Source organism: Dasypus novemcinctus, chromosome 2 (genome assembly GCF_030445035.2).
Source record: "Dasypus novemcinctus isolate mDasNov1 chromosome 2, mDasNov1.1.hap2, whole genome shotgun sequence".
NCBI classification, from domain to species: Eukaryota; Metazoa; Chordata; class Mammalia; order Cingulata; family Dasypodidae; genus Dasypus; species Dasypus novemcinctus.
The window spans coordinates 99,050,580-99,194,758 of NC_080674.1; the positions used below are offsets into that span (position 1 = coordinate 99,050,580).

At 38.6% G+C, this 144,179-nt stretch overlaps 2 non-coding genes and 1 pseudogene across 2 annotated transcripts; 1 reads left to right on the plus strand and 2 right to left on the minus strand.

Annotated features, from left to right (window-relative positions):
• Positions 1 to 13,112: 13,112 nt before the first annotated feature.
• On the minus strand, positions 13,113 to 13,275 carry LOC111767113 (U1 spliceosomal RNA). The gene has a single exon (XR_002799006.2). It is a non-coding gene; the product is annotated as a U1 spliceosomal RNA (small nuclear RNA).
• Positions 13,276 to 21,390: 8,115 nt separating this feature from the next.
• On the minus strand, positions 21,391 to 116,044 carry LOC101444211 (adipocyte plasma membrane-associated protein pseudogene; annotated as a pseudogene).
• Positions 76,029 to 76,195, plus strand: LOC111767117 (U1 spliceosomal RNA). Its single transcript, XR_002799010.2, has one exon. It is a non-coding gene; the product is annotated as a U1 spliceosomal RNA (small nuclear RNA).
• Positions 116,045 to 144,179: the final 28,135 nt, after the last annotated feature.

Sequence of the window (144,179 nt, forward strand, 5' to 3'; positions counted from 1 at the left end):
TCTATTTGAGGCCTTGCCTCCAATTCTTTGGGGTATATACCTAGAAGTGGAATTGATAGGTCATAGGCTAACTCTATGTTTACTTTTCTTTGAAAACTGCCAAGCTGTCCACAGCAACTATCCAATTTTACATCCCCACCAACAATGAAGGAGTGTTCCTATTTCTCTATATCCTCTGTAATACTTATTCTTTTTTTTTTAATAGTAGCCATTCTAGTGCATGTGAAATGGTATCTCACTGTAGTTTTGATTTGCATTTCTCTAATGGTTAATGAGTTAAGCATGTTTTCATGTGCTCCTTGGTTATTTTTATGTCTTCTTTGAAGAATGTCTATTCAACTCTTCTGCCAATTTTTAAATTGGGTTGTCTTTTTGTTTTTAAGTTGTATTTCTTTAAATATTCTGTACATTAAACCCTTATCAGATGTAGATTCCATATGTTTTCCTATTCTCTAGGTTATCTTTTTACTTTTATGATGAGGTCTTTTGATGCACCAAAGTTTTTAATTTTATTAATGTCCCATTTATTTTGTTGTTGTTGTTGCTTGTGCATTTTTAGTATAAAGTATAATATATATAAGAAACAATTACCTAACATAATCCTGAAGATGCTTCCCTGTTTTCTCATAGTTTTGAATCTGTTTTATAGTTTTGGATCTTATATTTAGGTCTCTGTTCTAGTTTGAGTTGATTTTTGTGTATGGCATAAGGTAGAGGTCTGTCTTCATTCTTTTGCTTATGGAAATCTAGTTTTCCTACCACCATTTAATGAAGACACTATTTGTTCCCAATTGAGTGGTTTTGACACCCTTATCAAAAATCAGTTAGCAGTAGATCCAAGATGGCAGAGTAGGGACTGGCAGGCTATACTCCTCCAGAAACTGAGGGAAGGTAGGCAGGCTTACTTTGCAGAAAGGAAGCTCTGGGACTACCAGGGCAATTGAGAGGTAAGCTAGAAAGGGGGGGGCCCATATCTCCAAGGAGGGAAGCCATGGGAGATATGGCAGGCAAGCCAGCACCCAGCCGGCTCAGAGGGAAAGGGAAGTGGGGGAAGTGATTTGACTGGAAGACCAGCACTCAGCTGATTCCGAGAGTGAGGAAAGCCACCAGCTACCAGAAGTGCATCCCAGTGCCCAGCAGGCTCTTGAGATTGGGGAGCTGAGGGGAATTCATGTGTAGGGACTGGCACCCAGCCAACTCAGGGGGAAAGTGTGGGGGGCAATAAGGTGCATGGATTGGATCTCAGCCATTTCCTGGGAAAAGGAGAGATGCGAGCCAGCACTGAAAGGTTCCAGGGAGACAGGATTGGGATGCTGATCAGGTGGGTTGTCATACTCACCTGCCCTGGGAGAGAGAGGAACTTAGCCAATGAAGAGGTGGGCTAACAGGTGCCCAACAGCCTGGGTGAAAGGGGAGATGTGAGAGGGAGCCTGAGTGTCATCAGACACCCAACTGGCCTGAGGGAAAGGGGAGTAGGGAAAGGCAGATGGCAAGCTGTTAGATGCCGAATTGTCCCAGAAAAGAAGGGGGTCAGGGAGCCATCCATTGGTTTGTCAGGCACCTAGCCGGCTCCCTGGGAAATGGGGAACTGTGGGACTAACAGCTTCAGGAAAGGTAACGTAAACTGAGATTGTTTTTGAGTTTTTTTTATTTTTTAAGTTTTTTCTCTTTATTCTTTATTTTTTTCACTTCAGGTAACTTACTTACAGAGGTAGGTCATGGGGTGATTGATTGATGAGCACTGGCAGACTGAGATGGGTGCTAATAGCTTGAGAAGGAGGCTTGTTTTTTTCCTTCATTTACCTTTACTTCTTTTTTCTCTTTTTCTACTTCTTTTCTTTTTTTTTTATTTTTTCCTCTTCCTTTTCTTTTATTTCACCTCTCTTGTTTGGTCCTTATTTTCTTTCTTCCTCTTCTCTTTCTGGTCTTTTATTTTTATTTTTCCTGTTTCTTTTTTTCCCATCTTTTTTATTCTTATTACCTTTCATTTGTTATGATTTTTCACTTTTTTTACTTATTTTTATCCTGAATCTTTTATGGTTAATTTCCCTTTTTTTTTTCTTCTATTCTTTTTATCTTCTTTCTTTCCTATTTTAGGGACTTAATATTTTTGGGAGTGAACATGGACAACCATAAAGATATAGAATAAGTACTACCAAGTGTCAAAGAGAACTCTTTTTTTTTATGTTGGAGTTTTTTTGTGTTTTTTGTCTTTATTTTTTTAATGTTACATTTAAAAAATATGAGGTCCCCATTTATCCCCCACCCCTCTTACCCCATTCCTCTCCCCATAACAACAACCTCCTCCATCATATGAGATATTCATTGCACTTGGTGAATACATCTCTGAGCACTGCTGCACCTCATAGTTAATGATCCACACCATAGCCCACACTTTCCCACAGTCCACCCAGTGGGCCATAGGAGGACATACAATGTCCAGTAACTATCCCCGCAGCACCACCCAGGACAATTCCAAGTCCTGAAAATGCCCCCACATCTCATCTCTTCCTCCCATTCCCTACCCCCAGGAGCCACCATGGCCACTTTCTCCACACAAATGGCACATTTTCTTTGGTTACTAATCACAATAGTTCATGAAAAAGAGGACTCTAAATATAAACAAAATGAAATAAAATCCTAGACCAAAAAGAGAAGCTAACTAACTGAATAAGCCCATCAAGGTAAACAGATGCCTAGACAGCAGCAAAAAATTACAAGCCATAGTAAGAAACAGGAAGATATGTCCCTGTCTAATGAACAAACTAAAAAGCAGGAGGAGATGCAGAACATGGAACAACTAATCAAAGATGTCCAAACAAATATCATGAGTCAGCTTAATGAAGTGAAGGAAGAGATAAAAGATATTAATAAGAAATTGTAAACACACATAAAAAGACAACAGATCTGATGGTGATGAAAGGCACAATGTAAGAAACTAAAAATACATTGGAAGCACACAGCAGTAAATTTGACATGCAGAGGAAAGGATCAGTGATGTTGAGGACAGAACATCTGAAATCACACAGATGGTAGAACAGATATGTAAAAAATATTGAAGATATTCAGCATGTACTCAGGGAATTGAATGACAACATGAAATGCACAAATATATGCATTATAGACATCACAGAGGGAGAAGAGAATGGAAAGGGGACAGAAGGAATGTTGGAGGAAAATTTCCAAAATTTCCAAAGTCTTATGAGGGACATTGATGTACATGTCCAGGAAGTGTAGGGCACCCCAAACAGTACAAATCCTAACAGGCCTACCCCAAGACATATACTTAGTAGATTGCTGAATGCTGAAGACAAAGAGAGAACTAGGAAAGCAGCAAGAGAAAAGAGATCCATTACATATAGGGGAAGCTCAATAAAATTAAATGCTGATTTCTCATCTGAAACCATGGAGGCAAGAAGATAATGGTATGATATAGTTAAAGTGCTAAAAGAAAATAACTGCAAGCCAAGAATTCTGTACCCAGTAAAGCTGGCATTCAAAGAAAAGAAAGAGTTCAAAATATTCACAGATAATCAGAAAATAAGAAAGTTTGTCAACAAGAGTCCAACCCCTCAGAATATTCTAAAATGAGTTCTTCAGGTTGAAAGGAAAAACAAGAGAGAGAGGGTTGGAGGAGAGTGTAGAAAGGAAGATTATTATTAAGAGTAATTAAAAGTGTAAAAAAAGAGAAATAAGAACAAAAGATGGCATATATAAGCCTAAAGAAAACCTGGCTAAAGTTAGTACCCCTTTTAATGCTAATGGATTAAACTCTCCAATAAAAAGACACAGATTGGCAGAATGGAAAAGGAAATCCAGCTCATCTATATGCTTTCTACAAGAAACTCACCTTAGAAGCAAAGGTGCAAGAAGGTTGTGAGTGACAAGTTGGAAAACTATTTTCCATGCAAACAATAAACAAAGAGGTGTGGGAGTACCTATATGAGTATTAGACAAAACAGACTTTAAATGCAAAACTATTATGTGACAAAAAGACACTATATATTAATAAAAGGGATAAACTATCAAGAAAAAAGGACAGTCATAAATATTTATGCACCTAATCAAGGTGCCCCAAAATACGTGAGGCAAACAATGGTAAAACTAAGGGGAGAAATAAATGATTCTAAAGTCATCGTGGGGGGCTTTAATACTCCATTATCACCATTAGGCAGAACATCTCAATGGAGAGTTAGTAAAGAAACAGACCTTGAATAATACATTAGAGGAACTAGACCTAATATATTTATACAGAATGTTACACTCAAATACAGCAGAATATGCATTCTTTTTGAGTGCACATGCTCATTCTCCAGAATAGACAACATGCTAGGTCACATAACAAGTCTCAATGAATTTAGAAAGAATGAATCTATGTGAAGTAATTTCACTGACCAAAATGAAATAAAGCTGGATTAATAAGGGGCAGAGAGCCAGAACAGGCACAGAGATATGACTGTTTAAAACACATCCTTAAACAAACAATCAGTGGATCAAGAAGGAAATTTCAAAAGAAATCAGAGGTTACCTTGCAAAAATGAAAATGAGAACACAACATATCAAAATGTATAGATGCAGCTAAAGCAGTGTTGAGAGGGATATTTATAACCATAAATGCCTATATTAAAAAAGAAGAAAGAACTAAAACCACAGACCTAATTGCACACCTGGAGGAACTAGGAAAAAAACAACAAACTAATCTCAAAGCAAAGAGAAAGGATAAAGAAAGATTAGAGCAGAACTAAATGAAATTGAAAATAAAAAAAAAAACAAAACAGAAAAAATTAACAAAACCAAAAGCTGGTTCTTTGAGAGGTTTAATAAAATTGACAAACCCTTAGAGAGACTAACAACAACAACAACAAAAAATAGAGGAGATGAAAATAAATAAAATAAAAAATGAGAGAAGTGATATCACTACTGATTCCACAGAAATAAAGGATACTTTGAAAACTTGTATGCCAAGAAGGTGGATAACTGAGATGAAATGGACAAATTTCCAGAAACACATAAACAACCTACATTGACAAAGAAGAAATAGGATACAGCATCCTTTCTTGATAAAACACTTCAAAAGATATGAATAAAAGGAAACTTCCTTAACATGATAAAGGTTATGAAAACATCATACTCAATGGTGAAATGCTAAAGGCTTTCCCTCTAAGATCCTGGAACAAGACAACGATGTCCACTGTCACTACTCTTATTTAACACTGTATTGGAAATACTTGGCCAAGCACTTAGGCAAGAAAAAGAAATAAAGGCACCCAAATTGGAAAGGAAGGAGTAAACATTTTACTATTTGCAGATGATACGATCCTATATGTAGAAAGCCCCGAAAAAATCTACAACAAAGCTTTTAGGGTTGATAAAAGAGTTCCATAAAGTGGCAGGATATAAGATCAACATGCAAAAAATCAGTAGCATTTCTGTATACTAATAATGAACAATCTGAGGAGGAAATTTTTTAAAAATCCATTTACAATAGCAACTGAAAAAATCAAATATCTAGTAATAAACATAACTAAGGATGTAAAGGACTCATACTCAGAAAACCGCATGCTGTTAAAGGAAATGAAAGACTAAATAAATGGAAGAATATTCCATGTTCATGGATTGGAAGATAAAATATCATTAAGGGATCCACCCTGCACAAATTGATTTACAGATTTAATGCAACCCCACTAAAAATTACAACAGCACTTTTTACTGAACTGGAAAAGCCAATTATGAAGTTTATTTGGAAGGGCAAGGGTTCCTGAGTAGCCAAAAACATATTGAAAATGAAAAATAACATTGGAGGAAGCATGCTACCTGACTTTAAAGCATACTACAAAGCCAAAGTGGCCAAAACTGCGTGGTATTGGCACAAGGATAGATATACTGACAAAAGAAATTGAATTGAGAGTTCTGATATAAATATACATATATATATATATGGCCAACTGATATTCGATAAGACCATCAAGCCCACTCAAATTGGGACAGAAAAGCCTCTTCAACAATTGGTGCTGGGATAACTGGATATCCATATCCAAAAGAATGAAAGAGGATCACCATCTCATGCCCTATACAACAATTAACTCAAGATGGATCAAAAGCCTAAATATAAGAGCCAAGACCATAAAGCTCCTAGAAGATAATGCAGAGTGGTATCTATGAGATCTGGTAATGGACATGGTTTTATAAACTTTATACCCAAAGTGAAAACAATGAAATAAAAAATAGATAAATGGGACTTCTTCAAAATTCAAAATAGTTTGTCAAGAAAATGAAAAGGCAGCCTCTAGAATGGGAGAAAATATGTGAGAACCACTTATTTGATAAGGGTCTAATATCTAGCATATATACAGAAATCCTACATATTAAAAAAAATACAACCTATTTAAAAGATGGCAAGAGATTTGAATAGATATTTTTCTAAAGAGAAAATACAAATAGCTAAAAAGCACATGAAAAGATGTTCAACCTCACTATCAAAATTATGAGATATCATCTTACATCTATTAGACTGGTTTCTATTTAAAAAAACAGAAAACTACAAGGGTTGGAGAGAATGTGGAGGAATGGGAACCCTCATCCACTGCTGGTGGAAATGTAGAATGGTGCAGCCATTGTGGAGGACTGTTTGGTGGTTTCAGGAAACTAACTACAGAATTGTCATATGACCAGCAATTTGACTACTAGGTATATACCCAGAAGAATTGAAAGCAGGGACACAATCATATATGCACATCAATGCTCATACAGCATTATTCACTATTGCTAAATTTGGAAGCAACCAAAGTGTACATCAACAGATGTATAAGCAAAATCTTGTATAATGGGATGTTACTTATCTATAAGAAGTAATGAAGTATTGACACATGACAACATGAATGAATTTTGAAACCCTTATGTTGAATGAAGTTAACTGATCACTAAAGGACAAATATTGCATGACCTCACTGATATGACCTAAGCATACTCAGCAGACTCACAGAAGTAGGGTCTAGAAGGTAGGTTACCAGGAAGCAGAAAGGGAGTAGAGGATGATTAGTGAATGTTCAATGGGTAGAACCTATAATAAGGCGGAAGGGATGGTTTTGGCAGTGGATGGGTGTGTCAGTGGTGCAGGGATATGAATGGGGTTGATGGTGTGAGGGTGAGCAGGGTTTGAGGGGGAAGTGGACTATCCATGAAACTGGGGGGAGCGAGGTCTGGAGGAAGGAACAGGTGAATTCTGGGGAGTTGGAGGTCTGTGGTTGAAAATACAGTTGTGGGAATATTCTTTTGGCAAATTTGGCAGGGGAGGGTGTCAGTGGTGGGGGGGTTGTGTGGAAAAGGGTGAACCTGGGACAAGCGTCTATGGAATATGAATGTGTTCATCTTGTCATAGGGTGTTTCTCAGTGGGTGGAGGCCCATACAATAAACAAGAAAATATTAAGCTCCCATCCTGGGGAGTCCTGCTGTATTCTCAAATGGAGGGGCAAGAATCTCTCAAGTACATAGGCAGTGCGTGTGTGTGTGTGTATGTGTGTCAAACCCTCAATATTAATGCATGTAACTAAGAGCTTTACTCTTGTAAAATTGAAACTTAGTGGTTTCCTTAGGTTCTGAGGGAAGGAAGAAGGAAGAAAATGTAGAACATAGGGCACTGAAATTATTCTGCATGATCTTGCAGTGATAGATACAGGCCATTATACATTTTGCCAAAGCCCATAAAAATTGTATGGTTCAAACTGTAAACCATAAAGCAAACTGTTGCCCATGGTTAGTAGCAATGCTTCAATATTTGTTCATCAATTGTAACAAATGTACCATACTCACATAAGATTTATTAATTGGGGAAAATGTGAGAGGGGTAGAGGGTGGGGTAAACAAAAATCCCTTATATTTTCAATGTAATGTTTCTATAATCTAAAACTTCTTTAAAAATGAAGTTATAAAAAGAGAAGACATGGGGGTAATATACAGAATAAATTGTAAATATACATAAAAAGATAACATCTTATGGTGATGAAAGGCACAATGTAAGAAATTATTTTTGGCTTTATTTTTTAAAGATTTATTTACTTCTTCCTCCTCCCCTCATTGTTTTGCACTTGCTCTCTGCTCTCTGTGTCTGTTCATTGTGTGCTCTCTGTGTCTGTTCATCTTCTTTTTAGGAGGTACTGGGATTTGAACCCAGGACCTCCCATGTGGGAGGAAGGCACTCAATCACTTGAGCCACCTCTGCTCCCTGCTTATTGTGTCTCTCATTGTGTCTTCTTGTTGCATTGTCTTGTTGCATCAGCTCACTGCACCAGCCCATCATGTCAGCTCACTCTATTGCTAATCTTCTTTAGGAGGCACCAGGAACCAAACCTGGGACCTCCCATGTGATAGGCAAGCACCCAACTTCTTGAGCCACATCTGCCTACCTGGCTTTGTTTCTAAGGAGACTTTAGATTACAGAAAAGTTACAACTATGGCAGGAGAGGATCACTGGTGCAGGGTGTCAGTGGTAGGAGATGTGTGGGTAAGGGTACACCTGGGCCATGTCTCCATGCAATATGAAGGTGTTCTGTGGTCACAGGGGTTTATCTCAGGGGTGGAGACCCAAACAATAACCAAAAAAATTTTAAATTCCCATGCTGGAGTCTTGCTACATTCTCTAATAAAGTGGTAAGAATTTCTAGAGGACATAGGCAGTGCCTAATAAAAGAAGATAGACTGACTTGCCAAGCCATTGATATTAATACTTGTACTTATATGAACCTTATTCTTGTAAACTTGAAACTTAGCCTAGTAATATCTGTTACCTAAGAGTTACCACCTGAAAAGCTCATTGTTACTCAAATGCAGCCTCTCTCTCTCCGCCAAACTCAGCATATAAACTCCCTACCTCCCCTCTGCCACTGCCGCCAGCATGGGACATGAATCCCAGGGATGAGCATCCCTATTAGTAAGGGATTATTACCGAGTGCCAACCAGCGATGTATCTGGAAAAAGACCTTGACCAAAAAGGGGAAATATTAAATACAAAAGAGTTTTTATGGATAAGAGACTTCAAAGTGATTCAGGAGGTCATTCCAGAGGTTATGCTTATGTACCTCTCAGGAGGATCTCACTAACTGCCACAGTAAACAAAGCCTCAAATGGGTGATCTTGAGGGCTCTAGAGACTTCCAGACACTATAGACAAGACACACAACCCCATGAAATCAGCACCCCATTGGTGAACCTTACCTTGGAATATATAATAGCCTATTTCCCCAAAGTAACACAATTAAGACTCATTTATAATTTCCCTACATGATTCTTCACCCCTTTTATTTGAATCTACAATTAGCACTATACCCATTAAATATATGTCCCAGAGATTTATCTCTTCACTCTGTTCACATGCCACTTGAGCCCTGAATCTCAGCAGACTTGTGGCCAACACCTAGTCTAGCCCTTTCCCATTTTATACAAACACAGACAGATATATGCATATACATATTTTTGCTATGTCTTTTACAAAAATTAGATAAAATGATCATTACTCTATAACTTTATTTTTTGGTCATAATAAAACCTTTTTTAGGCTAGAAGATAAAGATATACTTCACTGTTTTTGTGTGCTTCAGTTTAATCCACTGTAAAAATATTTTTAAAAATTGATTTATAGAATGCCAAGCAATTAAAAAAAAATCTGTTGAGGTATAATTCACCTACCACAAAATTCACGCTTTTAAAGTATAAGAGTCAGTGTTTCTTTTGTATACTCATGGAGTTGCACATCCATCACCACTATGTAATTTTAGAACATTTCATTACCCCCAAAGAAATCCCATACCCATTAGCAATCCTCCCCATGTCCTCCCTCCCTAGCCCCTGGTAGTAAATAAATAAATAATGACTTTCTGTTTGTAAGGATTTGCCTATCTTGGCCATTTAATATAAATGGAATAATACAATGTGTGAACTCTTGAGTCTTATGTGAACACCAGAAAATTATGTTCTTAAGTTAACCCATTCCTGTGCATAGAAGCCTACTATATATGGAGCCTTTTTGTTAGGTTCATTTAAGGGACCTTTTGATTAGATCACTTAAAAAGATTATTTTGTTTCATTTATTTCTTCCCACCTACTAGTTGTTTGTACTTGCTATCTGTTTGACTTCTGATTCTCTGAGGAGTCACTGGGAACTGAACCCAGGACCTCTGATGTGAGAGAGAGGCACCTAATTGCTTGAGTCACTTCCACTCCTTGCTTTGTTGCATCTCTCATGGTGTTTTTCTTCTTGTGCCTCTTGTTGCATCAGTTTGCCAAGCCTAGCTTTAATGTCAGCTTGCTGTCTTGCTGTTCCTCTTTAGGAGACACTGGAAACCTCTGCTCACCTCTTTGTTGTGCCTCTCATTATGTTTTCCTTCTTGTGTCTCTTGTTGCATCAGCTTGCTGTGCCTGCCCATCATGCCAGCTCACTGTCTACTTTAGGAGGCATAGGGAACTGAATCCAGACTCCAATCCTCCCATGTGGTAGGCTGGAGCTCAATTATTTGAGCCACATCTGCTTCCCTGATTAGGTCACTTTTGATTAAATCACTTCACTTAAAGGCCTTTGATTAGATTGCAAGACCCAGGGTGGGTCTTAATCCTTTCACTGGAGTCCTTTTAAATGGAGGAGACACAGAGAAAGACAGCTACCATTTTACCCTGCAGTGTGAGAGAAGATTCCAGGATTGCCTACAGCTGTGAAAAGACAGAAACGCGAGAAACTCCAAGAGGTTGAGAGAGAAGCTGAAGCCTGGAATCAGTGGAGCAACACAAAAAGAGGGAAGAGAGAGATGAACCATGTGCTTTATTGTCCACAGCTGAGCTTGGACAGAAAGTGAGCCTGGAGGGGAAGACTGGGACATTGGCAGGGATCAGTCTCCATTTTGTCTTGCCAGGTGGCAGGACTCCAGGATTGCCAACAGCTTACCTTGGTGAGACAGCGTCTTTGTTGTTGCCTTGATTTGGACATTTTCCCAGCTTTGGGACTATAAGATTTTCCCCATAATAAATTCCCATTATAGAAGCCAACCCATTTATGGTATTTTGCTTCCAGTAGCTTTAGCAAACTAAAACAATAACTTAAAATTTCCCCTGTTAACCACATTCAAAAATATATCTCAGTGCTATTAATTACATTCCCATTGCTATGATATGATACCACTATCCATTACCAAAACTTTACAATCAACTCAAATAGAAACTCTACACTTTAAGCCTTAACTCTCCATTTCCTACTTCTTCCTCAGCCCCTGGTATTCGATATTCTAGATTCTGACTTTACGAGTTTGCTCCTTGCTGTTTTAATTACAGTAGATTTTTCATACATTTTAAAATTGGGATGTGTGAATTCTCCAATGTCGTTCTTCTTTTTCAAGATGGCTTTAGCTATTTGGGGCCCCTTACCCTTCCATATAAATTGATAATTAGCTTTTCCATTTCTGCAAAGAAGTCTGTGGGCATTTTTAAAAAATTCCCCTCCACCCACCCCCCACCCCAGGCCCCAATCCTCCCCCTGCTCTCTGTGTTCATTTGCTGTGTGTTCTTCTGTGTCTGCTTGTATTCTCATTAGGCAGCTCCAGGAACCAATCCTGGGACCTTCCAGAGTGGGAGAGAAGTGATTACTCTCTTGTATCACCTCAGCTCACTGTTCTGCTACGTCTTCTTATTTTTTCTCCTCTGTGTCTCTTGTTGTGTTAACTTGCTGAGCCAGCTCTCCATGTCAGCTGGCACTCCTGCGCAGGATGGCTTTCCCACACTGGGCAGCATTCCCAGTGTGGAAGCGGGCCCTCCTGTGTGGGGCAGCATTCCAGCATGGGCCAGCTCGCTACGTGGGCCAGCTTGTCCTCATCAGGAGACCCTGGGCATTGAACCCTGGACCTCCTATATGGTAGTCAGAAGCTCAGTTGGTTGAGCCACATCTGTTACCCAAGGCTGTGGGAATTTTGACTGATATTGTCCTGAATCTATAAATCACTTTGGTAGGATTAACATCTTAATGATATTTAGCCTTCCAGTCAATGAACACAGAATGTCCTTCCATTTATGTAGGTCTTCTTTTATTTCGTTTAGCAAATAATACTTGTTTAGATTTATTCCTAGATACTTGACTCTTTTTTTAAAATATATTTTTAACTTATTTTTAGAAGATACTCAAACTACAACTTGATTCTTTTATTTGCTATTGTAAATGGAATTTTTTCTTAATTTTTCCTTCATATTGTTCATTACCACTGTATGGAAAGAATACAAATTTATGGGTGTTGATCCTGTACCCTGCCAATTTGTTGAATTTTTAAAATTATGCATTAGCTTTCGTTATGGATTTCTCAGGGTTTTCTGTACATGGATTCATGTCATCTGCATATAGGGAAAGTTTTACCTCTTTCTTTCCAATTTGATGTCTTTTATTCTTTTTCTTACCTAAATTGCACTGACTGGTACTTCCAATGCAATGTTGAATAATAGTGATAACAGCAAACACCCTTGTCTTGTTACTGACCTTAGATGTAAAGATTTCAGTCTTTCACCATTAAATAGGATGCTAGCTGAGGGTTTTTCATATATGTTCATTGCCATATTTAAAAGTTTCCTTCTATTCGTTCTTGTTTTTGTCAAGACACAGTGCTGTATTTTCTCAAATGCCTTTTCTGCCTCAATTGAGATAATCATGTGGTTTCTTTTTCTTCATTTTGTTAATGTAGTGTATTATAGTAACTGATTTTCTTATGTTGAACCACCTTTGCATATCTAGAATAAATCCTAGTTCATCATGGTGTATAATTCTTTTAGTAGGCTGTTGGATTTGGTTTATTAGTATTTTATCGAGGCCTTTGCATCTATATTCCTGAGATAATGGTCTGTACTTTTCTTGTATGTTTATCTGAGTTTGGTGTTAGGGTGTTGTTGGCATATTCCCCCCTCCTCAATTTTTTTTGAAGAGTTTGAGCAGTATTGGTATTAATTCTTCTTAGAAGGTTTGGTGAAATTCATCTGTGCAGCTATTTGGTCTTGGCCTTTCCTTTGTTGGGAGGTTTTTGAGTGCTGAGTCAATCTCTTTACTAGTTATTGATATTTTAAGATCTTTTATTTCAACTTCCTTTTTTTTTCATAGGGGAGAGTATGAATGCAGTCCCTACTACCACAAATTATGCAGTTGAGTTTCCTGCATTCGGGAAAAATCACAGGGGTCAGCACATCCGGAGTGCAATGGATAAGCCTTGCCCTGGGAAAACCACCTTTGTAATCATGGTTTCTCCCCTGTCAGCTAAGTATTTTTATTTCTTCTTGAGTCAGTGTAGTAGTTTGTGTGTTTTGGGAATTTATCCATTTCATCGAGGTTATCTAATTTGTTGGTTTAGTTGTTCATATTATCCTCATATAATCCTTTTTATTTCATTAAGGTAGGCACTAATGTCCCTCTTTCCTTACTGTGTTAGTTGTTTGAATCATCTCTCTTTTTCTTTTTCATTAGCTAAATGTTTCGTCGGTTTTATTGATCTTTCAAATAAACAAATTTTGGTTTTGTTGATTCTATTTTTTTTTTAATTCTCCATTTCATTTATCTCCATTCTAATTGTTGTTATTGCCTTCCCTCTTTTCATTTTGGATTTAGTTTGGTCTTCTTTTCTTAGATCCTACAGTTGTGATGGTAGATCTCTGATTTGAGAACTTTCTGCTTTTTAGCATAAGCACTTAGAGCAATAAATTAAATTTCCCTCTCAGCACTGCCTTTGCTGAATCTCATAAGTTTTAATATTTTCATTTCCATTTGCCTCAATATGTTTCCTAATTTCCCTTATAATTTCTTCTTTGATCCATTGGTTGCTTAATTTCCACATATCTGTGAATTTTCTATTTCTCCATCTGTTATTGATTTTTAGCTTCATTCTATTGTGGTCAGAGAAAATAAATGGTATGATTTCAATATTTTTAAAATTTATTGCAACTTGTTTTGACCTAACATATGGTCTATCCTGAAGAATGATCTATTTGCACTAGAGAAGAATGAGTATTCTGCTGCTGTTGCGTGAATTGTTCTCTATATGTCTGTTAGGTCTAGTTGGTTTAGAGTTTAATTCAATCTTCTATTTCCTTATTAATATTCTTTCTAGATATTCTATCCATTATTGAATGTGGTATATCCTAGTATTAATGTAGAACTATCTATATCTCCCTTCAAATCTGTCACCACTTCCTTTATATATTTTGGGGATTTGTCAGTTGGTACATATATATTTAAAATTATTACATCTTCTTGTTGAATGTACCCTTTAGCAATACATAGTGACATTATTTTTCCCTTGTAACAGTTTTTACTTCAAGTTTACATAAAAAATGTAAAGGATCCCTATATGCTCTACTCCCTTCCCACATTAACATCTTTCATTAGTGTGGTACACTTGTTACAATTGATGAACGCATATTGAAGCAAATTTCAATGTATTTTAAAAATTTTCCTTGACAGTTCCTCTTTGGCTCTGGATAATTTATAATGTGTTGTTTAGTTTCCAAGTATTTACAAATTTTCCTGTCTTTCTGTTACTGATTTCTAGTTTGCTTCCATTGTGGTCGTAGAACACACTCTGTATGATTTCAATTCTTTTAAATGACTTGAGGTTTGTTTTTTGCCTTGAATATGACCATCTTGGTATATATTCCCTGGATGCTTGAAAAGAATGTGAATTTTGCTGTTGTTGGGTGTAGTGTTCTTTTAAAAAGGTTAATTGATCTTGTTGAGTTTTCTATATCCTTGTTGCTTTTCTGTCTAGTTGTTCCATCAGTTTTTGGCAGAGTGGTGTTGATGTCTCCAACTGTTAATTGTAGGTTTGTCTGCTTCCCCTTTCAGTTCCACATAAAATATCATATATTTTACAGTTCCACTGTGTGGTGCATACACATCCAAGACCACCATGTCCTCCTAGTGGGTTGGCCCTTGTATCACTATGTAATATCATTCTCTGTCCCTGGTAAGTTTCTTTGCTCTGAAGTCTAATCTAGATGATATATATATATTTTTAAAGATTTATTTATTTTATTTCTCCCACCCCCCCACGCCCCAGTTGTCTGTTCTCTATGTCTCTTTGGTGCGTGTTCTTCTTTGTCCGCTTCTGTTGTTGTCAGCAGCTCAGGAATCTGTGTTTCTTTTTGTTACTTCATCTTGTTGTGTCAGCTCTCCGTGTGGGTGGCGCCATTTTGAGGTGGGCTGCACTTTCTTTCACGCTGGGCTGCTCTCCTTATGGGGTGCACTCCTTGCACGTGGGGCTCCCCTACATGGGGGACACCCCTGCGTGGCGCGGCACTCCTTGCGCACATCAGCACTGCACGTGGGCCAGCTCCACACGGGTCAAGGAGGCCCGGGGTTTGAACCGCGGACGTCCCATGTGGTAGACAGACTCCCTAACCACTGGGCCAAGTCTGCTTCCAGTCTATATGATATTAATATAACCACTCCTGCCTTCCTCTGATTAAAGATTGCATAATATATCTTTTTCTATCCTTTCACTCTGCATAATATTGTTATATTTAACTTGGATTTCTTATAGACAGCATATAATTAGCTCTTGTTTTTTAACTTATTCTGCCAATCTCTGACTTTTAATTAGTGTATGCTGATAACATTTATTTACCTAATTTACTTTCTTAAAATTAAATAATTAAGTAATACCTACACAGTGTATAAAATTTTAGGATATTGGAGGGGACTTTGCAAGTTAATCTCCTGAAATGCTTTTTCCCAGTCTTCCTGTCCCCTCCACAGAGGCAACAATGGTTTCCAGTTTTCTGTCATCTTACAGAGCTAGTCTATACACATGCAAATATTTATATGGTTATACATCTTTTTTATAAAAGAAAACAAAGTAAGAACAAAGAACAAAGTATATGCTTTTTTACCCCTAGCTTTACACATATTCAGCAGCATATCTTGGAGCTCTTTCTATGTTAGTACATACAGAGAATGCTAGCAAAATTTTAAAAATACTTTTCCAGCTTCAAAAATCTTAGAGACCCGTCTAAGTGCACTCTCTTATCCAACAGGATTAAATCTGAAATCAGTAAGAGTTGAAAACATTTAAGGAGCAAAATGGAGAATGCAACTTATAATGAAATATATAAACTGCTAAATGTATAGAGTATGAATAAGAAATAATTCAGAAGAAACATGATATAAATTTACTATTTATAAGTCATAAATTTCAAGGATGTCATGAGATTATTTAGCAACCACTGTGTATATGGCTAAAAACAATGGAATGAGAACAAGAAAAGAGAAGGCAATGTTTTAAATAAAAATGTAGCTCCTGGGAATTTTGTCAAATCCTTTATACTACTGCCTTCTGTAGTTTGTCTGAGCTGCTATGACAAACACCACACAATGGGTTGACTTTAACAAATAAGTATCTATTGTCTCATTGTTTCAGAGACTAGAAATCCAAAATCAAGACATTAGCAAGGCCCTGCTTTCTCCGTGTAGTCGGTAGCAGTTGGTGTTATCTTGATGCAATCCTTGGGTTCCTTGGCTTGCATCTCTGACTCCCATCATAGGGTGATCTCTCTCCTTGTCTCTGCTCTCCTGGTTTATGCTGACTTCTTGCTTCTACATCTTCTTTTTCTTCTGGTTTCTGGTTTTTACTGACTGACTGCATCCAAATTTTCCCTATTTATAAAGCCTTCTGGTCATATGGATTAAAACTCACTCTGATTCAATTTGGCCACACTTAAATAGGATCTTCAAAGACCCTATTATTCACAAATGAGTCCACACCTTAACTGATAATAGTGTCTTCAGAGGTCCTGGCTACAACTGTGTTCAAATCCACAGAAATGCACATTAAGATTCAAAAATATCTTTTATGGTATACCTGATAAAATCCCCAACAGCCATTATTTTATATACACACGCACACACACAAAATACACAAATGGGGTAAATCCCAATATCCCATGAAATGAAACTAAATTCTGGATCTCAGAATTTTCTTTGTCCTTTATTAGTTGCAAAATAAACATATTTCTGAGGAGGAAGCAATTTGTCTATTCAACAAATACATATTAGGTACTTAGTGTATTCCAGACACGGTCCTAGTCAGTGGGGATACAGCAATAAACAAGACAAATAATTTCTCTGAAATCTTAGCACTCACATTCTAGGGTAGAGAGTAAACAAAACAGGATTATGTGTTACAGAGACACTGACAGATTGTTTTAGATTTGATGTTAGGAGGTGATGTTAAACTAAGAAGCTCAGGGAACTATATTCTACAATCCAAGAAAAGGTCTGCTTAGTTTATTCTAGTATTCTCTGTCCTACTCTGACCTCTTTCTGACCAGATCCTTAAAGCCACAGCAAAGTCCCACATTCTTGGTAGAGCCTTCTGGAATATTCCTGCCAGGAAAAAGACAGTGCAACTGATGTAACAGCCATTGTAAGTAGTGGAGCAGAGAGTGATCTATTTGTCCTAGAGCAAAGGGACTAGAGAGGAGAATACACCACAGCAGAACAGCCAGATGAGGAACTTTAGCTAAATATACCATCTCAAGAATATCGCCAAAAGTTACAGTCAAAATTAAATCTCTGCTCATAGTGAAATATCATATAGCAAGCGTTCTCAAACGTTTTGCTCTCAAGACCATTTTATGTCCTTAAAAATTATTGAGGGCCCCAAAGAATTCTTGATTGCGTGGGTTGTAACTATAGATAATTCACTAAATATTAAGTTAAAACAGAGAAAATTTAAAAATATTTGTCTATTAATTTCCTTTAAATTACAATTCTAAACCCATTGTATGTTAACATGAATAACATATTTTCATTAAAAATTACTCTACTTTCCAAAATAAAAAAAATACAGGGAGAATAGAGGCATTATTTCACATTTCTGCAATCTCCTTAATGTCTGGCTTACAAGAAAATGTGGATTTTTCATCTATGCTTCCCCCATTTAATTTAATCTGTTGTGATATTTTATTTAAAGTATGTGAAGAAAATCCAGCCTCACACACATATTTAGTTGGAAAATGGAGAAGTATGTTCATTGTCTTTTTTTTAGATAAATATGAATATCCTTCTTTGATACTACACCAAAATTTTACAAGTAAGTTTCTTAAAGGTTAGTTATAATGTGAATTCTGAAGTCATATCAATGAACTTTTCATACTCTGCTACATTAAAATCCATTCATCTAGCTTATACTTTGAATGGATCTTTTGCCCATGATCAATTTTATAGCATTCTGCATTTGTTAATTGGAATATATTGGTTCACTAAATTATGCAGATCCTCCAAATAATTCCTTATGTAATATTTTAAAAATCACATATATTACAATCACCACTGATCTCCACAAAGAAACTAAATATTGAGAAACTGACAGGTTTATTGTATGGCAGATACAAGTTTTCCAAAATTCTAATTTTTGTTTGAAAGCCCAAGTTTTATCATTGGCATCAAATACTGCCGTTTGGTTTCCATGAAGTGCCTCACTTCATTTATCTTTGAGAAAATATTTGCCAAATTCCCAGGTCTCAGTAACTGTAGTTTTCCTGCCAGTCATTCTTTCAATAAAAATGGTGTTCTATGACAAAGGTTTAGCTCAGTTTAGCTCACAACTCATAGTTGCACAAGTGCTTTTCCTTATGATTGCTTTTTGTACATTGTCCTTTATTATGCAATAGAAGTATTTTATACATACTTTATTTCATCCCACAGGTTCTTAAAAAGGCATGTACTCAAAAGTTGAGAGTTAATAAAATCAGTATTTTTTTTACTATTGTATCAAGCACATTCTTAAGTGAAATTGGCATTTTTGTTTTGTTTTATTGACTAGTAATGTATGATATTAAACAACAAAACAATGATAACTAGTACAGTTTGGTGCCACTGACTTGATCTGTGCTAAGGCATCAGCAATTTTACTCACTATTGCTTTTGTACCATCAGTACAAATGTCAACACAGTAAAAAAGACAAAATTATGTCTTATTATATTTATGGAAGTAGTTTGCCCTCTGATGTCTCCAAAAATGTCTCCAGAACTCAATGGATCTGTGAACCACACTTTTAAACCACTGCTGCGCAGCGATGAGAGTGAATGATCTACATCTACACACAACACTATCAATAAGTGTCAGAAATGTAATGCCGAGTAAAGGAAACCAGGCCCAAAATAATATATGGATTCATATGAAAATATAAAAACTATAAAAACAGGTGCATTAGTCAGCCAAAGGAGTGCTGATGCAAAGTATCAGAAATCTGTTGGTTTTTATAAAGGGTATTATATTATTATTATTTTGGGTAAAAACTTACAGTTACAAGGCCCTAAAAAGTCCAACTCAAGGTACTTTCTCACCAAAGCCTTTTGCCACATGTTGGTGCCCATCTCTCTAAGGTTCGGCCTCCCCCATCCTCTTAAGGCTTCATGAGCCCAGCCTCTTCCAATCTCAGTTACAGGCTACAGGACTCGTTTCTTTCTTAGCCTTCTCAGCTGCTCAAGGCTCTGTTCTCTTCAGCTGCGAACTATCAGGTGAATGGCTCAGCAATCCCTAGGGCTTTAGCTCTTTAAGCCTTTTCCTTTCTGTCACATGGCAGCCCCGAAATGACCAAGTTCTTTTCTCTTCCATGTCTTCTCCTTTGTTTCTTCTGTGTGTCTTCTTGAGCGAGTGTCTATAAGCCCACGAAGTGGGCACCCTGAGTCATGCCCTATTGACATGGCCAAATCAGAGTCCTAATCTTGATTTGATCAAATAAATGTAAAACTTTTGAATTTAATACAATCAAAGGGTATCACATATCCGAGGAACAGGCCCGTTTACAAACACAATACCTTTTCTGGAATTCATAAATAATATCAAACTGCTACAATGGGTGTAACTTATCTGTGATGCTAGAAATTAGGATAGCAGTTATCATGACAGGTAGAGGTGCTGGAAGAAGGCACAAGGTCAAGTTCTGGAGTGCTGCTAATGTTCTCCTCTGGAGCTAGCTGTTGGTTTCCATGCATCTATTCAGATTGTAAAATTCATTAAGCTACATGTTTATAATATGTATACTTTTCTATATGTATATTTCAATAAAAAGCTAAAAACATAAAACAGTTTATTTTCTCATGATTTGCTTCTTACTCTAGTGAATCAAAGGTTCTGAGTGGTTGGGCATGAGTAATAAAAACCAAGAATAAGTGACTTTTTACTTTTAGTAAACACTGAAATATCAGTTCTTTAAAATACTTTCCCTGAGTTCAAATTTGAGTCTGTCATTTTTGAGATACTATGTGAGTTACGTTATTTGATAATTCATATGAACCTTTTTTTATTGCATTGCATTCTGTACTTGATCAATGAACAGTTTTAAACATTGACCATTTTCCCCTATTGAAACTTTTTTTCATCAGCAGAGACTAGGTTTAATTGACCATTATTCCATGGGTCTCCCCGACAAATTATGACCAGCATGTAGACATACTGGTCCAGTTGTCAGCAACTTCAAGCTTTTAGCGCTTGAGCCATCATGACATTAGAACACTCACTGTTCCCACCCTTAGGTCTAGAGGGAACAGAAAATGTGCACATGCAGGCTTTTTCCAACTCTGTCTCTGCAGTGCCAAGTCACTCGCTCACTCAACTACAGTGTGGCAGGTAGTTTAAAGAAAGAAATCCAGTGAGGTCTTCTAAGAGGTGCTGGAGTAAATACACTTTTCCTATGTATCATTTGGCAGGTCCTTGTCTCTAAATGGTTGACAACAACCAAGGAGTCATGAGAGCCTCTGGCATGGAGGGAGGCCAAGCCAGTGCAGGCTGGAGGTGGGGACACTGTCTCTGCCACCACCCTGATGGAAGGGTGCACCAGGGGTGAAGGGCCGTGTCCTTAATGAATATAGTTCTCAGTTCCTGGTTTGCAGAGTGTCCACTGGTGACCTCAATGCACATCTTCACTGTCCTCCTGTTACCTGTTCCGTGCTCTCCCAAAGAAAAGCTCATACTCCCACACTTTATAGTAAATACATTGAAGCTGGCAAGACAGAGCCAGAAACAAAAACAAGACCCCTGAGCAGTTCATCTATCCACCAAACCCTGAGCCCCATTAAAAATGCATGAACTGTCCCAATTCCTAAGAAACAAATGCACATAGAATGCTTTTTTAAAAAAAGAGAAAATGGCTTTGCATGGACTTATCTTCCCCAAAGCAGATATGTTACATATCCCTTTAAATACAAAGTCAGTCCCAGGTAAGGGAGGATGGACAGGTGCACATGGACAGCGTGGTGGACAACGAGGCATCCATGGCTCCCTGGGCACCTATAGCCTGGTGGTACTCCAGGAGACATGTCCTAACCCGGCAGTGGGGAGTGGCTGGGGGGAGGGCAGGGGTACTGGTTAAACTGCATCAAAGCTAAGCCTCGAGGAAGGGGGAGCAGAAGGAGCCCAGGTACAGCTGCCCATCGTGCTCGTGCACCTCACTGATGTACAGAGCCACCAGCCAGTTGGGGTCGTGCAGGCTCCAGGCCCCACTGCTGCTGAGTTCCAGCATGAGGCTGTATGGCGGCTTGAGCTTCATCACCGTGTCCTGACTGAAGAGTATAAAAATTATTCTTTTAATCCAGGGCCTCTCGGATAAGAAGTCCAACATAGAAAACCCAGGGTTGGAGCGAACCATCGACATGCTGACCGAGTAACCCCCAGAACTGCTGGGATGGGATGGATGTTGTCTGGAAATCCAGGCAGGTTCTCCACAAATATGTCTGCCCCTCCCTTCATCAGGCCGGACACGTGGAATCTCCTGATCCTGGCCATGGTTGTTTCTGCCACCAAGACAAAGTCCTCTGCAGGAGAGAGTTGGACTCCATTAGGGAACCACAGCTGGTCCAACAAAACCTTCACCTCCTTGGTCACAGTATCATACTCGAGCAGGCGGCCATCATCTGTTCCCTCCATAACCAAAAGCAGATAATCTCGTCTTTGCCATGCTGCTAGAATGTTTCCAGGGATTTACTTCAAGCAGTCCCTTGTAAGCACCAACCACAAAAAGTGTCCTGTTGGGCCCTGCCCGGATGCCCAAGGGTCTCCCACAAATAGGCTCATCATCTGGGATTTTGCATGGGCCTGTTCCAAATCAGGCTATCATCTCTACCTCACCATTTTCAAGTTTTACAACACGACCATCTGCGGTACCAGGAAAGAGCACATCCCCTATGTTGGCTATGAACTCTGATCCAATTAGTTGATTTTCAAACAGTCTTTCCGCCTGTCCCAACTTCGTATTTGGTTGCAGAACACCAAGCAAGAAAGGAGGTTCTTTGAAGCTGAAAGGCTGTGGGTCAATAGGGGAGTCCAAAAGCAGCATGGCAAAGAGCAAGGGCATGGTAAGAGAGACAGCAAGCATCAAGAAGGTCCCTCGGAAAACTCAGCCACTGAAGGAACAAAGACTATTTCAAGCAAGATAGCTGATGACATCTGCAAAGGTTCAGGCTTCCTGGGTTCCTGTGTTCCTGGGCTTGCTTTTCTCAAGGTTACTTCCTTCCTGGTTCTGGCTTCTCTTTCCTCTCGGAATTTTTTTAATGTAGTATATGTGGTTGTATGCAAGCCATTCATGGAGTTTTTGACTTTCGATGTAGTTTTATACTTTAAATGAATTATCGTGTCTGTAAAAAGATCAGAATAAAGCAGCAACCATATTTCATGCTTATGGTCTAGCAGAAGAGGCTGGCTGATGTGGAAATAATGTAATACAGCTATTTATACTATGGCATGATGAACTCTGTAACTAAAAATATTCTCTTGGAGAGGCAGAATTAGTACCAAAAAACATTTTAGGTATTTGGCCTTTGCTAAAATAATATTCACCTTTCCCACCTTCCCTACACATTAAAGTCTTCTCCCTCTTCCAAGCTTGGCTCAGACCCTGCCTCACTGTAGCAGTTTGATATGGTTATGAATTCCAAAAATAGATACTGGATTATGTTTGTAATCTGATCTGTACCTGGGAATGATTGAGTTATGATAAAAGTCATGGCAAAGAACAGAGTTGAGGGTTTCTGAAGCTGGAGTTTTGAAGTTGGAATTTGATGCTGAAGACTTCAGCTGGAGCCCCAGGAAGTCAGCACACAGAGGAAAGAGAAGCCAGCCCCAGGAAGAAAGGAACCTGGAACCCAGAGAAAAGCAAGCCCCAGGAATGTAGGAACTCAGGAAGCCTGAACCCTCACAGATATTGGCAGCCATCTTGCTCCAAATAGACCTTGGTGAGGGAAGTAACTTATGCTTTATGGCCTGGTATCTGTAAGCTCCTACCCCAAATAAATACCCTTTATAAAAACCAATCAATTTCTGGTATTTTGCATCAGCACCCCTTCGGCTGACTAATATACTCACTGAGAAGTCTTTCCTAACCTCTGGAGCCAGGGCTCACCTCTCGTCTTCTGAACTCAGCTCTCATTCCTACATTGCCTACTTTCCAGTTTATTTATTCATTCATTGATTCAATCTATATTTGTATATTGATCTAACTCCTGCATTGTGCTAGGTTTGGGATCCAAAGACAAATTGTTCAAGTCGATTGGGGAGAAAAACAGGTGTGTATAAAGGGTCTTTATCTGTGTGACTAAATAAAAGATCTTGAAGTGGAGAGATTATTCTGGATTATCTGAGTTGGCCCTAAATCTAATTTAAAAAAGCAGAAGTGCCCTTATAAGAGAGAGGCAAAGGGAGATGTGATACACACAGGAGAGGGTGATGTGAAGTTGGAGGCAGAGATAGAAGTGATGTGGTCACAGGTAAATGAACGCTAACAGCCACCAGAAGCTGGAAGAGGCAAGGAATGGATTCTCCACTGGATCCTCTAGAGAGAGCTTGCCAACACCTTGATTTCAGCCCAGTGAAACTGATGTTATATTTCTGGCCTCCAGAACTGTGGGGGAATAAATTTCTATTGTTTTAAGCTGCCAAGTTTGTGATAATTTGTTATAGCAACCACAGGAGACTACTATACCTTCTTAGGTGGCTCATGAGGGCATGACGCCTACCAGCAGTTCTCTTCCAGATTTAAGTAAATTGAAAAAGAGGCATTCCTTTCTTACACACAAGTTGCAGAACTCATTCAGAAATGGCCAACTTGGGTCACATGCCCACCCTGGAGTCAGTTGGTGTGTTTGGGGTAATGGCTGTTTTAATTGGAAAGATTGGGGTCATGTGCTCCATTATATTCAGGTGAAGCCCCACCCATCCACAGGGATGAGATTTAGCAAGGGTTAGTTTCCCAAAGGACATTTCCAACTGGTGAAGAAACAAGAATCTACCATAAAATCCTCATCAGTGTTCTTTTAAGTTGTGCGGCACCTTCTTCTCAGCCCTTGGTTCTCTGCCTTATAGATCACTCAAAATATTACACTATAGTTAATTTTATATTTATATGGTTTATCTTCCAGATTGTAAATTCCTGGAAGTTGGTGGCCATGATTTATTTTCATTTGGTGGCCAAATTGTATAATTTCTTTTTTTTTTTAATTTTTTATTTATTTTGTTTAATTAATTAATTTATTCACCCCCTTGCAGCTTACTTGCTTTCTGCTCTCTGTGTCCATTCACTGCACATTCTTCTGTGTCTGTTTGTCTCCCTTAGTTGCATCATCTTGCTGTGCCAGCTCTCTGCAGGTACAGGCCATCAGCTCTCCATGGGCTCAGGCCAGCCTGCCTTCACAAGGAGGCCCCAGGACACAAACCCAGGGCTCCCGTATGGTAGACGGGAGCCCAATCGATTAAGCCACAGCCACTTCCCTAGTAATTTCTTGTTGCTATTGAATTTAATATTATATTAATGAATAACAGTAATTTATACAATATAGTGTTATAGTGCTAAGTATCTTACTATAATAGCAAAATTAGTCAAGAATACATCTAGGATACATTCAGGTTCAAAAAGTGCAAATAACCACAGTAATATTTTGTCTATTACATATTCAACTTCACACAATACACATTTTCTTTTCTCTCTTCCTCTTCCACCCAATTACCTTCTCATTTTCTCAGCATACCCCAAGTTTTACTTGATTTCTGAGCAATAACAGCAATGCTGTCATGTATCTTCATAGTACCTACTGCTGTTTCTGACCTCTTAATATGTGTGTTAGAAGTGCCTCAGGAAACAGAACTTTCATTTACAAGATTTCTGAGGCAATTGCATCTCTGCAATCTAGCATTTAAATGTTAACAATCTGTCCTCAATGATAAAGAGAAGGATGTTAGAAATGCTTTTCTTCTCCTTAGGTATGTGAACTTATCTAAACTGTTGACTGATAAGGAATGTATTTTTATAAAGGATGCCTCAGAACAGAAAAACCATCCAACACCAGATGAATCACAAACGACTAAGAAAGAATTAAAAAATCAATACTGACCAGTGGAGAAAATGAAAAATCATGTTTCACATCTGTTTGGATTCTTTTCTCTGATCCATTGTAAAATGGAATGTAAAAGGTGAATTTTCAAGTAATCAATGTAAATAATATCACAGTTCTATTTTTTAAACAATTTTTTAAAAGAAAGTAAGAAAAGCTCACTTTTAACACAGCTGATCTTTAGTTTTTTTGCACTCTTTAATTTTAACCCAAATTTTAAAAAAAAGAAAAAAGATTTACAATTGGATGATAACTTGCTTTTCCAGAAATAATGCTTTTGGAACAGATAAAAGAAAGAAAACAAATTTCAAAATTAAGTACATATCACCATAATACTAAGGTATGATTTCAGTGTAATTTCCTGTTATCTGAGGTTATGTAATTGTTGAAATAGTTTGACAGATGTGTTTATTAGAGTGTGAAATGCCTAATACTGATTAGTAACTATGAGTGCTTTCTTTTTTCCTAGCTGAAGTAGAGTCAGAACTCCAATAAAATAACATACATAACTCTAGCAGAGGTGGTATGAAGAAAGGAAAAATGCTCCCCTTAAAAAGGGAGTGATAACTGCCTAGGAACTGCGGGAATCTTGGGAGAAAAGTGAGAAATGAAAGCAGTCACCTGCCTTACATGCTGAAGGCATAGTGGCAACTCTTCTAGCTTTGATCTTTTGTCAGACTCTTAGCTTACAATTACATCCATAAATATGAGATGATATTAAAATTATTCCACTTAGGAATATGAATGCAGAGGCAATTGTACCACCTCTGTGCCATTTACCAACAATAATTAGTCATTGACTTAGCTTCCTTCCCTCCCTCCCTTCCTTCCTTCTTTCTTCTCTCTTCCTTTGCTTGGCTAAAAAAATGTGTGGAATTCTACAGTTGTATTCCCCAGTATGTAATATGGTGAGACATAGGGAAGTAACAGTTTGAGTTATAAAGTTGTATACAGCATATCCTTTAAAACACACGAGGAACGTATTTGGTAGTAAAGGCTTAAGTGGGAAGGAAGAGTATAAGAATCGTATATGTTGCTTAAGAAGGGGCAGGGGCATTGAGTTTACTTGAATACCAGTGTAAGTGAAATTATTGATGTGCTGAAAATACACTGAAAAGTTTTTATTGATGAGTTATGGCTAACCTTAATAATGTATATACAGATGGCTATTATTCTCTCTATCTGAGGTAATTTCCTTAGGGGTCTGTTGTGATTTCTTAGTGTTTGTAGATCTAACAAAACAGTTGTTAAAAAAAAAAAAGAAACTATACTTAAATATAGGCACATAATTGATAAACATCACTGATGAGAAGTAAACTGGCTAAACCAAGAACTCCATACTTGGAGAGAGTTGTTCTATAACAAGATCCTATTCAATAAGAAAAAGTCTTCCAATTAATTTCCCCTCCCCCCTTCTTCCTCTTTGTCTTTCTTTTTTTCTGTGAATTTCTACAGCTTTCCACTTACTAAGTTTCAGTTACTAAGCCATCTTAGCATCCCTCCGAAAAAAGTCAAACTCTTAATGTGGCATTCACTGTAGTTATTTCCTGACTAGCCTTTATTCTTAGCAGTCCCCATTTTGCACTTCTCAGTAAGAGAAATAAAAAATAACATGAGGCCCCAACCTGCAGAAATTCTTATCAAAGTCCTCAACTGCGTCTTGGCTGTTGCTGCTGGGAGATAAGGGTAAGAGCCATCTCTTGGTGTCTTTTAAGTTTTTCTCTCGACCTGATATTTGATCCAAAGTCAGTAGAACAAAGAACATTATAATCTTTGTAACAGTGAATAGAGGGACTCTTCAAAACATAACCAACTTTCTGGTACTTGGCAAATGGAGGGGGAAAATCAAATTTATTCTGGATTCTAAGAATCTATTTTATTGCAGATAGTAATTGATGCTTTCACCTTTTCTAGCAGTTTGACAGCTTGTACTCTAGGTTTAACTCTTTTTTTCTTTCTTTTTTTTTTGGTTCTGCCCAATAACCATCTTTATAACTTCTCCCTTGAATCATTTCCTGGCATGACATTTTTAGAAACCAAAATAACAGCATTTACAATGTAACAGCTAAATATTCCCATAGAGTATCTTGGTAAAACAAGCATTTTTCCACGGTAATTTTTAACACACCATTGGCTATGTATTCAGACTGAACCTCTTTTGGGTGTCCACAGCCTCTGGCAAACCAATAGGCTGATTGCAGTATTGTTCATCATCACTCTATAATCACATCTGGCATACACAACTGCCTACATTCTGACCTCTGAGCTTTTCTCATGTAGTATCTTGTTTTAGTTTCAGAACACACATTTATTCAAGGGGGATACTTTTAGTATTAAGATGCAGCTGTGGGGAAGCAGACTTGGCCCAATGGTTAGGGCGTCCACCTACCACATGGGAGGCCCACGGTTCAAACCCCAGGCCTCCTTGACCCGTGTGGAGCTGGCCCATGTGCAGTGCTGATGTGTGCAAGGAGTGCCCTGCCATGCAGGGGTGTCCCCAATGGAGGGGAGCCCCACGTGCAAGGAGTGTGCCCCGTAAGGAAAGCTGCCCAGCACAAAAGAAAGTGCAGCCTGCCCAAGAATGGAGCTACACACACGGAGAGCTGACACAAGATGATGCAACAACAACAACAAAGAAACACAGATTCCCGGTGCCACTGATAAGGATAGAAGCAGTCACAGAAGAACACATAGCAAATGGACACAGAGAGCAGACACCCGGGTGGGTGGGAAGGGGAGAGAAATAAATAAAAAATAAATCTTAAAAAAAAAAGATGCAGCTGTGTAATTCTCTTTTTGAAAATGAAGCAGAAAGGGAGTGAGTGTAGCTTAGTGGTTGAGCACATGCTTGCCATGTAGGAGGTCCTGGGTTCAATACCTCCCACCCCCCAAAAAATAAAGCAGAAGTACATTGTCTTCTTACATAGGATTATGAGACATCACAAATGGAATACCAGTTGGACAAATTCCAAACATTTTGAGTTCTGATTTTTTAAAAAGAAGGTGATCACATGTGCCTTTTCTAAAAGAAGTATTTACTTAGCCTTTTACATTCTCAATTTTCCATTTTAAATTTCATGCTCCATAAACTCAAGAGAGGTGCTCGGTAATAATATCCAAAGTGTCTGTAGACAGTCAGGGTTCTTAAACCACGATTGTAAAACCCCCAAAATAGATGTAGCCCCATCAAAGTTAAATTTAATGACTCAGTGTCTGGACCACTCAAAAGCCTTTTTCCTAGTCAATAGAAGAGAGAGACTCTTCACTTTAGTACTTCAGAATCATGGATGGAAGAGGTTTGTCTTGTTATTGTTTTTAAATAGAGAGAGGAAAAAATGTCTTCTTAGGAAATTTGACGCAAAAACAGAGCATCTTAAAAATATGTAAACATAAAGTTGGCTCACTTGTTTTCCTTACTTTTTATTTTCAAAAATTACCTGTTAGCTTAGACAGGTAATACCTGAGAGGTCAGTTTTTCCAATTCCCACAGTTTACAAACAAGCCCAGGCTCCCTTTTCCTTTGTCTTCTCCTAGGGTACACACTAGATAAGCTAGGTATTTACTTTCTCTTGTAGATAGCAGTGGCCTTGTGACCAGGTTTTAGCCAGCAAGATGTAAGGGGAAAATCTGCTGGGTATCTTGAGGGAAATATTTTTTTGCTTTGCTAAAAAGATAAAGTAAATTGATAAAAATCATTTTAAGCTGCCCTGACTTAACGTTTTTGAATGGGATTGGGATGGCAAGAGTTTGGTAGCCACTTTAGGACTATGAGGTGGCAAGACTAAGGATGGAAAGCCAATAGGGAAGGAGGACGGGAAGAGCTTGGGTTATTGATAACTAGAGTGAGCACTGTGCTAAACCTGGAACATCCTATCTCCAGATTTCCTCCTGTGTGAGACAATTGGTTATCTTTTTTTCTTAAGCCACTTTTAGTTAGTTTTTCAGTTACTCATATCTCTGCACATTCCTAATTAATATACTTTGAGAAATTAAGTACTCTGTTCAAGTTCATAATCCATACTTTAGATTGGAATTTAGCCTTCTAATTTCTTGTTCAATATCTTTCCCTCACACCATTCTGCTCCTGTTCCATCACTGGATTAGTATCCCTATGAATGAATGGGTTATTGTCCTCATTAAACCTGTTTCCAAGAGTGGTGCTGTGGAAAAATGTATTTGTCCTACATATCAGTGACTTCAAAAGGAAATTTCACTAAAGGAAATTTAGTACATTTTATCATCCACCTTTGCACACGAAAGGCTTGATCAAAGTAGGTTCAGGATTATGGGACGATTCATTTCTATCTTTCAAGCTTTGATATGAGAAGAAGAGGTAATAATTGTGAGTCACATTAGTATTGAGAGAATTTACCATGTCCACAAGCTTGCAAAGTTGGTTGTATTTCTAAATCTGATTGTCATTTTAAAAAACAAGTGGATAAAATTGTATCAAAATGAAAAAAATATGAGAAAATATTAAATAAAAATTGAGGAGTAAGAATAAAACATATAGGTAACAATATCTCAAAATATATGACATAATGGACCAATATTATCTGAAAAACTTGAGCTATTTTGCTGGATCTACCAACTGTTTTTGTGTAATAAAAAACTTGATCGGTTTTCTCTATCTTTAGAACAACCATTTTATAGTACCTTAAAAGTCTAAGGATGATATTTTGTAAGTTCACAACTTCTCTAATAAAAATATATATTTAGGGAAGCGGCTGTGGCTCAATCAGTTGGGCTCCCATCTACCATATGGGAAGCCCTGGGTTTGTGTGCTGCGGCCTCCTTATGAAGGCAGGCTGGCCAACGCCCATGGAGAACTGACGACCCGCGCCTGCAGAGACCTAGTGCAGCAAGATGACGCAACAGAGGGAGACAAGCAGACACAGAAGAATGCACAGTGAATGGATACAGAGAGCAGACAGTGAGCAAGCAGCAAGGGGGGGGGAATAAATAAATAAATAAATTATATATATATATATATATATATTTTTTTTTAAGTCTAGGGATGAAAAGACTCAAAGATTCAGGTTATCCATTACCTGGCTTTAAGAGAAGATTCATCAAACCATTCCACTCAGGTAAGAATGGATTCTCTTCCACGGGGTCTAGAAAAAAAGTTGGAAATTTTTTTTTCTTTTAATTTTTAAAATTTTTATTAAAGTTAATAAATCATATAGAATGTTACATTAAAAAAAAACCATGAGGTTCCCATATAACCCTCACCCCATACCCCCACCCCCATAATTTTTGTAAATTGTATTTTTTTGAAGACACATACATCACAAAAAAAGGTTACATTATAAAAAACATAAAGTTCCTGTTTGCCCCCCATCCCCCAACCCCACTCCTCCCACACTAACAACCTCCCCCATCATTGTGGCACACTCATTGCACTTGGCGAACACATTTTGAAGCACTGCTGCCCATGTGGATTATAGTTTACACTGTAGTTCACACTCTCCCCTGGTATATTCAGTGGGTTATGGCAGCATATACAAAGTCCAGCATCTGACCTTGTAATGTCATTTAGGACAACTCCAAAATCCAAAAAATGCCCCCTCATCACATCACTTCTTCCCATTCCCTGCCCTCAATAACTACTGTAGTCACTTTCTCCCCGTCAATGATACAATTTCTTCTATTAGTAGTCACAAAACTTTTAGAGTTGAATATCAGTAAGTCCACTCTAAGCCATATTTTATTCCTCCATTCTGTGGGTCCTGGGATGGTTATGTCCACTCCACCTCTATATCGAGAGGAAGCTTAGATTCCACATGGATGGTGGATGCTATCTCCTGCTTGCTGTTATAGGCCCTCTCAGTTCCCTGGTGTAGTGATTGACCATCCTCACCTCCTTGTTAGCTTGCGACGGTTTGCTCGGTCGGTAGAGGTGGGGTCTGGCTGCGGACGAGGGGTCAGTCCAGCCTTGGACGAGGGGTCGGTCCCGCTTGGGACAAGGGGTCGGTCTCACAGGGGTTGCGCGGTTCGGCTGACGGGGTTGCCCAGCGAAGCCGGCGACGAGGGGGTCGCCCGGAGAAGCAGGCGACGAACTGGGGACAAGGGAGGCCAGGCCCTTCTCGGGGGCTCTCAGGACTGGAGGGCACACAGCAGAAGAACTACCGCGGAAACAAGGTAAACACACAAGTCCAACTTTATTGAGGGAGAGGCAACAGTTTTATAGGGGCTGGGGAAGGCTGATTGGTCGAAGCCACGCCCTGTTCTGATTGGTTGCTGGAGAAAGGTCAGTGGGAGGTACTGGATGGGGGAGGGGTGGTGATTAGGGATTGGCTGTTGCTGTTGCTGGGGGAAGTGGCAGGGTTTAGGGATTGGTGGCTGCTGTTGCTGGGGTGGAGGGCAGACTTGAGTTTCCCGCCCACACCTAGCTGGTGCTGCTGTCGGGGGGAGGGAAAAAGGGCAGACTGGAATTTTCCGCCCTGCACATGCGCAGGGAGAAAGAAGAAGGCATCGTGTGGCGCTCTCTGGGAGGAGGGGCGGCCACAGAGGCATGGCTGCCGAGAAGGGGAGACCCGAGGACACTCTGCGCCCATGCCGAGCTTCCTTCAGGGGTGGCGGTGGGCCTGACCAACCACCCTATTACAGGGGCAGCGGTTTGGAATAGGCCTACCGCAGCCGCTGCCCCCCGCCAGGTCAGCAAACCACACTTCAGCCCGAGGGGCGACCGCATTAGCTGACCTGCTTAAGTCCAATGAACCAGAGAGTAGGAGTTGCAACTCTGCTGAGGCTCAGGGAAGTTGGAAATTTTCATACAGCATGGAGAATGATCATGCATCATGAACAAAAATCAAATTACATCTTAAAAGCACTTCTAGTGTTACAAGAAGGATGCCAGATACAAAGAACACTGCACTTTTCTTCATCGGGCCTGTAGAAGACATTTTATTTTCCACTAGACTGTCAAATAATCTCTCACAATACCCTGCATTGTGTTGTAACTGGGTTTGTTTTCCTTCAATAGGCAAAGTGCCTTCAGATGCAATGCCTTACTTTAGAAAATGTCCATTGGAACGAGAGAAATGATTTCGATGGGGGTAGCAGCAACATACAGATAACGAAACATGAAGAAGCAGAAAGATTCAGGTGTTACATAATGATACTTCCCTGATATTAAGCAAAAGAGCCCAGTAATGATGGAAGTTCTGTAGAATGGTTGCTTATAGAATTAATTTTGTTAAGTTGTAGAGGATCCTAATTTATTAGATATGTAAGTCAATAGATTAAGTTGTTCACAGTGAATGTTAGGTATTATCATTCTGTATTATGTTTTGAAAAGAAGGAATGATGTTTCAACAGTATGTCCTATTTTTCACTGAAGGGGTCTATTCTGTGAATTAGAAGTTTCTACTTCACATAATGTACAAAATGTGATGGAAAATTGGATTCAAAATCCCTATGATAATAGTTAATTATTTGTAAGAAGTCATTTTGACAGGCTGTCAATAAATTCTTCTTTTATCCTTGCCTGTGTTCCTTTTGTTATAAACAATAATACCTTTCTGGTTGTTCCTCCTACATGAACATGGAGAACAGTTGATCAGAACCTTGATAATTGGCCATTAGACCTGAGAAGTAGCAATTGTGGATGGCAGGGATGGTGACAAACCAGACACTTTGTGGTGCTCACACAGCTTTCTACCAGCTGGAGAAGGACAAATCTCCTGTTGTCACAATAACAAATGAATGACCTGGCCTTGATGGAAGAACTCCTTCCAGGGCCTGGAAATGATCATTCCCTTAATTTGATGTGCTGTGTAATGAGCATCTGAGGCAGGGTTCCTGAGTTCTCTTCTGGTTGGAAACTGTCAGAGTTACCTTGTGGTGCCCCCAGATTCACCCTAACAGAGGCACAAAGTCCACCTATGCTTTCTCACCAATCTAATTTCCCTACCTACACCTTAGGTTGTGAGCCAACGCCTATATGGGCAAAATCTATGATAAGATGGAAGATTGTAGTTGTACAGTGGAAGGATATGACAGTGGTGGAATGATACTTTTAGGGTGGATGGTGCTGGTTTGTCAGGGGGGTGGGATAGGGAGTATGGGTTGCACTGTTCTTAAGTCCTTTTAAATTCACTAGGACTTGGCAGTTCTGTCTTCATTGGCAGTATATTCTCTTTATTAATTCAGTTGTAGTTACTGCTAATGCCCAGAAACCATGCTATAATCCTAATAATTACCATCAATAAAAGGAAATTATTGAAACTGTCTCCTCTTAGTGTTCTGCTTATACCATTTAAAATCTCAATTCTTATTCTCTTGCATGTATAAAATAATTATTGTAATAAAGCTCTTAGAAGAAAACACTGAAGCAAATCTTCATGATTTTGAGCTAGGCAATTATGATTTCTTAGATACAACACCAAAAGTACAAACAATAAAAGAGAAGATTGTTAACTTGGGCTTCATTAAATTGAAAACCAGTTGTGCTTCAAAGGACACCATCAAGAAGGTGAAAAGACAGTCTACAGACTGAGAGAAAATATTTGCAAATCATTTAGTTGCTAATGGACATGTATCCAGAGAATATCAAAAACACAATTCAATAATAAAAAGGCAACCCAATTTTAAAAAAGGAAAAAGGACATAAACAGGCATTTATCCAAACAAGATGTACAAATAGCCAATAAGCATATGAAAAGATGCTCAACATCAATAGCTATTAGGAAAATTTCAGATCAAAACCACTATAAAAAACCACTACACACTAACTAGAATAGCTAGAATTTTTAAAAGACAGAAAATAATAAGTACTGACAAGGAGGTAGAAAAATTGGAACATTCATACATTTCTGGAAGGAATGTAAAATTATAAAGCCACTTAGAAAATAGTTGGTAGTTCTTCAAAATGTTAACGTAGTTAACATTTTGTTATGATTTTATAATTCCACTATTAGATATATACCCAAAAGAAATGGAAACTAATACACCAATATTTATTACAGCATTAATCCTTATAGGCAAAATGTGGAAACAACCTAATGTCCATCAACTGATGAATGGCCAAGAAAATGTGGCATATCCATACAATGGTAAATTATATGGCCAAAAAAAGGAAGTACTGATACATGCTGCAACTACAACTTTGAATGAACCTCAAAAACATGCTGAGAGAAGACAATCATAAGAAACCACATACTGTATGATTCCATTTATGTGAAATATATAGAAACAGAAAGTATAATAATGGTTAACTAGAGCTTGGGGGACGTGGTAGAGTGGGTGGATGAGACGTGACTGTTAATGTGTATGTGTTTCTTTTGGGGATGATGAAAACGACTTAAAATTAGATTCTGGTGATGGATTCACACTAGAGAGAGTAAAAACTACGATGTAAACTATAATCCATGCTGTGTAGCAGTGCTCCAAAATGTATTAATCAATTGGAATGAAGGTACTGCACTAATGAAAGAAGTTGTTGATGTGGAAAAAGTGGGGAGTGGGGCACATGGGAATCCCCTATATATTTTTTAATGTAACATCTTGAGTGATCTATGTATCTTTTAAAAATAAATAAAAAATACGTTTGAAAAAATAACAACATCGAATTATATGTTTAAACAAGTGAACTTTATGGTATATAAATTATATGTCAATAAAGTTGTTAAGAATAATTATGATTAATAACATGCCAACAATGATACTGGGTAAAACTTTATAATTTATCAAGTTAGTCACATTCATTGTGGAAAAACAATGATTAGACTGTAAATAAAAAGAGAAAATTAAAAAAGCAAAAACAAAATATATTTAATTTTGGCAGTGATCCAAGTATTTAGATCTTATTCACTATGGCACTGGATGTCAGAACAGAGATTACCAAGAGGTTATGTAAAATAAGAATCTGGTACAGGGTCCCTAATCCTAGTAACCTGATGCCTGAGCTGTTTTTTTTGGTCAAGATTGGATTGGGAGAGGAAGAGGTGCCCATAGGATCACAGTGCTTTAAAGGAAATATAGTACATGTTGGTGGTAAAAGGCTTGAAAACTAGGTTTGGTATAGACCACAACCAACCTTGTGTTCACACTATATTAATCTAGAGAAGTGTGTCTCAAAGTATAATCTGATTCAAATTCCATCAGAATTTGAGGGGGATCTTATTATGAATGGAAATTTATCAATCTCACCCTAGTCAGTATCTCTGAGGGTGGGGATTGTGGAAGCCAGGAATATGCAATTTCAGCTTAATCTCATTAAGTGATTCATATGCAACTACATTTGAGAACACTGATAGAGAGTAGAAAGGCCCTGTCAACTGGACCTAAGATTTCTGGTGTACAAAGACCCTTGAATGTAACAAAGTTAATCTGAAGCATTTCTCAAGACCTTTACTGTAATTTAAAATGAACACAGTCATATATATATATATGTATATGTATATATATATACCTATATATATACATAGATATATATATGTAATCTAATTTAAGGAGTAAACGAACCATTGTAGCCCAAGATTATTTACCTTCTATTTTCAACAAATGTAAAAATCATTGCACTCATTATGAGAGCCTTAAAAATCACTTCTTGTATACTACCACTATAGAACTATGTTATATGCAATGGTTTGGTGTTGATAAAAGAGGACATTTGGTACTTTTGGTGTATTATGGATTAAGCAGTTTTTTTACAGGTTGATGGGAGAACGTAAAGATCATTTATAACAGTGTTTCCATTAGCAAAGATTTTTCATGTTCCTGATAATCTACTTAATAAAAGAACTTTAGGATTATATTCTTCGCACAAGTTGAAGGATTATTTGGAGGTGGGGTTTGGGGGGATTTGAGTCAAGAAATTGCCTCTGCCTTTAGTAAAATGGTTCCAAACAGATGAGAGAAACTAGTATTAGCAGTAAAGCAGAAAATTACCATGCACTTTGAAATTGATTTAAGTATTTACAGTTAATTTTGATTTTTTGCCTTATGAAAACAGATAACTGTATTAATAGTTGGAAGATATTCATTATTTACTGTTTGTTTTAACATATGAGATGAAGAAAGCTTTATTTAAAATTTCTCTTACTATTTGAAGTTTATTTTTGGAACTCATGATTTGTTTCTCAATGACCCCCAAATTTCTAGAAGAAATATGGGACTTGGATATCAAAATATTTGCCTGAAGGACGATAGAATTATTACTCATGTTTCTTTAGGACAGTGATTGAATATTTCAAACTTAAAGAGGTTTTTCATTATGGTCATTTGTTATATGTTCATTTAAATACCCCATGTCTGGATACTGATATTGAAACTTGGGAATCTTTAGAAAATGACTTACCAACTAAAGACAGAAACAAGACAGAGATGCCAATTTCCGTAATTTTTACATGATATGCTATGTGATACTGGATGTCTTAGCTAGCACAAGATAAGAAAAATAAATAAAAGGTACAAGGATTGAAAAGAAGTGGCATTATTCTTATCCACAAATAATATGTTTGTCTAAAAGAAAACCCAAGAGAATCAGTAGATAAAGACATTTAGAAAATCCAAGAATATTTTTAGATAAGAGAATCTTTAGAACTTATATCATTCAGCAAGATTGCTGGATACAAAATTAACAATCAAAATTCAGTGTAAAAAAGAACTCAATAGAGATTGTATATAACAGAACAGCCTTGTGAAAATGTAAACAATAAGGTACCTAGGGAAAATATCTCATACATACTTTTTGCTTCTTTATGTATAAAATTATGGAACTTTATTTAAAGACATAAAAGAGACTAAGTAATTAGAGAGATACTGTGTTCATGGTTCAAACACACCAAAAATTAAATATCCCCAAATTTAACTGGATATTCAATGCAATTCCAATAAAAATCCCTAGAGAGTTTTTTTAGATAAATGTACAAAAGTAGAAAACAGTTACATCTCAAAGTACAGTTATATATTTTAGAGAAACATTTGTATATGTGTGCATGGATATTCATTACAGCATTGCTTAGAAGAGTAAAGAAGGAAAAAATAACTCACCAGGAATGGGGTGGGTAAATTAACTGTGAGCTATTACTCTTTGAAAGTTAAAAGGAAACACCTGCATCAAGCTACATGTATCAATATAAATACATTTGAAAAACAAAACATTTAATCAAAAAACAGGTCCTTGATATTGATGATTGTATTGTATTTATGAGCCTTTTCTTGTGCAATTGAAACTTAGCCTAATATTATATGTGGCCTAAGAGTTACTTCCTGAAAGCTTCCTGGCTGCTTAAGTGTGGCCTCTCTGTAAGCCAAACTCAGCTAACTCCCTCCCTGGCCTCCCCCCAACCCCAGTGTGGGAATGACTCCCGGGGATAAGCCTCCCTGGCACCAAGGGATTATTACCAAGTGCCAACTAGCAAAACATCTTGAAAAAGACCTTGATCAAAAAGGAGAAATATTAAATACAAATGAGTTTTTATGGTTAAGAGATTTCAAAGTGAGTTGGGAGGTCATTCCAGAAATTATGCTTATGCATGTCTCATTCGGATTTCATTGAGGTACACTGTAAGCAGTGACTCAAACAGTGGATCTCCTGAGGGCTCTAGCAACATCTAGACACTATAAGCATGACAGACAAACTCAGGAATTCAGCACCCTGTCAGTGAATCTTTCTTTGGAATTTATGTTCCCCAGTGTAACAGAGTTAGATTCATTTATAGTTTCCCCACAAATGGCTCTTCTGCCCCTTTTGTTTGAACCTATAGTAAGTACTATACTTGTTGACTATATCTTCCAGAGACTTAAATCTTTGGTCCATCCATGTGCCAGTTGAACCCTGAATCTCAGCAGAGTTACAACACCTACTCTCCAGTTCACTGGACTCATCAAGGACAACTAACAAGGAGATAATAATTGACAATGCTCATTCCAAGGAACAGAGAGTGTCTGCAACTGCAAGCAAGATAGTTTCATCCATCAGTCCCATGAAATCTAATCTCCCTCTTAATTAGAAACAAAGTGGGCATCACCATCCCAAAATCCTCAAGACTGGGGAATAAACAATGGACTAAAGTAGACTTATTATTGTCATTGATACAAAGGCAGTGGCCACCAGAGGTTCTAAGGAGAGGGAGAGGGACGAATAGGTGTAACATGGAGGCATTTTTGGAAAATTGGAATTGTTCTACCTGACATTGCAATGACAGATACAAGCCATTATACATTAGTCATAGCTTAAAAAATTTTGTGGAGCTGATTGTAAACTATAATGTAAACTACAGTCCATGGTTAGTAATAATGCTTCAATATGAGGTCATCAATTGTAGCAAATGTAGCACACTAATGAAAGATGTTATTAATATGGGAAAGTGTGGGAGGGAGATGGGTTGGATCAGATGGGAATCCCCTGTATTTTTAATGTAACATCTATGTAATCTGAAGTTTCTTTAAAAATAAAAAAAAAAATTGACAACTAATATAACTTATGGATGATACTTAACAGCAATATTGTAATTTTTTTGCAGCAATGGCAAAGAAGATAATATATCAATTCCAAGGGTCAACAATAGGGAATTTAAGAAGGCTTGGAATTTTTCCTTTTGGAGTAATGAAAACATTCTTAAATTGATTGAGGTGATGACAGCACAACTCTGTGAGGAAAATAAGAGCCACTGAGTGTATATACTTTGGACTGTACAGAGCATGGGGCTGTATAACACAGGGAATCTAGTTGTGGTTAATAGGACAAATAAGAGACTGTGCTCTCATGAGCTATAACAAATGTATAATACTAATACAGGATATTGATAAGTGGGTGGACTGGGGGAAAATACACCAAATGTAAGATATTGAATATTTTGACAATGCTCTTTCATAGTTTGTAACAGATGTTTCACAACAATGGAAGGTGTTGGTGGTGGGGTGATATATGGGAGCCCTGTATGATGATATGCATGTTTGTTTTGTACGTTCACAACTTTTACAATACACTTCTTATATATGTAGTTCATGAATGAATGATATACTTCAATAAAATTTTATTAAAAAACAATAATATGTGTCGCAGCGTGGGCTTGCCTGGAGGGCCGCTGCAGGGGCGGTGTGGGCTTGGGCGGAGGGCTGCAACACACGGAGGGGCCTTCTGAGAAGGCGCTCCGGGGCCGGCAAGGTGCGGAGGACGCGCGGTAGGAAGAAGACTACCGAGGAGACCAGGATCTGTGCGCAAGACTGATTTATTCAGGAAGTACAGCGGTTAATATAGGGCGAAGATGGGGGAGGGGCAGGGGGCGTGGCCGGGGGGCGGCAGATGACTGATAGGTTCGTGCAGGGGTGCATCACTGGTTGCGGGCAGAAGACGGGGTAGCCAGGGTTCTCGGTGGCAGCGAGGCGGGGCTGTCATGGTGCGGCGGTGGCCCTCGGGGGAGAGGCGGGGTTAGGCCACCGAGGGGGAAGCGGATGCAGCTGGGCAGAGGGGTGGGCAGTACGCCTGAACCCCAAGCGGAAGGCCTTAACGCCCGTTCCCGCCACCTGGGTCCGACTCGCACCGGCGCCTGGAGACAAGCCGACCCTTGCTGTCCCCGCGCTCCCACACGGTGCCACCCTACAAATATGTGAAAACACTCAACAGTTATGAGCGACATAAATGTCAGGTATTAGTTTTGGAGATTTTTTAATATACTTTTACAGTAAACTGAATTAATCCTCATTAAAAAAACAAATTGCCAAAGGATGTGTAAATATGATATTAAATACATACATTTTTTTGAAAAAGATAATACTATATATATTAATTCATGATTATATATATAGTGAAATGATGTAGTCTCACATAGAATCAATCTCCCCAAAATTCAGGACCCTCTGGGGAAATAAAGAAGAGAAAGCATGGGGTAGGATTATGATTTTAGCTGTATCTGGAGAACTTTATTAAAAGAAAAAAGAAATATGAAGCAACAGTGGACCCATATTAGCATCTGTTAAATCTGGGTGGCAAATAATTTGTCTCTATAGAGTACTTTTTGTATGTTTGAAACATTTCAATAAACAAAATCAATAAACAAAAATTTTTATGTAGAGCAGAGATTTTAATACTGATCGACTCTTTCAAGAATTAAAGTAGAACTATTAACTGAACTAATATAAAAACCCTATATTTAGTTTAGATCCTCTCATCTAAAAATATTGATCCCCTCATCAATATTTTCCATACCTGAAAACTGAACAGATGGCAAAAATAGTGTTCTCTGTTCTGACAGAAGGAAGAACTGGAAGGTTTAATTGCTCTCTCCTAGTAACATAATAAGTAGCTCTGGAAACAAAATATTTTGGTCAGTAATTTGGGTGTTTGGCCCTTACACAGCACATCAGAACACAATGCCTATCCTTTACATATTTCTATTGTAAGACAGCACTACCTAGTCATGTATATGTTCTCTTTTACATATTAAAAACCTTTCATCTGTGTATAATCGGACACTATAGAATCAGGAGAGATACCCTTAAAATTTAGTTTTTCTTATGGCTGCTGCTGTAAATGAGTTTTTCCCTCCAGATCTATTTCCAAATATTTAGTTTATTAATCGGCAGAGAGGATGAGAATTCTGACCAAAGTCACTTACATAGGAATAGGTGGTGTCAAGATTTAGTCCCAACTCTATCTGACTTCAGGTCCCATTTTATTATCTGTGAAGATATAGTGTGGTTGTTTTTGGAGATATCTCCACTTGAAAAATGTTTATCACAGCCGTCATTGAAAACAGTTTTGTGGAAGTCCCAAACACCATAAGGGTCAGTTCTACTCCCCTTTTAGAACTCACAATCAGTGATGTGTCCAGGAAAAGTGACTGAATTTGCCAAGCTCTTGGACTCCCTGCCTCGAGCCTGGCTGTTTGTTCCCTGGCCTCCCTCTTGTGCAGCTGCGGGTTCTGAGAGCTTGCTGCAGACTGTACCTGGACTGAGGCAGGAGCAGGGGTTGCTCTCTTCCTCTCCAGGACTTCCTTCTTCTGGAACTCTTCCCTAGTCCCCGCACTGCATTAGTTATGCCTGTAATGTGCTAGGATGGGTACTTCCCGTATAACCCGCTGAATTTACAAATGGGTTGGTTGGTAAGGGAATGAGGAAAGACAAGATAAAACATTTTGTGTAGCTCCGAAACACATTAAAGGCATTCCTGCTGGACTTAGTGATCATACACGCCTTTCCCTCTGGTAGTTTCACCCAAATATTGCATGTTTCAGACATTCTAAAAATTATTTGTTGTTTATCTGAAATTCAAAGTTAACTGAGCAGCCTGTATTTTATCTGGCATCTCTTGACTTAGAAATATGTTTATTGTGATCATGACTGACTGGACCTGGGTTCTTCTTCTTTGACTATGGAGTAAAGCACTGGTGTATTCTTCTCTGTGTGCGGTGTGCTGATGCAAATCTGTCCAAATGCTGCATTTGTCTTTGAGGAACCAACTCAAATGCTGCATCTGTCCTGATCCCTCATTCTTCCAATCTGAAGTAATGTCTTCTTCCTTTCATTCTTGTAGCTAGTCTCTTGCTTGTTTTCTTGTGTTTGTATTATATTTGTGTTAGCATTTCTCAAAGAGCAGGAGCTGAGACCTAGATGCTTCCCGTGAATGAAACCAGATGATAGCCATCTTCCCTTCTAATGACTTGAATTCACTCATGGTCAACAGAAACTAAAACGACTTGAGGTTTGACAGCACTGGGGATTCATGTTTTGGCCTCATGGACCGAGTTGGCCCCAAAGAGCTTAGTTCTATAGGGAAAGTGAAGTATGGCTGAGAGAAAGGTTCTGGAATGGTGAGCTACCCCTGAACTTTAGTTTTGGGGTACCCTGTGGTTTGTGTATGCTAGAATTTTACTTATATGAATCTTTATTGAAATGTGAATTTGAACTCTTTTTGGGGTATGCAAATTCTATTTTTTTCTGATATGGAAATTAGGAATATATTTGTTTCTTAAAATGGAGTCTTGGAATTTTAAAATTCTTGCTAACCTGTGGAAGTGATTATGAATAGTTTGGATAACTTGTATATAAACCTAAAGGAGCCTGGAATCATATTCTGGAGATAATCTTTGACAAAATTTTAAATTCTTTTCATGATTATTATCTATATTTATTCAATTTTGGAAATTTGTATTTTTCTATAAGCCTCAACTTTATTGAGATTTCATAAAATTATATGTGCATATTTTTAAAAAGTGAATAGCATCTCTGTATCTGTGGGTATTTCTCCATACTCATTCCTAATGTTGCCTAAGCTTGATTTCTCCAAATGATTTAGTCTTGTATTTGCTTTAGTCTGTCATTTTTCCATTTTCTAATTCATTAAAATGTATTTGTTTACCTTTACTTCTTGCTTCACTCTCAATTCCATAACTAGAAATTTATGCTAAAGAAATAATAAGGATGCTGCATGATTATGTATGTACAATCATTTTCAATGCAATATTTTATTGCATTTTAGTATAGCAAAGACATTAACATTTAAATAGGAAATAACTTTATTTTATTTATTTATTATTTTTTTAAAAGATTTATTTATTTATTTAATTCCTCCCCCTCCCCTGGTTGTCTGTTCTTGGTGTCTATTTGCTGCGTCTTGTTTCTTTGTCCGCTTCTGTTGTCGTCAGCGGCACGGGAAGTGTGGGCGGCGCCATTCCTGGGCAGGCTGCTCTTTCTTTTCACGCTGGGCGGCTTTCCTCACAGGCGCACTCCTTGCCGGTGGGGCTCCCCCACGCAGGGGACACCCTTGCGTGGCACGGCACTCCTTGCGCGCATCAGCACTGCGCATGGCCAGCTCCACACGGGTCAAGGAGGCCCGGGGTTTGAACCGCGGGCCTCCCATGTGGTAGACGGACGCCCTAACCACTGGGCCAAAGTCCGTTTCCCAGGAAATAACTTTAATATCCATCAATGGAAGCAAAGTTAAATAAATTGTGGTTAAAGATAGAGCATGTTGGCCTCATTGTCCTTAAGACACACTCCCTTAGTTCCTCTAGCTTGATTCCCAGAGCCACCTAATTCCTCTCTTTCTCCAGACCTACATATAAAGCATTTCCTCCAGTTCTATGAAGTCTCCTGTATAGTTCCAATAAATTCATTTTTGACTCAAGTTTCTGTTACTTGATAAAGAGAAGCTTCCTTAAAGTTCTGAACGTTTGAATTTTTTCTATTGTTCTGGGAAATTATGTCAAGTAAAATGGTAGGATTATTTGAGACTGAAAAAGTTGGAACACAGAGAATGATGGAAATAAATAGATATCTTTTTAATGCCTATCTTTTTAATTCCTATTAAAAGGAACACTCATACTTACCAGCAGCATCATATATGCCAGACACTTGTGCTTGGAGATTGTCAGGCATTATTTTTAATTTTTATAGCAAGTTTGAAAATAGTATTAACCCCATTTTATAGAAGGGAAAGCTGGATTTTTAAGGCTTGTCCATTGGTAAGTGACTAATTAGAACTTCAGTCCAGTTCTGTTTTCTACAAAACTTGTCTCCCTGTGATAAAACATATTTATTCTCTTAAATTGTGAAATTCTCTTTCTAAGCTTGGGATCTTACATTAAATTTTTAAATGGTGTTCATTCATTGGATATTTATTGAGTGACTATACAGAAGATATCCATAAGAGTAAGTAAATATAACCTCAGGGGATATGTTTTCAGAAACAGGAAGGACAAAGTAGCATGCAGAAGGGAAAATTTTTGTAGATCATTTAGATTAAATCTAAAAGATGTCCAATAGTCAAAGGCAATGATAATAGCTATTCCTCATTTTAGTCCAGGTAATCCTCACAATTTATTTTGATTGACTCAAAAAACATATATTCCTTGTTTCCCCAAACCCAATCCATCCTACCCATCTAGCATATATCCATACTGTGATATGTTTAGGAACCTTTCTAACTTCCAGGGAATTTCAGTTCACTTAATTTTAGAGAATTGCTGTGCATCAAGAATATAAAGGTTGCTACTTGCTGAAAGGAGCTGGGTATTATAGAAACTAGATAGAGTCCCAAATAGACCAATACTGCTGGTCAAGTTTTAAACATGCCTGTGTGGAGTCAAGTGACTAACCATGAGCCCAGCCTCCAAGGAGCTGGAATCTAAAGATTATTCAGAACACTTTATAGCTTAATAGTCAAAACTGACATTCACTTGACCCTTTTCCTGACACTCATAATAGAGATCTTGCATGAAGGTACAGATGCAATGTAAATTTTAATCTTTTCCCTCCCTTGATCTCATACTATATACTATCCCTCTTCAGCATTAGAAGAGGTTAAACAAGTTGTCCTGTTGACAACTGAGTTTACTTAGTTTGTGCAGAAAATATTTTCTGTGGGCTCAGAGATATCAATGTTTGCTTTCTATGTAATGGAAAAAACATAGTGAATAGGCAATCCAGCTGCTGAAATACCAAAGAAACATAGCCAGGGTTTGGTTCTACCCAAGGTGGAAGGTTTTGCATATTCAAATTCATTACTAATGATTTATTATACTTTAAAGACTTGGTCTCTGTGAGATTGTATTTGAGAAACCCATGCGGTTGGGAGGACTTTAGTGTTTCTGTGGGAAATTAAGCTGATGAAAGGAATGAAGTCAGCCAGTCAGATGGCATGAACACTTAAATAAAATAGTTCTGGAGAAAACAGGGTAAGCAGTACCCAAGTGTAAGCTTTTATCATTAAGCTGAGAGGCAGGAAGTTAGAAAGTGGTTGGAGTTGGAACATTCTGATCACCAGTGTCAGTCTACTGAAGAAACTTAAGGAAAAAACCTTTTTCTCGTAACTGGTTTTGATGCAGTAAAATATCCAGTTTCCTTTTTCTTTTAAAACCTTTTTTTTTTATGGTGATGATTGGAGGTCAATTGCCTTATAGAAAAACAACTTATGGTTCATTTCACTGTTTCTCATTCTGTCTTAATCTCTTTGAACTTGTTCAGGTGCTAGCTAGGAGACTCACTGGGCTTCTAGGAGAGACTGTGTGCATGTCACCGCCAAAGTGGGGAGCCAGGCTGTTTGTGAGCACACCCCAGCAAGCAGAGCCAGCTGCCCTTCCGATTGGATGAGTAGCAGGTCATTTATCCAGCAAAGTGAAGATGACTGGACTGAAAAGTCCAGGCACTCAGGGAAGCATCTGAAATGACATCCCATATTAGTGGTTCCTAACCTGGCTGAGGTTTTAAAAATTTTAAAAACTCCAAGGTCCCAGCTAGACATTCCATATCCCAGGGTGGATCCTGGAAGTCTGCCTTCTTACCAAGTAGTTCTGATGGTCATCTAGGATTCCAAGTTACTGTTCTAAGTCCTTTTTTTTTATTTTTTAAAGATTTATTTATTTATTTATTTATTTTCCCTTTTCCCCCAACCCTGGTTGTCTATTCTCTGTGTCTATTTGCTGCGTCTTCTTTGTCCGCCTCTGTTGTCAGCAGCTCGGGAATCTGTGTTTCTTTTTGTTGCATCATCTTGTTGTGTCAGCTCTCTGTGTGTGCGGCACCATTCCTGGGCAGGCTGCACTTTCTTTCGCGCTGGGCGGCTCTTCTTATGGGGCGCACTCCTTGTGCGTGGGGCTCCTCTACGCAGGGGACACCCCTGCATGGCAGAGCACTCCTTGCATGCATCAGCACTGTGCATGGGCCAGCTCCACACGGGTCAGGGAGGCCTGGGGTTTGAACTGCGGACCTCCCATGTGGTAGACGGATGCCTAACCATTGGGCCAAGTCCACCACCACCGTTCTAAGTCCTTAATGAAGAAGGAATGTTTCCTCTTCCTCACTGCTCTGGCACCATTGCTACCTGCAGACCACATTTGTTAAGACTCCCCCTCCCCCAATTTACAGCTTCACTGACTGATAATCTGAATTTGATGAATTTCATCCACTTTTCCCCTCCATTTTCTGGCTTGGCTTTGTTCCTGGCAAATATCAGACAGCTAGAAATGTAGTCATGTACCCTAAAGATGAATATTGAAGTCTAATGATTTCAGTAGTGAATATTTCAAAAAATGGAAATTTATCTATAGAAGTGCCAAAACTTTTAAAAGCTTCTGTAAACAATGCATACTCATTACAAACATGATTTCTAAATTTATTTATTTTTAATATTATTTTTGAGGTACCAGGGCCAGGGACTGAACCCAGGACTGCATATGTGGGAAGCCAGCACTCAACCACTGAACCACATCAACTCCCCTGAGTTGATTTTTTCATTTGTTTGCTTGTTGTTTGTTGGTTTGTTTTGCTTTTAGGAGGCACCAGAGGTTGGACCCAGCACATCCCACGTGGGAAGCAGGTGCTCAACTCCTTGAGCCGCATCTGCTCCCCAACGTGATTGATTTATTTTACTGTGTAATATACTGTGTATATTAAGGAAGTTATTGGAGTATGTAGACAGTGTTTCCTGCTACTTGAATTTTTTGGTCATTGTTATTGGTTTTGCTTTGCCTGTCTTGCCATTAACGCCTTGTCATCTTTGAGGACCAGCTGGCTGTCATTGTCCTCTGTCAGTATTCCTGCCTCGGGTAGTATACTTCCCTTCATTCCTCTGCTTCTAATCTTTGTGTGCTGCAGTACCCAACAGCCAAACTGCTTGGAACTAGGTCTTACTTAGAGGAAGCTGAGTTCTGGGCGGAGGGCTGGTAATCTGTCCTGGGAGAAACTGTCCCGTGAATGTTATGACGTGTGTTCTGTCTACCAAGAAGGTTTTATTTACTTGTTTACTTTGTTTAACATGTTGGATGTGTTTCAAAGGACCCTGAGTGGTTGGAAGGGTTAGTTCTCAATAACGGAGGAGTTACTGTCTATAAGACTTGGAGTGAGCATCTGTCCACGTGTGCCAGCATATTCATGTGTAACCTGCTCAAACTGAGAGAAAGGAAGCAGTGCCCAGTTGGAATGAAGAGCAAACACAGCCAGGACATTTCTTTTCCTTTTCTTCTCCAGACATGAGCCGTGCTAGGTGGTGGAGTGCAGCAGGAAAAGGGGCTCGCCTTTTCCTCCTTCCAGTCTTCTTTCTTTTACCCCAAGAAAATTTTACTTGGCAGCTTGGTAGTTGGGAAAAATTCAACCCTTCCCGATGCACTGATAATCAGAGTAAAGAAAAGCAACTGCAGGGCTATCTCATGGGAGCAAAGGAATAATACTGAATAATCTCCAAAAAGCCTGACACCACCCTGGCTGCTCTCCTGAGCAAGGCATTTGGTGCCACAGAACAACCATGTGTAGAAACCCTGCTTGGGTGCAAGAGAAAGGAGGCTGCTGGCTGATAGGCTCATTCGACAGCAGCGGCTTGGCAGAGGAAGGCAGGGCAAGAAAGTTAAGAGGTCTGTATACCTTTGAGGTCATTGATAAGGGCTTTCTCCTGGCTTTGTGTTTTATGCCAATCAACATCATAAATCCACCTGCCAAAAATGATAGTCATCACAAAGCATTCTTGGCTTCCCCTTTAATTTTATTTATCTCTACAAATCTTACTCTTTCTCCCTCTCTCTGCCTCTCTTTCTTTCTCTGTTTCTCTCTTCTTTGCTCCTTTGTGTTATTTTCCTTATCCTCTTTGGACCCATTTTGAGAGTGTATTTCATTTAGACCATGTTGGCTGAGGGTAAAGAGAAAAAAAACAAATAGTTTTAATGACCCGTCAGGACTGCAGTCTTGTCTGCAGTCAGCATGCTTTAGGCTTAGCAAAATGGGACGGGATCCACGGTGCGGGGAGGAATGTGCCAGGCTTTTGTGCCAAAGGGAGATGAAATACCTGTCCTGTATTTGGGAATGTTTGAAAGCAGTGATTTCAAAGTTCTGATCCTGAGTTTATCATTCAATCAGCTTGCAATAAAGAATAAGAATATATCAGAACAAGTGGCAAGAATGGGATAAGGTTCCAAAAGGACTTAAAAGTAAAGCTAGATAGAATCAGGTTATAGTAAAAAGATGCTTAATAATTAAATAAATGTTTAAATTGTGTAGCTGTACTGTTGGTAACTGTTTTTTCTTCAAATAATTAAATAGTTACTTTCGCTTTTTAAGTATCAAATTTTAAGTCTTAACAAGACCGTAGACAATAATTCAAAAAGAAATAATTAAAAGGCACCAATTTTTACATATTTATATTCCTTTATTAGAAATGTTCTTAGAGAAAAAGTTTTATCCTTTTTAAGGAGGTGTTTTGTTGTTGTTATTTTTTGACTGATTTATTATGAAAGTTTTTTGCCTGGCTACATTTCTAAGATTTTCTAATCGCTGGGCATGCTTCCAACCATTTATTCGTAGGAGAAGATTAAGGCTTCTGTTTAGGACTTCTGTATCTCATAAAGGAAATTGTAGCAGTTTTGGAGAAAAAGTTAACCTCACTTAACCCCTCACCATTTTATCCAGGGACTAAATAATGACCTTTGTCCTCTCAATGTCTTATGCCATTTTATTTATTTATTTTTGTCTTTATTTTTTTTTAATGTTACATTAAAAAAACATGAAGTCCCCATACACCCCCCACCCCCTCACCTCACTCCTCCCACAACAACAACCCCCTCCATCATCATGGGACACCCATTGTACTTGGTGAATACATTTATGAGCACTGCTGCATCACATGGTCAATGGTCCACATTATAGTTTACACTCTCCCCCAGTCCACCCAATAGGCCATGGTAGGACATAGATTATCCAGCATCTGTCCCTGCAGTACCACCCAGGACAACTTCAAGTCCTGAAAATGCCCCCACATCACATCTCTTCTTTCCACTCCCTACCCTCAGCAGCAACTTGGCCACTTTAACCACATAAATGCTACATTTACTTCCATTACTAATCACAATAGTTTATGAATAGAATATCAGTAAGTCCACTTTAATCCATACTCTACTCCTCCATTCTGTGGGCCCTGGGCTGGTTATGTCCACTCCACTGCTATAGCAAGAGGGTGCTTAGATTCCACTTGGATGATGGATGCAATTCTCCTGCTTTCAGTTGTAGGTACTCTTGGCTCCTTGGTGGTGGTTGATCTTCTTCACCTCCCTGTTAGCTGGCTGGGGTAAGTCCAATAAATCAGAGGGTAGGAGTTGCAAGTCTGTTGAGGCTCAGGGCCTGGCTATCACATGGACAGTCTAGAGATTCAGGTCCCCTGAGTATATGCTAAACCCCAGTGCCAACCACAGGTCTGGTAAAAGTAACAGGAGAGGCTTGTGAACAAAGATCACATCTGAGTCCAACTCCATCACACTCAGAAACACAAACTCCAAAGTAGGGCCAACTGACATGGCACTGAACTCCATTTGCCATGACCATAGAACCTGTGGATCGCTGTAGCCCTCAGAAGAACCAATACCCGGGGTTGTATCTACTTTAGCTGTCTCTGGGACTCTGCTGAGGTGTGCATAAGGGTGACCCCTCTGATGACCTCCTTGCTCTTTTTTGGAGACTCATAGCCATATAAACTCATTTGTCCTTTCCATTTCCCCCTTTTATTCAAGGTCAAAAAGCATTTTTAACTCCTGATATTACATGTAGGCTGAGATATTCTGCTGGTCTGAGTTGACTCTTTTATTCAAAGTTGTTTTCTAGCTACATCATCAGCTGGTACTTGGTAGTAATCCCTTGGCACCAGGGAGGCTCATCCCTGGGAGTCATGTCCCACACTGCAGGGAAGGCAATGCATTTACATGCTGAGTTTGGCTTAGAGAATGGCCACATTTGAGCAACATGAAGGCTCTCAGAAGGTAATTCTTAGGCACCCTGCAGCTCTAGGCCTAGTTCTTATTTCAGGCATACAGGCTCACAAGCATAGTCATTAGTATCAAGAGCTCATTTTTGGACCATCCTTCTTTTTTGGTCTTTGCCATTGCACTTGGGGGATTGTTGCTGTTCCATTAGGGAATATGATAAAGATCCCCTGGTTAGGAACTCAGCACTACCTCAGTTGACATTTTTAACTGTAACCACTATGAAAATATTCAAACATTTTTATGTACCCCATATATATGCCCTGGAGAACTCCCTCGCAACTACACCAGTATTCCTCCCCTGCCATTGTTGAACCTCTCTGTGATCCAAAACTTCTTCAAAAATGAAGCCCAATATATTGCCAAGTTCCATTAATAGTAAAATGGAATATAGTGATGGGTTTAAAGGTTAGATATAGAATACATACTAATTTAGAAAAATTAAAGTAAATTAAATTGGGGTATCAAAACATAAAAAAATGAAAGAGTTTTGTCCTCCATCACTGCCATAAGTGTTGCCCTGTATGCAGATTGGCAGGGCAACTTCTTCCATCTCTTCCTCAGTGTCTATGTCCTTTCTTTCTTTCTTTCTTTTTTCTAATTATTAAGCTTGTCTTCACAAAAGTTTTAGATCACAGTAATTCATATATACAATATACAGTACTCCCACATATCCAACATAAGACACTTTGTCCCTTGCCCAGCAATAATCTTTTTATGTGTTCATACTATATTTACTGCAACTGATGTATAGATATTGAGGCAATAGCTTTTAAACAAGGTTACACTTGGGTTTACATTATGGTTTATATTTTAGACTATACAATTTTCTAAATTTTTAGTTATCTTATGTTTTACATTATGATTTACATTTTAGCCTATAGGGCTCTATACGTTTTTGGTGTAATATAACATGTCCTATATCCATCCTTCCATAATCTTGTGGAACACTTCCCTTGCTTCAGAGTTACACTGATTCCATCTATTCAATACTTCTTTCCCCCTCCCCTCAGGGCTCACAGTGACAATCAATCGTCATTGCTTGAAGGGCCATGTTCAGAGATACTTGCAACAATGTTGAGGGCTTGACATGCTCGACTGCCCTAATGCATTGGGAGCCACCATTTCTCTCGAGAGATACAATTCCCTCTATTTGAGAACATCAGTCCTCCCCAGGATGTGGGTATACCTTCACTCTCATTATATGGGTCTCCATCCAATGATATAACCCACTATCACAAAATGAGCACTCACACACTCCCTAAACCTGTCCTGTGTCAGATTCTTCCCTTTAACCATCTTAAACAGGTAACCTTCCTTATTATATCTTTGAAAAAATTTTCTCAACATTATACTGTCAACCACATACCTGACAATCTCCTATTTCATATGTTCCTCCACCCTGCCCCCAATTTCTTGGGCCATATTACCCATCCTCCCATCCCTAGCCCCCCTCAAGCCTGCAAAGCCCCATCCAAAGGTATCCCTATGCCCCCAATTTTATCCCTTCCCTGTTCAAATACTTATCTCCAGCTTATCATAGATTTCACCCAGGTAGGTGTCAGCTCACAACCTTCCTCTACCCCCCAAATTCCTTTAAGCCTATCATCCAGTATGTAGTTCTCTGAGGAGCTTGGTTTACTTATTTCATATCACAAAGGTCATGTAGTATTTGTCCTTCAATGTCTGGGTTGCTTCACTCAACATAAGGTTCTCAAAACTCATCCGTGTTATCACTTGTGTTTGTAGTGTATTCATTCTTAAAGCTGAGTAGTACTCCATTGTATGTATGTACCACATTTTATTTTTCCATTCATCTGTTGATGGGCATTTGGGTTGATTCCAACTTTTGGCAATAGTGAACAATGCTGCTATGAACATTGGTGTTCATATGTTGGTTTGTGTCCTTGTTTTCAGTTCTACTGGGTATATATTTAGGTATTTGATCCATCTTGAGTTGATTTTTATATAAGGTGTGAGTTGGTAATCCTCTTTCATTCTTTTACATATGGATATCCAATTTTCTAGGCACCATTTGTTGAAGAGGCCATTCTCTCCCAGTTGAGAGGGTTTGGTGGCCTTATCGAATAATATATGACTATATATATGAGGATCTATTTCAGAACTCTCAATTTGGTTCCATTGATAAGTGTGCCTATCATTGTGCCAATACCATGCTGTTTTCACTACTGTAGGTTTGTAGTATGTTTTGAAGTCAGGTAGTGTGATTCCTCCAATTTCATTTTTCTTTTTCAATGTGTCTTTGGCTATTCAGGGCCTCTTTCCTTTACAAATAAATTTCATAGCTAGTTTTTCTAGTTCATTAAAGAATGCTGTGTTGATTTTTATTGGCATTGCATTGAATGTGTAGATCAGTTTTGGTAGGATAGACATATTAATAATATTTAGTCTTCCTATCCATGAACAGGGAATATTCTTTTTTTAAAAATTTTTAAATTTTTGTCTACCATTTATTTATAGTTATTTTTCTCTTAAAATTGAATGTGCCCATAAATCAATCTATTTATCTATATTCTCTCTCTTTTTTTTAAGATTTACTTATTTATTTATTTATTTATTTATTTATTTATTTATTTATTTATTTATTTATTTATTTCTCTCCCCTTCCCCCCACCCCAGTTGTCTGTTCTCTGTGTCCATTTGCTGGGTCTTCTTTGTCTGCTTCTGTTGTTGTCAGCGGCATGGGAATCTGTGTTTTCTTTTTTGTTGCATCATCTTGCATCAGCTCTCCGTGTGTGCAGCACCATTCCTGGGCAGGCTGCACTTTCTTTCATGCTGGGTGGCTCTCCTTACCAGGTGCACTCCTTGCGAATGGGGCCCCTCTACGCGGGGGACACCCCTGCGTGGCATGGCACTCCTTGCGCGCATCAGCACTGCGCATGGGCCAGCTGCACATGGGTCAAGGAGGCTCAGGGTTTGAACCGTGGACCTCCCATGTGGTAGACGGACTCCCTAACCACTAGGCCAAGTCTACTGCCTCTATATTCTCTTTTGTTCCCCAGTTTTCCAATCCAAAATAAAACATAGCCTATGGAGAAGTATGGCTTTAATAAGAGTACATTTTTATTCTTTTACCTTCTGAAGTTAATTAAACTGAGTAATCTGAAATATTAAGTGTTCCAGGTTTGCCAAACCAGAAAAATCAAATCTTTGTATAAGCGTGTAAAGAAAAATTTAAGGTAATAATAACCATCGAACCTATGCCATTCTTTGGCTCCTGGTGCTGACATTTATTTTAGAACAATGGTGTCCTTTAGATGTAATGGAATTGGTAAAATCAGTAGATCTAGTCAGTTCTTTCCCCAATTTAGAGAGGTCCAAGTTATCTGCTGATCCAAATTAGCCAAGAAAAATCTCTGTAAGTTTTTGATAATGTACTATGATAAAACACAGATGTATTTTAATAATGACTATAAATTTAAGTATTCAACAATATACACTGATATATTCAAGATTGTTTAATTCATGGCACTTAAAGAGAATTCAAATAATTCAGATGCCTTCCCAGCAATACAATTTTGAAGCAGGCAAAAATCATGGAAATCATGTGATCTAACTCTCACTTTATAAAAATAAAGAAATAGATCTAGGAATATTATTGACTTGCGCCTGGTCAGAAAGCAGGTAAAAAACTTAAGTTCATTTGTACAAATGTTAGGTTTTTTTCTGAATCTGTTTGGGGAAACAGGGAATATTCTTCTATTTATTTAGGTCTTCTTTGATTTCCTTGGATAGTGTTGTATAGTTCTCTGTGTATAAGTTTTTTACATCTTTAGTTAAATTTATTCCTAGATATTTGATTTTTTTTTTACTAATGTAAATGGTATTTGTTTCTTGATTTCCTCCTGAGATTGCTCATTATTGGTGTACAGAAATGCTACTGATTTTTGTGCATTGAACTTATAACCTGCAACTTTACTGAACTCAGTTATGAATTCTAGAAGCTTTCTTGTAGACTTCTCAGGTTTTTCTACATATAGGGTCATGTCATCTGCAAATAATGAAATCTTGACTTCTTCCTTTCCAATTTGGACGCCTTTTATATCTGGTCCTTGCCTCAGTGCTCGAGCAAGTACTTCTCAAACAATGTTAAATAGAAGGGGTGATAGTGGGCACCCTTGTCTTGTTCCTGATCTTAGAGGGAAAGATTTTAGAATTTCACCATTGTAAATGATATTGGCTGTGGGTTTTTTATATATGCTTTTATCATGTTCAGAAAATTTCCTTATATTCCGATCTTTTGCAGTGTTTTTTTCAAGAAAGTGTGCTGTATTTTGTCAAATGCTTTATCTGCAGCTATAGATATGATCATGTGATTTTTTTCCTTCAATCTGTTTATATGGTGTATTACATTGATTGATTTTCTTATGTTGAACCATCCTTGCATACCAGGAATGAAACCCACTTGGTCATGGTGTATAATTCATTTAATGTGATTAGCAAGTATTTTGTTGAGGATTTTTGTGTCTAGGTTCATTAGAAAAATTGGTCTGTAATTCTCCTTTCTTGTGGTGTCTTTGTTTGGTTTTGGTACTAGGGTAATGCTAGCATCATAGAATGAGTTAAGCAATGTTCCTTCTGTTTTGATTTTCTGGAAGAGTTTCAGCAAGACTGGCATTAGTTCTTTCTGGAATGTTTTGTAGAATTCACCTGTGAAGCTATCTGGCCCAGGGCTCTTCTTAGTTGGGAGATGTTTAATGACTGATCCTATTTCTTTACTTGAGATTGGTTTGTTGAGATCATCAATTTCTTCTTTCATCAATAGAGGTTGTTTATGTGTTTCTAGGAATTTGTCCATTTCCTCTAAATTGTCTGTCTTGTTGGAATATAGTTTTTCAAAGTATCCTCTTATGATAGTCTTTATTTCTTGGGGTCAGTGGTGATATCCCCTTTCTCATTTCTTATTTTGTGTATTTGTATCTTCTCTCTTTTTTTCTTTGTTAGTCTAGCTAAGGGTTTGTCAATTTTATTGATCTTCTCAAAGAACCAGCTCTTGATTTTGTTTATCTTTTCAAGTGCTTTCTTATTTTCTATATCATTTAGTTCTGCTCTTATCTTTGTTCTTTCTTTCTTTCTTCTTCCTTTGGAGTTATTTTGTTGTTTTTTTTTACTAATTCCTCCAAGTGTGCAGTTAGTTCTTCAATTTTAGCTCTTTCTTCTTTTTTGATGTATGAATTTATGGCCATAAATTTCCCTCTCAATACTGCTTTTGTTATCCCATAAGTTTTGGTATGCTGCTTATCATTTTCATTAGTTTCAAGGTATTTATTGATTTCTGTTGAGATTTCCTCCTTGACCCACTGGTTTTCTAATAATGTGCTGTTTAATTTCCATATCTTGGTACAAAATCTGGGCCTCTGGCCCTTGCAGATTTCCAGCTTTACTCCACTGTGGTCAGAGAAATTATTTTGTATGATTTCGATCTTTCTGAATTCATTGAGACTTTCTTTGTGGCTTAGCATATGGTCTATCTTGGAGAATGATCCATGTGCACTTGAGAAAAATGTATAGTCTGCTGTATTTGGGTGTAATGATCTGTATATGTCTATTAGGTCCATCTCCTCTAATATACTATTCAAAGTTGTTTCTTTATTGATTTTCTTTTGAGATGTTCTGTCCAAAGTTGATAGTGGTGTATTAAAGTCCCCCACTGTAATTGTAGAGGCATCTATTCTTTCACTTAGTTTTTCCAGTGTTTGCCTCACATATTTGGAGGCACCCTTGTTAGGAGCATAAGTGTTTATGATTGTTCGTTCTTCTTGAAAGATTATCCCTTTCACTAATACGTAGTGTCCATCTTTGTCTCTCACAATTGTTTTGCATTTAAAGTCTATTTTGTCTGATATTAACATAGCTATTCCTGACCTTTTTTGGTTATTGTTTGCTTGTAAGATTGTTTTCCAGCCATTCACTTTCAACCTCCTTGAATCCCTGGGTCTAAGATGTGTTTCTTGTAGACAGCATATAGATAGGTCATATTTCCTTATCCAGTCTTCCAGTCTGAATCTTCTGACAGGTGAGTTTAATCCATTGACATTCAGTGTTATTACTTTCAAGGAATTATTTATGTTAGCCATATTTTCATTGGACTTGTGTTTGTCATATTTTGTTTGTTTTATCTTCTCTTTTTGTGTTTTTCATTGCTCTTACATTCTCCTCCAGCTCTGCCTCTCCTGTTTTTTTCTTTCTTCCTGCAGAACTCCCTTTAGTATTTCTTGTTGGCATACTCTCTTAGTTTCTGTTTATCTGTGAATATTTTGACCTCTCCATTTTTGAATGCTACCTTAGGTGGATAGAGTATTCTAGGTTGGAAATTTTTTTCTTTTAGTATCTTGACTATGTCATACAACTGTCTTCTTGCTTCCATGGTTTCAGATGAGAAATCAGCACTTAATCTTATGGAGCCTCCTTTGTATGTGATGGTTCTCTTTTCTCTTGCTGCTTTTAGAATTTTCTTTGTCTTGAGCATTGGATAATTTGACAAGTATATGTCTTGGGGTAGACCTGTTGAGATTTATGCTGTTTGGGGTGTGTTGCGCTTCCCGGACTTGTACATGCATCTCCCTCAGTAGATATGGGAAGTTTTCAGCCATTATTTCCTCCAACACCCCGTCTGCCCCCCTTCCCTTCTCTTCTCCTTCTGGGATGCCTATAATACATATGTTTGTGCATTTTGCATTGTCATTCAGGCCCCTAAGTCCCAGCTGGATTTTTTCTATCTTTGTATCAATCAGTTCTACTATCTGTTTGATTTCAGATGTACTGTCTTCCACATCACTAATTCTCTCCTTTGCCTCTTCTAATCTGCTGTTATTTGCTGACAGTGTATTTTTTTAGATTTATTTATTTATTTTTATTTATTTCTCTCCCCTTCCCTCCTCAGTTGTCTGCTCTCTGTGTCCATTCACTGCATGTTCTTCTGTGACTGCTTCTATCCTTATAGTGGCACCAGGAATCTGTTTCTTTTTGTTGCATCATCTTGTTTTGTCAGCTCCCCGTGTGTGAAGTGCTATTCTTGGGCAGGTTGCACTTTCTTTTGTGCTGGGCAGCTCTCCTTATGGGGTGCACTCATTGTGCATGGGGCTTCCCTATGTGGGAGACACCCCTGCGTGCCATGGCACTCCTTGCGTGCATCAGCACTGCACATGGTCCAGCTTCACATGGGTCAAGGAGGCCCAGAGTTTGAACCACAGATCTCCCATGTGGTAGGCGGATGCCCTATCCATTGGGTCAAGTCTGCTTCCTGAGAGAATATTTTTGATTTCTTGAAATGTGCTGTTATCACCATCATATCTGTTATCTTTTTGTGTGTGATTGCAATTTCTTCTGTATTCTCTCCAAGTGTTTTCTTCATATTCTTAATCTCTTCCTTTACTTCATTAAATTGGTCACTAATATATGTTTTGAGAGCTTTAATTACTTGTTCGATGTTCTGCTCCTCTTCCTGGTTTTTAGTTTGTTCATTGGATTGGGGCATGTTTTCCTGATTATTGGTTTGGTTTGTAGTTTTTTGTTGCTGTCTGGTCATCATTTTATCTTGACGGGTTTAAACAGTTCCTTAGCTTCTTTGTCTAGACTTGGGGTTTAATTAATTGTTTTTGTGTACATGTTATGTCTTCTCTTGTTGTTGGCTAAGTTCACTTTGAAGGAAAATATTAGGGCCAGGGAAAGCAAAACAAGTAAGAAAAGAAAATGTATAAAGCAGTATTGATAATAAATGTTAGCAATGGAACCATGTGAGATCTAGAAGAATGAATATTAGACTCACGTAAGCTGTGTAGATTTATAACAGTAAGTAGAGAACCTATAATGAGACAATCAACTGAATATGGGGAGGAATATAGTATGAATTAAAAGCCAGTGTTTTCATGAGAGAGGGAAAGAGAAAAGAAAGACAATAATATAAAGAGTGAATAAAAGACAGAAACAGAACAAAGGTATTAGAAATAAAAATCAGACAATTTGGGGGCCAAACAAATGGAGGTGGAATGTAAGAGAAGCAATAGATGATGGAAGATAGAAAGATGTAGAGGAAAGGGAATAGTGTTGGTGGCCAAAATCAATACACACAGAAAAGAGGAAATGCAGGATGAGGAAACACAGCAAATGTGAAGCACTCCCTAAAGCACCTATTATATAAAAAAATAAAATAAAATAAAGAAGAAGAGAAAGGACGAAAAAGAGAGAAAAAAGGAGGGGGGGGACAAAAGTGGGGGGGGGGGGGAGAGTAAGCAAGAAAAAGAAAAAGAGAAAAAAAAGAAAAGAAAAGAAAAAGGTCCCTGGGGGGATAAGGAGGAAGAAAAAACCAGGAGGCAATGCAGTAATAACAACAACAGCAAAAAATAAACAAACAAAAAACCGAAGTTTCAAGCTAGGAATCCTCTTTGCAGTTAAATAAAATGCTTGGGGATCTGACGTTCCCCCTTTCTCCCTTCCTCACTGCGCTCTCTCCCAGGGCAGTAGGAAAGCTGCATGAGGGGTCCAGTAGGAGATTCAAGTGGGTCCTTGGTGAACCAACTCAACACAGAAGACAATGACTTTATTTCCAGCAAGAGAGCACCTACACCTCACCAGAAACCCCAAATATGCTGTTGGAAGCTTGGAAAGCACATCCTACAGTCCCTCCCCCTTAGGTGTGCTAGGGCAGGGCTAATTGATTTTCTGACTCCACCTTCTCCCAGGCCAAGTTTCCTATCCCAGGACATTTAGGTAATTGGGCTTCCTCAGCAGATTCGCCTCTCCTTTCTTTCCAGGCTCTCCCCAAACCAGCTGGTACGCTCCTCCAAGCCCAAAGAGAGAGAGAAAAAAGCAGAGGGCTAGGGTAATCACGAACCTCAGACGGACCCTCAGGGTGCTCTGGATTCAGGAATGAGAAGTCTGGGATATTGCAGACTCAAGGTATGTGAGTCTGTGGAGCAGGGGCTACAGGGATTTAGGGGATACGGACCTGGGAACCACGCATCTGGTAAACACAGGGTTTACGAATGCCGCAGCACAACCAACAGTTTTCAGGGATCGCAGCAACCGCCAGCCCTAGGGGGAAGGGTCCTGCCCACAACTTCTGACCTCCGTGTCAGAAACCCAAAATTCTACCTCTTGCAAGAAACTCTTCTGTCACTGTCTCACCAAATTGGCAGGACTTCCTGTCCTGCAAGCCCCTGAAACAGCCCGCTCCGGCAGGACTCTGACCTTACTCAGCTGCTTCTTTGCAGGAGAGATTATGAGGTGCATCACTCAGATGCCATCTTGCCCCGCCTCCTTTTATGCCATTTTAATTGGAATTATTCCAGATTTGTTTTTCATGAGGCAATATGTAGAGACCAGGATAAAATTACATTAAATGTAGAAGAAAATGTTGGTAAAGAAATATTCAAAATGAACAGGACATGGGCCTTCATAATCTATAGTTTGTTCTTAGAGCACCTGTAATTTATTTACAACTTTATTGTGAGCTGTTAGTAGATATACCTTTTTCTTTAAAGATTCATTTAATTTATTTATTTACACACACCATTATTTGTGCTTCTTGTCTGTTCTCTGTATCTGCTTGTTGTATGCTCTGTGTCTGTTTGTCTTCTTTTTTAGGAGGCACACAGGAACTAAGCCCCAGACCTCCAGTGTGGTAGGTGGGCACACAACTGCTTAAGCCACATCCACTTCCCAGTGGATATACCTTTTTGAAGCCAGATATAGAAGAGGCATAGGGGCTATAGTATGCTTATTAAAGCATTCTGGAGAGTTAATACATAATTCCAGTTTTGGCATCACCATTAGTTTTATGATCTTGAAAAATTGTTTAAACCCATGCTTTATTTTTCTTTTTTTAAGGGGGACAAAGAATAATAGTACTTTCTTCATAAATTGTTGTGAAATAATAATCAACTTAAAGCACTGAGCTCAGTCACCAGCATATGGTAAAGATGCAAAGATAACCACTGTTACAGTTGCTCTAGCTGCAAATGAGTCCTTTATTTCTGTACAAATTCTGACAACTTTAAGCCCCTTCTAAAACTAACCGGAAAAGACAGCAGTCTTTGTGTGTGTGTGTGTGTGTGTGTGTGTGTGTGTGTGTGTGTGTGTGTGTTTAAGGTACCGTGGGCCGGGGATTGAACCCTATATGGGGAAGTAGGCACTCAACCACTGAGCCACATCAGCTCCCCTGAGTTGTTTTTTTGGTTTGTTTTACTTGTTGTTTGTTTCTTCTTTTGTTTTTTTTCCTAAGAGGCACCAGGAACTGAACTGTGTGGAAAGTGCTCAACCACTTGAGCCAAGTCCGCTCCCCGTCAGCAGTTTTTGAAAGAGGTCTATAGGCTATATAAAAGTTAGTGGATTAAACACAATAAACAAAGCAAAGCAATAGGTGCTCAACAATTATTTGTTGTCTTAAAGAGAATTCTATATTAGGTATTAGGGATTTATAGATTCATAGACTCTGGGTTGGGTGTGGAAACTTAAGTAAATGTCACCCTTTCTAACAACACTTTCCTATTCACTGGTTTAATCTACTCTACCATATCTCCGTGGAGTATTAGAAAAACCTTCTAGGTTGGGTTTCTCTTACTTCTACCTACCCCACCTGGTTTGGCTTCTTTGGCTCTCTCTACATGTCAGTGGCTCACATATTTGAATATAGCTCTTCTTTAGTATCCTTGTATTCTCCATCCACTTATTTTCTCTGGACAGAATCCTTAGTTCCTTTAACCATTCTCCAAATGACATGATTTTGTGTCCTCTTAATTGTGATGGATGAACTTTGGAACTGAACTTATTTCAGTTAGAAATTGTATATAGCTATAATGCAAGTAACAGAGACCACCAAACCAGAGGCTTACAAAAGGAAGAGGTTTATTTTATTCTCACATAAAACACATCCTACAGTAAGCAGGTCACAGCAAACATCGTGACTGAGCAAATTCACCGTGACCCAGAACCTTCTAGTTTCTTCTCTGCCATCCTGTGAGTGTGCTTCTCATCCTCAGGTTCTGAGATAGCCACTGTAGCTACAGCTGTCAAGTTCCCACTCCAGGCAGAAAAAAAGTAAGGGCAAATGGCAGTAGAATGTATACTTTCTGAGTCTGCCTTCCGTTTAGAAAAGAAATTACTTAACAGCAATTTCTACTTATTTCTTATAGACCAGAATTGTATCACAGACTCAACCATAATGTAAGAGAGGCCAAGAAAGGTAGTTTCAAAGGTAAATTTCATTGCTACCTTGTGTAGCAGTTTGATATGGTTATGAATTCCAAAAATAGATATTGGATTATGTTTGTAATCTGGTCTGTATCTGGGCATGATTAAGTTATGATTAGGGCTTTGATTGGGCCATGTCATTAGGGTGTTAGGGTTGGGATTCACAGATAAAAGACATAACAAAGGACAGAGGTGAGGGTTTTTGATGTTGGAGTTTTGATGTTGGAGTTTGATGCTGAAGCCTTAAGCTGGAGCCCCGGGAAATAACCTTACAGAGGAAATAGAAGCAAGCCCCAGGAAGAGAGGAACCCCGAACCTAGGAAGAAGCAAGCCCTGGGAAGAGAGAAACCCTGAACCCCAAGAAAAGCAAAACCCTGGAAGAGAGGAACCCAGAAAGCCTGAACCCTTGCAGACATTGGCAGCCATCTTGCTCTAACACGTGAAAATAGACTTTGGTGAGGGAAGTAACTTATGCTTTATGGCCTGTTATCTGTAAGCTCCTACCCCAAATAAATACCTTTCATAAAAACCAACCAATTTCTGGTATTTTGCACCAGCACCTCTTTGACTGACTAATACACTTTGAATAAAAGCAGGATACTTTTAGCAAGAAAACAAAAGGGGTAGAGTAGATATTAGAAAGGTAACTGGCAGATTCCATCAAGATATCCTCTGAAACGATCTCCTTTTGAAGTGCGGCCTCCCTACTTACTGTGGTTTTAAGATTGTCTAGATATGGGCCAATCCTGAAGAGCAGAATGGGACTACATCTGTCTCTAGAAGCTCAAGGTCTAGAAAATGGTACATGTTAAAGTCTTAGAGTAAGAGCAGTGAACAGTCTTTACTTGGGCAGAGGTTTGTTTATCCAATTCATTGAAACTCGGAGCCAATAAACTTAATGCTTACCCATGTTTCCTAACTGTTAAAAAACAAACAAACGAATAAAAAGCCCTTTTCTTTCCTGGACTGTTTTACATTTTGCACTGTAACTAATGTCCAAAAATACTAGAGCCATAAATCAAGCCTCCAATTGTCCTAATTTCTTCATAACTCCATGACTTACTAAAATGTCTATGAGTAAGTGACATAGTTGTAAAGTCATTTCAGAAATGCTTAAGTCAGGGAATGAAGTTCTTTATCACATGTCTATTAGTGGCATAGGTATTTTAAGAAATTACTGAAGAGAACAGTCTTGCTAGAGTGCATGGCATTTAACAAGTATGTCTAAACATTTTGCTATTAACTTATTTCTCTCTCTCAGATTTCACTGGAGGGAGAGAAGGAAAAAAAATAGTAGTATTCCTTAGGAATAACAAGAAATAGAACCACAGAAAATGCATGGTTACTCTTAAAGGAGTCCTGGAAATTGGGAGCTGGTCTCTGAAAGGGAAAGGAGATGCAATAGAAAGAGAATTGGTATACCATAAACATCTATCAAGTCACACATTCTAGACATAGAGAAACCCAGACCTAGCCAGCACAACTATGGCTCATAGCCAGATGAGGCCTTCTTCTTGTCCATTTTTCATGAATACAAGTATTCATACTTGTAACTGATTTTATCTCCTTCCAAAACAGGGAGAAGAGCCTTGGTTGGCTGATTTCCTGGTGTCTTTGGATAAGGATTGGTCTCAGCACCAAGAATGCAGACAATTAACATCATTTAGGAGGCCAGAGCCTCCTTTTTTTGAGAGCACACCTTTTTTGTTGTTTCTCCACCTCCAAGTTATAGTTCAAATTCTGTAAACGCTTATCTACCTGGTTTCCCAAATACTCATCTTTCTGAAATAGACAGGAATGGAATGTGAGACTAAATCTAGGAATAAGTAGATGAATGCAAGTTGTGTTTGATCTTCCCGTACTCTTACTTAACCCCGACAGATTTATATCTATCATTGAAGGCTTCTCTTTAGCTTACATTTATATTGTATTTTAGAATTTTTCAAGTACATATAAGCATTGTAACAAAATACTTTAACAAAATTCCAAGGGAAATAAGGTAAATATTAATAGTCTCATTTTAAATCTGAAGTAAATGAGGCTCACAGAGGTAAGCAACCTATCCAGATTGCATAGAAAGTTAATAGCAGAGAGAGTTAAATGCTAATTTTTGGTAAACCTCATACTTCAATGTAATGAGTTCTTTATATGTGGAATTTGATAATAGATGCTTAGGTGATGTTTGATGTCTGTTTTTGACATCTTTCAATAATAATGGTCTGACCTAGATTCCTGAAATATAGGGAGCCATTGAGTTGATTCATTCATTGCCAATATGAACTATTGATAAAACATGATGAAAATAAATGTGAAGCAGGTTAGTAAGTAATACAGGGAATCAATAGATGAATCTGGAACCTGGCAGAGCATCCACATGGACATCAATAACCCTCAAGATGGTTGCTAGAAGACCCCACCCCCAAGATTCTGCTATTCAGAACAAAGACTTCTTCTGGAAGCCAGGAGAAGCCCTGGATATTCCCTAAGGACTTTATCATTGGACCCTCGTGGGGGATTAATGGGTGGGATAATTAATCAAAACATCAAACAGCTGGAACCCCTCCCCTGCCATTAGCAAAGGGGTGGAATAATTAATGGTTCAAAAAGGCAGGCACAGAGCCTAAGCATGCTCTCGCTCTCTCAAGCTCTCTCACTCTTGCGCTCTGCTCTCTTGCTTCTGGACCCATTCCTGCTCTCTGTGCACCGCTCTCGCCAATTTCCCTTTGCCAAGTGGCCACGCAAGTAAACCTGGGCATTTATAATCTATAATGGGAAACTGTAGCTTGTAAATCAGCCCTCTTTATCACTTTTCACCCCTTCCTCTCTACTTGGGACCCCTGCTCTGTTATTTTCTCCCATTTCTCATCCCTCCCTACCTGAATAAATTAACTGGCCTAACTTACCTGACATGCTCTTGAAATTCATTTCTGCAGCATAGTCAAAGAACTAGATAAAATCTGGTAACAAATAGAAACTGAATTTTTTAGTTGTTGAACCTACTTTGTAGTCTAAAATTGTAATGGTGTCAGAGTGAGTGGAGTTCTTTTGCCAGATGTTATTTCCTTGATAAAGACAAAGGGGCTGTAAGAAAGTGTGTAGTTCAAAGCAGTAAGTCCTATTTAAAGGCTTACTTAGGAAAAGGGAATCATGTCTTGTGCTCTAAAGAAGTCAGAAACAGTTTTCTTTTTAAATAACTAAAAATACGGTCTCTTTTCCTTTTTTCCCCCTTTAACTTCCTTCCTTTGTACAGAACTTTTTATTTTCTCACATTTCAAAGTAGATTTGGTGGTGGTTGCTATCTCTTCCAATGTATCTTACTGTTCAAGAGTCTAATCTCTCCCACACTAAAAATGTGGAAAATATAGATATGGTCAGTAAATGATTTTCACAGGAGGCAGAGGGTGTCTGGCCTAGTGGTTAGCAAGCCTGAAGCATTCTAGAATCACCTGGGGAGTTTGTAAAAACTACAGGTGCCTGGGCCTTGGGTAACCCCAGAACTATAGACTTTTTGGGAGTGGCATTTGCATGGTTTACAAATATTCCTAGGTGATTCTAATTTTCAGCCAGGGTTAAGAGATCTCACTGGAAACTTCTGCTCCTGCTGGAAATGGAGGTAATCAAATTGGAACTAATTGGTACTAAAGAGTGATGGCTTATAGCATCCTTCACATTTCTCAAATCAGTATCTAAAAAAGATTCTTGTCTGTGTGACAAGGTGTAATGAAGACACTTGAAGAGGGACAGAAAATATTTTGAGCAGGAAAATTTTTTACCCTTTAACTTTCAAAACTTAGATGGTGATCTCATCTAGTTTTGACAACTGCTTTGCATAAGTAGTCATGGCTTTGAATTTAGTTCCCTCAAATCAAATGTGCAATATATATATTTCATATATATATATGTATTTCATATATTTTGTTATATGTTTTGTCAAAGTCATTTTTCCTGCCTCTGATATTTATGGGAGAGTCTAGGGAGTATGTGCCCACTATAAAGAAGGAACAGAAAGTAGTCTTCTTCTAGGCAAGTCATGGGCATGTCTTGGGGTCAGGGCTGGTGGGTTTGTATGTGACCAAACTGGTAAAGTGTTGCTATAAATTCTAATTCTCTTTTTAACAGCGTGAATTCTAACCCTTATTTTAATGTTAATATATTGTAGGAATTTATCTCTGTGCTAAATCAGGATGAGAATTAAAACCTTGAGGACAGCATGTACAGATAACGTGGTTATGATCTTCCAGTTACTTTACAGAATGTCCATATGCTGCTATCCTCCCCTCTGCTTCAGAGCACAAAACTAATAGATCTTTTCTCTTCAGTTAGTAGGTCTAAGGTCATATTATTGGGGTGATTTTATACTACCACTCATTCAAACAAAATACAGAAACAAAGGGCTTAATCTAAAGATTAAAGCAATTCACAAATAATGGGTGTGGAAACTAAATTCACCATCTTTTTCCTTTAGCCTCTAATTTTCTTCCCTAGTGGAAGTTTTTATTTCTTCCTCCTCACTGATGATCAGAGGTTATTGCAATTTGTGTCTATCTTTGTTATATTTCCTTCTTATTTTAATTTAATAGCAGTTTCTATATTCAAGAACCATTTCTTACTCAGCTCTTGAGGGTGAAAGCTGGCTATGTATGTACATTTTCATAAAATTTGCTTTGAGTTGTGGTCCTGAGAGAGTGGTTGAAATCTTGCCCAGAGTTATTCTGTTAGTTACAGAAGTAGGCATTGATTGATGTTCGATAGGAGAGAAGTTTCTGACTTAAGAAAAATTTTATTATTTTGTTTTGGGAGCAGGTGAGAATTGAGGTTTCTTACTTCTGTCTATATGAATTCTTTTTTAAAACACTAGCTTTTAGCTCTACCAGATCATGAATTTTATATTCCAGTAACTTTATATGAGTCCATTCTGATCTTTTCTCTTCTTTATTAGGATGTATTTGCTCACTGCTAAGTTTCTCCTCAGTTATTCATGATCCTAATTAGCATTTTTAGGTGGACTAAAAGTTTCAATTCCTTGTGACTAATGTTGCAAGCATCAAATCGTTAAGAATTCATTTCCCACCATGAACTTAGCACTCTGGGGTGGGATGAGGGAGGAGGGTGGTGGGAGGAAAGAGTGGGTAAAAAACGGGTGTGTATCAGGAAAACCTCCAGCCAGGAATGATGAGCTGAACTTCATCGATGCTGCTTTTTATGTGTCAAAATAAATGCAGGAATCAGCTTTTGCTTCGAAGTTTGGAATGTTGTGGTAACTGATATTTAAGTAAAGGAATGTTACAATTGGAATAGCTGAGCTAAAGCTCTTCCCAAAACCATCAATTTTATTTATTAAACACACTAAAGAGAATAAAAGTGACAAGAAAAGGCATAGATCATTTATTTATTTGACAAGTTACTCAAGTGTTTTTTTCCTTTGTAAAGCAGCAATTAAGATGGATTTTATTATACTTAGCATGTGTGTTTGCCTAGTTTAAAATTGTTTACATATTTATCGCCAGGCACTAATGAAAATAGACCAGTCCAAAGGACTTTTATCTTCCTGTCTGAGGAACACTTTGCAAGTTGCATTTTTAACAGATTATGTCCAGAGTTGTTTTTAGGATTCCTAAATGAAGTCATGAAGTCTTAAAAATTTTGGAATCCAAGGTATTGACTCATGTTACAATTTGAGTAACTGCTTTATAGAAAAGGGTCTGGTCTAATTTTGAACCTGTGGTTTCATTCTGACAAGTATGAGGCTTCATTATAAGCCCCATAATCAAGGCAAGACTTTAGTTAGACTTATTAAAGTTGTGATGAAAGAGATACATCCAGGTCACATTAGGGTGCCAATTTTCAAATCAGGTGTCCAATGCTACATTTTTGCAGTTAATAAATATGCTGCAAAATAAAGACTTCAGGACCCTCTACTAAATAGGGTTAAACTTTTATTCTTATTTTTATTTATTTATGTGTTTACTTATTTATGAGTAGGACCTCTGAGAGGTTTTAATGTTTAGGGTATTGTCACTAACCAAGAAAGGACATGCTGTTCAAAATTTTCTGGACTATCATCACGTAGTATCTATTCTCGTGTTTCAGAACTCTCTCTCAGAACACGTGTCGGAAATAGTGCCTAGAGTGATAGGTTTCGGTATAAAGACACATCTGGCAATCAACCCCTCTGGACACTGGTCTTCCAAAGGGAAAGCATCATGCCTGATTCAATAGCAGGGTTTGTCCCCTTTTTCTCTGTACTACTTGCTTTCACATTTCCTGAGTGAGATGATCTAATGCAGCCTATTGGCCACTACCCAATATGGGGCTCGTCTATTGATCCATTTATTTTATTTTATTGTTTTATCTTATTTTCTTTTATTCCCCCCCATTGTCTGCTCTCTGTGTCCATTCGTTGTGTGTTCTTCTGTGTCCATCTGCATTCTTTTCAGCAGCACCAGGATCTGTGTCTCTTTTTGTTGCGTCATCTTGCTGTGTCAGCTCTCCCTGTATGTGGCACCACTCCTGGGCAGGCTGTGCTTTTTTTTCACATGGGGTGGCTCTCTTTGCATGGCATATTCCTTGCACATGGGGCTCCCCTAAGCAGGGGACACCCCTGTGTGGTATGGTACTCCTTGCACACATCAGCACTGCACATGGGCCAGCTCACCACATGGGTCACAAGACTCTAGGTTTGAACCCTGGACCTCCCATATGGTCGATGGATGCTCTATCAGTTGAGCCACATCCGCTTCCCCTATTGATCCATTTAAAGTAAGGTGTCCCATAGGAGATTGGCTTTCCTTACACATAATCCCTTTCGGCCTTAGAATGGATTCCTGGACCAATTAGCTGTGGTCAGCCTAGCAGTATGAAATAACCCAAACCTCAGAAATTCAGTGTTATTTTACTTGGGTGGAGACTGTGACAGGTAATTAAGTTTTAAGGCTTGTCCAGTTTAGATGGCATAGAATGTTATATAAGATAGTCATTCCTTCATTCAGCAAACACTATGAAATACCTATTATGTACCCAGCACTGTCTTAGGCTATGGGGACACAACAGGAATAAGATATTTTCCTAGTTCTCAAGTAACTTATGGGTCATTTTAAAAATTTATAGGACAGTTATTCATGTTTGCAAGACGTTCACATATGAAAATAGCTACTTCATTTTTGAAAGCCAGGAGAAAGGTGATTTAAAATATATATATTACTTACTTGTTACTTCCCTGTTATTATTTGATTCTGCAGTATTCCCTCACAAAAACTCAGCTCAATACAGCATCAACACAGGATGGAGCACCTTAAATGCAGTAGTGCTGGTTGGTTATTTAATTGACGACTGGCAGATTCTGTTCTCCTTCCCACACATGAAACATGATGCAGGTCACGTGCTATTATCTTCTTTTCCCTTGTGCATACACATTTGCAGATGGCACTGTGACCCATCGTAGGGCAGGAAAGGGACACCACACAGTATCTGCAGCACTGGCAGAAGGAACATATCTGAATTATATATGTATATAATTCTACATCACAGTTAAAGGAAGTTGGGATATCTTGGGATGGACGGGACAAAGGAAAGAATACTGTTGATACCAGATGCTAAAAATATAAAAATATTGTTTGGTATTGTTTTCCAATCATAGCCAGACAGGGATAGTGAATGGGAAAGACACTATTCATTGGTATTCTCCTAGTAATCCCACCCCTCATCCTTCTTTCTGTTAACACTCTGCAAAGTAAGCGACAATCTCATGCATTGTTGTTTTTTTTTAATTCATTGGGTAACTGCTGACCCCAGAACTAAGTAACGATACTCTTTTCATTTGGTCAGTTCTTTGCTCATCTGTTCTTTACAGTTCTCTGAGTGCTTCCTCAAGATGTAAGCCACTGAGCAAGGCACCTGGAATACCGCCTTGTCCAAGGCATACTCCCTGCCATCCAGTGACAAGTACACGCTGAACATACTGCAAAAAAGATGTGATAAATTCCAGAAAAACTGATACAAAAAAGTGATAGCAGCTTTGTAGAATGTGATAACAAGTAGGCAGATTCAAGTAGGCAGATTCTGGCCACTAAGGGCTCAGTGTGAACCAGTATGTAACTGCTAATGTAAAGACCTGTGGTGAGTACCATTATATCAACCTAATTTGTTTTTTCTATAACACTAAACTCATGTAACTCTATTCTTTTAAGACTGCCTTTTGCAAGTGTCATGCCCTTTTGAAATGAAGGCTATGGCACTGTACTTTTGTTCCTTTTGAACAATTCACCTTTTGAGAATGCAGGTGAGGATTCAGGTAATTATGGGCAGTTATCAGCCCCATCCAGGATCACAGGTCTGGTTTTGTATTTAGTGCTTCAAAGGCTAAAGTATGTCTCTCTTGCGGGCAAATTGTTTTCTGATTTATAATATTTTAATATTTTGATGAAGCAGCTCACTAACTTTTCAAATTATTTTTCTTTATTAGAGAAGTTGTAAGTTTACAGAACAATCATGCATAAAATACAGAATTCCCATACACCACCCCACCATGATCAACACCTTACATTGGTGTGGAACATCAGTTAAATTGATGATAGCACATTTTTATCATTATACTATTAATTTAAGTCCATGAATTAACTTATGATTCTCTTTGTGCAGTATAGTCCCATGGATTTAAAAAATATTTTATTCTGTTATCATATATGTATATAATACAACATATCACCTTTTAATCATATTTAGATTTATATTTTAGTGCTATTAATTGCACTCACAACGTTGTGCTACCATCACCACCACACCATCCATTACCAAAACATTTCCATCATTCCAAACAGGTACCCTATATATTTTATGCCTTAAATCCTCTTTCCCTATTCCCACCCCATCCCCTGGTAACCTATATTCTAGATTATGACTTTACAAATTTGTTTGTTCTAATTGTTTCACATCAGTGAGATCATATAATTTTTGTCTGGCTTATTTCACTCAACATGACATCTTAAAGACTGATCAATGTTGTCACATGTATCAGAACTTCATTCCTTTTTAGAATGGAATGATATCCCATTATATGTATTTTATTTTTCCATTCCTCAGTTAATGGACACTTGAGTTGCTTCCATCTTTTTTGCAGTTGTGAAAATGCCTCTATGAACATTGGTGTGCAAATATCTGTTCGAGTCCTTGCTTTCAGTTCTCTTGGGTATACACCCATAAGTGGGATTGCTGGCTCAAATGGTAATTCTATACTTAGCTTTCTGAGGAACCACCAAACTGTCTTCCACAGCAGCTGCACCATTTTACATTGCCACCAGCAATGGATAAGTCTTCCTATTTCTCTCCATCTTCTCCAACACTTGTTATTTTCCAGGTTTTTTCAATAGCAGCCATTCTAAAATAAGTATGTAATAGTATCTCATTGTGATTTTGATTTGCATTTCCCAGATGGCTAATGATGTTGAGCATCTTTTCATGTGCTTTGTGGCCATTTGTATATCTTCTTTGGAGATATGTCTATTCAGGTCTTTTGCCCATTTTTTGAATTGGCACTTGGAGGTACAAATTTCCTTCTCAGCACTGCTTTCACTGTATCCCAAAAGTTTTGGCATGTTTTATTTTCATTTTCATTTGCCTTAAGATGTTTCCTAATTTTGCCTTTGATTTCCTTTTTAGCCCAATGGTTGTGTAAGAGTATGCTGTTTACTTTCCATGTATTTGTGTATTTTCCATTTCTCCCTCTTCTCTTGATTTCTTTAAAAGTGATTCTGTTGTGGTTGGAGAACATAGAATTTATGATTTGAATATTTTTAATTTATTGAGACTTGTTTTGTGACCCAACACATGGTCTATCCTGGAAAATGATTCATGTGTACTCAAGGAGAATGTATATTTTGATTTTGTTGCATAAAATATTCTATATATGTCTGTTAGGTCTATTTTGTTTAGGGTATCATTCAAGTCTTTTATTTCCTTATTCATCTTCTAACCATTAGAGGTGGTGTATTAAAGGCTCCTACTATTAATGTAGAACCATTGATTTCTCCCTTCAAATCTTTTTCTTCAAGTCTTGTCTTCATATACTTAGGGGCCCTGCTGTTATGGTATATATATATATATAATTGTTACATATTCCTGTTGAATTGTCCCCTTTATTGGTATGTAATGACTGTCTTTTCCCTCATAACCATTTGACTTAAAGTCTATTTCATATATAGCTGAGTATAGCTACTCAGCTCTCTTTTGGTTACTACTTGCATGGTATTTATTTATTTATTTCCACTGTTTCTCTTTCAACTTACTTGTATCTTTGAATTTACTATGAGTCTCTTGCAAACAGTGTATAGTTAGTCCCTACTTTTTTATCCATTCTGCCAACTTCTGCCTTTTGACTGGAGAGTTTATTGCATTTACATTTGAAATCATTACTGATAATACAGGACTTTCTTTTGCCATTTTGCTAGTTAGCTTTGGTAACTTTGTCCCTCACTTCTGTTACTGCCTACTTTTATATTTATTTGATTTTTTGTCTTGTATTATATTGAGGGACTTCTCATTTCTAACTGAATATATTTTTTGTCTATTTTCCTTATGATTGCCATAAGCTTAACATCCTAAATACATAATAATTTTTGGCTTCATACCAGATGAACTTCAATAGCATGTAATGAATACTTTTGCTAAACTCCTCTGTCCACCCACCATTTTTATACTTGTTAACACTTACATCTTTGTAAATTGTCCAAAAACATAGTTTTATCATTACTCATTTTTCATTTGAATTTTAGTACCTGTAGGAAGTAAGTGGAGTTACATACCCAGCAATACACTGCAACAACACTGACATTTACACTTATCCAAATGGTTGCCTTTACTACTCATCTTTATTTCTGTTTGCTTCTTCAAACCACTGTCTAGGGTCCTTTCCTTTCAGTCTGATGAACTCCCCTTAGCATTGCTTGTAGGGCAAGTCTAGTGATGATGAACTCTCTCAAATCTGTTTATCTGAGAATGTCTTAATCTCTCCCTTATTTTTGAAAGGAAATCTCATCAGTTGACAATTGTGTTCTTTCAGTATTTTAAATGTTTTAACCACTGCCTTCTGACCTCCATGGTTTCTGAGAGAAACCAGCACTCAATTTAACTGGGACTCTGTTATATGTAGCACATTGCTTTTCTCTTGTAGCTTTGAGAACTCTCTCCTTTTCCTTTGCACTCAATAGTGTGATCAATACATGATGGGATGTGTGTTTCTTCATGCTTTTCCTGTTTGGTGTTCTTTGAGCTTCTTGGATATGCATATTCATGTCTTTTGCTATGTTTGGGAAGTTCTCTGTCATTATTTCTTTGAATATTCCTTCTGCTCCTTCCTCTTTTTCTTCTCCTTCTGGGACTCTCATAATGTATATATTGGTATGCTTGTCCCAGAGGTGTCCAAGGCTACTTTTGCTTTTGATATGTCTTTTTTCTTTCTGCTCCTCAGACTGACTTTTTAAAAATGTCTGGTCTTCAAGGTCCCTGATTCTTTCTTCTGATGGCTGCAATCTGCCCTGGAAATGCCTGTGGGCATTTTTCATTTCAGTTATTATGATCTTTAACTCAGCCCTTCTATCAAGAAGGTCACCCAAGGCAAATGCAGTGTGCAGGGTTTTCCTTGTCTTTCTTGGCCTCTGTCTTATCCTGGGACTTTGCTTGCTAGTTATTTTGCAGTTGTCCTGCTTACAGGAGTTTGGTAGTCTGTGCTATTTCCTAGGAGCTAGATCTCCCTTTCCCATGTGTTTGCATCCATTAGGCCATTGTCCCAGACTGTCCTCCTCTATAGGTTTTATACTCCTTTCATTGTCTCAAGATGCTTTTTCCTAGAGGCAAATCTTGGAGGAAGGGCACACTGGAGAGGACTTTCTCAAACTCATGTTTCCTAGCCAAAACAAGGATCCATAAAGGAGGCACAGACTGCCTTCAAACTGCCCTGGGGAGGGGATCAAGAGGGGTGCCAAGAGTTTCTTCGATTCCCCAAAGCTGAACTTCCCTGTCCTGCCCAGCAAATGCAGCCTTCACTTAACTGTCCCTTACAGCCCCGAGGAAGCACAGTGTATTTAATTCTCTACCACAACTACCATGTCCAGGAGGGTTGAAACAGTGGCTACTGCTGCCTTTGTCCAGGGCAGGTTGAAAGAATGGCTACCACCATCTCTGTTCAGGCAGTTGAAACAATGACTACTACCACCTCATACAGGGTGGATTAAAACAATAGGTGTCTCCAGATCCAGGTCCCAGCAATTTGGATGCATGAATGAAAATTCATCATTAGCCTTGCCCACCCCATTCTTAGGGAAAGAGGATTTTTACATCTCTTTCTGTCACCAGTGAGTTAGCCAGAGTCTGGGCTCCATGCTGGCCTGCCTCAAGAATGGGGAATGGGTGCCAGGAGCCTCTTGCAGAAAGAGCAATTCGCTGTTCTTTACCATAATTTTTTCAGCCTCTATCTCCTGCTCTTCTCTAGATGCTGTATGGTGTTCTTCTAGCCTCCAAAGTTTTAAAATAGTTGTTTCAGACAGTTTCTGCCTGTTTAGTAGTTATTTTTGTAGAAGGACTGAGTCCTAGAGATCCCTACTGGAAAGATTCAGCTCACGAAATTTTATTATGTAATATTTTTGTTTTAAAAGATCATATTTACTTACCATATTTCTTCTATTTTAAGACATTCTTTTTTTTTTCACATTTTAACATCTTTCAAAATGGATGTGTTTTATAATCAACAGCATGCCATAATTTAGTTTGCAATTTTTGGGGACTGAATCATGTCTCCCACAAAGGACATGTTCAAGTCTTAACCCATGCTCCTGTGGGTGGGTGTAAACCATTTGTAAATAGGACCTTTGAAGATGCTGTTATTAGTTTAGCTTTCAACTCCTTTGTGAATGGGATCCTCAAAGATCCTGTTTAGATGAGGTCAAATTGAATCAGGGTGACCCTTAAACCATATGAATGGAGTCCTTAAAAGCAAAGGAAATTGAACACAGAAGTAGCAGCTAAAAGTAGGAAAAGCCAGACAGAGAGAGAGAGAGAGAGAGAGAGAGAGAGAGAGAGAGAGAGATCCCCAAAACCAGAATGCTACAGACTTTGGAGAAATCATGATCTTGCTGACACCTTGATTTTGGACTTCTAGCCTCCAAAACTGGGAGCCAAGAAATTCCTGTTATTTAAACCAACACATGTGTGGTATTTATCATAGTAACCCTGGCAGATTAAGACAGCACCATTCCTTCTTGCTCTTTAAAAAATCTCTTTTAGAGACACATGCCTCTACTGGGAGAGCATTGGAGAGCCCCTAAACTCCTGGTGGCTTCCTCCTGCTACTGTTAGGAGACAAGGGGAACTTACTCAGCTAAAACACAAAGGAATGACCCATTAAAGGAACTCAAGAATTCATGCCATTCATGTCCTACAGTTGTGAGAAAATCAGACCTTGTCTTATACTTTGATATATTATTGTGTCCCTGTCTTTTTGAAAAAGGAAATAATGGCATAGATAGATATAGATAAAATTGGTTCATAAATTTGGAATGAGATATAGCTAAAATTGGCTCATAAATTTGGAATGTTCCAAAATGATTTTATCCAATATTCAGTGAATGCTATAGTAGGCCATACTTGGTTTATTTAGCAGGTAATTAGGAGGTCTTCTAAATAAATAAGTCCCAGTTGTGGGAGATATTTTCAGCTCCTCCTGTGGTTATACCACTTATGTTTTAAATTATTTTGAGCCCCATTCTTCCTGGGACTGACTGTGGATTCTGTGATTTTTAATTTTAATTATTTTAAGATGTACCAGGGATTGAACCCAGGACCTCATACATGAGAAGCAGGCATTCAGTCATTGAGTTACATCTGCTCCCCAATAGGAGTTGGTTTTTTCATTTGTTTGTTTGTTTTTAGGAGGTACCAGAGATTGAACCCAGGACCTCGTACAAAGGAAGCAGGTGCATAACCACTTCAGCTACATTTGCTCCCACATTTATTCTTTTTTTAATTAATGGTATTTTGTACTTTTTTTTTTTTTACGCTTTGTTTATTTTTTTCTCCCCCCTCACTCCATTGTCTGCTCTCTGTGTCCATTTGCTGTGTGTTCTTCTGTGTCCACTTGTATTCTCATTAGGCGGCTCCAGGAACTGATCCTGGGACCTTCCAGAGTGGGAGAGAGGTGATCATTCTCTTGTACCACCTCAGCTCCCTGGTCTGCTGCATCTCTTATTGTCTTTCCTCTATGTCTCTTTTGTTGTGCCTTCTTGCTGTGCCAGCTCTCTGCATAGGCCAGCTCTCCTGTGCAGGCCAGCACCCCACATGGGCCAGCTCACCACATGGGCCACCTCTCCACATGGGACAGCTTGCCTTTGGGTATCAAACCCTGGACCTCCTATATGGTAGACGGGAACCCAGTTGCTTGAACCACATCCACTTCCCCCTATTTATTCTTAAATGGACTTTGCTTCCCCTTTCCCTTCTCATATTTCCTTCCTCTCTTCTTCCAATACTTTAAAGCTCAATTGACTATTTCGGAACAGTTTCCCAGTAAAATTTTATGATATTTATTTACATATGCTGTGCAATTCTAAATGTTTAAATTGAGTAAGGGAAACATACTGCACAATCATGGATACCATATCATATTGCTTATTGTTTCTAAAATGTCTTCCTATTTTCTGCTGATCTTTGGTCCTAATGACAAAAAAGCCTTCGTGAATACCCTCAAAATGTATGCTTCCATACTTACCTGGCAGGGAAGATACCATGATCAAGAAGGTGCTTTTCCCAGGATGAGGCTTATATATTGCCCTCCAGATGTGCTAACCCCTGTGAATTCCCGAAATTGGAAAACTTGACTTAGCTGTATAATTAGTGATAGTGGGAACTGTGTTTGCACTCTCCCCTGTTAGGAAAAAAAAAAAGAAAGAAAGAAAGAAAAAAAAAATTCTTCCATGTTCATAATTTGTCTAAGACTTGGGACATCCAGAAATTTCTCTTTCAATTCTTTCCTTTTCCTGGAGGAATGGTATCCAATCCTGCTGCACATTAGACGCTTCTACAACATACTGGTGCCCAGGCCCTGCCCACAGAGGTTTTGATTTAATTGGCTTGATGCAGAGTTCACACTTCAGTATTGGATAAAAACAAAAACTGCCCAGGTGATTATAGAGCCAGGATAAAAAACGACTGTAAGACTGCCAGCATTGAAACCGGTCAGAAACTAGTAAAAATCCTCCAAATCCAGAGGGTAAGGCTGGTCTCGACTAGTGAAAACATGAGGCAGAATCTCTCCAGCAGCTATTGGAACAAATACTGGCGATCTTGTCCAGAACATTCCTTGGCTCCAGTTCCTGAGATCATGATGCATTTCCCCGAGATTAAAGATTTCAACACCTTTGTCTCTTTTCTGCTATCTTTCAGAGTGACCAGCCCAGCCTTCCGGTGGCTAATCTATATAGTACCTTTGTGCAAATTAGAAGTCACCACTTCTTTATTGTCATTTTCTAGAAAATTGTCAAACTAAATATGCATATGTGTGATGTAACATTACAAATGGCACCCTGTGGAGTTGCGCAGTGCACAGCCTACACAACCACACCCTGTGACCCATCATGTGCTTGTATTTCCTGCTTAAACAAGTCATGACCTGAACTAGTGACCTGAGACTGTAGGCCTTAGATGACGATTATTGGCAGTCTGGCCTAAGCATGGCAACCAAGATAAAAGGGAACTTCAAAGTCTGAGATGATAGGTTAGATATTCTCTGAAAGGCTCACTGCCTCATGACGCTGCTATGTTGCTTAATTTAGTCCATGATGCTAGGGAAGTAAATTCAAAGTTGACTAAGTCAGTGTCTAGAATCTGTGAGCGAATAATAATTAAAAGTCATGACCACTATGAAATCTTGGATGACTTTATGACATTATTTGCTTATACAGAGTTAAAGGCAAACAGATCCTTCCCTGGCTCAGTGAAAAATTGCTGAGTAAGCCAGACTTCTTCTGAGATTCCTCAGCATCTTTTTTTTTTTGCCCTTTCTTCCTGGGAGTTGACATTAAGATGAGGCAGGTACATTACACATAAAGTATTCTGATCAAAGGTTTCAGCACTGCACCTCAGTGCCTGGTCAGTGGGTTACATGGATGATTCCTATTTTCATTGTAGCTGCACTCAAGCAGACTCTAGTGGTCCAGCAGCACTGACTAATAGAGCATTGTGCAATGATGGAGATGTTCTATAATTTGTGCTGTCCAATAAGGTAGGCATTAGCTACATGTGGCTACAGAGCACATGAAATGGGTCTAGTGAAACTGAGGAACTAATATTTTTTTTTAATTTTAAATAATTTCAATTAAATTTTAAAAAAAAGATTTATTTTATTTATTTCTCTTCCCTTCTCCCCCCGCCACCCCCATTGTCTGCTCTCTTGTGTACTGTTCGCTGTGTGTTCTTCTGTGTCCGCTTGCATTCTCAGCGGCACAAGGAATCTGTGTCTCTTTTTGTTGCGTCATCTTGCTGCATCAGCTCTCCATGTGTGCGGTGCCACTCCTGGGCTGCCTGCGTTTTTTTCATGTGGGGCCACTCTTCTTGCAAGGTGCACTCCTTGTGCGTGGGGCTCCCCTATGCGGGCGACACCCCTGCGTGGCATGGCACTCCTTGTGTGTGGCAGCACTGCACGTGGGCCAGCTCACCACCTGGGTCAGGAGGCCCTGGGTACCAAACCCTGGACCACCTATATGGTAGGCAGACCCTCTATTGGTCGAGCCACATCCGCTTCCCTCAATTAAGTTTAAATGTAAATAGCTACATGTGGCTACAGGCTACCATATTAAAGCAGATCTGAAGGCTAGTTCTTATCTGGAGGGGGGAGAAAACTAATAATTCTTGTATACCTTCCAATTGTCCTTTTATGATCTTATTTAATATCCACAAAATCCTGCAAGGTAGAGATTATTTCCACTTTATAAATAAAAATAACTGAAGCTCAGAGAATTGATTGCCTAAGCTTATATAAATAATAAATGATCAAATTAGTATTCAAACTTGGGTCTTTTCAGCTCTAAAACCAGGGCTTGAATTTTCTTCAGGAAAGTCTTTATCCTGAAGTGTTAGAAGTAAATTCACAATAAAAACATTAATAACAACTACCAAAACACTCCCACCAAATGTCTGCATATAGTAAAACTGGAATTCCAGAGACAAGAGAATGTGTGGTGGTCCAGGGAAGAGCAATTTGCTTAGCAGACAGCAGTATGATGTTGGAGATGGGGTCAGTGTGCTCAGTACTGAGGCTGCTGTAATGGTGAAAAACAGGTTACTCTCACAGCAGTCTTCCCAAATTTTCAAGTCCAAGGTCCTGTGCTCCATTCTTACCTATTCCCTTTCTGATTAAAATTGGGTTTTAGTGTCCTGAGTAGAACCAGTGCAGGCTTACTTATTTGTAGCTGCTGAGTAGAGGTATGACTGAGGGTTGTCAGCTTCTTCTAATTAAATCCCCTGGACCTAAAGTCCACACTGGCCAAGGACTGGTCTTCTTGCTCAACTGGTTCTCTCCCCACCCTCACTCCCACTTTCCCCCTTCTCTGTGTCTTAAGAGACCCTGAATCAGCATTTATAGCTCTTTCTTCTTTCCACTATCTCCTGGCTTTTCGTTTTCATTCTTCCTCACATCTAGTGAACATGAATTTATCCCGTAGGCTAAAAGTTCTCAGCCCCGAGTGCATTCAAATTAACTGGTGCACTTTAAAAAATACAGCTGCCAGGGATCATTCCCAGACAAACTGAATTTGAGTTTAATGTGTCTGCCTATGAGTATGCTTTAAGAGTTCCCCAGAATGTTAGACAGGAATGAAAGCACAGCTGTTGATGATTGGCCCTCCACATGTATCCCAGGGTTCTGCTTCAAACCCAGGGCACCGTGGAGGTTGGGCATTATGGGTGGTACATGATTAATAATAAGCACTTGACATGTGTCTCAGTGAACTTGGAGGTGAGGAAGACAAAAAGAGATGTGTCAAGGGCCCCACAGAGGGTTTCTGTTATGAGCTTTAATGTATGGATGGAGCACATGAAACCCTCATGAAAGAGCTTTAGGGTGAATGATCATATTGACGTTTCTTTCTTTTTAAAACAATTTGTTGAGAACCTTTGCATTTGTTCCTGCTGTAGGTACATGAAGATGGATGAGACAGGGTTCTCTACCGTGGAAAAGGTCAGTTTGGAGAATTAGTAAAAAAGAAGATAAAAATCAGAAAAATTTGGTTGACCAAATAAGAATACTCTTCATTAAACTATTTATGTATACCATTTGCCATTTACTACCACCCGGCACAATTACTTCTTAATACACCTCATTAAATATATGTCAGGTTATCTTTTTGTAAATTGTATTTAATTACAGTGATATACTCTGTTAATACATTTTCAGTCTTCATATGGTCTGTTTGTGCACAATTTAAACAAATTAGAGGAGGCCTTAGTGCAATATCCACCTGCAATGTTTCTCATAAAGATTATGTGCGAAGGAAATACTTTATAATAGTTTCTGACAAATGTGTTGGTATAAAATGCATTAGATAAGTCTATTCATCTTCTTTTACATCCCCTTTGCCAACTCTTTTCCTCCATCACGTCACACCTAACAATTTTCCATTACTTACCATAGCCTAAGTCAAAGTATTTGCTGTGCTTTGATGGGGATATAAGAAGGAAAATTAAAGAAAAACTTCTTTGCTGGTAGTCAGGGCTCCAGGGTGGTCTGTGTCTGTTGGGACAGCACAATGTCTGCCTCAATGGTAGTAGCATCTGGCATGTCTCCGCGGCTTTGTGTCTGTCCTTCCTCTGCTTCAGCATCAGCAGTATTTGAAAAACCGTGTGCAGTGCTTAGGGTGTCAGCCACCTAGTGGAGGAGGGTAGAGTTTGGAGGACAAGTGCTCCTCTCCTCTGAGCCAAGCTTGACTTCCTCTTCACACCTCCAAGCCCACATAAATCACCCCGAAGCATTTCTAGTTTCTTGCCTTTTCTCCCTCCCTCTCCATATCTTTCTCCTCAATTTTTCTCTTTTTTTCAATAATGGTGGAATTGAGTCATGGAAAAGGGTGCAAGAATGAGGGAAGGAAAGGAAAAGGTTGGGATTGAAGAGACATTCTGGCTTTTTCCCATTCTGCCTTCTAACAGTGAGTACCTTCACAGGCACACACACAAATACACGCATATGCTCATACAGTGAAATGCTGAATCAGATTCTTCTCCATGCAAAGTCACTCATGCAAGTCTCTGAGAAGCCATTATAGTGTCATAGTTCTGGTCCACTAAAGGAAGCTCTTGAAATCTGAGCAAGAGAGACTAGGTTTCATCAATAATATCCCCCAACCCCAACCTGTTACCAATGAATGCCCTCCTTCAGATAACCATGTAAGAAGTTGGAGATGACTTTCTGAGAAATGTCCTGTGAGGCTGTGATGGAAAGAAGTGGGAAATGGTGCTTGTTGTGTTCTCTGCTGTTCTCACCATGGCTGAACACAATTTCTAGACGGAATCCCATTCTCTCTCTCTCTCTCTCTCTCTCTCTCTCTCGCTCTCTCTCTCTCTCTCTCTCTTCCTCCCATTTCTTCAAGTTTTGGATGATTTCAATGCTACCCATTGAATTAGGCACTGGAAGATTGCCCTCTTTTGACCCTGCAGGGAAAATTAGAGGCCTGCCTAGACCTGCAAGGTCAGGTCCCTATGTCTTTACGCATTAAGTGTTTTCTTTTGGTCACTGATTAAATGTCATCTTCTCCACATGACCTTTCCTGACCACCTATTTACGTATTTCCCCTAACTCCCTTATTGTGGGTCAGGTACTCTGCTTCCATCACAGCACTTAACATGGTTGACATTGTAAAAGTTTTGTTTGTTTGTTTAATTGTCTGTCTTACTCCACTATAATGTAAATTCCACAAGGGTAGGGATCATATAATTTTTTGTTTATTCTAATTATACCAGCATTTAGCACAGCATCTGGCACATTGTAGTTGATTTTTAGGGTGAGACAATTTTAAAGAAACTCTTTCTAGAGTGGTTTACAAGTCAGAGTTCTGTAGAGAAGAAATTAATGTATGGGATTGTGGGGGCTAGCAAGTTCAAAATTGGTATGGAAGGACAGCAGGCTAAGGCAGAATTTCTTCTCCAGGAAACCTCAGTTCTTTGCTTTTAAAGCCTTCAATTAAATATCAAGGGCCATCTCTTTAATTTGAAGTTAACTGATTGTTGATGTTTGCCACATCTACAGAATAACTTCACAGCAACTTCTAGGCTAGTGTTTGACCAAACAAATGGACAACCACCACAAGTGCTAAGAATGTTTTTTTAAGGGCCTATTCATTCCTTACTTATAACCACTGGACCCAATATTACTCAAGGGCAATTTAGATTACAAAATGGTGACTTTTTTCCTTGGTTCCAGACTGGCCACATAGCTTCCATTTATACTTAGTATATATTTTCAGTTTTCATCTTTGGAATAATGTCTACTTTTTAAAAAAGTATATTTATCAAAACTCATTTAAATGCACACTTAAAATGGATATATTTTATTGTATGTAAATTATATCTCAATAAAGTTAATTTACAAAGAAAGTATATTTGCTTTATCCATTATAAATACTCGATGATAATGAAAAATTCAGAAAAGACAGGAAATCAAAGAGAAATTAAATTATTTGTCTTCTCTTCTCCTCATCCCAGATAAGTTATATACTTTGATGAATTTGCTTTCAATCTTTTTGATGCAAAGATTTTTTTCAACTTTTGAAGTATAATGTATACACAAGAAATTACATGTGATTACAGCTTGATGAATTTTCACAAACTGAACACACCTTTATAACCAGGACCCAGACCAAGAAACAGAATTTTTCTAGTACTGCAGAAATCAACTTCATGCTCCTGTATAATCATCATCCCACAAAGGTAATTGCTATCCTAATTTCTAAGAACAGATTAGTTTCATTTGTTTTTGTACTTTATATATATAGAATCATACAACATTCATACTTTTATGTGTTGTTTCTTTTAACACTATGTTTATGAGATTTATTCCTATTACTGAGTGTAGTTATAGATAGTTTACCTTCATAACTGTGGGATATTCCATTTTTGTCAATATATTCCAATATATTTATCCATTCTATTGTTGATGGACATTAGGGGAATATTCAATTTGAGGCTATTGCAAGCTGCTATGAACATACTGCTTCATCTTTTCTAATGAATGCATGTAAGAATTTCTATTGGTAAGTGTTAGATAATAGGATACATATATATTCAGATTAAGTAGATACAGCCACAGATTTCCAGTCATGGACCAATTCTCCTGTCCACTAGCACTGTATGCTATATCTCGTGACTCCAATTGGCTTTTTCCATCTTTTTCATTTTAAGCATTCTGGTGGATGTGTAGTTTTATCACATTTGTTTTTGTTTGTGTTTACATGGTGACTATTGAAGTTGAGCACCTGATGTGTTAATTAGCCATGGAGACAAGAAGGTAGAGGGTTGAAATACTTAAAATGCTAGGAAAAAACAAAAACTGCCAGCCAAGAATTTTATATCTGGTTCAGACTTTTCTTACAATGAGAGAGAGATTAAGACATTCTCAAATTTTTAAAAAAGCTGAGGGAATTCATTACCACTTGACCTATCCTACAAGCAATGTTAAAGGGAGTTCTTCAGATGGAAAAGAAAGGACACAGACAGTGACTCCAAACAGAATAAGGTAATAAAGACTTGTGGTAAAGGTAACCATTTGTGTTACATATACATGCCAGTATTATTGTTGTATATTGTTTGGTATGTAACTCCACTTATTACCTACAGGTACTAAAAGGCAAATGCATGAAAAATAATAATATATACATGTTTTTGGACAGACAATGTACAAAGAAATGGTATTAAGAACATAGAATGGTGGGGGACCAAGACGTTTAGCAAAAGTGTATGTGCCTGCTATTGAAGTAAAGTTAGAATCAAACCAAATATGATTGTTATATATTTATGATGTTAAATTTTAAACTCAAGGTAACCACAAGGAAAATAAATGAAAAATATATCCAGATAGAAATGAGAAGGTACTCAATAAGGTATAAGACAAAATCAAATAAATATAAAAGTAGGCATTAACAGAAGTATGGGACAAAAAGCTATAAGACTTGCAAAGGCTAAATAGTAAAATGGCTGAAGAAAGTCCTGTATTATTAGTACTGACTTTAATTTTAAATGAATTAAATAGTCCAATTAAAAGGCAGAGATTGGCAGAATGAATAAAAAAGTATGACCCAACTATATATTATCTGCACGTGACTCATATAAATTCAAAGATACAAGTCGGTTCAAAGTGAAAGAAGGCAAAAAAAAAAAGAAACAAAAAACCATACAAATAAATAATAACCAAAAGAGAGCTTGAGTAGCTATACTGATATACTGATAACATATAAAATAGACTTAAAGTCAAAAATGGTTATGAGGGACAAAGACAGTCATTATATACTGATAAAAGGGACAATCCAACAGGAAGATGTTACAATTATAAATATATATGCACATAACAGCAGGACCTCTAAATATATGAAGAAAAGACTGACAGATTTGAAGGAAGAAATTAATGGTTCTACATTAATAGTAGAAAACTTTAGTATACCACTCTCAGTAATGGATAGAACATCTAGTCAGAAGATCAATAAGGAAATAAAAGACTTGAATGATGCTCTAAACAAACTAGACTTAACAAACATATATAGAACTCTTCACACAACAAAAATGGAATATACACTCTCCTCCAGTGCACATGAATCATTCTCCAGGATAGACCATATGCTGGGTCATAAAACAATTCTCAATAAATTAAAAAATATTCAAATCATACAATATATGTTCTCCAATCACAACAGAATTAAAGTAGAAATAAAGAGAAGAGGGAGAAATGGAAAATTCACAAATATATGGAAAGTAAGCAACGTACGCCTAGACAACCAATGGGTTAACAATGAACTCAAAGGCAAAATTAGGAAATATCTTGAGGCGAACGAAACTGAAAACACACCAAAACATAATGGACACCGCCAAGACAGTGTTAAAAAGAAGTTTATAGTCCTAAAAGCTTCCATTAAAAAGGAAGAATGACTTGAAATCAGAAACCTAATCTTGAAGTTTTAAGAACTGGAAAAAGAAGCTAAACTAAATCTGTTAGCAGAAGGAAGGAAATAACAGAGTAGAAATAAATGAAATAGAAAACAGAGAGAATCAACTAAACCAAAAGGTGGTTCTTTGAAAAGATCAATAAAATTGACAACAGTTTAGCTGTACTGACAAAAAAATAGAAAGGATACAAATAACTAAAATCACAGATGAAAAGGGGAACATTACTACCGACCCTGCAGAAATAAAAAGGACTATGATACTATGAACAGCTGTATGCCAGTAAATTAAATAACCCAGATGAAATGGACAAATTATTAGACAGACACAAACTACCTATGTGGATTTAAGGAGAAATGGATCACAACAAACAAATTACTAGGAAAAAGATTGAATCAGTAATCAAAAACCTATCAACAAAGAAAAGCCCAGGACCAGATGGCCTCTCATGGGTTTTCTAGCAAGCATTCCAAGAAGAATAACTCAAATTCTGCCAATTGAAGAGGAGGGAGTATTCCCTAATTCATTCAATGAGGCCAACATCACCCTCACACCAAAGCCAGAAAGAAGAAAAGAAAACTATAGAACAATATGTCTTATGAATATAGATGTGAAAATTATGAACAAAATACTAGGAAACCAAATCCAACAGCATATTAAATGAATTTTACACCATGATCAGGTGGGATTTATCTTTGGTAGGCAAGGTTGGTTCAGCATAAGAAAACCGATTATTGTAATACACACACTAACAGAATGAAGGGGAAAAACACATGATCATCTCAATTGATGCAGACAGTTTGGTGTTCCTCAGAAAGCTAAGTATTGAACTACCATATGACCTAGAAATCCCATCATTTAGTATTTAACAACAATAAAAAAATTGAAAGCAGGGACCCAAACAGATATTTGCACATCGATAGTCATAGCAGCATTATTCACTATTGCCAAAAGGTGGAAGCAATCCAAATGTCCATCAATCAACGAATGGATAAATAAAATGTAAAATGTGGTATATGCATACCATGGAATATTACTCACCTGTAAAAAAGAATGAAGTCCCGATACATGCAATAACATGGATGAACCTTGAAAACCTCATGCTGAGTGAAATAAGCCAAACACAAAAGGACAACTATTGTATGATCTCACTGTTTTGAAACATTTAGAATAAGCAAACTCATGGAGTCACAGTCTTGAATATATGTTAACAGGGGATAGGGTGGTGGTGATACAGAATGGAAAGTTAAGGCTTAAAATGTACAAGCTTCTTACTTGGAATGATGGAAATATTTTAGTAATGACTAGTGGTGTTGGTAGAAAAACACTGTGAATGCAATTAACAGCACTGAAATATATATCTGAATGTGATTAAAAGGGGAAATATTAGATTGACTATAGTAACAGAATAAAATTTTTTAAAAATCCATGGAACTACACTACAGAGACAATGAGTCCTAAGTTAAACCATGGCCTTTAGTTAATGTATATTTATAAAAATATGTTATCATCAACTTTAACGAATATTCCTACTAATGAAAGGTGTCGGAGGTATGGTAGTATATGGGAATCCTTACATTTTATGCTCGATTGTTCTGTAAACCCATAGCTTCTTTAATAAAGAAAAATAAGTGTTACTCAGAAGGTACTGTTTTTAAAATTAATGATTAATTTATTAAAGATACAATTAAAAAAAATTCTTTTTTTAAAGATTTATTTTTATTTATTTAATTCTCCTCCCCTCCCCCAGTTGTCTGTTTTTTCTTTTTTTTCTGTGTCTTTTTGCTGCTTCTGTTGTCGTCAGCGGCAGGGGAAGTGTGGGCGGCGCCATTCCTCAGCAGGCTGCTCCCTCCTTCGCGCTGGGCGGCTCTCCTTATGGGTGCACTCCTTGCGCGTGGGGCTCCCCTACGCGGGGGACACCCCTGTGTGGCACGGCACTCCTTGTGCGCATCAGCACTGCGCATGGGCCAGCTCCACACGGGTCAAGGAGACCCGGGGCTTGAACCGCGGGTCTCCCATGTGGTAGACGGACGCCCTAACCACTGGGCCAAAGTCCGTTTCCCGAATTTTTTAAAAATTTTAAATTCTATAAACATATATTACATTTTTATCATTTGCCATCCTTAGCACAGACTTGCTAGAATAGATTCTACACAGGAAAGAGAAGAAAATGAATAAAGTGGTTTAGAGCCCCAATTTTACAGTTCATTCCTGATTCTGTCCAAAAAATTTACCAAAAGCATTAGTTCTGAAAATTATGCATATGTTTACTTCTTATCCCAGAAATATCACAAATTTGATAAAAATGTGTTTAAGAACAGAAATCAAGAAATGTATTCAAGTAGTTTCTGCCACTATTAAATTTTCCCTTATGACAAACACAAATTTTATTTGTGTATCTCCGTTTTCATCCATTTACCTCCCAAAGATGTTAGGTGTAACAATAAAAAGTGTAAAAGGGAGCCTGCTAATGAGTTCTTCTTGCTACTGGCCTTTGCCTCTAAAATGTCTTCTGGTTTGTCAAACCGCCATGTTTTCCTCTGCCTCTAAACTACTTGTGTTTCAAAAGTATCTTGAAAGTATTGTTCCACTATCTTCTGCATTCTATAGTGGAAATCCCTGGTTACATGCTCTGGAGAAATTTGATGCAAATATTAAACGGAAGAAAAGGTCTATGGAAAAGATTACCTGATATACTGCTCCTTCAGCTCCAGCTCTGTCTCCTGCACCCCCTTTTCTCCTTCTGTCCCAGAGCTGCCTGAATTATGCCTTCCTGGACAGTGAATTCTTTTGCTTCAGGGAGGGATCAATGATGATCTGCTTGACTTTTTGCTCAAGTTTGTCAATTAACACCTTGAGGTAGCAAATGCTATATTACCTGGAAGACACATTGACTTTTCATTCAAGGTAACCAAGACTTTAAAGTTTCTTATAATTATGTCTGAGATAATTCACAGCTGGACTAGGGCCCTTGGCTCTTTCATTGACAGTAAGCCATATTTTAACTCATCCCCAGATGCACAAAGTCTATTCATTGAATCTCTGAGTCACTAATTGCCTTTAAAGTGTCATTAAAAGCAGAGACATTACTAAAGAGCTTTTATCAGTCACACTTTGATTCAAGTTCTGTTAGGTATTTGAGGGAAGAATTAATAACGTAATCAATGATGTCAAAAAAAGGGAGGCTATTGAAGCTATTGTATTCTTCACTGTTCAAGTCCAAGAAATACTGAAAAATGTAAAGGACCAGTTAGAATGGCATTTAGTTGGCCAGTGAGACATGCTGGAGAGGGAAGGGATATTACATCCCTGAAGGTTAAAATGTGTAGGTTTTCAAGATTGCCCTTCTTCCTCCTTTTCTTTGTCTGCACCTCTGCTATATCATTCTCTGTCATCATCCTTTCCACATATCTAGATATGGAGTTTATTTTGAAGGACATTCAAAATAATTCAACAGCTATTCATATACAAGTATCATTTATATAATTTAGATAACCAAGCAATGATGAAATACTAGCATGGCAGAACCTAAAATAGTTTGGCCCAGCTTATTAAGTTGTTATGATGCACTTTACAGGCTCATTTGCTGTAATTAATTAGTGGAGAGAGGATAGAGCCTCAGCCTTAATTGCCATCTAGCTAACAAATGTTTTTGAGGAGAGTTCATTTATTTAGAAGAGCACAATTACGAAGAGTACATATGTTAAAAGAGACTTTTGTTCTCCTTTCACTTTATATTTTTTTCTAACACTATTATTTAAAATAGATTTTTCAAGCTCTTAATGGAAACACACACTGTGCTCCTTTGCCAACAGCCTTCTTTGCGAAACTGACATTTCCTGAAACATCACCTCCCGTCTTTACATGCAGTGTGTTTTTCTCCCGTGGTTGCTGATAGATCTTTGTGCTTTAGCCCATTCAAATCTTTACAATATTTATGGGTTAGAGTTGGGAGGAATGATGGGGCCTGATTTTCTTCCTCTTTTTCTCAAGCCTCCAGAGCAAGATCAGATAACTAGACTAATTTTGCAGAGTGAAAATAACAACATAAAAACCTACTTAAAAGAAATATACAAAATGTTGACATTGGTACCCTGAATTAGAATTATTATTTTGAAGGATATTCAATCCCTTACATGTCAACATGCAAACAGTCATAATTTTTAAATATTATTTAGTTCTTAAATGGCTCTCAAAGTGGCTTTTTACTGTATTATTTCATTTGGTCATCTTCCAAATATTGAAGCAGGCTGGGCAAAATGTTATTACTTTCCATTTACAAATAAAGTAACTGAGATTGATAGACATTAAAGGACTTACCCAGGAATATATAACTGTCTTTAGTGGAGGCCAAAAACAAGTCTGGCCTCCTAATGGCCAGCACATATCTTCCATACCACTGTTGCTAAGTATTTCAAATATTCAGTGAATAAATAAAACAGATACCCACATATCCATCTCCTCCAATTTAACAAATGTTAGCCTTTCATCTAATTGTTTCAGATCATTTTTATTTGGATGTTTGTAGCAAACTATTATGACTTTATCTAATATGATTCTCCCCCCCTCTGTTTCCCTTCCCTCTTGCCTACCCTCAGGAGTCACCACGATTGTGAGGTTTTGGGGTAACTTTTCCATGAAAGTTTTCATACTTTTACTATGTATTATTATATAATAATATATAATATTATTTTGTGCTTTAACATTTTACATATATGAAATCATATGTACCATTTTGCAACTGCAGATTGGCCCTATCTCTTCAGTAATAAGTTTCTGAGATTTATCCATGTAGAGCTAGTTCATTCATTTCAATGCCTACATAGTATTCCATTCTTATATATAAACCAGTGTTTATTCATTCACTTCTCATGTGTGAATATTTAGGTTATTTTCCATTTTCCCCTTTTTCAAGCAGTGCATTAAAGAACATCCTTATGCAGTATTTCTTGGGCAGAGGTACAAGAATTTCTCTATGCATGAAGGATACACCCAGAAGTTTAATCAACGTGGTATGCATATTTTCAGCTCTTATAGATATGGGCAAATTGCTTTCCAAATTAGTTGCATCCAGTTGTTTTCACACAAGCAATATATAAATTCCCCTTTTCCTACTTTCTCTCCAACATTTTATATCAGTTTTGCATGGTTTCATTCCCCCCAATTTGTTTTAATTTGATGATTAGTGAGCTTGTGTATCTTTTTGTATGCTTACCAATCATTGAGATTTCTTCTGCAAACTGCCTGATTACATTCTTTTCTTGTTGTGTTTTTTTCTATTGAGCTTTTTGTCTCTTATTATTTGTAGAAAACCCTTCTATATTCTGGTCACTTTATCATTTATATGATTTGCAAATATCTTTTCTCTAATCTGTGATTTTCCTCAACTTAGCTTATGGTGTCTTTTTTGTTTTTATTTTTTTATAGTTTTTTTTAATTGTGTGTTTTGACTTTTTTTCTTTCTCCACCCTCTCCCCCTTCCCACCAGGATGTCCCAGGGATCGAACCTGGTCCTCCCATATGGTAGGCAGAAGCCCTATCACTTGAGCCACATCTGCTTCTCAGTCTTTTTATTTTTGATAGAGAGATTTTAATTATAATGCAATAAAATTTATCAATATTTCCCTGATGGTTTATAATACCTGCCTTTTAAGAAATTCTGCCTTAGCCTGATGTCATAAAGATACTCCCCTATAGTTTTTTTCCGAAGGGTTAAGAGCTTTGCATTTCACACATAGATCTTACATTCATCTTGAATTTACTTTTGTGGATGACTAAGAGGTAGAAATCTATTTTTATCTTTTCCTTATAAAGAACCAATTGTCTCAACACTATTTATTAAATAATCCTTATTTTAACTTTTGGTTTCTCAAACTTAGTTTTTATTTTCCATCAAGTTTATATATATACAAAGTATAAAGACTAAAGCACTTACAGGCTTGCTATGAAAAATAGAAGTTCTTTGCCATCACACTTGTCACCCTTTCTCCCACCCCAGATACAAACATCATTTTACTCTTTCTAGTTTTGAAAACTTTTTTTCTCCTTTGTCTCATAATTATATGCTTCTTAATATTTCATTTGGGTCATTGTTCTTCAACTTTCAATTTTTAAAGATAATGATTTTTTTCCTGTTCTCCATTCTCTTAAAATATATTTCACTCTCCTATTATAATTTTGGTTGAATCAATATTCCAGATTTACATTATTTTGATTATATGAACTCTATTTGCAACTGAGCACTCCCCCTATACCCTAGAGTTAATTGTCTTGTTTTATTCATTTGCTTATTTTCCTATGTTCTTATCATAATTATCTCCCAACTTTCTCCCATTTATATAAATCTCCTCTCAAGTTCAAACATTTGAATTTTCTGACAATATCATTTTTTAAAGAAGTTTGTCCCAGAGCCTTCTGACCTGCTCCAAACTGGACAAAGTTGTTCTCAAGTAGCTATAATTACTGCTGTCTTGAGATTTTCCTTAACCATCATGCCAAGGATTCATTTTACTTCCCTCTTGAATTAGAATCTTGAATTAATTAATAATTAATTAATTCCCTCTTGAATTAGAGTCCTTGTTTTCTGGATCCCATTCCCTTGACTTCATTACCATAATTCAGTGAATATATTCATTAGTCACTTCCTAAGCCAAAGTGCTTGTGAAATTAGCTTTTGTGATATTTTATGTCTACAATATCTTTATTCTATTAAAACACTTGGCCCTCAGAATTTTGAAGGCATTGCTCCATTATCTCCTACTTTCTAGTATGCTCTTGAGAGTTCAGAAGCCAATTTATTTGTGATCCTATGGAAGAGAAGACTAGCAATGCGAAATCAAGATTGGAGAGGGCCATCAAAGTAGCGAGTTGTTGGCTTAGTTGCTATTGCTGTAGTATTCCCCCACTTAAGTTAAATAAATTTGATTTCAAGATGACTACTCAGAAATACTGAGGATATGCTGTCTCTTTCCCAAACTGAAGGCTTCTTGTGCTACCAAGTATTAGAGTCGTCCCCCTACTCCCACCCCAGGACAATGCTCATGTGGGGTAGTGGTGAGAGAGTATTCGAAAGACACAGTGTGCATATCCAGGAGTTTGGTGTCTTCTACCTGCCTGGGGAAAGTAGGCAGGAGACTCCCACAGGCCATGGTGTGAAGAGAAGTCAGTAAGTGGTACAAGCTAATAATCTGGAAAGCCAAGGATACATGAGTTTACTGTGGGCAAATGAATGGGCGTGGAAGTTAGCCAGGCTTGAGTTGTCAAGGAACCTCACCTAGAAGCTTCTTATTAAGTAAAGAGATCCCAGAAATAAGATGATGTGAACGTACTTCTTGGATCAAGAGCTGAGGGTGGGAAGCGGACTTGGCCCAGCGGTTAGGGTGTCCGTCTACCACATGGGAGGTCTGCGGTTCAAACTCCAGGCCTCCTTGACCTGTGTGGAGCTGGCCCATGCGCAGTGCTGATGTGCGCAAGGAGTGCCGTGCCATGTAGGGGTGTCCCCCCCGTAGGGGAGTCCCACACGAAAGGAGTGCGCCCCGTAAGGAGAGCCTCCCAGCGCGAAAGAAAGTGCAGTCTGCCCAGGAATGGCACCGCACACACGGAGAGCTGACACAACAAGATGACGCAACAAAAAGAAACACAGATTCCCATGCCACTGACAATAACAGAAGTGGACGAAGAAGACGTAGCAAATAGACACAGAGAACAGACAGCTGGAGCTGGGGGGGGGGGGGGCGGTGGAAGGGGAGAGAAATAAATAAATAAAATGAAAAATTTTAAAAAAGAGCTGAGGGTTACATAAGAGATCAACTAGGAAGTGCCTTGTTGCAGTGTAAGGCACCAAAGTTTGGGGGCTAGTCCTCAAAGATCCCACAAATGTGCTTTGGGGTGCCTGCCACACAGAAGACACCCACAGCCATATCTGAGCAGCACCATGGAGGATACAAGGGAGATGTTTACAGACATACAAGGTTTGCCACACAAAGTATCTCTTTCTGAACAGTCTTGAAGGAAATGCTCCAATAAGAATAAAAATAAATCTAGGAGATACAGGCTATGATATGGAAAATAAGGATGCCTAAATAAATGTGCCAATGTTTATTTTATTCAATTTTATTTTATTTTGTATCAGGATTTAAGGGAAGAAAAAAATTCTTAACAATCCAGAACTATAGTTCTAGACAATATCAGCATGGGGAAGAGAAGAATAAAGACCAAAGGAGCATGAGTGTTCGTTAACAATATAGCTTCAAAATAAACAAAGCATCATAATTAAGTCAGGTCCCACCCCTCACGAGAAATATAGGAGGGTTCAGCATCAGAAAACCTTAATAGGCTTCAATATTTTTGTAGTCTTAAAAATAAAAATCACATGTTCACTTCAACAGATGCAGGAAAATTACCTGATGACAGCATCCAGTGAGTGGGATAGTGATGAGTTGGAAAACTAATAAGAAATTAATCACTCCCCTTCTCTGAAGGCCGGTGACCTTCCTGTAGACAGCTTTAGCTAGAGTGGGAGTATGTTGGGGGGGATCTTAACTTCGAATGAAAACAGAGATTTAGAGACTTTTTGTTTTATTTTGGCTTAGTCAGTTTCCCTAGAAGCAGAGCCTTAATGATTAATTCAGATGCATTCAGATTTTTGACAGAATGCTCTAAACCTTTAAGGCTAGGGATAAGGAAGAGGAAAAAGCTGAGCAAGTTTGTCATCTCAGGTAACATCTAGGCTTGCCCTCATCTATGGCGGAGGTCTAGAACATGAACCACACAGCAGAACTGTTCCTTCTGGAGGCAGAAGTGATCTTTTGTACCCCCATAATGTGTTATTATTGGGGGTGGGGTGAAGGAGCATGACTTCCCAGGAAGGATGTCTCCTGTCAGTCAAGGACAATTCTCCTGAGGGTATTCTCTGGGAGTGACTCACAGATAGCCTTCACAGCAATTGATGGATGATGTTCCAGCCCAGCAAATGAGAGCAAGTGTGTGAGGGAGAAGGTGACACCACAGCTTCTACTTCATTGATTCATATATTAAACTGGAAAGCCTAGCTTCTGAATCAGTGTTACGTTTTACAACTTAAGGTAGCTGTAGGATTGTCTATATCCTAATGTGCTTGGAAAAGGCACAGGGTCATCTCTGTTTCCATCCAAGGATAGAGGAAGATGTACCTCAATTGAAAGGGATCGAAGAAGACTGAAAACAAAAACTAAACTAAGTGGCCTTTTTGTGATGATACCTCATGAATTCCACATGCTCAATATGCCCCTTGCGTATGTGTATGTACATATATACATATATACACAGATGTATACATAACATACATATTTCATCTACTATCTCATATTATGTCCTATATCTTAGAAAAAAGAATGTTAAATTCTTATAATGACCTTCTAAGAAGACACTATTAACACCATCATCATATAAATCTAAATTTATAACAGCTATTACTGCTATTGCAAATGTATATAGAATACTTACATTTTCTTGTCAGCATTCTACTTCTTTGAACTAGAGAAAGTTGAAAAGAGGGCACTTTTTTTTTCTTGCCAAAGATCTGGAAACACTTTGTTCCCTGGAGTGGACTTGCAGCCAACGAGAATCTCCATAGAAATGGAAGAAATCACACGCTCTGCTCCAGGAGTCTGCATTAGCCAGGTCACATTGCTTTACTTTGGATTTCTACCATCTGAGCGAGGGTCAGTCCAAAGTCCTGAGACCCACCGTGGTGCTGCAGATGCTGAGCATTGCCAGTGAAATGTGTCCTCTTGTATCTTTGCCAGGTACGGATGTGAAGATGGGAGGTTTGCATCCCTGGCGCCTCACATTTTGTGCCAAACCAGGACTGCGCTGTAAGAAGTCCCCTTGCCAATTTTCCTTTATTAAAAAGATACTCCTTTGCATGCCCAAGAATAACATTATGGAAAAGGATAACCATTTAACTATTTTTGACCACAATCCTAAGGAATTCTGCAGGATCCCACTGAATTCCAAACTATCCATTTTTTAATTCACAAGCAAGGGTGAAAGGAACATCATGGACTTGATAAGAATGGAACATTGATAATTCTTTAGAAGGCTTTACAATGTCACCAAAGTGCCAAGTATTATGATGGAGCTCATTTTCTGCAGCTACATATGTGGCATGTCTGCATGATATTTTGAGCAATAATAAAATATGAGCTGGGACAACTTAGTTGACCATTAACAACTTGGCGTTCCATTTTGCTATATGGAAAGACATTTAGCACATGGTTTCACACCCAGCATTTGGGAGTTCATCCAAGCTCAGTGGTCCTAGATGAATTCAACATCCTCTCCTTCTAGAGTTTAGATAACCCTGGTAGCATTCAGCATCTTCAGGAACACACTGCACCATTGTTTTGAAGCACATCTTTTAGTGCCAGACAACAGGCAAACTCTAAATGAAGTTCCAGGTAGAGGCATGTTTATTTGTTTTCTGCGGTTCAGGAACCATTTCCGTTTGCTTGAATAAGACACTGTCTAAAAGTGATTTCCTTTCTCTTCCCATGATCCCTTGAAATGGTAAATTATTAAAATCATTGGGGCTCCTGTCACCATTATGTATGAGAGGGATTTTTTATTGAAGGCAGTGAGCAGAGGAAAAATTTTTTAAATTAACACAAATCCCTGCTATGGCAATCAAGATTTTTTTTTTTTTTACGTTTCCTCACCTCCTTCCTCCCCTTAACCCCCTTAGGTCCTATACTTCACTATAAAGATGATTCATTTCAAGAAAGTTCTGTCTTTTAGCCCACATCATTGCTCAGGAGAGGTCATGGGTAAGAAGGGAACAATGAAATGACTAGCGATACAGGATTCACAAAAAAAAATGGAATGAAGTTGTTGAAAAGAAAACTTTCTTTGTAAGTGGTTCTCTATGTGCAGAGAAAGCGAGTGAGTACATCCAGTATGGATTACAAATCAGAAAAGCTGAGTTTGGTGAAGACCCATAGCCTCAGTAAACCGGTTTCCACTTCTGTAAAATGGTGAAACTAGTGCTTTGTGTACTCCAAAGATTTATTGTTAAGTGTCAAATGAGATAATAGATGTGAAAAAATTCATAAACTACAAAAACACTTTACTAATATAAAATACCAGTAGGAGAGAGCATGTGTTGAATCTAGGGAGCTGACTGATTTTCTTAATTTTTGTCCCGTCTTATTTATTCCTAATGCCACCAGGCCCTGCCATCTCAATTCCTTCTCCTCATGGTCTACTGCTTCCAATACTACCCTCCAAGCCTCCCTCAGTCATTCACATACTTTGAAGTGAGGTGAATCTTCCTAAATTACCATTTTCTGAGGAAATGTCTTCTTACTTATTATAAGCCACTGGGGTCCTGTTTAGCATTTTAAATAATAAAAACACCATGTCCACGCTAAAAGAGTAATGTGGATGCTAATGTGATCCAGATGTTAGTGTAGTCCTCTCTGTTCCTTGGGAATCTGGAGAACTAAATAAATTGATTCTGATTCCCAGCTCCATAGTCTGTGGTTGGTCAAAATAATTGGCATACATGTTATTGAGAACATACTTCCTTAGGATTGCTAGATTCATCTGGACTTTTTTGATGTTGTTGCAAATGACCAGAAACTCAACTTTAAATACTGTTTTTGTTAATTTTATGTGTTACCTTGCCAAGGTTACGATGTCCAGCTGTTTGATCAAACAAGCACTGACCTGATTGCTGCTGGGAGCATAATTCAAAGCCTTAAATCATTAGACAGTTGATTACATCTGTGGCTGGTTATAGCTACAATCACCTGAAAAGATTGCCTTTCGCAATGAGAGAAGTCTCCTCATCCAATCAGTTGAAGGCTTTGATGGGAAAAGTGATGATTTCAGCAGTCAGAAAGAAGAAATTCTATCTCCACTCCAGACAGCCAGCTTTTCTAGGGAATTCAATGTCACCTTCAATGAGTTTCCAACTTGGAGCCTGTCCTATGGAATTTGGGCATGTCAATCCCCATGGTTGCATTAGCCAATTCCTCTAATAAATCTTTTAATACTTACATATATATCTCCTGTCAGTTCTGTTTTTCTGGAGAACCCTGATGAATATAAACATCTTAAGCAAAAAAGTAAATATGTTAGCTTACGTAACTGAAAAATCCTAAAGTCGTGTGGTTTCAGTCATGGATAGACTCAAATTATATCAATAGAATTCTTTTTCTCTTGGTCCACTTTTCTTTGTGGAACATTCTTAAGCAGCCTCTCTGCTTGTAGTGGACATGCTAACACAAGCAGCCTGAATTAATTAAGATTTGGTTCTGCTGCAAGTAAAAGAAGAAAAATTAAATTGGCTTAAAAATAGTTTATTACTCTTTCCCATATGGGTCTGGCAGTAAACAATACAAGCCACAAAGACAACTGTCTCAAAACTCTTCAAGTACTTGTCCTTCCAGCTTTTCACACAGCTATCCCTGTAGTGAGCTCATTGCTCACGGCCCAAGAAGGTGCCATGGCATCCACGTGCCAAGCAGCAGGATACAGGATGCACGAAGGGGAGAAGTAATGATGGAGGACACAAAACAACCTTCTTTTGAGAAAGGTTTTTGGAAGCTCTCACAAGACATTTTCACTTATGTACCATTGATATGGCCATATGTAGGTACTTGGAAGGTTGACAAATGTAAGCTTTATTCTAAGTATTCTATATGACTATTTGCTCCTAGTGTTTTAGTTTGCTAAAAGCTGCCAGAAGCAATATACCACAAATGGGGTGGCTTTTACAATGGGATTTTATTGACTTGCAAGTTGTCAGTTCTGAGGCCATGAAAATGTCCAAATAAGCCTTCATTTGGCAATGCTTTTCTCCCTGAAGACTGGCTGCTGGCAATCCTTGACTTCTCTGTCAAGTGGTAAGGCACATGGTGGCATCTGCTGGTCCTCTTCTCTTCTGGGTTTCATTGCTTCAGGTTCTGGCTTCCTCTGGCTTTCTCTTTCAGCTTCTGTAGCTTTTCTCTCTGCTTCTGCATTCTGTTGATTTCAGCTTCTGTCTTCCAGGGTTCTCTCTCAGCTTCTGGGGTTTTCTCTCTGTCTGTCTCTCCATATTCATCCTGTTTATAAAACACTCTAGTAAGGATAAAGACCTGGGTCATGCCTTACTGAAGTAATCTAATAAAAAATTTTCCCAGTTATAATAAGTTTATACCCACAGGAATGGATTAGCTCTAAGACATGGTTTTCTGGAGTCCATAAAGCCTCAAACTACCACACCTTGGTAAAATTTTACTGTGGCCAAAAGAAAGAATAGATATTTGGGAACACCAAACAGTCTCTGCTATATAGCACAATGCACATCCTATTAGCTTCAAAACCTCTAAGGAAAGTGAGCATCTTTTCAGGTACCTTCAAGAGGAAACTTCCAGAAATACTCCAATAGGTCCATCTTGAGTAGTATGTCAACTGTTGAACCAATCCCTGTCACATGCTGGGATGAATGGCAGACCTAGTCAGGTGCTCACTCCTGTGCTGGTGAGGTGCAATGGGTGCCAGACCAGCCACATGCAGACCACATGGAATGGGGTTCACCCTGAGAAAAACTGATGTGGGAGTGGAGGAGTATCTACTATCAGGGGAAGTGTGAAGGGATGCTCCTGCTTCAGCATCTGAACATGCTGTTTTATCCTCTGTCAACTGTTCTAGTTTGCTAAAGAGCTGCCAAGGCAAAGTACCAAAAATGTGTTGGCTTTTATAAAGGGTAAAAGCTTACAATGCCAAGGCTTTGGAAAGTCCAGCCAAGGCACCATAAGAGGTACTTTCTCACCCATGTCAGCTGCCACGTGTTGAAGTGATCTCTGCAGGTCTCTGCCTTCCCCTGCAGTGCCATCTTCCAGAGCTCAGCTGAGGGCATAGGGTTTATCTCTTACTGGACCTCTTCCCTCAGGCTCAGCTGCTCTGAGTTCTTCCTAATTTCAGCTGCAAGCTCTGAGGCAAATGGCTCCTCTCTCCCGGGGGCCTCAGCTCCTTTCTGTCACATGGCAGGATCAAAAATGGCAGAGTTCTTTTTTCCTGTGTCTGAGTCTTTCTCTGTCTTTCTGTTTTTATCAGACCCAGCAAGGGGGCAAAGACTCACCTTGAGTCTAACACCTCGCTCATGCAGTCCAATCAAAAGCCTTAAGGGAAGCAGTTGTGGCTCAAGCAATTGAGCTCCCGTTTACCATATGGAAGACCCAGGATCAATCCCCGGGACCTCCTGGTTAAAAAAAGAAAAAAGGCATCCCAAACCTGCACGGCGTGGAGAGGCGCAGGCCCCTGAATGGGCAAAGCAACCCACAGAAAAGATGATGATGCAACCAGATAGAAAAGAAAAGGGAAAATAAAAGCCTTAAAGTGATCTTATCAAGTAATATAATCAAAGGTCCTTCAGCTGAATTTAATGCCATCAAAGGGTATCATACCTAGAGGAAAGGATTAGTTTACAAACATAATCTTTCTCTTTTGGGGATTCATAAAATAATTTCAAACTGCCATATTGACTGAGAGGTAAAACTTAGTTCTCTCACAAAATGAAAAAATCCACTCCCACCACAATTCCTGTACAAAATGGACAGGGTAAGCATCTTTCCATATATGATTAAATATGATGAAAGTCTGAATATGTGCTAGCCTCTATATTCCCAATGAGATGGGAATTACATTGTATTCTGTGTGAATGCAACCCCTTGGAGTTGTGCAATGCATAACCTAAACAACATTAAGAGGCATACTTGCATGCTGCCATTAGAGATTTTATCCCAAGCCTCCACTGCCATTATTATGATACTAATAAAGGTTTGTATTTACATAACTCTTGTAGGTAAATATTCATAATCATCACAACCTACCCACATATTATATTGCTTTTTTTAAAAAAAAAAACTTTTTCAAAAATAGTCATCTTCTAGTGACTAATAGTGAAACCCAGCACTTCTCAGTGTGAGATTATAATAACCTAAAAAATAATTACTAAATACACCACTTTAAAATATTGCTAATTTTATCAGGTTAGTGCTTTTAAATCTTGGCTGCATCTTAGAATCACCTGAGGGATCTCAGAAAAATAAACCAATTGATTCTGAGGTGTCATCTTTGACCAGTTAAACAATTAATATCTAGGGGATTTGGCCTAGGTTCCATTTTTTTTTTTAACTATAGGATTCATCACACTAATCACCACAAGCAATCTAAAATTAGCATTGCTTAAGACCTGGAAGACTAATCGGTCTCCCCTAAACAATATTTATTGCTCCAAGCACATTGTGAGAGGCTCAAATATGAAGCAGTGGCTCCTTTGTTGCTTTATGTCCAGGTACATGCAGGACTTAGGTCTTCTCAGATATCTCAGCCATCTGGAGATGAGCATCTTCCTGGCTATGGGTAGCCAGACTCCTTGGCAAGAGGGATCCTATCCCTGATCTTGCCGCCTGCCTGACACTTTGACTGGCAGGGCTTGTTCTGCTGCTTGAACTCTGTGGAAGCACAATAAATCTTTGCTGAGGAGCCTTCTTAGCATCATTTCTGTCCTGTCCAGACCAAAGTGCAACACAGCATAAACTGTTTAATAACTGACTGAAATATCCTGAGCCCAGCCCTGTCCGAGGACACTGGTGATGCTCCTGTTTGCTTTAATTTATGTGCAGAGACCCATCAGAGACCAGAAGTTGGCCTTATATCAAGCAAGTATATACTTGTAAAGCATTCTAAGTTCACCAGTGAAACTGTATTTATTTAACTTAGTTCCTTTCTCTAATGTCATCACAAAATGCTAGAATCACAAAGGATTATTTTCATGATCTGCTCAGCATCTTCAATGAAGGAACTCTGATTCCGCTGAGGTAATGTGATGTCCAAGTCCCCCACCCCTTCTCTTCAGACCTTATTTCTAAAGAGCCCCCGTGCTTTCGCCGTTTTCACTCTGAGGAGATCTGCTGCTTTGGGTACGCATTGAGAGGCCGTGTTTCCAGCGGCTGCCGTGAGGGAACCGAGGGGCTTGAGGGCCACCTTTGGCAGCCGCTCATTCCTGGGCTGTAGAAGGTATGAAGACCAGCAGTAGCCAGAGCATTAGGCCTCTCACCAGAAAGAAAGGGGCAGAAAAAGCAAGGAGAGGGAATGAAAGAAAGGCCGCATCCTTATAAACACGGCTGGAGTAGCTGTGGGAGAGGGAGGACAGGCAGAGCTGATCCACGCTAACACCAGGAACCCAGTCCTCCCAGGGTAACTACTGGCGGGACTGTTACCTTCTTTCTCATTCTAATCCTAAATTAAACTCCAGGGGATTTTTAGATACCCCAAAATGGTCACGGATGCTGGAGGTACTAATAAATGCTGGGATACTGATAATCAGGTCTCCGGTCGCCCAGATGAAACTACTAGTCCACAATGCCTCGGCAACTAACCAGTTTGGCACTATCCGTTGCTGAGTTTTCTGGTCAGCGTGCCAGTGGGTTTGCCCTGTGCCTGCCGAGGGCTGCCTCCAGGGACCAGGTCCCCCCCGGGGCAGCGTGGTGGAGTGGAAAGGGCCTGCGCTTGGACACCAGCTACATCTGTAGCCTCTTCCTTGTGAGGTGACAGATGCAACATGCCTAGTATTGTATAAGAAGGGCTCAGAAAATGCCCTATGCCATAATAATCACAGAGGAAAGAGAAGAAGACAAGTGGAAGAGAAATCATGAACACCAAGTGGATGATGAGACAGCAAACACTTTACAGGAGAATTAATGTAGGAAGGAGAATGAAAGAAAGCTGAGAAAGGTTGATGGCTGTAGTTTTAGAAAAGGACATGAATTTAATTCCTTTCTTCTCTGGCATGGTTCTTCATGGAAGCTGAAATTGGGCTGATGAGATGACAGTAAATCTTTGGCTAGCCGTAGAGTAGTGTCTGCATAAGTCAGCAAAGTTATACTATAAGAAGCCTGGAATTAGGAATTAAGAGATCTTTCTAATCATAGCTCTTACCCTGTTTAACTGTTTATACTGTTGAAAATAATTTATAATTTGTTGTTTCAAGGTCTTAGTTTTCTCATCTGTAAAGGGTGAGAAATCCATGTCTGCCTTTTTCTCAGACAGTTTCAGGCTGAAATGAAATAGCATGTATTTGTTTATTTACCTCATTTATTCATTTAACAAATACCTACTGTCTTTTCTAGGTGCTGGGAATATAGCAGTGACCAGTACAGACTAAAATCCCTGCTTTTATGGGGTTTACATTTTAGTAGTAGGAGAGAGATAATGACCAAATGGACAAATGTATAATATGGCAGATGTTATTAAGTGCTCAGAGACAGTGGACCGGGATAGTGTCATTAAAAAAGCTTTATAAACAGTAAAGAATTATGCAATTTTAGGATGTTGCTCTAATTTCAAGCTTGACTAATTAGTAGGATTAAGCTCAAGGTCTTTGACACCCAAGAGAATATTCAATTCTTTCGAACGCGGGGAATTGCCATTATTGCTTATTACAAGGTAAGCCTTCTTAAAAAGTCCCCATCTTCCCACCGTTTCCTAAATCCCTATACTGGCAAAAAGCTGCTGGGAAAAGACCCATCTCCTTTAAAATAAAGAATTTAAGTCAGTGTCAGAAATATCTAGGATTTGAGTGTCTCTTGAATCTTAATTCCACCTTCTTTCTATGTCTTCGGAAAGTTGGGGTTTTTCTCCCTCCTTTCTTCCTTCCTTCCTTCCTTTTTTTTTTTTTGACATTAATTTCCAGTTTAGAAAAATATAAAAACAATCTTTTTGTGTTTGTGGATTACTCAATTCTTTGTTTTTTTTTTAATAAACCTGATGAAGATGGAATCATGTTATCTTTATATGGACTATGTGTTAAATATTAGTCTTCAATAGTGGTTACACAGTTCATTTTATGTGATTTCTTGATTAATTTTAAAAGCATACTTCCCAGACATTTATGAATGTGCCTCTAAATGGAAGGCATGTCATTGAATATAGAGAATAGCAAATTACCCTATTCACTCACTGGGGTGGATGCAATTGAATAACAAAGTGAGGCTTGAGAAGCCAGTTCAAGATTTTCTTTTTTTATACATGGAAAGAGAGCACTCACACCTAAAAGGCTGAATAAAACAGACTCCAACTGGGAGAATTGCTACATACAAGAGTTGCCCTTGGGCATTCAGGAGGCAGTTCTGCAAAATCAAGGTAATGGAATTCAAATTAATTTATATACTCATTCCATTAAGCAGGGCCACTTTCAAATGGAACTCCCAGTGTTAACATTCAGTAGTAACACTTCATTATCTTCCTTCCTAAAATGTTTTATTTTTTTTTTTTATTATTAATTTTTTTATTTTTTATTGACTTTGTAATAATATTACATTAAAAATATATATGTGAGGTCCCATTCAACCCCACCCCCCCACCCCCCCTCTCCGCCCCCCCAACAACACTCGTTCCCATCATCATGACACATCCATTGGATTTGGTAAGTACATCTTTGGGCACCTCTGCACCTCATATACATTGGTTCACATCATGGCCCATACTCTCCTCTATTCCATCATGTAGGCCCTGTGAGGATTTACAATGTCCGGTGATTACCTCTGAAGCACCATCCAGGGCAGCTCCATGTCCCGAAGACGCCTCCCCCTCTCATCTCTTCCTGCCTTTCCCCATACCCTTTGTCCATTATGTCCACTTTTCCCAATCCAATGCCACCTCTTCTATGTGGACACTGGATTGGTTGTGTCCATTGCACCTTTATGTCAAGAGGAGGCTCAGATTCCACCTGGATGCTGGATGCAATCCTCCCATTTTCAGTTGTAATCACTCTAGGCTCCATGGTGTGGTGGTTGTCCTTCTTCACCTCCATCTTAGCTGAGTGTGGTAAGTCCAATAAATCAGATTGTAGGTGCTGGAGTCTGTTGAGGCTCAGGATCTGGCTATCACATTGTCAGTCCAGAGATTCAAATCCCCTAAATATATCTTAAACCCCAACATTAACTGCACCTCCAGCACATTAGCATGAAAGTCTTATGAAGGGAGATCCCATCTGAGTCCAGATTCATCACACATAAACACCATTTCCAAAGAGGGGCCATCTGCCCTGGTAGTTAACCCCATCGGCCATGACCATAACTCCCATGGGTCTCTTTAGCCCTCAAAGGAACCAATATCTGGGGGTTGTATCTGCTTTATCTGTCTCTCTGACTCTGCTCAGTTGTGCATGAGGGCAAACCTTCTGCCAGCCTCCAGACTCTTTTTTAGAAACTCGTAGCCATATAAACTCATTTCTCCTTTCCATTTCCCCCTTACTTTAGGTCAAACAGCATTTTAAAGTCATGGTATTTTATGTAGACATGGATATTCTGCTGATCCGCATTGAACCTTCCGTATAAGGTCATTTTCCAGTTGCATCATCAGTTGGTAGTTGATAGTGGTCCCTCGTTGCCAGGGAGGCTCATCCCCGGGTGTCATGTCCCACGCTGGGGGGAAGGCATTGCATTTACATGCTGAGTTTGGCTTCGAGACTGGCCACATTTGAGTAACATGAAGGCTGACAGAAGGAAATTCCCAGGCACAAAGTTGCTCTAGGCCTTGTTATTATTTTGGGTTTATCAGCTCACAAGCATAGTCATTAGTATCAGGGGCTCACTGTTGAACCCTCACTCCCTCCCGGTCCCCACCACTGTACCTGGGAGACTGTCGCTGCTCCCCTAGGGACCACGACAGAGCACCACTGGCCAGGAACCCAGTACCCCCCCTACTGTGGTTTTTAATTGTTGCCACTATGAGTATATCCAAACATTACCATGCACCCTGGACATATGTTCTGTACAGCTCCCTGTCAGTCATATATCACCTGTCATTGGTATCCCATACCAGTATCCCTCCATTGCCATTGTTGAAACACTCTGTGATCCAGAACTCCCCGAAATTTGAAGCCCAATATAATGTCATGGTCCCTTACTAGGGAATGGCATATAGCGATGAGTTTAAAGGATAGATAAAGAACTTGGATAAAGTTAGATAAAGAACTTAGATAAAGAATGTTGACTTGAAAAAATTCCACATCCTATTTTTTTCTTTTTTTTTTTCCCCCCCCCCCCCCCCTAATTATTCAGCTTTTCTTCACAGGAGTCCTAGACCACAGCAATGTATATATATAATATACAGCACTCCCACACATCCACCAGAAAACCTTTTCCCTTCCACAGTGATACTCTTACGCCCTATTCATATCATATTTACTTAAAGTGATGTACAGAGTCTGAGACATTAGCTTTCTAACAAGGTGACATCTGTGTTTACATTATGGTGCATACTTTAGGATACACAGTTCTTTACATTTTTAGTTATCCTATGTTTTACATTATGGTTTACATTATCAGTCTGTCATCTCCTATATGTTATGGTGTAATATTACATGTTTTATATCCATCCTTGTGTACTCTCAAGAAACTCCTCTCTTACCCCCCATTTACTTTGGTTCCACACATTTAACGTCCATTTTCCCTTCCACCTTGGTGCCCTCAGTGATAGCCAACCTCCGTTTCCTGAGGAGCCACTTCCAGAGATAGATGGAATAGTGTTCAGGGCCTAACTTGCTCAACTGCCCCAATGCCCTGGGAGCCACCCTTTCTCTCGAGGGATACAGTTCCCTCTATTGGATGGCATTAGTCCTCCCCAGGATGTGGGTCCACCCCCACTCTCACTACTTGGGTTTCTACCCCATGGTGTCACCCACTCTGGCAGAATGAGCATTTAGACATTCCCCAGGAGCCCGTCCTGCATCAGACCCTCCCCTCCGAGCATTCTAAACAGGTAACCCTCTTTATTATATTTTGATATGATTTTCTCGGCATTTTACTCTCCACCAACACCTGACCCTCTCCTGGTTCGTATGCTACCCCTCCCTCCCCCCACTTTTGGGCAACGTTACCCACCCGTCCCTCCCCAGCCACCCTCAAACCCGCAAAGCCCCAAGCAAAGGCAACCCCTTGCCCCCCTTTTATCTCTTCTTTGTGTTCATACTTACCACCATCTCATCTTAAATTCCACCCCTGCAGACATCGGCTCATATCCTTCCTCCACCCTCCGATTTCCTGCAAGCCTATCGTTCAGTCTCTTGCTATCTAGGGCAGCTTGTTTATTTCATATCATTGAGGTCATGTAGTATTTGTCCTTCAATGTCTGGGTTGCTTCACTCAACATAAGGTTCTCAAGATTCATCCATGTTATCACATGTGTTTGTAGTGTGTTTGTTCTTACAGCCGAGTAGTATTCCATTGTGTGTATATACCACATTTTATTGATCCACTCGTCTGTTGATGGGCATTTGGGTTGATTCCAACTTTTGGCAATAGTGAACAATGCTGCTATGAACATTGGTGTACATATATTGGTTTGTGTTCTTGTTTTCAGTTCTGCTGGGTATATTCCCAGCAGTGGTATTGCTGGGTCATATGGCAAATCTATGGCTAGTTTTTTGAGAAACCGCCATACTGTTCTCCAGAATGGTTGGATCCTTCTGCATTCCCACCAGCAGTGGATGAGTGTTCCCCTTCCTTCACATCCTCTCCAGCACTTGTATTCTTCTGTTTTTTTCATAGCTGCCAATCTTATGGGTGTAAGATGGTATCTCATTGTGGTTTTGATTTGCATTTCCCTGATAGCTAGAGATTTGGAACATTTTTTCATGTGCTTTCTTGCCATTTGTATTTCTTCTTCGGAGAAGTGTCTGTTTAAGTCTTTTTCCCATTTTTTAAATGGATTGTTTATCTTTTTATTTTCAAGATGTAGGAGTTCTTTATATATGCAAGTTATAAGTTTCTTATCAGATATATGATTGCCAAATATTTTCTCCCACTGTGTGGGCTCCCTTTTTACTTTCTTGACAAACTCCTTTGAGGTGCAGAAGGCTTTAATTTTGAGGAAGTCCCATTTATCTATTAGTTCTTTTGCTGCTCGTGCTTTTGGTGAGATATTCATAAATCCATTACCTATTACAAGGTCCTGTAGATGTTTCCCTACACTGCTTTCTAAGGTTTTTATGGTCTTGGCTCTTATATTTAGGTCTTTGATCCATCTTGAGTTGATCTTTGTATAAGGTGTGAGATGGTAATCCTCTTTCATTCTTCTACATATGGCTATCCAGTTCTCCAGACACCATTTGTTGAATAGGCCACTCTCTCCCAGTTGAGAGGGTTTGGTGGCTTTATCGAATATTATGTGGTTGTATATGTGAGGTTCTATATCAGAGCTTTCAATTCGATTCCATTGGTCTATATGTCTCTCCTTATGCCAATACCATGCTGTTTTCACCACCGTAGCTTTATAGTATGTTTTGAAGTCAGGTAGTGTGATTCCTCCAATTTCGTTTTTCTTTTTCAGTATGTCTTTGGCTATTCGGGGTCTCTTTCCTTTCCAAATAAATTTCATAGTTAGTTTTTCTAGTTCCTTAAAGAAGGCTGCATTGATTTTTATTGGGATTGCATTGAATGTGTAGATCAATTTTGGTAGGATAGACATCTTAATAATGTTCAGTCTTCCTATCCATGAACAAGGAATAGTCTTCCATTTATTTAGGTCTTCTTTGATTTCCTTGAACAATCTTGTATAGTTCTCAGTGTATAAGTTCTTTACCTCTTTAGTTAAATTTATTCCTAAGTATTTGATTTTTTTATTTACTATTGTGAATGGTATTTGTTTCTTGATTTCCTCCTGATCTTGCTCATTATTGGTGTACAGAAATGCTACTGATTTTTGCGCATTGATCTTATAACCTGCGACTTTACTAAACTCATTTATGAGTTCTAGAATCTTCGTTGTAGATCTCTCAGGGTTTTCTATGTATAGGATCATGTCATCTGCAAATAATGAAATTTTGACTTCTTCCTTTCCAATTTGAATGCCTTTTATTTCTGGTTCTTGCCTCAGTGCTCGAGCAAGTACTTCTAAGACAATGTTAAATAGGAGCGGCGACAGTGGGCATCCTTGTCTTGTTCCTGAGTTTAGAGGGAAGGAGTCTAGGATTTCTCCATTGTAAACAATATTGGCTTTAGGTTTTTCATATATACTCTTTATCATGTTCAAAAAATTTCCTTGTATTCCAATCATTTGGAGTGTTTTTATCAAGAAAGGGTGCTGTATTTTGTCAAATGCTTTTTCTGCATCAATAGATATAATCATGTGATTTTTTTCCTTCAATCTGTTTATATGGTGTATTACGTTGATTGATTTTCTTATGTTGAACCATCCTTGCATACCTGGGATGAATCCCACTTGGTCGTGGTGTATAATTCGTTTAATGTGTTGTTGAATACGATTAGCAAGTATTTTGTTAAGTATTTTTGCGTCTAGGTTCATTAGAGAAATTGGTCTGTAATTTTCCTTTCTTGTGATGTCTTTGTTTGGCTTTGGTACTAGGGTAATGTTGGCATCATAGAAGGAGTTGGGTAATGTTCTTTCTGTTTCGATGGTTTGGAATAGTTTCAGCAGGATTGGTGTCAGTTCTTTCCGGAATGTTTTATAGAATTCACCTGTGAAGCCATCTGGCCCTGGGCTCTTCTTAGTTGGGAGATTTTTAATAACTGATTCTATCTCTCTGCTTGTGATTGGTTTGTTAAGATCATCAATTTCTTCTTTTGTCAATATGGGCTGTTTATGTGTTTCTAGGAATTTGTCCATTTCCTCTAGATTGTCATTTTTGTTGGAATATAGTTTTTCAAAATATCCTCTTATGATAGTCTTTATTTCTGTGGGGTCAGTGGTGATATCGCCTTTCTCATTTCTTATTTTGTGTATTTGCATCTTCTCTCTTTTTTTCTTTGTTAGTGTTGCTAAAGGTTTGTCAATTTTGTTAATCTTCTCAAAAAACCAGCTCTTGGTCTTGTTTATCTGTTCAAGTGCTTTCTTATTTTCTATTTCATTTAGTTCTGCTCTTATCTTTGTTATTTCCTTCCTTCTTCTTCCTGTTGGGTTACTTTGTTGTTGTTTTTCTAATTCCTTCAAATGTGCAGTTAGTTCTTCAATTTTTGCTCTTTCTTCTTTTTTGATATATGAATTTATGGCTATAAACTTCCCTCTCAGTACTGCTTTTGCTGCATCCCATAAATTTTGGTATGTTGTGTTATCATTATCATTTGTTTCAAGGTAGTCATTGATTTCTTTTGAGATTTCCTCTTTGACCCACTGTTTTTCTAAGAGTGTGTTGTTTAATTTCCAAATCGTGGTGTGAAATCTGGGCTTCTTTCCCTTGCAAATCTCCAGCTTGACTCCACTGTGGTCAGAGATAATGTTTTGTATGATTTCAATCTTTCTGAATTCGTTCAGCCTTTCTTTGTGGCCTAGCATATGATCTATCTTGGAGAATGATCCATGTGCGCTTGAGAAAAATGTATATCCTGCTGTGTTTGGCTGTAGCGATCTATATATGTCTATTAGATCGAGCTCCTCTAATATACTATTCAGATGTTTTGTTTCTTTGGTGATTCTCTTTTGAGATGTTCTGTCCAGAGTTGATAGTGGTGTATTAAAATCCCCCACTATAATTGTAGATGTATCTATTCTTTCACTTAGTTTTTCCAGCGTTTGCCTGACGTATTTAGAGGCACCCTTGTTAGGGGCATAGATATTTATGATTGTTCGATCTTCTTGACAGATTTTCCCTTTGACTAAAATGTAGTATCCTTCTTTGTCTCTCACAATTGTTTCACATTTAAAGTCTATTTTGTCTGATATTAATATAGCTACTCCTGCCTTTTTTTGGTTATTGTTAGCTTGTATGATTGTTTTCCAGCCTTTCACTTTCAATCTCCATGCGTCTCTGGGTCTAAGATGTGTCTCTTGTAGACAGCATATGGATGGGTCATATTTCCTTATCCAGTGTCCCAGTCTGAATCTTTTGATAGGTGAGTTTAATCCATTGACATTCAGTGTTATTACTATCAAGGAATTATTTGTGTTAGCCATATTTTGATTGGATTTGTGTTTGTCATATTTTGTTTGCATATTTTTTTTTTGTCTTTTTTGTTGTTGTTGTTGGTCTTATACTCTCCTCCAACTTTGCCTTTCCTGTTTTTTCCTTTCTTCCTGCAGAACTCCCTTTAGAATTTCTTGAAGGGGAGGTTTCTTGTTGGTATACTCTTTCAGTTTCTGTTTGTCTGCGAATATTTTGAACTCTCCATCATGTTTGAATGCTAGTTTAGCTGGATAGAGTATTCTTGGTTGGAAATTTTTTTCCTTTAGTACCTTGACTATATCATACCACTGTCTTCTTGCCTCCATGGTTTCAGAAGAGAAATCAGCACTTAATCTAATTGAGCTTCCCTTGTATGTGATGGTTTTCTTTTCTCTTGCTGCTTTTAGGATTTTCTCTTTGTCTTGAGCATTGGATAATTTGACAAGTATATGTCTTGGGGTGGGCCTGTTGGGGTTTATGACTTGTGGAGTGCGCTGTGCTTCTTGGATATGTACATCTGTCTCTTTCAGTAGATTTGGGAAGTTTTCAGCCATTATTTCCTGCAACACTCTTTCTGACCCCTTTCCCTTCTCTTCACCTTCTGGAATGCCTATAATACGTATGTTTGAGCGTTTTGCATTGTCATTCAGGTCCCTAAATCCTAATTGGATTTTTTCTATCTTCTTATTGACCCCTTCTACTATCTGTTTGATTTCTGATGTACTGTCTTCCACATCACTAATTCTCTGCTCTGTCTCTTCTAGTCTGCTGATATTTGCTGCAAGTGTATTTTTGATTTCTTGAACTGTGGTGTTCATTCCCATCATATCTGTTATGTTTTTGCGTATGTCTGCAATTTCCCCTCCAAGTGATGTCTTCATGTTGTTAACCTCTTTCATTACTGCATCAAATTTGTCGGTGATAAATGTTCTGAGATCTTTCATTGCTTGTGCCAAGTTTTGCTCCCCTTCGTGATTATTGGTTTGTTGATTGGATTCAGCCATGTTTTCCTGATTATTGGTTTGGTTCATAGATTTTTGTTGCTTTCTGGTCATCTCTTTATTTTGACGAATTTAATCAGTTCCTTAGCTTCTTTGTCTGCTCTTGGAGGTTAATTAGTTGTTATTTTTGCACAGGTGTTATATCTTCTCTTTGTCACTTTTTTCTTCTTATTCTAGTTACTTGTTGTTGGTTAAGTTCACTTAAGAGGAAAGTATTAGTGTTGGGGAAAGGCAATTGTGTAAGCAAGGGAAAAGTGTAAAGTTGTATTGGTGATGTATGTTAATAAAGCAGGAATATGAGATCTGGAAGGATGGAGGTTAGATTCATGTAGATTGTATAGAGTTATAGCTGTAGGTAGAGTACCTTTTATGAAGTTGATGACTGAATTTGGGAGGAATATGGTATGAACTACACAGCTATTGTTTTCATGAGAGAGGGAAAAAGAAAAGAAAGGTAATAGTTTCAAGAGTGGATAATAGACAGAAAACAGAACAAAGGTATTAGAAATTAAGAGTTAGACACTTTGTGGATCAAAGAACGGGAGGTGGGGGGTGGAATATAGGAGAGACAGTAGATGATAGTGGATATCAAGATGCAGGGGAAGGGGGATAGTGTAGGTAGCCTAAATCAGTTCACACAGAAATGAGGCAGTGGAGGATGGGAAAACCCAGCAAATGTGAGGTGTTCCCTGTAGCACCTATTGTATACTTGAATTAAAGTAAAAATAAGTGGAAGATGAGGGACAAGAGGGAAAGAGAAAACCGAAAAAAGAAAAAAAAAAAAAAACAAACTAATTATAATAAAGAAAAAAGAAAGGCAAGAAGAAAGGAAGAAAGAAAAAGAGGATGGGCAAACGGTGGGGAACGAATAGGGAGAAGAGAGATACAGGTACACACGTGTCACAATTGCAACACTATCTAAAACAACAACTTCCCCCCGCTTTGCCCTAAAACCCCCCCGTCTGTCTGCCCAAATGGGTCTGCAAGCACCTCCTTTCCCACAAACCCCCAATAGGCCGCCCAGGGCCCACGAACTCCCCAGTACTGCAGATGCTCAAAAAAAAAAAAAAAAAAAAAAAAATTAAGTAAAATTAAAAAAAAAAAAACAAAAAAAAAAAAACAAAAAACAAACAAACAAAAAAAAACAGAAACCCCTCCGCAGGCCCGGCTCCGCCCGCCGCGGAGGCTTGGACCGGCTCTGCCCGGCTCCTCACGCCGCCTTGGCCTGGCCTGGCTCCGCCCAGCTCCGCTCGCTACAGTGGCCCAGCCGGCTCCGGCGTCCACCTCCCGCCACCGCGGCCTGGACCGGCCCTGCCCGGCTCCGTACCCGCCGCGGCCTGACCCGGGCCCGCCCGGCTCCAAACGCTACCGCGGCCCGCAGCCGGGGCCTGCACCGGCCCCGCCCGGCTCCAAGCGCTACCGCGGCCCGCAGCCGGGGCCTGCACCGGCCCCGCCCGGCTCCAAGCGCTACCGCAGCCGGCAGCCGGGGCCTGCACCGGCCCCGCCCGGCTCCAAGCGCTACCGCGGCCCGCAGCCGGGGCCTGCACCGGCCCCGCCCGGCTCCAAGCGCTACCGCGGCCCGCAGCCGGGGCCTGCACCGGCCCCGCCCGGCTCCAAGCGCTACCGCGGCCCGCAGCCGGGGCCTGCACCGGCCCCGCCCGGCTCCAAGCGCTACCGCGGCCCGCAGCCGGGGCCTGCACCGGCCCCGCCCGGCTCCAAACGCTACCGCGGCCCGGCTCGGCCTGGCTCGGCCCCGCCCGGCCCCGCTCACCGCCGGCGCAGCGCGGCCCGGCCTGGCCCAGCCCCACCGAGCGGGGCTAGATGCCTCGTCTCCGCCTACCCAAGAAGGGAATCCTCTACAGGTAGCTGGGATCTCCGTGTATATTTCACAGACGAATCCTCTCTGTTACCTTCCCTCCAAATCGATGTCCAGACACCTCCGGACCAGCAAAAATCCCGAAACAATCCGGTCCCAAAGAGTCTCCAACGCCGCCCAGCCGATTCCCTGCAGAAGACTCTAACAGGGATGTTCACTCAGCCGCCATCTTGCCCCTAAAATGTTTTAAATATTCGTTACACAGCCTGATGCTGTCAAAAGGTAACGGACCTACAGAAATATTTCTTATGGAGAGCAAGCGTGTTAGGAGATAGAATTCATTTCTTTTCTCTCAAAGGTCAAATGGGGTAGATGGATGGGTACTGTGCATATATTCCAAAAGAAGTCTACCTTCACTTGCCCCCGGAACTCGAAAGAACAAATATTAAAAGAATTGATGAAGTGTTTTTATAAAAGCATGAGTACTACACATGTAAGACAGGATATGAACTGTGTTGTGACTTGAAAATAACCATATTTTCACCAGTAACCATTAGCTCTAAATTGCTGTCAAAGTTTAGTAAATCCAGGAATTTTATCAAGTTCCTTTCTCCGAAAATTTTTGATGTGCCAGAAGTGAGGAAGATCCTTGTGTTTTTATTTTATTTTTTTAATTGCTAAGAAGTCTAGAGATTAAGATAAGTAGGATCATAAAACCTGAAATCTAATTTAATAGTCTCAGCATGAAGATTAGTAATTTTTAAAATAACTGTTCATTATCACTTGCCTATCTTCAGTCCATTTTTTTTCACTAAGTGAACTAAAGGTTTGATTTCTTTGCAGTATTTTTTTTAGGAAAAAAATAAATTTTTACATGAAACAAACACCAAAAATGAACAGATTTATTTAGCTAGTTAATGTTTGCTGAAACGTTATCTATTTCTTTCTTAAGTCATAGTTTAAAAACCAATTACTTATTTTGAAAAGTAGATTTTTTTTACTGTGTTCCATAATTTTCCACATAAAAAATCAACTTTTTAAAAAATAAGGGTCCTAGTCAAACAGCCCATACCATTTTCCCTTTCTTAGTTTTCCTATCTTTCCTTTACACTTTTCAATAGGCTATTTGCATACCTAAGGAAAAAGACAAAAGTCTTTTTGACCCGATGAACAAAGCTATTCTATACAATTTGTTGGCATAAGTGAGAGGAATTCTCTCAGGCACACTCCCCCCACCCCAATCCCCCATATCCTTCCCTCGTCTTGACCAGAGCTTTCATCGACCCCTACTCCAACCTCATGATTTGAAAAGAAAAATAAAACATTCCAGCTCATTTTGGCTTAATAGCCTGTGAGCGGTATTTACAGAGAGTTATATCCATGACAATATCAAAAACCCTCGACTTCTACTCCATGTTATAAAGAGGAAAATCTCACATTCAAGTGACCCTTCAAACCTGTATTTTTCAAAATGTGAGATCCTTATGAAATGAGCCTATCCAGAAAGTGTTGGGAAAAACCAGTAAGGATGCCCTGGTCTTTCTTCCATCCCTATTTAACTGGTTCCACGTAGCCTCCACTGTTTATTGTAGTCCTCTACTGAATGTAAAGCACTTTCAATAAGGAAACTGAAACTTTACTTGTTCTCTAGATTCTTCTGAAAGTCCAAACACATCTAATAAAATAAAATAAAACTTGCACACAGTGGGTACATTTCTAAGAGATTAAAGATTCAAATACTGAGGCCATTGCAAGGTTAGTATTTAAAGTACAGTCATATCCACTGTCTCTTTAAAACTGATTGAAGGAAAGTGGACTTGGCCCAGTGGTTAGGGTGTTCGCCTACCACATGGGAAGTCCGCGGTTCAAACCCCGGCCTCCTTGACCCGTGTGGAGCTGGCCCATGCCTAGTGCTGATGCACGCAAGGAATGCCCTGCCACGCAGGGGTGTCCCCTGCATAGCGGAGCCCAATGCGCAAGGAGTGCACCCCTTAAGGACAGCCATGGAGAGCTGACACAACAAGATGATGCAACAAAAAGAAACACAAATTCCCAGTGCCGCTGATAAGGATAGAAGCAGTCACAGAAGAACACACGGTGAATGGACACAGAGATCAGACAACTTGGGGGGGAATAAATAAAAAATAAATCTTTAAAAAAATAAATAAATAAAACTGAAGTAATCTTATAAAGGGAATTTCAATATTCTTTGCAGCCCTAGAAATTGAATACTGTTTTTATGGTGGATTTTGAGTAGTGTTTCTGCTTCTAGTATTTTTCAAACTAAGCAAAGATAGTGAGATGAAACATAAATATGCTAAATCTTTTAAATTTTTGGTTTTTAAAATGTTGCTTTGAGTTTCAAATGGAATTTCAGCCTTTTTCTTATTTTGTGGGAAGGATTTTGGCTTTTAAATTGCATAATTTATCTGACCCTCAAGAGCAGGAAAATCTTGGATGTACTTTCAACTAATGCTGTAAATTTCCTTACCAACCAAGTACTCTGGAGCAGACTACATGAGACGAGGGACTTTTTCTTTGGGATTTTCCCCCCTTTGGGAAATAAAGTACTGTTGAACACAAATTTTCATAATAACTGCCTAGCTATTTTTATTTTCTCACCAATGCCAGCATGCTATTGGTGAGGTATAGCAATACTGAAAAGACATCATCTGAGAACTGAATTCTAGCCGCTAAGAAAATAGCTCCTTCAGTCACTGCCTCACCCCTCAGATTTGCAAAAAGCCATTGCAAACATTTCTGAGCAGTGACACAACTGCAAAAATGAGGTGATAAAATAGTATTTACTTTACTAGATTAATATTAATTCCAAAGCCAATGTACTAAAATAATAATTAACTCCTGCATAGTTTTATAACCTTAAAATAAAATTTTTGTGTGGATTATCTCATTTTCCAAAAGACTGGAAAACTTCATGCATGTGATTAAGTTACAAGAATAAGTAAAGTATTTGAAGTCCTGAGGCAAAATTCTCTGGCTAATGCCATTTGTACAACTTGGAAAGAGTTTTATTTTTTGTGCCTCAGTTTCTCTATTCATAACAGGAATAAAAAGACCCTTGGCTAACAAGATGAGAATAAGAAAATACGGTAGATGAGGAATACATTCTTAAATAAAGGTGTCTGAGTTTTTCTCTTAGGTGAAGGATTAATGTCCTTATATCTGACCTGAGCAAATTAGCAGTCAATAGCTAGGAACACAAAGGCCACTGTGGCCACTGTGGTAATGAACTTTTCATTCCAAGTACCATGTTCCATCTTGCTGCTGTGCCACAATGCTCAGCACAATGTTCAATTTTCAAGCAATATATATTTTTTTAGTTTTAGAGTACTTTGGGTACAGTAGGAGCCTTCTAGAATTGATAATGGTCATTTTCCCCCCTTCTATGTTACACATAAGAGTATGCTGTTTATGTTTTCATTGTTTTCCTCAAAGCATTTAATTAGAATGTTTCCTTTCTCATTTGGGTCAAGCATCCTTTATGCTTTTGTAGAAATATTAAGTTACAAGCTGTGGTAGCCAACCTCCAAGATGGTACCTAATGAGTCTCACCCCACATTGTTCTTACTCTTGTATAATGTTCTCCCACAATCCATAGGCTTGCTCGTTGGAACCAAGAAGATCTTGGGGAAATGACAGTGTGCAACTTCTGAAGCTTGGTTGGTCATAAAGGACATTATGGTTTCTGCCTTGTTCTTTCTTGGATCTCTCACTCTGAGCAAAGTCAGCCACCATATTGTGAGGATTATCAAGCAGCAGTATAGAGAGAAACTGAGGCCACTTGCCCAGGACCACCGTGAACTTGTTAGGCATGTGGGTACACCATCTTGGAAGTAGATCCTCCAGACTCAACAAGCCCTCAGGTAAGCATCCTGACTCAAGAGTAAGGCTGAACAAAATGACTCAGCTAAATCACTCCCAAATGCTTGATCCACAAAACTCTGTGAGATAATAAATATTTATTAGTTTTAAACCACTTAGTTTTGGGATAATTTATGTACCGATAGATAACTAATGACGAGCATATAAAAATTCTCTGAATAGATGCACACCCTTGGAGATAATCCGCCACATTTTTCCTTCCCCTTCTATTGTATACAGGTTATCTCCTGGGAGTGGAATGGCTCACGTTTCATTGTTCTGCACTGCCCAAATGACTGTTCATTTTTGTCAAGTTCATTTTTTCCCAGAGGAAGGATTGGCACATGTCAAATGGCCAAAGGTCTCAGTCTACTGAGGCAGGACAGTGCCAAATTGTCTTAATTGTGTCCACATGTCCCTCTTGGTTCTGTCCTCTCCCTTTCTTGTTTCTGTGCCAGTCTTGGTTTTGGTGGGTGAGGCTCAGGAAAATGTTTGCTGCTTTTGTGTCAAGCTTTGGGCAAAGAGAGCCTTGGACTCTCTTGTCTGTCCATATTCTCATCTTCCTAGACCCACCACAGTTTGGCCCTCTCTGGGTTGCCACCTAGGAGTCTTCCAAACCCCCTTCTATCAGCACCCACTAGGGGACTGATTCCTAGTATATATATGTTTAATGGGGAGGTACAGGGTGATAGATGTAGAATTTTTCTTTTCTGTTCCTGCTAAATATTTTATCTCTGCCCCAGTCATTTTCTATTTCCTTGAGGTCCTGGTCATTTGAAAACTAAAGTCAGAAAGACTCTGATTTTTCTGCTTTTGCCTTGTCTCGTCCCTCCCCATAGGCACTGAGCATAGCCTCCTTCTCTCTGTTTGTATGAGGGGAATGTAGGGGAGGGCAGTTGTAGGTGAAAACAGGAACATGTATCAATATCTCAATGATATTATTCCAATATGTTTGTAGCCATTCAAACTGGGGTTTCAAGTTTTTCCCCTGAGTTTGTCCTAAAATTATATATGAATAGAAGGTATCTGAAAGAGAGGGTAGGTGTCAGGAACGAAACTTAAGGAAAGATTAAAAACCTCTGTGGGTCCTATGGGTAGTGGTATATCTGAAACATCCATTCTTAGGGTCCCCAAATTAAATAACTTTCACAACAGTATAATTTAGATACATTTTAATATCACAATACTCACTGAATTACTTTAACTATTTTAAAGATAAAGTTCTCGGCACTATTTGTTGAATGTGCAGGCCGGTGGCCCTACACATAAGCATCACCTGGAGGGCTATTAAAATGCAGGTGCCCAAGCTCCACCCCCAATGCTCCGGATTCTGTCCCCTGGCCTCTGTTTCATTTAATGGTGTGGCCATTTTTATTTCTCAAGGTACTGATTAACCTATTGACTAACAGGTTAATGTTCTCACAAGATGAATGTGTTGTTTGGGATTTAAAATAAGGTAGAAGAAAATGATTATAAACAGGAAGAGTTTAGTTTTTTAGTAGTTTATAAGGCACTAAACAATTTACAAAGTACCTTTTAAGACATTATTTCATTTGTTGATTGTCTTAGTTTGCCATAGGGCTGCTGATAGAAAGTACCAGAAATGAGCTGGCTTTTATTAAGGGGATTATATTTAGGGCAAAAACATATATTTCCTGAAAATAAAAGTTATATCCATCATGCATTTGAGTCTCCTGTTAGCAATTTCTATCTCTAGTTTGCTTGCTACAGTATTCTCCATAGTAACAAACATGCGGATGCATTTTTTCCTTTTGTAGTGAATGTTCCACAAATAGAGAAACAACACTGGAGAATGTTTCCCTATCAGCTGATGAAGCTTTCCTCTGGAGATGCTCATGTGCCCAACAGCCTTGGCAAGGAACCATCATAAGCAGGAAAAATGATTTCCCTTGCTCTCCCTCTATTTCTTAAAACTTAAGATATTACAGGAAATAGAACATTTCAACACAAATTAAAAATAACTCCAGAGGGAAGGTATCTATGCCGGTAACTACACTGACCTCTTTACTTTCCTTTATCCTGTAGACTAAGGTGACTTTCAAACCCTAGTGGATAGAAAGGTTTAATGGAAATCTGGCTGGTGGCTTAGCTTTTTTTTTTTTTTTTTTAATGAGACAATGTGTGTAAACATTTTGCTTAGTTTTGGCTCCTTGCACAGTATTACTACAAGATAAGATACTTTCAAAACCAAACATAAATTCTTGCAGGTTGCTGTGTAAGACACTGCAAAAAGAAAATTTCAGAGTGACAATTTTTTGTCTACATAGCAGCATGTAATCTTTACAGAGAAGGGAAAACAAACTCTTGTTTTTCTCAACTTCCTGGGAATTACAGTGAGATTTGAGTCAGTAGAACATATGCCAATCAGTCCAACACTTAAAACTCTATGGAAAATGGTTCACAGCATTCTAGAAGAAAACTTCTAAGATAATCTCTCAGGTGAGCTATGCTGAGGAATCATACTGCTCAATTTTAAAACGGGACTGAAAGGCCAGTTTTCTTCTCCAAGCTTTCTTCCTTATGTCTCTTCAAACACTATGTACAAAGGGGCTAGATACAAAACTGAAAGAACCGCAAAAGCCATGGAAAAGACTTAACCCAAGTCAATGCATAGATATAGAGCAAAAATTCCCAATTAAAAAAAATATACATATAGCTAGTTGAGCATTTTACTGAGTAATATATTATGAATGTTGAGTCAACCTGAATTGGCTCAGTAAAATGAATATTTTAATACAGTAAACTTAAACTTAATCTGGCATTTACTTAAATTATGCATAAATGTATGGTGATGGGATCTAAGCTTACATATATCTGAAATATATGTATTCTAAATATTATTATTTTAGCAAAGTCAAATTAAGTGTTTCTGGAGTCCTTTAGAAAGAAGAGAATAAGAAACTAGATAGATCCCTGAAGATGAATGGATTCAAAATACAAGGGAATCTAGACAGCTGGACCTGCCTACTTTTGGGAAATGGGATTCCATTGTCTAAATGTTCAAGAAACTGTGAGCCACAAGTTCTCTCTCATTCCACAATCACCTCTCCCATGGTGCACACTGCCTTGGGACACCATTCATATTATATGAATGGTGTTCTATGTGAATGGTGGCACCGGAACTGTGTAATACAATAGAGATGTCTCCACAGACAAAGAAGATGTTAGGAAGACTGGGCAACTGTTTGCAGCCCTCCCCATGCATACTTCAATCTTTCATTTGTGCTCTTAACAACTATTTGTGAAGAATTGTTAGTCAGGACTCTTTCAGTTGAAGGTGTCAGAAAATCAAACCTGAAATAGTTTAATCAAAGAAAGGGAATTTATTATTTCGTATAGCTCAATATTCCAAGGGTGTACTGGCTTAAGGTTATAGCTGCTGTCATCAGAATCCTGTGTGTCTCCATGCCTTGCTGTGCTTCCTCTGCGTTGGCCCTATTCTCTGATAGGCTCTCCCTACCTCTCTTGCAAGGTGGTTGCCAGTATCTACCCCTCTGACCACAGCTTCCAGTTCATGTCCAGCAAGAAAGGATAACCTGACATATATTTAAAGTATATTCACTCTGATTTGACTGGTTCTTCATGTGCTCAACTTGAGTCAATCACTGTAGCCTGGAAAATGGGATGCATTTACCACGAACATCAGCATTACTCCTAAGGTTAAGGTTAGAACCACAGCCAGGCACGTGGACTGAGAATAGGGTAGGGGTCAGCCATCAACTGAAAACAGAGGCTGCTATAGAAAAAAGAAGTGAATGCTAGGATGGCAAATAGCTCTCTATTCCAGTTACCAACCCTGCTACTATGTGCTGAGCACTGGTGACAGATAAATTACAGTTCCTGCCCTCAAGCAGCTACTGGTTTAGTGAAGGCGAGATGGAGCCCAGATAGTCAATCATGATAGAGAGTTATATAGGATTTTCTGGACTTACAGAGGAAGAAATCCAACCAAACTTGGGGTGGGTATAAAGAAAGAATGTCAAGGAAGGCTTCTTCTTGTGACTACTTCTTTCTTAAATGCCAAGACAAGAAAAAGACACAGAAGCAAAGTACCGCGTGGTGAGTGTGTGTGTTTATAGAGTTGCATAGATAAGCGGTGTGCCTCTATAGCAAACTGTGTGAACAGAAACTATCTATAGGGCTGCTTTGAACCTGGTTGTCAAAATGGGATCAGCTGGGTGGCGGACTTGGCCCAGTGGTTAGGGCGCCCGTCTACCACATGGGAGGTCCGCGGTTCAAACCCCGGGCCTCCTTGACCTGTGCGGAGCTGGCTCATGTGCAGTGCTGATGCGCGCAAGGAGTGCCGGGCCACGCAGGGGTGTCCCCTGCATAGCCCCTCGCAGGGAGTGCTCCCCATAAGGAGAGCCGCCCAGTGCGAAAGAAAGTGCAGCCTGCCCAGGAATGGTGCCGCCCACACCGAGAGCTGAAACAAGAAACACAGATTCCCATGCCGCTGACGACAACAGAAATGGACAAAGAAGACGCAGCAAATAGACACAGAGAACAGACAACCAGGGTGGAGGGGGGAAGGGGAGATAAATAAATAAATAAATAAATAAATAAATAAATAAATAAATAAATAAATAAATAAATAAAATCTTAAAAAAAAAATGAGATCAGCTGTACCTGCCAAATGGGTTCTCTGAGAACACTGACTGTGGGATTCCTTTGGGTTATGGATTGAAGAAATCTTCAAATAGACCTGAGTAGTTTCTTCTTCAGTTCCCTCTGCTCTTTCCCAACCGCAGGTGCTGGAGACCATAGATACCCCTTCCCTTTCCCCTTTCTTCATCCTGGGTGAGTGAGCTGAGCATTCCAGTTTGAGGAAAATCAGGTCCACCTCCTCAAGAAACACACATATACCTACATCGTTGCTACCCTCTTCAAATTTCTACCAGTTAGTAATTCATTTGCCCTAATTATTAATAAGCCTTGGAGATGTAAAGATACCTACCAGTCATTCACAAAATAGTGTAGATGCATTTAATTATATTTACATGGGTAACAGAGACAACAATACGAAATACAAGTTATCCTGCAAAGCGAGTGGGTCCTAAAGAAGATCTCTTTGTTCTGCAGAGCAGAGTGGAGGAAAGGAAGGCAAATACCAAAATACAGTAGAGGGTGAGGGCAGTTGGAAAGAGGCTGTGCCTTGGAAAGGGTCCAGAACTCACCCACAGGGGGAGGGGCAGCTGTGTAGCAAAGAGGAACTTTAAAGAGAGGAAGACATAAGCCTGAGAGAATTATTGGCAAGATTTTCCGGGTGGCTGGTCTAAGGGTTCATCAGTATCCCCATGTTTGTTACTATGGAGAATGCTGTAGCAAGCAAACTAGAGATAGAAATTTCTAACAGGAGATTCCAATGCCTAATGGACAAAACCGTCTTTTTTTTTTTTTCAGAAAGAAAAAGATTTGTCATCTTGAACAGCCACACTTAACAAAATAGTATTTTTTAAATCTCTCTTTTGAACTGTACTCCTCCCAGGGGGGATGTAGTAAAAATGAATTATTTTTTTTTTTTGTGCCTGAGTAAAATGTACTGATTTTGGAAGGGGACATGCTTAACTTTGTTCCATGTCACACTACTTAGGGAGCAACAGAAGAGTAGTACAATACAATTTTTTAAAAAGATTTATTTATTTATTTATTTATCTCCCCTTCCCCCCCCACCAGTTGTCTGCTCTCTGTGTCCATTCACTGTGTGTTCTTCTGTGACCGCTTCTATCCTTATCAGTGGCACTAAGAATCTGTGTTTCTTTTTGTTGTGTCATCTTGTGTCAGCTCTCCGTGTGTGCAGCAACATTCTTGGGCAGGCTTCACTTTCTTTCATGCTGGGCGGCTCTCCCTATGGGGCGCACTCCTTGTGCGTGGGGCTCCCCTACGCAGGGGATACCCCTGCGTGGCAGGTACTCCTTTCACGCATCAGTTCTGTGCATGGACCAGCTCCACATTGGTCAAGGAGGCCCGGGGTTTGAACCACGGACCTCCCATGTGGTAGGCAGACACCCTATCCATTGGGCCAAGTCAGCTTCCCCAATACAATGTTTTTTAATCAAGGGCCTCACTGAGGACTATATACCCTGGACATCACCAACTTCTTTCATAAGTGGGATTTGGAAACGACGTTGGCAATGATAAAGAAAAATGTCCCCTCACTAATTTGATCACAAAACATCTCTAAACTGAACTATGAAAACATTCTAAATGCCCAGAAGGAATTTGGAACAAGTAGTAAGGGGTTAGCCCCTTACTGCCCAAAGAATCAGGGTATATCAAATCTTTACTAACTTAGTCATTTCTGAATATTTTAGTTTTGGAAACCAAAATATGCTACTATAAAGCTAAAAGATTCATTCAGCTAAGGAATATTTCTTCCAGTCAATATAACTGGATCTTTTATTTGCAATTGCTGGCACTTGCCAAACATAATGAAGATTTAAAAAAATATGTTAATAAAACCAGAACAGAAAAAGTCCTATAAATAAAGTCACATAAGCAGAAAGCTATTTTTAAAATATTAAAAGTAGAAAAAATATACAAAACTTTATGTGCAGAAAAATATCTGATTATAAATAAAAGGAAGCATATCATGAATATACACACACATGTACACAGAAAAATGATTGAAAAGATAGAAACCTTAATAGTGGTTATGTCAATATGTGTTATTATGTAAGATTTTTAATCTCTTCTTTGTACTTTACAATATATTTCAAATTTTCTACCATGAGCATTTACTTTATAATAAGAGGAAAAATAAATGCTATTAAATATTTGTTTTGCACAAACATCTTCTATAGTATTTCCTATTTAAGAGGAGCTATACTGCTTCAAGTATAAAACCAGCCAATATACAAAACTATAATTGAATTGAAAATTCTGTATTACAGAATTTCCTTCATAGGGTTTGCTTTATTTTCTGGTTTGGTCAGATCCTTTCTTATTTTTCCACACCAAAATCTTTCCACTAAAAATAAGGTCTTTGCTTTCCAATCTTCTCACTGAAAATCCATGTCTATAACTGTCCTTACAATCCTTTCCCTTCAGGAGATCTTTTCTGATTAAATCTATGCCAGTCTGATTATTTTTTAATGTAAATCTTCATTTATTGTGTATTACATAAAGATATTGCTTTATGGTTGTTTTTTGCTTTATAATTCTTTGCAAATTATTTTCTGTTGAAGCTTCCTTCTCTATCTAGGATAAGTTCTCAGAGTACAGAGGCTAGGTCTTTGTTATTTTGTTTCCTGCAAAACAACTGGAAGAGTAAATCCATATAAATCATATGGCTGAAAATACATTGTAACAAGTGAACCCAGAATCCTGTGAGAAAAGCCAAGCAGAGGTATTGGAGCAAACTTCTGAACTCTTGGTCGTCACTCTCCTGTTGATGTCGGCTGAGCTGTGCTGGTTCTATCTGAATTATTGCAGTACAGTAGGCTTGGAGGAAAATGTATCTATCTTGGCTCTCTGTTCCTCATTCTATATGATGAGCTGGTTTTTGGAGACAGGAACCCTAGGAAGTTGGTCCAAGTACAAATTACATAATGGCTTGCAGACCACCATTTTAGGTCCTAACTGGTGCTTCTTTTTGCTCCTCTACGTAACATACTATTGGGTAACTGGGTTCCATGTTATTCTGAATTACTTTCATTTCTTCTTGACAGCTCTAAGTCATAGAACTAGAGGATATTTTCAGTGTGAACAGTTACGTACTTCCTAGAAAATCTTTAATGCATAGGTTGGAGTTTAGCTCCTTTTTACATGTTTAGACAGCTTTCTTTTTCAATAGGTCCTTTACTCTCTTACTTGCGGCATTTGTCAAAGGATCAGTATCAATTGGAATGTTTTGAGCAGGGAGATTATATGATTGGGTGTTTGTCCTTTCCAGGAGTATTCGTTTTTGTAATGGAAATTAAGGGAGCAAATGATGGAATAATCGGAGGGAAATGTTTGGAGGCAGGGGAGGAAATTACCTAATAGACAATTTCCTATTTCTCCTCTAAGTAAGGTTTTTTTTTCCCCCACATACAACCACCTGTACTTCTGTTGGTGCCTTGTAATTTGCTGTTGCTGTGGAATTTTACTGGTGGGGAGGGTGAGGGTGAGGACTGGAGTAATGCCAGCATTTCTCTCATCCCAACATAGATGTTTGAACTGTATTAGAGAATTTGGGAGGGATTTTGCAGCAGCTATATCAGCTGATTGCAGATTTCTTACCCTTTTTTCATGTCCTACTGTTAACTAATCAGGAAGATAACCTGTACTAGTGGGAATCAGAAATGTAGTCTGTTAGTGACAGAAGAGCCATAGATGGACTAGACTTTGCTAATCTGAAATAGCTATCTTGTTGTTATTTTGTTTTATTGTTTTCCTTTTTTCTTGAGTGGTGGTATGGCTGTGCCTGGCTTCTAAGTTTTCAAAATCATAGCAAACTCAGTTTATTGTACTTCTCAGAAAAGTCTTGGGTATTCTGTGTGTAGTGTATTTTCCAAACATAAAACTTATGTGTGAATTAGAAATTACTGGCGCTCATCTTCTGTTTTTTTTTTCCTGTGGTAAGTATGCCTGTACTTTCAGAGAAAAGAGATGTACTAGGGTCTGATTTGAAAAGTTTATTTCATATCCATTTCGTTTCATCCAAACTCAAGTTCTATCACAACATGCAGATGTGGTATTGCCACATGGTATCTGCTCAATGTTAAGTAGAAATCTTGCAAAACTTTCAGTGTGTTTGCTAAATTACCCTGGGCCCACTGGAAGCTTACATAACTCATCCTGGACTAGTTTGGAAACCAGCCTTCTCTGTATCACTGAAGTGAAACCTGAAAGTGACCATTTGCAAAAAAGGGATGTAAGCAATACAGAGGCCTGAACTCAGAATGTTGTCTTTTTGGCTCAAAGTCTAGTTCTTTTAGTTGCTCCTTAGCAAGACCCACTTATAATTTAGTAATGCACCCCTCCTTTGCTGGCAAGCAAATAAATACATTTTTGTTTCAGATCGCTATTTGGTGGGCTTTGTTTCTCATTGTTTAACACAGGATAAGTGTTGCTGGTCACCTAGATGACAGAGACAGGGTTGTGGATACTAGAAAGACATGCAACAGTTTCTCATCTTAAAATAATTGCACCTATTTCAATGGATTGCTGTGAGGTCCAAATAAGTTAGTTCAAGTAAAATGCTTAGAACAGTGCTTGGCACATGGTGTTTTAGTTTGCCCATGGCAGCTGATGTAAAGTTCCAGAAATAGGTTGGCTTTTATTAAGGGGATTTATTTGGGGTAAAAGCTTAAAGTTTCAAAGCCGTGAAATGTCCAAATCAAGGCACATCAAAGGTGCTTTCTCACTAAAGTCAGCTCCTGTTGATCCTGGGGTCCTGCCACGTGGTGAAGCAAGATGGCTACGGGTCTCTGCCGAGGTCTCTGCCTACCCCTCCAGAGTAAACCATCCGCCGGCGCTCAGCTGTGGGCTGCCAAGCATAGGGCTTGTCTCCTCCTGGCCTCTTCTATCAGTCACAGCTGCTCTGCTCTCCTCTTGAGTTCAGCTGCAAGCTATCAGGTATATGGCTCATTTCTCCCTGAACCTCAACTCTTCAAGCCTCCTAGGAGCTTCTCTCCTTGCAGCTCAGCTGTGGGCAGAACTGGAGTCCTTTTCTCACATTGCAGAATCAAATATGTCCGCTTCCTTTTCCTATGTATCTCTGTTGTTTTGCGCTCCAGTAAAAGAGCAACTCAACTTGAGTCACACCTCACTGATATAATCCAACAAAAGGGTCTCACACACACAGGAATGGATTAGTTCAAAAACATTCTTTTTCTTTTGGGGATTCATAAAAAGAATTTCAAACTGTCATACATGATAAGTGGTTGAGAAATTTACCTATTATTATTAAACCCTGTAATTTGGGGATATTAATGTCATTTCCAGTGTCTGAAGAAAAGTCCAAACTGTACCTGGCAAACCTACAGCCTCTGGAAACCACTGATAACAGGCTGCATGATGAAAGAGTTCAGTCTATAAGTAAACTTTTAGGACCTCCTTAATAAAAATTAAAATAAATAAGTTATGAGGCCAAATAATGAAATAAACAATCTAGATATTAGTACCTGAAGCAATTTCAGTCAGGGAGAAGATTTACAAAAAATGCAAAACTCTCAGAACCCCAGGTTAGGGGTATGTACGTGTGTGTGTGTGTGGTGGGGGGTGGTGTCAAAAATTAAAGGCAGAGCAGAGGAATTTTCTATTTATAGAAAGAACTATTAATTTGTTAATTGATTCATCATCTGGGCTCAAAGCCAAGTAGGCACCAAGAAAGAAGGCAGTGTGAAAAGACTGAAATATTCTAATTGCATAACTTTTAAATGGTTTGCAGTGGCTTCTAGTTGCTAACTGAAATGGGAGAGCAAATCAGAAAATCTGAAAACACCAAAATGTTCTCCTCTTTGATAAAGTCGTACTCCATGCCTGTCCCAGCTCCCATCTTCCAGTTGGGAATGGCCATCATTCTCTTCCCTGCTACTTCACACACTGGTAACATCTTTGTTGGAGCATTATAGTTCATAAAAGTGCTACCACCCCAAGTACCAGAGAAAAGGCACTGATAGTAATATTTATATTTGTAATAGTTCATACTTAAACTCACAGCACATTTTAAATGAAAAATTTCCTAGATAAGATTGTGTTTTGTAATTTCAGTGTTACATGGATTTTAAGGTTAGTTTTCTCCGTTGGCCCTTCACTAGATAGTACTTGGTTATAAACTAAGTTCCAGATGTCTCCTGAAATGCCTTAGGTGTCACTGTAGAAAATTAATCCAAGGGCTAATCCTTTTTTTATTTCTCAAACTTGACTTTTTTGCTGCTTCTTTGGACAGAGCATTTTATTGACCTAAATTAGCCATTTGTAAAAGAGGCAATACCTTATCTATTTAGGGAACACCTCAGGAATTTTACATTTCAACATCTGGACTATCAAAACAAAGATAAGAAACCTCTTTAGAGAGGAAAGGCTGGTTGGCTTGTGTATTAGTCTCAGTTTTGCAGTTTGAGATTTGTCTGTCTGTGTTCCAACTAAGAAAGCAAAAGAGCTAGAACAGAGAGAAATTAGTGAAAGAAACCTTTCTACATTTTCCTCTGTAGTATTCAGAACTACAATACAAAACAAAGATGTGCTCAAAATATATGATGGACTACCACTGTGCTAATATCCCAAATTTTTCTTTTTTTGCCAGTTTAATCTAAATAAACCATAGGTTCAATCAGGATTCATCATCTAAATTACAAAACATGGAAAACGATCTGAATAGCTATTTCCTCAAGTCTCTCAAAGACTGTACCTAACTAGGGTCTCCCTTATTACATAGGAGAGAAGTTTGTTCATCACAAACAATGGAAGCCATAGGCATTAGAACCTAATTCTCCCCAAACTGGCTAAAAGTGGTTGGTAGCCATTAGGATCTATTGTTGGATACAATCTACAGAATATAGGTTGTCTTCAACCAGTGACAAAGTGTCAAAAGTCTTTAGAGCTGAAAATGGTAAGACCATTATTTGAACAAAAATTCAAGAAAATGTCTCCTTGAACTCTCTTTATGTTTTCTTTTCTGTTACAGATACAGATTAATTTTGTTTTTCTTGTTTACTGAGGTATAATTTACATGCAGTAAAATCCGCCTTTTTTTGGTGTACAGCTTGATGAATTTTGACTAAGTTATAAAGTCATGTAACAACCACTACAATCCAGATATATATATGTTCTTTACATGAAGGAAAAAGTTCCCTCCTAAAACAAAGAAAAAAATTCCAATCGCAATAGCAACAAAGAATTAAATATCCAGGAATAAATTTAACCAAGGATATAAAGGACCCATAAACAGAAAACTACAAAATATTTCTAAAAGAAATCAAAGAGGACCTAAATATATGGAATGATATTCCATGTTCACGGATTGGAAGAATAAATATTTTTAAGATGTCAATTCTACCTAAAGTGATTGGCAGATTTAATGCAATCTCAATAAAAATTCCAACCACATTCTTTGCAGAAATAGAAAAGCCAATCATCAGATGTATATAAAAGAGCAAGGGGTCCTGAATAGCCAAAAACATCTTGAAAAAGAAGAATGAAGTTCGTGAACTCACACTTCCCAATTTTGAAACTTACCACAAAGCAACAATAATAAAATGGCATGGTGCCAGAACAAGGACAGAATGAGAATTCAGAAATAAACCCTCACATCTATGGCCAATTGATTTTTGACAAGAGTGCAATGTCCACTCAACTGGGAAAGAATAGTCTCTTCAACAAATGGTGGTGGGAAAACTGGATCTCCATTTGCAAAAGAATGAAAACAGACCCATACCACATACCACATACAAAAATCAATTCCGAATGGATCAGAGAACTAAATTTAAGAACCCAAACTAGGAAAATGGCTGTGGCTCAATCAGTTGGGCTCCTTTCTACCATATGGGAGGCCCTGGGTTCGCACTCTGGGACTTCCTTGTGAAGGCAGGCTCGCCTACACACTGCAGAGAGCTGCTGGCCCTGGGCACCATGGAGTGCCACCAGCCCATAAATGCCACTGAGTGCCAACTCAGCAAGGTGACACAACAAAAAAGAAGACAAGTAAAAACACAGGAGAGTGCTCAGTGAATCGAAACAGAAAGCAGACAACAAGCAAGTTGCAATGGGGGAGGGAAATAAAAAAAAATAAATACAGACACGCAGAAGAAGGCACAGTGAATGCACACAGAGAGCAGACAATCTGCAAGCAATCTGCAAGGGGGGAGGGGGAGAGAAAAAAAAAAGGAACCCAAACTAAAAAAATTCCTAGGAGAAAACCTAGGGAAGCATCTGTAGGACCTAGTCATAGGCAATTATTTCTTAGACTTTACACTGAAAAAGCATGAGCAAGTAAGGGAAAAAATAGATAAATGGGACTTCATCAAAATTAAAAACTTTTGTGCATCAAAGGACTTTATCAAGAAAGTAAAAAGAAGACCTAAAGAATGGGAGAAAATATTTAGGAATCATGTATCTGAATAAGTGTTTAATGTCCAGAATATACACAGAATTCCTACAACTCAATAACAAAATGACAAACAACCCAATTTAAAAATGAACAAAAGTCTCGAATAGATATAGATACCATTTCACACTCACCAGAATAGCTACTATTATACAAAAACAAAAACAGAAAGTAACAAGTGTAGGAGCGGATATGGAGAAACAGGAATATGCATTCAGTATTGGCGGGAATATAAAATGTTGTAGCTGCTGTGGAAAACAGTTTGATGGTTCTTCAGAAAGTTAAGTATCAAATTACCATATGACCTGGCAATCCCACTTCTAGTTATACAGCCAAAAGAATTGAAAGCTGGAACTTGAACAGATATTTGCACATTGATGTTCATAGCAGCATTCTACACAGTTTCCAAAAGATGGAAGCAACCAAAGTGTCCATCAACAAACTGTGATACATATATATGGTGGAATATTATTATTAGGTCATGAAAAGGAATGAAGATCGGATACATGTGACAACTAGGATGACCCTTGAAGATTCATGTTACGTGAAATAAGCCAAACACAAAAGGACGAATATTGTAGTATCTCTCTGATGTGAAATAGAATAAGCAAATTCATAGTGTTTGAAACTAGAATACTGGTTAGAAGGGCCAAGAATTGAGATAGAGAATGGGGAATTAAACCTTAATTAGTACAGAATTTCTATTTGGAGTGATGGAAAGTCTTGGTAATGGATGTTAGTGATAATAATTCAACATTCTGAAATATTTTTGAATTTGGTTAAAAGTGGGGATTTTAGTTTATATACGTTACTAGAATAAAAAATTTAAAAAAGCCGTAGGACTATACAACACAAACAGTGAACCCTAATATAAACTGTGGACTATAGTTAATGGTATAGCTTTAATAATATTTTTTCATCAATTGTAACAAAAGTACCACACTAATGAAAAGTTTTAAGTATAGAGAAAACTATGTTTGGGGCATATATGGGAAGTCTGTATTTCCTTCATGATTTTTCTGTAAACCTACACCTTTTAATAATAAGGAAACAAAAGTGCCCTTCTGCCAATTTATTGTCGATTTCCCACTCCACCCCCCTTACTGCTGCCTACTGCCACCCTTCTCATAGCCACTGGTAGCTACTGATCTGATTTCTGTACCTATAGTTTTGCTGTTTCCAAAATATTTTTTACATAGAATCACACCATATGTGGTTTTGAGTCTGACTTCTTTCACTTAGTATAATCCTTTTGAGATTTATCTATGTTGTTGCCTATATCTCTGTGCTTCTTTCCTTTTTAGTGCTGAGTAGTATTCCATTTTTCAGAGGTAACATTTTTTGTTTTCCTACTAACCAGCTGATGGGCATTGGATTGTTTCCAGCTTTAGGCACTATGCATAAAGCTGCAGTAAACATTCATATGCAGGATTTCTTATGGACGTAGATTTTCATTTCCCTAGGCTAAATCCTAGAAGTAGAATTACTTGGTCATATGATAATATAAGTTTAACTTTCTAAGAAACTGCCAAAGTGCATTCCCACCAGCAATTTATGAGAGCTCCAGCTGCTCTGCATCCTCTTCAGCTTTGGGAATTGATAGGTGTTTAAATTTTTATGTGAGCCATTCTAATAGGTTTGTAGTCGTATAGCATTTTATCTGTCAGGTTTTAACAGTTAAGTTTATAACATAGGCATAAAAGATGCATAAATAATTGAAGGTGAGTGGACATCAGAAAGACCATTTTTGCTGTTTTGTTGGCATTGGACGGTGACTCTTCATCATGTTTTCTTATACTGGTCTATGAATAATCATAAATTATAACTGCAATACCCAGGCACACACAGCTTCAGCAGACACAGGATTCTTTGCTTTTTAGCCAACTTGGAATCTTGCTACCACAGCATTTGGGAATTTATTCACTCGTGGTTTTGAGGCCAGAGAAATATCCAAATCAAGGCATTATCAAGGTGATACATTTCACCAAAGTCTGTAGTAATTCAAGACTGGCTGCTGGGGATTCCTGGTTCCTCTGTCATGTGGCAAGTCACAGGGTGGCGTCTCCCAGACTCTTCCTTCTCTTCCGAGTTCTGTGTCAGCTCTTTGCTTCCTGTGACTTTCTGTGCCTGAATTCATTCTGTTTATAAAGGGCTCCAGTAATAGGATTGCCCATCCTGATTGAGGTTGATCACACCTTAACTCAAGTAACCTCATCAAAAGGTCCTACTTACCGTGGGCTCACACCCACAGGAATGGATTAGACTTAAGAACATGTTTCTCTGAGATACACAACAGCTTCAAACCACCATACTCAGGATCTACAATAGAAACATTGGCTGCACTTTGCTCCTTTTTTTCACACAGTATGTCAGGGAAATATTTCTACTCACCATTCCCCAAATTGAAAAGCAGCCAATTATTTTTGTAGTTCTCCAAGCCAGTCTCACAGAGAAAATTGGCTCATGCCATAGTGAAAGGGGAAAGTTGCTAGACTACAGCAGCAACTTGTTTTTCTTCATTGCACAAGCTGAGTATCTTTCTTCTTGCCTTTATTTTTTATTATTTGGGCACTGTGATTCTTTTGATACTCTTCCTCTTGCTGTTAGCAGATTTTGGCTTGGCTTAAAGTTTTCCCTCATCATTCCTATGCAGTGTCAGTGTGGGTGAAGCTGGGTGAATGGAGTTCTTGCCCCTCTTCTCCAGCTTTAACCAGATCCGAACCTTCTCTGCTGCACAAACATGGCAGGCTCCTTCACAACTCTGTGCCTTTGAATGTGTTTTTGTTTTGTTGGTTTGGATTTCTGCTGGGTTTTTGGTTGGATTTCTGCTGGGAATGCCTTTGTCCTCCTTCTCTGCCTGGGGAATTCCTACTTGTCCTTCAACACTGATTAAATGTCATCTCCTCTATGATGCCAAATTCCCAGAGCTCTGGGGTGGTCTTGAAGGGGGTGAAAAGCAGAATCAGAATAAATGCAGTAAAGTTCCCTCCTTAGGGTGTCAAAGCCAAAATACGTTTGCATTCTGCTCAGGTTCTTAGAAGGTATTATAGTAACCTTAAGTAAGAGAATGTGTTCTGTGAAGGTAAAATTTGTCTTAAGGGTATAACTAATTACAAAAGTTTTACAAAGCATTGTTTAAATTAAGGTATTTAAGTGGCTAATTGCAGAAAGTCATTATTTAACAAAACATAACTGAATTGATAATAATAATAATAATAATAATAATAAAATAATAATAAAATAATAATAAAAATAATAATAATAAAAAATAATAATAAAAGGCAATTTTATAACAAACTTATTCGGCAGCCAATCTCCCCTGCCAACTTGCTTCCAAAAAAAAACTGTTTCTGGTATTACATGCTACTAAGTATTTAAAGTGAAGAAAAGTTCATTATTTTAACAAACTTGTTTAGTATTAATGGCAATTATATGTTGTAAGAAGTTTGCCTGGTAACTTAGTATGTGAGATATATGGAGTGTGTTTTTATTGTTAAGGAAACAGAAGATGATTTTGTCCTAAGATAAAACGATTGATTATTGGAAAGAGTAGAGTGTGGGACAGAACCTGAATGAATACTGAAAGTGTAGAAGGTTTGTGGAAGGAAAATTTTTATGATTAAAATTGAATAAGATGGGAAACGGACTGTGGCCCAGTGGTTAGGGCGTCCGTCTACCACATGGGAGGTCCGCGGTTCAAGCCCCGGGCCGCCTTGACCCGTGTGGAGCTTGCCCATGCGCAGTGCTGATGCGCGCAAGGAGTGCCCGGCTACACAGGGGTGTCCCCCGCGTAGGGGAGCCCCACGCGCAAGGAGTGCGCCCATAAGGAGAGCCGCCCAGCGCGAAGGAGGGAGCAGCCTGCCGAGGAATGGCGCCGCCCACACTTCCCATGCCGCTGACGACAACAGAAGCGGACAAAGAAACAAGACGCAGCAAAAAGACACAGAAAACAGACAACTGGGGGAGAGGAGGGGAATTAAATAAATAAAAAATAAATCTTAAAAAAAAAAAAAAATTGAATAAGATCAATATACAAAGAAAATCTTTTATCAATAGCTTCTTGTGCTTTAACCTCATCATTTCCTCAGTGTTTAAAGAAGAGTCTTACCTCTTTTAAAAGAACATTTATGTTCTAGAAATCAAATCCTGAAAAGTAGCTTTTTATTTCAAACTAACTGCAAGAGATTTATTCTTTTACTTTAAAGGAAAAATTAAAGTAATGGTTAAGTTCATTTAATACGTTATAAGTCGAAAGAAAGGTATTTAAAGGTGTTATAAAATTAATAGGTTTTTTTAAAAAAAAATTAATAAAAACTGTAACTAAGTTAAAATCATTTATAAATGCATTTATGTTATAAAACAGTGGAAAGGTAATAACTGAAATTATAGCTGGGTGAATTTAGCTTGAAATTATTAAGTGTAAACTCTAAACTTTACCTTTCCTTAGTTTATGGTTACTTCAAGTCTAACCTCACCCCTTGCCTTTGCCTATGGTTATTTCATAATAGCTTCTGCCCCTATAGGCCAGAGAAGAGCTGGGACATCACTGTCTCCTCTCCTGGTATTAGTAACCCTTTCTCTCATGAATTCGAGTGTAAACTAAATAAATTGCAGCCTGATAGAATAAGGTTAAATGGCCACTGGAGTTTTATTATCTCCAAAACCAAAAAGGGGGGTGGAGGGGGAGAAGTCTCCTGCCTTGACGGTCAGTGTTCCTAAGAGTGGCAATTCATGAGAGAAAGCAGTCTGTCTCCCTGAGGCTTCAAATAGCCTCAGTAAATATATATAAAATTAATCTTGTTGCTTATCCAAAATTCTGCTAATTTCAAAGTAAAATATAAAGTTCTAAAACAAAATGGTGCTAAGGCATTGAGAACATTTTGGTTATTACAATCCATTAAGTAAGAAAGAAAATTCTTGTGGTAAACTGCATGGTCATAGTGCAAATTAAGAAGAGTTTCAAAAGTCTTTGAAAAGTTTAAAGTAACTAAAGTCATGTTGTTGTGTCAAACTATTCATGTCTGCCTATTTGCTCAAATTGTTGAGGTTAAATATGCAGTTATATAAGTAATATGTATTTCTGAACCCCTAATTAATTAAGCTAAACAGTACATAAAATAATGCAAATTATAAGTAATATCAATGAGTTGTGTTTGTGTCTAACTCTTTGTGTCTGCCCATTTTAAAAAATGCTCAATGTATGTCTTCATACATCAGGATAGTATCAAATTAACAAATAAAAATTCTTAAAAGAGGTCTATTCAAATTGTTAAAAATTAAATATGCAGTTATATTTATAAATATTCTTAAAGCCCAAATTAAACTAAGCAGGATGAAAAAGTCAAGGAAATCTGATTATAGAAACAATTGGGAAAGGGCCTCCTTTGCAAGAGCTTTAAAGGCAAGACTAGGTGTAGCAGATTAAACCTATCTACTAGGCTAGGGAATTAAGAATCAGTTTGCCTGGTAATTTCCCAGTTTAAACCTTTGTCAGCCATAAAATGCAAAAAAAAAAAACAAAACAAAGATTAGGTTAATTTTCACATAAGAAAAATGTTGATGTAACCTGGCGGCCTGCTGCCTCAGTCTCCCACTCCCGGGTTGGACAGCAGTGGAGGAGACCAGTTTAGGCCAGTCCTATGGGCAGTGGAAGGATGCCCAAGAAGGAGCTAACTAAGTCGGTGCCATTTCAGCACTAAATTCTATTCCTTATTTGACAAAGGGGGGAGCAGGTAAAAACTAAAATGGTTGGAATGTGATAGAGGAAGCAGTTAAATCAAACTTTTGCGTGGGAAAGTTAAATCTCAGATAAGCTGTAACTTCTGAAGTATCCAATCTATGGAAAAACAGGAAGAGCTTGCATGCTAGGTTTAGGGGTATAAATTGTGTCATTTTTCTTTGTTCGTGGCACCAGCCATATCTGGCTCTGCACGCCTTCTTGCAAGATTGAGAATAAATTATTTTCTTCTCTACAATCTGGTGAGCCTTATTTTCTTCCAGAAGATTTCTTTCCAACAAAATAAAGGTAATTAGTGGCTCTATTAACAAGTTTCAGTAAGTAAAGGAAAGTCCATAAAAACTATGGAGAGATCTTTCCTGGGTTATGATTTTTAAAAAATTAAGTAATTGTGTAATGTGTTTTAAAACCTGGTAGTCAGTATGCTTTTAAATTAATAATTTTCATAACTTAAAGAAAAGAAGTTTTTAGCTTCCTGTAAGGGAAAAAGAGAACATTCCTTGCATAAACTATTATGGTTTCAATTCTATTTAACTTGAGTGTAATCTCCAATAGTTAATTTATAAACTAAATTAACATTATGTATGAAATCTTTAATGAGTGAAATTAGGCTAAAGGAAAAAGATTGTAGATATGCTCTCTTAAATAAGGAGTAAATTTCTTTCATCGGTAATTGTAATTTAGTAAGTTTATTTAAACATGAGGTGGCTAGTCAATGTGGTTATAGTCAATTATAAAGAGTTTGTAAAACATCCTCCAACTGAAAATGTTTAAATAGTTCTAGTTCTAGAAAAGTCATTGTTAACTAAAACTTAGATTGGTTATTGGTAGCAGAAATAACTTCATGATAATAAACCTGTCTGAAGGCCACTGCAAAGTACACATTTAAGTAAATGGTAATAAAAAGTTATCTTGATTATATTGGAAGTCTTCTGTTTTCATTTTAACAATGAAAAATAATATTTTTCCTCTATTACTAAAGTAAAGTACCTACTGTTATCTTCATAATAAAATTGTGTAAGTAGACAGTCATTTAATATATGATGTGTTGCATTAAATTGTTTAAAATATATATATAAACAAGGAATAAACGTTAACATTATCAAACTCTTGTGCATTCGAACCAGGCCTTGTATACATTACAGGTGGCCTCTCCATGTGAGTTATTGGCTAGGCTGGTCACTGACCCCTCAATTAAAAATATGTGCTATATCAGTCTCTGGTTCTGCTCCTGAAGTCGATGGAAACTATATTGCAATTTCAAGCTCCTGCAGCCAATAATGACTCGGTACAGCTAAGTGTACAATGGATATCGCCTCCAGACTGGCACTGTTCCATGGTGCCAGAGAGCACTATGCACCAGGCTAGTAGAATACTGGAAAAATCTCTCTAAGATGAAGGATGCTGCAACTTGCTCACTGCGTTGAAGAACATGCTAAGTGGAGCCATGATACCAGGATACTGTAAGTGAAACTTAAACACAATTGGCATTATGGCCTGCTCTCATGGAGAGATAACATGTAAAGTATTACAAACCTGAAACTCAAAACTAATAATTGCAACTCTGAATCCTTATGCATTAAGTAATACATTAGTTAATATTAAGTGCTGTACTTTTATCCTGTACTAAATATATGCCTAATAATTGTAATGTTATCTTTTCTATTTTGGATCAAGTGCAGAAGTATATTAGACATGTTAAATTCCTGGTAAAATCATTTTCTAAACAGTTAATAATATGTCTATAGAATAAGGTGGAAGTCTCAGCCAGTCTCAGTCAACTTCTATATTCTGCTGTACTCTGCTGTGTAGCAAAAGTGAGGCTTGCTTGCTGATGGTGAGTCACCTATTGAACAAGTCAAAATTGCTAGAAATTGTACAATGAAAATCAAGGTGTAAAAATCTTTATTCTGTAGTTCTGATCACTCCCATAGGTGAAAACTAAGAGTATTTCCAAATTAGTGTTCTAATCCTGAGTGAAGCAAGTTGCCCAAAGAGTGCCAGTTCACCAGGAGCATCTGACAGAGTGAATGAGTGTCAATCATTGAACAGCTTGGACTGTGTCTTCAGACAAAGCTAAGTGTCTGTTGCAATATCTCTCTAAAGATGGATAACTTAAAAAAGAATATATATGCTGTTCCCACCAGCTTTTAAGGAATGCCATCTTTATAGGCACCTAACCTTGTCTATCTCTGTAATCCAATGTGTCCTCTTTTAAAAACAGGTATTCCAAATTTTTAATTAAGTTTGTTTCTTTCATAGTGAACATCTTATTAACCATATGAAAACTTCATCCAACTTCGTACAGAATGCCAGATCCATCTTCCTCCAGTTAGAATAAATTAAAGAGTTTTACACCTTATTAGGCAATGACTACAGCCCATGGCCAGCAGGAAGCAGTTACAGAAAAGAGATCGTCTCCCTTCAGCACCCCTTTTAAATTAAAGGTGTAAACTCTTTAAGAGTAAAATAAAAGTAATAGATGGATCTGGAACCTGAGTGGAAATCCACGTGAGTGCCAGTGGCAGCAGAATAACTGCAGGAGGCCCCTGCCCAAGGTTCTGCTGTCCAGAATGAAAAGTTCTAAACTTCTAAAAACAGTCCTGGATGCTGTACTAAAGACTGATAAATAATCAATAAAGACAACAAACAGCCATCCACCTCATAGCTCCAACAATAATTATGCCAAAGCTTAGCAAGTTAAACTTTGGCAAAAGGGGGGGAATGATGTGGGCTATGGGTGGAAGGCTCTTTGTCTCTTCAGAGATAACTAAGTTGTTTGACTTGTGGGTGTGGAATGGTAAGAGGCTGCAGTCCTGCCCTTAGGGACAGTGGAAGCGGCTCCAGTCCCAGGAAATGTTTAACAATGCAAGGGCTATAAACTTTAAGTATTTAGGGGAAATGCAAAAAGTAAATATGCTAAAAGCTTATCTAGAATATCTGGAGAACATGCTAAAAGCTTACCTAAGATGTGGAAGAGATATATGCTAATTGAAGCCTATTGAGAACTGAAACAAAGGGACCATTTGGCCTTTCCTCTCTGTATAAAAGACGTTTGAAAATCTTGTTCGGGGCTTGGGATTCAAACAGAAGTTCCCGAGTCCGGCCGGCCGTCAATAAACCATTTTTCCTTCTCAAAATCATTCCTGAGTCCTGGCCTCTCTATACTCAAATAATTGAACTTCTCTTAAATTCTACAACAGTCTGAATTCTGCCTTGTGATCCTCTGTTCACATCTCTGTATCCTTCCCTAGACTCTGAACTATGCAAGAACTCCCATGCAAGAACTATGTGTCAATTTTTGCTTCCTTAACACACACTAACACAAAAATAAATATTTTTGACTGATTGAATTTGTAATATAGCTATACTTAAATGCAGGTATTTTCTTTAGCTTCATAAAGGAACAAAATTTTTGTTTGGTAAAAGCCATTCATATGTGGTCCACCAAAGTGTTGGTTTTAAGATTTGATGGAACTCATAAAAAATTGGATTCCTTTCACCCCCCACCCTTCAGGCAATCAATTTCAAGTAATGGGAAAAAAAAGTAAAAAAAACTTAAAGAATTCTGTGACTCCCGCCTCCACTATTGGATTAGGATAAGTATGAAAGTATTGCTTTAACCATTTCAGAAAAACATTAAAGCTATGAGGTTGGGGAAGAAGTGAAAAACCTGGCAGAGAAGAAGGTTGGAAGAGGGGAAACAAGAATAGGCAATAAGAAAGGATTATTCCCAGGAGTCAGTCTCCCATATCATACACTGCTGAAAGCTCCTTTTCTCTAATCCAAACCACAGTACCAAAGTTAGAGTTGTCAAATTTAACAAATGTAAATAGAAGACATCCAGTTGAATTTGAATTTCAGATAGATCATTGTTGAGTATAAGTATGTCCCATGCAATATCTCTGACATACTTAAAAATTTGTTGTCTATTTGAAGTTCAAATTTAATTTAGCATACTGTATTTTAACCTGCAATCCTAGCCAAAGTGAAACCATTTCACACAGTACCATGAATACAGTCAGTGTTCTTGGAAGTCAGTCCAGAAATATGTGATAGTCTATGTGAGGATGTTATTTCCCCAGACTGGTCAGTGTAGGGCAACTTATTTGGATAAGTATCTTAGCTGTGATAGGACCCAAGACCAAGAGGAAAACTGAGATTAGAAAGAGAAAAGTGGGAACAGAGAAGTCATTGACCCTGTGGCCATTTGGGGCAAGGAAGGCTGTATTTAAATGTCTGTTTGACTATGGTAGATTAAAAATGGCCACAAATTACTTGCTACTCTTCTCATTGAGCCCTCTCCTTGAATGTGGGAAGTCTCTATAACTGCTTTGACAAATAGAATATAGCTCTGGGAACCCTGAGCCTCCATGTAAGAAGCTCAACTTCTCTAAAACTACCATGCTGGAGAGAACACGTGGGCAGCTTTCCTGTCAACTCCATCAAGTAACGTTGAGAGTGATATTCTGGATCCTGCAGACCCCTCTGAGAGTCAATATCACTGAATGAACTCCTTCAATGCCACAGGGAATAAAATCACCTGCAGCTGAGCCCTGCCTGTACTTCTGATGTGTGACATTAGAGATATAATGAAATGGTTATCTTTTCAAGCTGGTAAATTTTGGATAGTTTTGTAATATGGTAATCGATCACCAGAAAAGTGAAATAAATAATAAGTTCACTGACCCTTTGGTGACTGATCAAGAAAGGAGTGCCTTTGATTATTTGAGTATGCACTCTTCTCCATTTGTTTGTTTATTTGTTTGGCAAGAAACTCTTGCTCTGAATGAAATCTTACCTAAAACACTATACTTACTTAATAGAGCAGAAAGCTGCTCTGCTTCAACTGTGGCATCACTAACAGTCCAGAGCCACACCTTTTCTAGCCCCATACTCTCCCGAGGCTAGGAGCTGTTCTGCAACTCATCTGAGGATTGTGAGGAATAGCTGACTCCTAACTTAAGGGGAAGGTTAAGAGAAAAAAAATGTGCCAAAGTGGGAGTGGATTCAGAGGAAAGCATCATAGGGGAGCCATGCTGATGGCATAGGAGCCTATGATGGCATATGATGGCACAGGAAGCCATCAGCATCAGATAAAGCTACACGTAAATGTGCAAGGAGTAGCTAGTCAGGGCTGAAAAACCCCCAGCAGCACCGCTGTAACAAAGAACCTGAGGACCCCACAGGGAGTGCAATCATGAATCCCAAAGGAGATGATGCAAGAAAGGGACTGACACTTTGACCCAAGCCACCCAGGGCCAAGAGACTTTTCCAATTCCTTTGTGAGGAAAGATTAAACAAGACCACACCTGGGTTATATGTACTATAATTAGTGATACTTATCTAACTTAATTGTCAAGTAAATCTGTTTCTAGTTTTACTCTGGTTCTTCTCAAATAAGGTCTTTTCTAAAATATTACACCCGATACCTCCATTCAGCTATTGTGAGAAGTACTTGGACCTGGGTGGTCTCAAAAGATTGTCTAGTCATGTTCTTGGTGCCAAAGAAGGGACGAGCTTTGCGTCAGCAAGTCCTCTGTAAAACAGGTAATAGTTCAATAACAGACATCCAAGGAGAGACCTATTCAACTTGGATATTGCCAGGAAACACTATTGTGCACATTCAACTTTTTAGAAAAATGCTGATTAATTTAAATTGAGGCATACCTACATTAGAAAGATGTCATCCTATTCTAGAATTGAAGCTTAGCATGCTTTATTCAGTATACACTTAAAATAATTTTACTTTATGAATATGTATGATGATTATAACAATTATTCAGTCATATTACATGTGCTGTTTTTCCAAGGAAGTACAAAGCTTTTAAACAAGCCACTTCTAAAAACCAGCACATCCTCTTGCCTGTAGCAATGTCCCCTGCTCCCACCCTGCCTTTCGCTTCCTTACACTTTGCCCGCCTGTTCCTCGTAACCTCCCTGCATTATGGCCCTTCTCAGCAGCAGTTTGTGCTGCTGCCTCCCTCCGCCCCTCCTCCCAGCCACTGTTGTCTTCCCCCTCCCAGCCGATCGCTGTTCTCCCCGCCTCATTCCAATCGCCCTCGTCCTGGGTCCGCCCCGGCACAGCCTCGGAGGCAACCCCCCTCTGCCATCAATGGCTTGCGTCATAAACCGCAGGTCCGCCCTTGCCTCTGCAGCCAATCCTCAGCTGCCCCGCGGACATGCCCCTCCCACAACCTCCCCGCCTCCATGACACTATAAAACCCCATGTACTTCCCGAATAAAATCAGACCTGCGCATAGACCTCGTCTCCGTGGTTTTTCCTCCATCGAACCGCGCGTCCCCCAAGCCTTGAGCCGCCCGCTGCCGCCCCGGTCAGGCCGTGGCGTAGGCCCGATCCCCGGCAGTGACTCGCCTGCAGTGACCCGCCTGCAGTGCCGCAGCGGAGGCCAACATAGCAATAATCAGAGAAGCCCTGACTTAGCATGTTACTATATTAATTTAATAGATTGAGTGAATTCCTGGGTTAGCTGAGGCAGGCCACTTGGAGAATCATGTGAGTATTTTATTAGGAAACAAAGAGTTCATATAAAGGTTTGGGAATATTTGTACCTTAACATGCATTCACAGCTTACAAAGTCAATGCTTCCTTTGGAGCCAATAATGCTGCATGCTGGAGAGCAGATCAGCAATAACTCAAATTTATGCTGAATCCATAATGCTGACCACATAACAACAGAAAAATAGTCACAAAATGCTATCATGGCATGGTCAGTTATTAAACAATAGCTCAGTGACTTGACATTTTCAGCAGTAAAATATTCAATCATCCTTACTTCAAGAAAAATATATCACAGCAATTTTTAGTCAGAGCAGTGAAAACATATTTGTAACCATAAGATGATGATTCATTTCTTGCTGGTTAAACTTCCAGTTGGAGCTATTGTGTCCCTGGCTGGCTCATTTGATGATAAAATGGTGAATTTCTGGACACCCAGCAAGTTGCTGTGTATTTGCGTCTTTCCAAGGAAGGAGTAGACAAGTATTTTGACTCAAAGCACAATTTGATATATTTGGCTGAACTCAAAGAACCCTCCGTTGGCAATAGGGGCTTCTTTGCTGATGTGTCAGAACACACATTTAAGAGATAACTGAATGGTAATAGCTCAGATGGTTTTCAGGAACTTGGGTCTTTGGACTGATTGATTCTATTGTTGCCACCACCCTTGGTTCAAGAGAGTCATAGTCTTGTACCCTAGCACATCACGAAAACACTCTTGGTTCTGTTCAAATTAAAAAGGGACCAATTGCTGGGTGCCATATGTCTTTTTGCTTGTTCTCTCAGATGTGCTCTGATACCCAAGGGCTACATGGTGAGATGGAAAGACGCTGGGTCTGGAGTCAAGACAGCCTAGCTTTCAAATTCTACATCTTCCCCTTGCATGATCGGTGACTCTGACATAAGAGTCAACACTTTGTTTTTTGGGTTCTTCATTGAGTAGCAATAAAATGATCCTGGAGTCAGATTGCCTTGGTCAGTATTCTCATTTGGAAAATGGTGATGTATTAATGGCTAACTCTGTGGTGCACACTTTGTGTCGGGCCATTTCCTAAGTATTTATATTATCTCATTTAGTTCTCCTAACAGTCCTATGAGGGTGGTGGTTCTCAACTTCCATATGATAAAACTGAAGCATTAGGAACCAAAGTGACTTTCCCAAGCATGCATAGCTGATAAATGGCAATGCCACGAAGTGAACATATGTAATTTGGTTCTACAGTGTCCGTGCTACAATATCTGCCTCAGAGGTTGTTATGTGAAATAAAAGTTGGCTATACTATCTAGGAAATGGGTATAAAAGGCCAATCTTATTGACTTCATGGGGTGTTATATGTGTCACAGTCCCAAAATAAGTGAAAGCAACATGAAAAGAGATTAAAGTGCTTTAGAAACTGCAAAGTTACTAGTAAACATCTGGCACCTCTGGGTTCCAGAACTTTTCCAGATGTAATTAGGTGATAGAAAATGGAGTCACTGTATCATGTTTAGTCATTCCAGGAAGTAAATGCCAACTGTCCCAGAGTTTAAGTGTCTGGCCACTGAGTCAGATATCTGAAGCCAGAAAAAGGCCAGCTAAAGGTCACATTAACATGCAATGAAAAGTCCAGGTTGTTTTTAATTTGCGACACAAAAGAGGAGCCTAGCCAGGTGTGAAGGGGTGCCAATGCTTTTGCTCTTTACCAGACATATCAGAGATATTTTGAAGCTCCACTGTCTCTCAACCAAAAAAGTTATTGGAGCCTCCAGATTTCCAAGCCCTGGAGAAGCGGGAACATACAGCCAGTACCGCTCTCCCAAGTATGTTAAAGGGCATGACCGGTGTTGTGGAGGGTTTTACTTTATCACCTCGGAGCTAACTTAGGGCTCCTAGATTTAATCTGACTTGAAGGAAGAGAAAAGAAAATTTTCCTTCAAACAAAACCTGAATGGAGGCTAAATGCAAGATGGTGGGATAAACAATGGCATCTCATTGCCCCTCACCATGCACTGTTTCTCAAAGTTGTGCAATTGGACGGTCTCCTGCCCTAAAAAAGCTCTATTTCAAGTAATCTTATTTACTTGCAGAATGGTGCATGTGGCCAAATTTCCTTTGAATGCTTTCTATGAAGGCTAAGAGAATTTGGGGGGGCAGGAGGTGGTGAGGGGGAAAGGAGGGTTGCCATTAAAAATTAATGTGAAGGTGGCAAACCAGCAGTGTGCATCCTGAATCTGAAGTTTAATATTTTGAAATTTAGTATTTTGAAAGAATTAAAATAGTTGTCAGTATTTAAAAGGCAGAATTCATATAAAAATCTAGATTTATGACTTTGGAGGATGGAAGATTTGGCAACAGTGGTTGCTCAAACCCTCCATGGCTAAAACCAGGTGAAGATTAGAGGTGGCTACCACTCCAGGTTGTCTTCTGGCTGCTTCTACCAACTACCTGCCTGGCCACTGAATACACAGAGCTCCATCTTGGCACTATTCTTTTTTTTTTGCCAGTGGCTGTCTTGTGCTTTGTAAGATGCTAACAGCATCCCTGGCCTTTACTCACTAGCTCCAAGTGGCATCCACCCAGTTGAGAACCATTGCATTAGAAACTGCAAACCAATAGAACAGCATCGTGTTTTCTTACACATTAACACTATTGCTTCCTTATGTTCAAACGCTCACAATGGTGAGTAACTGGGCAAGACTACCTTGTGGATGTCTTGAGATTCCTGACCAGGCTAGAAAATTCTTCCCTCCCAAATGAACTTTCTTATAAGCCTGGCCAAATCAGAATATTAACTGACAT